The sequence below is a fragment of the Synchytrium microbalum genome (assembly GCF_006535985.1).
Source record: "Synchytrium microbalum strain JEL517 chromosome Unknown SmJEL517_scf0010, whole genome shotgun sequence".
NCBI classification, from domain to species: Eukaryota; Fungi; Chytridiomycota; class Chytridiomycetes; order Synchytriales; family Synchytriaceae; genus Synchytrium; species Synchytrium microbalum.
In genome coordinates this window covers 142,567-281,226 of record NW_022158359.1, presented here as the reverse complement: position 1 = coordinate 281,226, position 138,660 = coordinate 142,567, and the positions used below count along the sequence as shown (strand labels likewise).

Below are 138,660 nucleotides of genomic sequence, written 5' to 3'. Positions count from 1 at the left end.
TGAGATATGCCGTCCACCATTAATTATCGATTATTTGGACATCCTTTTCAGTGACTTCAAAGATATCGCCACAATGAATGGATATGGCTGGCAGAGAAAAGCTAAATATTAGATGGCCATAATCGTAATCCTTTACCACAATGGTTTCAAAGTTGAGTTTCGAGGGGATGTGGTGGCAAAGAGTGCCAATATTCATAATGAATTTGATGCGAAAGCTCGTTTCTTGTGTCTCTTGAATAGAAAAGGAAGTCAATTTTCAGAGTAGAGCCTATTTAAAATGTGTTTGGACGACGAGTTTCGAGGAGATGAAATGTCAAGCAATAAAGACGTGAATTCTTACGATCAACGAGCAGCTCTATAGAGGTAAGCCTTGTGAGAATCCATAATCCGGTGTTGGATGTGAAGTTGTACTTACGAATGAACTGCTTGTCCAGCAAGAACCAACAATTGTTGAACCCAGAACTCCCAAACCTCGCATCAACCAGAGGCTGCTGTTCGCCTTCTTCACAGCTGTAACTTTTGACATGAATGTCTTGTCCCTTTCCGTGTCCTTTGGTGCCTGTCTTGTTCACTCACTCGAAACATTTCGACTCAACTTCACATCTGTCCAAACGCAGTGAAATCCGTATCGGTCTCTCACGGAAAGCGAGCGCATCACATGACTTGTCAATTCTACCGCTTGCACTCCGGGTTTAGCATGGGAGAAAGGGTCCTTGTAATGTAGAAAAAGATAATGGACTTGTCCCCGGCGAGAATCGAACTCGCGGCCTTCAGATTGCTACATAAGTTTTATGAGACTAACGTTATAACCAACTAAACCACGGAGACAACTGATTCGATGGACACATTACCAGTTCATACAAAGTATCAAGAAAACACAGAATCCCCTAATTGAAATGGAAAAAAAGGCGCTAAGGATCGCTTTAAGGAACAATGGTGTGTCAGTCGCGGCTCACTGATAGTTAATATAGTAGGGGAACAAGTATGGGTTTCACTGGATGGGGAGGTGGTTGGTCACAACTAAGTTGAGGGGCTGACGCAAACGTAATTCCAGTAACATATGGGGAGTAATTAGCAACTTTAGTGGGTTTTAAGTGTTGTAATAATCGTAAATTCGCGGGACTATAATCCCAACAGAATGCATGAGCCAGAAAAACAGAGGAAAATGGACGCAGTCGCGCTAAGGATCGCTTTAAGGAACGACGGTGTGTCAGTCGCGGCTCACTGGCAGTTAATATAGTAGGGGGACAAGTATGGGTTTCACTGGATGGGGAGGTTGTGAGTCACAACCAAGTTGAGGGGCTGCCGCAAACGTAGTTCCAGTACCATATGGGGAGTAATTAGCAACTTTAGTGGGTTTTAAGTGTTGACAACAAGCCTAAAAGCGCCGTGAAACCGCACGAAAGGTTTGGCTCTACAAGCGAATTTTTTGAGTAGTTTTCATTAAAAGTAGATCTCACATAAAAAACTATCATTGCAGTTCTAAAGAATAAACTCCTCAAAAGTTGGCTTTAACATTTACAAGCGCTTCACTCATATCCCACAGCTTCTTGGCTGCCTCGGGATCTTTACTAATGTCAGTTTTTGTGACGGACACATTCGCGTCTAGATTTCAAAGATGTACGGCATTAGGTCGTGGCATAAGCAGCGTTTGAGGACAAACTCGAGCTTAATACCTTCCAAATAAGCTCCACCATAGTCTACTAGTGATGGCTCAAGTATAGCATAGAGATGCGTTGAAGTACCCTGTTCAATGGTCTTGAATGCGGCATTCAGTTTACCTTCCTTGTCAATCCAGCCCATGATCTGAGAATGAGACATGAGAACATTGTGAGTTTTGCTGTCTTGCGAAGCAACGTCGGCGGAAACCTTACTTTAAATTCTTCGGGATCCATATGCTCCTGCAAGCCTGTCATAATTCCACCAGGATGAAGAGATAAAGCCAACACACCGTCCTTGGCTAATCGCTTGTTTACTTCAAGAGCCAGCAAGATGTTGCAAGTTTTCGATTGCGCGTAAGCCGTCCACTTGTTGTATTCCCGTTTATCAAACATCATATCATCAAAGTCGAGTCCATTGCGCATATGGCCAATTGATGAGACTGAGATGAACCTTGCTGGTGCAGACTTTTTCAAGATGGGCATGAGCAGCACCGTAAGCAAGAAGTGAGCCACTAACAGAAGATTGAGTTATGCAGGATGTCGTTTCGTAAACACAAAAGCCTTTGATTACGATGGTTGGTTCCAACTTGAGCCTCGAATCCATCCTTTGTCTGTTCACGGTCCTTCACCGCCATGATGCCTGCGTTGTTCACCAAGAAGTGGATTGGAAGGCCTCTCTTTTCATACTCCTTTGCGAATTTGCGTACAGATTCCAATGAATTCAGATCCAAATGCATCACATCGACTTCACTGTATGGCATCGCTTCCTTGAATTCTTTTACGGCAGCTTCACCAGATGCTACATTGCGACATGCTATTATAACATGGCATCGATGTTTGGCGAGGACTCGAACACATTCCTTTCCTAGACCGCCGTTGCCACCTACGTTAAAAGGAGGTGTACTTATTCGAAATTGAATTCCAAGTGCATTAAACAGACGCAAATTGCGCTGCCACGTACCAGTGACTATAGCAACTTTCCCTTCGAGCCCTTTATCTTCAGATCCGAGTATGCCAGCGGCTACTTCCTCGGCGGTAGATTTGGCATGATACTTTGAGGTTGGCAGAGGCTTGTATTCCATTGTGTTTAGTGGCTCTTTAGTTCGTCGAGCTGCTGTCTTGGGAAACGTGGGGGAAGAAAGACGTTACTTGACTTTAGCCAGAATTTGGGAAACCAGATCTTCCGATCGCTATAAGATATAGTGATAAAGGCTTTTAGAATTTCCACGATTGGAAATTTCCCATCGCACAATTCTTGTCCTGGTTGAGCTTTCTCTCATCTTGTCATTTCGTGACTTTTGTTTCACGCTTATCACCAGGGCTTATCACCTGGGCTTATTAGTATAAAGTTCTTGGTTTACTACTATGATGAGATCAGTGTTAATAATTCAAAAAATGTTGACGCGTTGCCGATCTCGTAAAGTGTGACGCCAACTTTTTAGATTGTCTTCTTTATAGCAAAATGAGCGCTCCAGAGGATAGACCAAAGGAGACCAAAAAGCATATCATCGTAGTGGGTGCTGGAGTAGGAGGGGTCGCGGTAGCTGCTCGTCTGGCACGCGCAGGTCATCAAGTAACAGTCGTCGAAAAGAATGCAAACTGTGGTGGTCGATGCTCTGTCTTTACCCGTAAAGGATTTAGATTCGACGTGGGCCCATCTCTATATTTAATGCCAGATATATTTAAAGAGACATTTGCTGACTTGGGTGAAGACATTTCGACCCACATTGAGCTCATCAAATGCAACCCCAATTACAAGCTATACTTTGCCGATAACGATACCATCACGCTATCCTCAGACTTGACACAGCTCAAATCTGAAATCGACCGAGTGGAACCTAAAACGGGATGGCCTGGTTTCCTTAGATTTTTGAAGGAGGGGCAGTCGCATTATGACAAGTCTGTAGCATTGGTGCTAAGAAAAAACTTTGAAATGTGGTATGAGTTCTTTACGGGTGATAATTTAATCAGTGCATTTGAATTGCACGTCTTGTGGAGCATGTGGGGTAGAGCTTCACGCTACTTTAAGTCAGACAAGTTACGTCGGGCCTTCACATTCCAGGCCATGTACATGGGTCAAAGTCCGTATGAAGCTCCTGGTACATATAATCTACTTCAATACACTGAGATCGCTGAAGGTATGTTCTCCTTTGCACGCGGGAGAAATGTCGAATGAAGCTCACACTCACATATTTCTTTTTAAGGGGTGTGGTATCCTAAAGGAGGCTTCAATATAGTAATCGAAAAGATGGAAATGATCGCCATAACCAAAGGGGCAAAATTCATGTATAATACATCAGCAAAACGAATAATAGTTGACAAGGAAGCTCGACTAGCTACTGGTATCGAATTAGATGATGGTCGTGTTATAGACGCCGACGTCGTAGTCTGTAATGCAGACCTAGTATGGGCCTACAATAATTTGCTACAACCGACATCATATAGTAAGAGTCTGACTAGGAAAGCCCATACGTCATCCACCTTCTCTTTTTACTGGGGCATGAAGCAAACCATACCTGAATTAAACGCCCACAACATCTTTTTGGCCGCCGACTATAAAGAATCATTCGATCGTATCTTTAAAGACCAAGATCTACCCATTGAACCATCGTTTTACATACACGTGCCATCTAGAGTAGACTCAACTGCAGCGCCCGCTGGTAAAGATGTTGTGACGGTGTTGGTACCAGTGGGTCATATCTCAGCTTCGAAAAAACAGGACTGGCCAGCATTACAGAAACGAGCTCGTGCAGCTGTTATATCTCTGCTAGAGGCTAAATTGGGTATAAAGGACTTTGCTTCATTGATTGAAGTTGAGGAAGTCAATAATCCAGAGAGTTGGAGGGATACGTATAATCTACATCAGGGTTCTGCACTAGGTCTCAGTCACAACATTACGCAAGTTGGTTGGTTTAGACCCTCAACTCGTCATGAGGACATTGGTAACATCTTCTTTGTTGGTACGTTGCAAATTGAAGATTGCAAAACGTGTTTTTATTCACATCTATATACATATCTAGGTGCATCTACTCATCCTGGCACGGGTGTCCCTGTAGTTCTATATTCAGCGCGACTGGTAGCTCGTCAAGTCCGTCTACAAATCATGTATGGGCTGAAGTGGAGAGTCAAAGCCAATTATGTGGAATTGCTGTTTGGCGTATTTTGTTTGCTGTTGGCTGTACTGGCTGCCATCTACATGCCAAAGGACTGGGCACTTCTCAGCGATATTGAGCCAGAGTTATAAACCTCAAACACCCTGTGTACAATATCAATTAAGCATTCCAATCTTCAATACAAATATTGTAAAACTCGTATTTTACCTTTTGCACAGGACGCCTGGTTTATGATGTTTCTTTATTGCACGGGACATGGAAAGGGACGGCTAAGTTTCCGGTAGAGCTTTGCAAGGACCCCACCGAGTGTCGTCTCATTTGCGTCCCAAGTACCGGCGCTCCCCATCTATCAGTCACCTTGCAAGGCCGAATAACATCTGACACCGTCGGCTCCCAAGGAAATATTGTATGCGAGATACGTCGAGGGATCGTCTTTGTAGATTCATCTACTTCTTGCTTGCTTGGCAGTTCTGGCGCAGTCGATGACAGACTAAACGATTTGAAAGGGACCTCGTCTAAAACAATTTTAGGCAAGCAGTTTGTAGTAACTACATGGGAAATCGTGTGAGACTATGTACAGAAACAAGAACTGAGGAGGCTGGGTACTCACCATCATTGTGTTCACGCCAACACATGGCCTGCAGTATGGCTGCCATAAACTTCATCTTGCCGTCCAGAGTGGGAGGTTCAAATGCATAGGAGTACCAATCAATCTTGTCGTCGTGATGTGGGAAGGATATCGAAAAGGCGAACTGTGTTGGCGAGACTATCAGAAGTTTGGGAGATGGATGCAGTTTGCAGGTGTCATTGAGCGATATGACGTCCCTTGCGACAGTATCCTATTGTAAGACGACGATTGTGAGAAAAATATCCGTGCTGGGAAATGCAGGCCATCACAATACGACTTACATTTTGTTGGGATAGTATCAGCATCTTGTCTTCCACAATAATGACGTATCTGGATTTCCACTTTATATCCTGAGTCGGCGGCACCCTGAAACCATCTCTCCTAGACAAGACTCGACACACGTCCAACTGTCCACTAATGCTATGATTTGCAGCTGACAGTGCTCGTTCATGCAGTGGAAACCTCCATTTCCTCTTGAAACCAGAGTAAATTGGGGCAAGTGGCGAGAACGATGAAGTGGTGGTGCTGCTGCTATTGCTGCTTCTTCCAGCAAACGATAACCCTCGTTGCCTCGTTGGATGCCCTTTATAACCCTTCTGAATTGATTTTTGAATCATGTCCCACGAGCCTACTGATTCGACAGCGTTGGCGGATTTGATTTTATGTTGGCCATAATCGGTTTCTTTCTGGGAGCAATCACCATCCCGTTTGGTGAATCGGTCGAAATGACTTGAAATGGATTCAAACATTGTGTGAAATTGAAATTTTGGGGCAACCTTCTTTATCGGTCGGTGTACAATGAATGGTCCTAGAGGGATTTTCAGAATTCCACCAGAGACTGACTCAAAATTCCAGCTCGCAAGCTGTTCGTTTGTTTCGTATGACTTACTTAGATTAAGTTGATTGGAGGGCTTCGTTTAACGATCTATTCCGGCTTGCGGGCGAAATGAGCCCAGACCACCTACACATATCCCAAGTCAGCACGTAAAGCTGTTACCAAAACATTTTTGCCAGTGATCGATCGCGTTCTTAGGTTCTACAAAGCGATTATCTTTGGCTGTTCTTAAGTTTTTTATTTCTCTAAACCTTATGTACGATTTTTGGATAGATAATTAGCTTATTTACAATTTTATGGCACTTTATACATTGTTGTACTGCGATTCAGCCAGCAAATCCTTCTCCAACTTTGACACCCTAAGAGATGACGCATCAGCAGCAACAGGACTCCAGACTTTGGGTAAGCCTACTCCTCCAAATGCCATTCCCTCACTTTGATTCGTAGAGTGGTATGCTGGAGGCTGCTCAGTCCTAGTAAGTGTCCTGACACTGAATCCACCCTTCCTGGCAATACGTGATGCCCAAATGATTGCACCAAGAGCAAAGAGCCCTACCAGACACATGGCTACTATGAAGACGACACTGAGTGTTGATGTGCCTAGGGCCGTTGATGCTATTAGATTTGCAGGCGCCTCCGAAGGTTCTGCTGGTTGTGATGTTATAAGTGGAGCTAGTAGAGCACTCGGTTCGGAGAGTATTGGTATTGATGAGGATGTTGCTGTGGATATATAAGTTTGTTGTATTGGATCTATTGTGCTAGCCACAGGAGCGATTATCATCGTGGTTTGTGTTGGTAAAATTGAAGTCATTTTTCGACTTTGACCACTTGAGATCTAGCAGTTCCTAACTGTCGAGAGCTTGTAAGGTGCTCTAGCGAGACGATGCGACGATTGCAGTTCCAGTTCCTTGCTGGTGCTTGAAGGGATCGACGTGCAATTTCTGCATTTACCAATCAAGGTCGAAATTTGGGGGCCTTCAAGATGCAATTAAAGCACGAGCCAGATCGTTGATTGGTTGGATGACAAAATCGTTCTCTAGGTTTGCATCAACGTCCCATAACTCGGGTGATGTCACGAATGACTGATGTCAAAGGGCGTCGTAAAGAGAGGTCTGCTGTAACGTTTGAAACGGACGAAAGACTAATTATAACGTAAAATACAACGAAAATTATACTAATTGAACGTGATTCCCATGCATCTTCGTCCATCGTCACGATTTCTCACCACACTCTTCGTCACAAAGAGCAGCTGCATTAACCGTCAACGCTATGAAGCGAGCTGGTAGAACATTGGCCACGTTGGCAGCCACGCCACAGACGTTGGTCGAAAAGATTGTGCAGCAGTATGCAGTCGGGATGCAGAAAAATCAACGAGTAAAAGCAGGAGATTTCGTGAGCATACAGCCTGAACATGTGATGACACATGACAATACTGGTGCTGTCATATCAAAGTAATCATATTCTACAAGTACACGTTACTATATTCCTTATTTTCTATATGTTGCTGCCTTTGATGTACAAGGCTTACTCACATCTTGCACACAAAACAACCTCCATGTAGATTCAAGAGTATTGGAGCTACCAAGTTCAAGAACCCAAAACAGCCTGTATTTACGCTAGATCATGATGTCCAAAATACTACTGAAAAGGTAAGCTATCACATCGCACTTCACACACACTTATTTTGTACGTTTGTGACTCGAAGCACTATAAGCTCATGCAAATACTTTTAGAATCTGCAAAAGTACAAAAACATTGAAAACTTTGCAAAGGAGCACGGAGTCGACTTTTACCCTGCTGGTCGAGGTATTGGACATCAAATAGTCATAGAAGAGGGTTATGCCTTCCCTGGAACATTGACTGTAGCTTCGGATTCCCATTCAAACATGTATGGAGGTATTGGAGCTCTAGGAACTCCCATAGTCCGTACCGATGCAGCTGCAATTTGGGCAACGGGACGTACATGGTGGCAAATTCCAGCTGTAGCCCGCGTAGAGTTGCGAGGCAAACTACCGCCTGGTGCTACGGGCAAGGACGTCATCACAACATTATGTGGACTGTTTAATCAGGATGAAGTACTAAATCATGCTGTAGAGTTTGTTGGTGATGTGGAACATTTGTCTGTCGATGACCGACTGACCATAGCCAACATGACCACTGAATGGGGTGCTCTTGCCGGTGTCTTCCCAATAGATCAGGTAGTCACTGACTGGCTCGTAGAACGCTCTAAGAACATGTATTCAACACATCCACGACTCAATCTACCACGTATCGAAGCCATGATTGAACACCACTTAATTGCCGATTCAGACGCACATTATGCCAAACATCTCACTCTAGATTTATCCACTGTATCGCCATATGTATCGGGCCCTAACTCTGTCAAGGTAGCTCAACCATTAGCGGACCTAGAACCTCAAAATATCAAAATTCAAAAAGCATATTTGGTATCGTGTACGAATGCAAGAGCATCTGATTTGAAGGCTGCTGCTGATGTATTTAGAGGTCGTAAAGTTGCTGATGGTGTGGAATTCTACTTTGCTGCTGCTAGTACTGAAGTGCAACGAGACGCTGATCGGGCTGGTGATTGGAAGGTCTTGTTAGAAGCTGGTGGTCGTCCATTACCAGCCGGCTGTGGACCATGTATAGGCAAGTTGTCATCAAGTGGTTGGGTTTGATTCATCTTTTTTGCCAACAGATGGCTTCTCTAGGATTGGGTGTAGGATTGTTACAAGACAATGAAGTAGGCATATCAGCCACCAACAGAAACTTCAAAGGTCGTATGGGCTCTCCCAAAGCACTCGCATATCTCTCTTCTCCAGGCAAGTCAATCAACTCCAATAAACAGTTCCACGTGCTTATCCAACACCTTATATCACATATAGCCGTCGTCGCTGCATCAGCAGTAGCAGGAAAGATCTGCTCCCCAGCATCTCTACCACCTCTCTCATCAACATCTCGCGTATCTTCATCACATGCCTTTTCACCCGCACAACGCCCAGTGGGTACAAACGAGACAGTAGCTGCTCCTGTATCATTAAATTCGGCTATACCATCGTCGTCAGCATCCACAGTACCTGGATTTGAAGGACAATTCACTGGCGAATTGGTCTTTGCAGATGCCGATAATCTAAACACGGATGGTATCTATCCTGGTAAATACACGTATCAAGATGATATACCCAAGGATCAGATGGCTCGTGTAGCTATGGAGAATTATGATCCGGCGTTTGCTGGGCAAGTCAAACAGGTATGTATAATGTCTTTTGTCCGTGTTATGTGTGTAGAGGGCACATTGAGCAATTGTTAACTCTTTGACTGAATTTTTTATTATGTAGGGAGACATCCTGATATCAGGCTCCAACTTTGGAAGTGGTTCATCCCGAGAACAGGCCGCAACATGCTTGAAATATGCAGGCATCAAACTCGTACTAGCATCATCATTCTCCGAAACATACAAGAGAAACGCATTGAACAATGCCTTGTTGGTATTAGAAGCACCTGAATTGGTTGCTAGACTGAAGAAGGAATTCTCGCAAAAAGTGTTGACGAGGAGAACAGGCTGGCAGGCTACGGTTGATTTGGTGGCAGGTACATTGAAAATCAAGAATGTAGGAGACTTTAGTATTCCAGCTGTGGGTCTCGCTGCTCAGGAACTTGTCGCTGAAGATGGGCTTGAACAATGGGTCAAGAACCGTCTATAGAGAAACCTTACCAAACAATAACATCATCCACTCACTGCTTCCCGAAATAAAAGCATTTCACTGCTCCTTTGACAATCATAGTTTCCAGTATTACTTTTTCTATTTACAGTGTGTTTGCAACTACAAATTCCTTCTACGAAATCATTCGTCGTCTTCAGCATCTTGGCCAATAAAGTTAGCAATTGGATCGTCACCTCGCGATCTCATCAAGCGATAAGCTTCCAAATCTTCTTCAGTGACATCTGTATCATCAGGTTTGGCTGCATTATATCCATCATCACCAGCCTTTGATCGTTTCAGAGCAGCTTCTTTAGCAGCCTTTAGTTTCTTTGGATCAATCTCAATATCACCTTCACCCATACGTTCACCTCGGGCCTTCCTCTTTTTATCATCCTTTTTCTTGTCATCTTTATCTTTTCCATCATCCTTCTTGGATTTCTCATGATCTTTTTTAGATTTATCATCTTTGATTATTTCCTTCAAGACTTTGAGTTTATGTTGTTCGAGAAGGGATTTGGATGCACTACTTCTAGCTGCCGCAGCACGTTCGTCTTCTTCCTCTACATCCTTGTCGGGAGCATCTTTTAGCATGAGTTGTTCGGATGCCGAGGCAGCGTCTATACCTGCTCTACCAGTACAATACGATTGCCTTGCTGTTTGATGACAACATGCATAACCCCATTTGAAGTCGTGCCACCAAGATCCCCAGATAGCAGTATGATTAAGTGGGAGTACATCTTCTTCGTATTTCGATTTCATGGTAGCACGTTCCTGACCTTTAATGAGACGACCTGCTTGAGAGTATTCTACATATTGTTCGGTTTGAGCCAGCAAGAGCTCTTTGGGTGGAGCCTGTAGATGCTCCTCCCCACCATATTTGGCTAATATAGAATCCTTTTGTTTATCGGCGACGGTGCTCTTCTTGCTCTGATATTCTTTAAACAGTAATTCGCCCTGAGTTGGTAGAGCCTGCATATGGACATCCTTGCCCCTCATATCAGCAGCTTCCCACGCGAATGCTTGCATAGCAGCTACTTTAGGAGCATCACCAGTATACCTTACAAAGTTGTCACCAGCAAAGAACACAGAGTCCGGCGTATGACTATCCTGTAGCGGATTCTCACGCATAGCCCTGGTCTTTGGATCATAATATGCGGAATTGACATCCAAATTGAGTAGATATTTGGCCGTATCTTCTCGAATACGTAGATTACGGACAGTAATTCGGGTTTTAGCATCGACTTTCTGACCTACTGCATCTGCAGCATCGGCATACTTGTCTTCGTCACCTTCGTTTGCATCATCGTCATCATCGTCATCGTCTGCAGCGGGCTTGTCTGCTTCTTCGACGGGCTCGTTTTGCTTTGCAGAGAGTTGGTCTTCACGGACTTTACGACGAGCTTGATCAATCAATTCCCATTCCTCTACTACTCGAGTGTGGTCGTTTGCATCGTAACCATTCCAGCGATCTCGTTTAGCTTCGAAGCCTAGATGTACGTCCTGTACTACTTCATCAGCTTGGATGTCCCTGTTGAATTTCAAAATATGGTGGGTTAGCTGAGTCTCGTCTAAAGCGATTTATTGGACGAAAATGATTGGTGGTGACGTTGAAACGTACTGTCCAGTCCAACGAGCACCCTTCTTTCTAGGCCGTTCCAAGCAATCTAGAGTCTTGTGAGTCATAGCTCCACAGTTCTAGATTTTCGACGAGCGTATGTCGGCGATCGAACAGAAAACAGTTCCACATCAGTTAACACATACCTCACAAGCACCCTTCCGAAACTTTGTAGCAGCAGGACCATTTCTCGCACCTCTATCATACCAGGACGAGATAGTTCCTTCATCCTTGTCTGGAGCCCGTTGATGTTTGAGTGTTGGATGTTGAATGTCGAGATACCATGGTGCCTTGGATATATAATGTGGTATATGCGGATTGATGTCTTGGCCTGTTTCAGGATCAACTTCTGCAGGAATCGTTCCTCTATAAGTGATGATAATATTGAGATTCAGTTCTATGCTTCAAAATCCAACAATGTCTGTAAACTCTGCGAACTTACGCTTTACGCTTCTCTTCCAAGTCCTTTTGCCTTCGAAAGTCCTCTCGAGAGATCTTTCCTGTTGGATTTGAGGTAGCCATTCTTCTTGCTCTTAGCTACGGAGCTCTTTTCTTGAGGTATGTCAATCAAATGTGCTTAAGTGAATCTGGACGTTTGCAGCTTTTGAATTGGCGGACGTGAGTGAGCTTAGAAAAGAGATGATTACTTTTATTGTACGCGTACTTACAGATATACCTTTAGCAGGAGCTCCACTGTCACGAATGAATCCAGATTCAGCTGTACATTTGGAATCGAATATACCTGACGATGAACTGAACGAATGCTCAGATACCATTTTACCGAGCGCGTCGCCATCAATGATCAAAACATATCTGCCACGAACGACGGGACTTATCCTGTTCAACCCAACGTTTCTAAGCTTTAAGCGGTCTACTGAAGTGCTCAGCGCCCTGATAAGCTCGCTCCCATGGCAATGTAAAGATATAAAAATGTTTGGAAAAGACGTCAAGGAACCTCGATTGACTGTCTGGATGGGAGATTCCTCGGCGAGCTACAAGTACTCTGGTGTTTTGTTACAGCCGACCCCTTGGACACCACTCGTGATATCTCTCAAGGAACAGATCGAAGCAGAGACTGGTGCACGATTCAACTCAGTGCTTTGTAATTACTACCGTGATGGCAATGACTATATGGTCAGCAATTGTGTGATGTTGTCGTCTCTGTATGTATCTGACTCGCTTCGTTCTCATTGTAGGGATATCACTCTGACGATGAAAAGGAACTGGGCCCGAACTCTATTATAGCGTCACTAAGTATTGGAGCTGAACGACGATTCATATTTAAAGCTCGAGAAGGAGTCAAAACTCCAAGGAACCTTAAGGCTGGAGACAAGAGAAGCTTTGAATACAAACTTAGCTCTGGTAGTTTGCTAGTCATGGCAGGAGCGACTCAAAAGTTTTGGAAGCATTCGATACCGAAACAAAGGGGTGTGACCGGAAGGATCAACTTGACCTTCCGGCTGATCAACAAGTAGAGAGGTTAGGCTGTCGTCTGCTGACTGAATTGTAATATATTATGCTTGTAGCTACTATAATGCAAATATAACCGTTTGAGTATGATAATCTACCGTTTCAAGTCGCCAGGATATATGAATGGCTTTTGTTTGGTAGAAGTATCAGGAGGTGATGATGGTGTTGCCGATTTATTCGTTGTAGTGTCGCCTAGCTTCTTTGTAGCGAGGCGTCCCCTCATAAAGGAAACCGTGAGTTGCACATCCTTGAATCCATCTCCATCTCTGAGCGACACCTTCCTTGCCAAAGTAATATGCAGAGGCGACGAAGAGTATACACGACCACGTACAGGAGGTTCCGGTAACTCCTTTGGATTCTTCCCTATATCATCACGTCCTCCAGGATACACTTCCACTTCATTTCCAACTAGCAGACCGTCACCACAATTCATTATACCTGGTTGCTCTAGACTCTGATAGTTCATAGCAACACCCAATGTATCTGCCGGAGTCAGTTGTATTATATCATGCGTTGTCTCGCAAGCCCTATTAATACGCTCCATCCACGGCTTTAGTATCCGACCATAGTGCGACCATATACTAGATACTTCTGAGTCCTTCTCTACTACCTTCCATCCATTGACTACCGCATGTACAGGAGTACTCATTACGAGGTCAGACCAATGTGGTGCAGATGTGTTGTGTATAAAGTTGTTTGGGCCCAGTTGGAAGGCCAGCAAATGACAGTACTTAGCGAAAGCGGCTCGAGCGTCAGATAGATGTTTTGGAGCTTCTTCTCCAGTCATTTTATACAGTTTTTCTCGATCTGCTTTCTGAGACTCTGGCAGTTTATAAGAGTGCCGTAACGGCACTAATTGAGGCCATAGGATTTGATCTACGTATTCGTGCAATATGGTTCCGATACTGGCATTTTTTATATCTGATGGCGGGCCCGAGCTTTCACTCGACGGAAAGAGCGATGGGAATGCATGTCGCCTTTCCAAGTACCAAGCTATTGTATCACTGCCGCAGTATACGTCACTGCCAACCTAGGCAGACGAGCAATAGAATACGATCAGATCCAGTTGCATCTCAATTGTGAATAGCCTCAATCTCGACCAATACTATCCGTCCCACCTGCAAGACAGGTACACGCCTATAACCCCCCGCTAACTCAGACAGTGCCAACCTCGTTCCGGGCATATCACCAGCATGGATACATTGATAGAATTGCACGTTCTGCTTCAAGGCCAACGTTTGGCGAGCTCGTTTAGAGAATGCGCTGCCGATTCGGTGGTGAAGTATTACAGGAGGAGCGGTGGCTGAATGAGTTGCAAGTATTCGAGCCATGAATGCTGCTTGCAATTTGCCAAACATCATCATCTCGGGCAGCTAGTTGTAAATCACTGTGGACATGTCAGTGAATTGTAATGTAAAAAGTCATCAAAGATGTACGCGTCAAACACGTCAAGGTGTGAAGAAATCTCCAATGGTAATCATGAATCATGGTTTCATTTTGGGTTGACTTGGTTTCCTCGTTGTTCAATCGGTGTTTTTTCAAGAGTCATATTTCGAATTGCCCGTCAACGAAACTCACCGACAGAGACCAGCTTAACGACTTTGTCCTTTGTTTCAAAACGTTCCTGGGGCCTTGCTGAGCTTTCTTAGTTATCCAGTTGCGTATCTTCCTCAAGTCGAAGAATGGTCGTCGACCAAGTCAAGAGTGGTGCGCTGTCTCTCTTCACCAAAGTTAAGGAGTTGCCTCCTTGGGTATTAGCTGGTAAGATAACGAATTGTGATCTTGCTTTCTTATTTGTCTGGTCTTCAATTTGCTGCACGCCATAACATTGGAATGGAATGTTGACAAGTCTGATTCCATTGTAGTTGGTGGTACTGCTGCTGGATTCTATATCTTGCACGCGCTACTTGGAAACAATTTGCCGGAAGATGCCAAAGGAGATCCTGGAAGTAAAATATTCGAAATCAGTTACAACTCGGTCTGGTTTTTGAAAATTCACACCACGCACGTACAGTCTTCTTTATAGGAAATCTGCTCGATATTGGAGATATATATAAGATGTTTGAATATCAAAAGAACATTGCTCGCAAATACGGCCGGGTGTCGAGACAGAAGATTATGGGAGATACAGCATTTGTAATTTCAGAGCCAGAGGTACATAGGCACTTTGTTTCTGACTCCAACACGCTCCGTCGGTCTATTGTTCAATTATATTGTTTATATTTGACCTTAGAAATATGCCAAATTTGTGTTCTCGCCCTCTTGAAACTGACACGTCACTTTTCTCTTCCAGATCAATAAGAGGATCTACTCAACCGAGATTGATAGCTTTGGACGTGGTGGAAAGACTTTGGAAGTGTTCGGTGACATCGCCGGAGGCCTCATCTTGCAGGACAGTATGTGACCGTGCTTGAAAAATGAACCGATGCAACCAATCCTCATTTCCCTCAAACATTCAGATGGCCCTGAGCAGAAGGAAGTTCGAAAGTATTTTGACCCTGCATTTGGCATTCCAGCAATCAAGAGTTACACCCCTTATGTTGCAAACTGCACATCCAAACTCATCAAGTGGTTGGAATCACAAGAATCGAATGCTAGAGACCACAAAGGACCTGGAGTTGATATTCAACCATCTCTACATGGACTGACTTTGTAAGAGAATCCTTCAACTTCTGTTCTTTTGCCCTTTGATCTGGCTGTTGACTCTACCCAATATTTACTAGTGACATTATTGTGAATATCTTACTCGGATTTGACCCCAACTCTGTTGAAACTGGTGGTCATTCACCACATGTCGAAGCCTGGGAGCGTGGACTGGACCATCTAATGTCCAGGTACCAATTCGCTCGCTTTCCACGTCAATCGGCCTGGCTAACATACCCAATAGATTTCCTCTCGCCATCACGCGTTACTGGAAATACTACAAGACGCCTGCTGTGAGACAATATGAGAAGGACTTGAAACTCCTCACTGACCTTGTAATGGATCGCCATGATCTATATATGAAGGATGGAGTGCCAGAGGGTGCCGTGGATATTCTCGCTCAATACGTCAATCGTGTCAAAACCGATCCGACCTCTGTCCCTACATATTTGAAAGATGACCGAAGCAGCTTGCAGCGACATCTTATGACCATGGTATTTGCAGGTACGGTTATTATGGCTATTGTGTGGTTCTTACAGTGCAGGGGCATTTTGTTAATTTGGTATCATTTTTGATACTATTCGCTGAACTCAACCAACACCCGTATGGTATTTAGGCCACGACACAACTGCATCCAGCGTTGGCTGGACGCTATCCTTCCTTGCAATGCACCCAGAAAAGAAGGAACGTGCTCGCAAAGAAGTTGTCGAGGTTCTAAAGGGTCAGCCACTCACCTACGAGAACTTGTTAAACCTGCCGTACTTGGAGGCATGTATCAAGGAAACCATGCGCTTAAGACCAAGCTCTGTCAACATGAATCGGGTCGCCAAGAAAGACATTATTCTTGAATGGGGTACGCAAACGAAAGCCTTTATTTGTTAGGAGTTTCGGCTGCTTACACTCCAGATTAGTTGACGATGAAGGTGTTTTACGTCGCCAAGGGATACCCAAGGGCGCAGATTGTCAAACCACCATGTATGCTTCGATGATGGATCCCAGAAACTTTGAAAATCCAGAGTGAGTGTTTGCAGGCTTGTTACCAAAATTAAAATTTTAAGACTAAAGCTGCTGCTCTGTCTTAGCGATTTCATTCCCGAAAGATTTCTCAATTCCCAATATTCACCATTCATGTACTTTCCGTTTGGCGCTGGTCCAAGAAAGTGTTTGGGGGAGAAGCTGGCCTTGTTTGAGACCCGCTACGCCGTTGCTGAAGTTCTGAGGAATTTTGATTACGGATTGATCGATGGCCACGTACTCGACTTGGTACAAGCACCCACATTACGTATACGTAATGGTCTGAAAGTCTGGCTCAAGAAGCTATAGATGTCTTGTTTTTAAAATGCCGATATTTTGCTTTGAGAAAAACAGAATTGTAGAGTAACACCGACCGTCACGTTTTTACTTCAGATATTAGTTTGAGCATTGTTTCGCGATTCATCGCCGTTTTGCCTAGTACGACCTCATCATTACAGCCATGGAGAATGTGCGAAAGTCGATGGAAGTATTGGCCGACAAAGTCAGACAGCTGCCACCATGGGCACTTGCAGTTGGCGGAACAGTTGTTGGATACACGTTATTGAGGACATTCGTGTTGAGTAGATCTAGTGTTCGCCGTGAAGCTAAAGGAGATTGGGAAGGTACCTCCAAGCTTCCGTTGGGCATAATATGCAAACAAACATTTGACCGACTATGCAACTCATTATCATGATCTAGTGCCGATCTTTGGAAATCTTTTCAATATCGGTGATATTCAAAAGCTATTCGAGTATCAGCTAACACTTGTAAAGAAATATGGCGGTGTTGCCAAGTTCTCTCTGCTTGGGAGAAAGTTTGTTATTACGAGTGACCCTGAGGTTTGTGGACTCCATTTTACGACATTAATGACTATATTGAATTTTAAAATCATTAGATGAACAAGAGGATCTTTCAGAATGATATGAATGATTTTGGGCGTGGAGGTACAAGTAGTTGAATCTACAGAGTTATGATACAAACACAGCGATGCTGACCCATTGGTCCACGTAGGCAACACTATGGTCGTATTTGGTGATATCGCTGGAGGCCTTATCATTCAAGACAGTCAGTAAAAACACCAATTGCGTCCATTCTGGGCAAACCGCAGTTCGTTTAACACCTCTATACCGCAGATGGAATTGAACAGAAAGAAGTTCGAAAGTACTTCGATCCTTCGTTCAGTGTGGGCACCATAAAAAGCTATGCACCTATTGTCACCGAGTGTACGAGCAAGCTGTTGACATGGATGGACACCCAATTGAAGTCGCCTGAGAATCACCCAAAAGGAGCTGGTATTGAAATGCAGCCTGCTTTACATGGTCTGACTTTGTGAGTGGTTATTGTGTGTATTATTTCGTTCTTGCTGTCAGGGCCTTAAATCTTCCTGACTTCTTTATAACGCATCCAGTGATATCATTGTGAACATTCTACTTGGATTTGACCCAAATTCTGTGGCTACTGGTGGTCAAGCAGTTCACATTCAAGGTTTGAATCATCGTCAGAATCTCATAAATTTAAGGTGCTGATTGTAACCATTTTCTTTCTCAAAGCTTGGGAGCATGCTCTATCTCACCTAATGGATCGGTGAGCTCGTCTGAGAATCTTGCTGCTGCATTGCCCCCACTCACTGTTCGTGTTCTTTAGTTTCCCATTTGCAGAATCTCGATACTGGGAATACTCGTTCCTCAAAACGCCAGCTGTTAGACAGTATGAAAAGGACATTAAGGTGAGTCTACAATGCATGGTATGCATTCGAAGGTTTACGTTATCGTATTTGTCTTACAGGTATTGCGTGACCTTGTCATGAATCGGTATGATATGTACTTGAAGGATGGCGTACCAACAGAAGCCGTGGATATGCTCGCGCAATATGTAAGACGTTTGAAGGCCAACCCGGAAACCGTCCCAGATTTTTTGAAGAACGACAGGGAAAGTTTTCAAAGACATTTCATCACTCAAGTGTTTGCTGGTATGTTTGCTATTTGTGCTCAACGTTTTGTTAGATATGTGCATTCAGACACTTTTTTGCTGTACAGGCCACGATACGACTGCTTCCTCTATTGGGTGGACATTGGCATTCCTCTCTATGTCTCCTGAGAAGCTCGATCGTGCTAGAAAGGAGGTCATCCAAACAGTTGGCAAAGGCTCACTGACTTATGAAAATCTCTTGACGATGCCTTACTTGGAGGCCTGCGTCAAGGAAACATTGGTAAGTGTGATGAAATACTTTCCAATTCGATTGTTGCTTTTCGTAAAATGATTCATTGTACAATAAATAGAGGCTGAGGCCTTCAGCTCCAAATACTGGTAGAATTGCTGCCAAAGACTTGACATACAACTGGGTTGACGATCAGGGTGTTGCTAGAGAGCATTTCGTGGAGAAGGGGACAGAACTCTTCACGTGTTTCTATGCTACTCACTTGGACGAACGGAATTTCGAGAAGGCTAGCCAGTTCTGGCCTGAGAGATGGTTGAGCGATAAGGTTTATTCACCTTGGAGTTACATACCATTTGGAGCTGGGCCACGGAGATGTCTTGGTAAACGCTAAGATGAAACGCGGTTCGCTGAACGACGCCTTCTGAAATCGTCTTGTTTCTTTACAGGCGAGAAGCTGGCGTTGTTTGAGACTAGGCTTGCTGTAGCTGAGATCTTGCGCAAGTATGACTTTGGACTCGTCGAAGGCCACAAAATGGAAGCAATTCAGGTACCAATGAATGACATGAATTTAGTTGATGGTTTTTGTGGTTGACACCAACCTTTCCCGTTTGAACTGACAGGCACCGACCTTCCGAATGAAACATGGCTTAAAGATGTGGTTGAAGGCTTTGTGAAACAGGCCATCGTGGCGAAAATACCAGCAACCGCTTTGAAGCTCGAGTCAAATTCGTTGATCCAAATCATTTTGGCAAAGATCTAGTATTGAATGGTGTACACTGGCAAATATATTTACAGGATTTTGCAATATGAGGATAATGTACACATGTATCATCCGCGTAAGAAACTGTATGAGTGTTTCTCGAGGTAATCCTTCCAAAAACGTAGCAGATACGGTTTTGCTGCTGATACAATCAACAGAGTGGATACGGAGATTATGAATATTATGATTATGGCCTCGTCCTTGTTACTTCCTCGTTCTAATAACCGAGGAGAGTGAGCATATCCTCTCGACACAACGCGTTGATAGCAATTTCATACGAAAGCACGAGACATTCCACTCTCCCTCGAGCACCACAGGGGATTCCTGGGGAGACTCAGATGGTATAGCGGTCAATTCGGTTGTGGTCGTTGGTGTTGTTGAATTTGTTGAGAAAAAGCAAGATGATGTGTTTGAGCAGAAGGACTTGGAGCATAAGGAGCAAGACTCTACTGCATTAACTGTCGAATTGGCAGTGTCGAGTAGACAATCACAACGACAAATAGTGGTGACGTTTGCCGCAAAAACCTGAAAAGCTCAAGTTAGTCAAGTTTTGAGGCAATCCAAAGAAACACCGCACCTGGAAACTAAAAATACTCAAGATCAAGATACATATTTCAAACCTCAGCCATCCTCTCATCTTTTATTGGCCTCTTTGGTCTCCGGATATTTCATGAAGACAAAAACTCAGCATTCCAAGTGAAGATCATTTGAAGGAATGAAGGGTATCATAGTATCAAAAATTGGAAAATTTCATATTACATTTAACCGTTTAAGAAGCAGCCGTTTTGGTTACTCAGTAATTGTGCCATGGATACCTTGCCTGCCTGGAACGACGGACGTCGTGAGTCACTATGCAGGATTGGGCAACGGCTATCAAACTGATTTTTCCGAAGGAATCCTCAACTGTTTTCTTTCGACACTTGAACTATGTGACTAATTTGATCCTCATGCTGAAGGCTGGGTATATCCAGTTACGGGTAGCCGCAAATTATCAGGCCCTCATGATTGTTTCTTGTTGCGTTTCAACAGGAAGACTTTTTGGGTATTCATTCAATTTCGATTAACTGTTAACCGTGTATCTGTCAAACCTGCATCGCTCTTTTAAATGATGAGTCTGTGCACCCCAATCGGACAAGAAATTCCCGCTCATGGAGTTGATGTTATTCCCAGTGAACTCGCTATTCGATGTATTACGCTTGCCCTATCATTCCTTACATGTTGGATTGCCATCTCACGATACAGATCAACAAGGCACTTGTTTGCGAAGATACTCGTGTTGGCGACCACTCTCGACATTCTACACAATTTTTTTTGGGTTGTGGTGGTTAGCGGGATCCTCAGTCGTCAGGCAGAACAAGTCCTGCAGGCCATCACTCATGCTCAAACCAATGTAAGCATATCTATCTAGTATCTTTAAACTGTACTTGAGAATGATTCTGACAAGTCTTTCTAGATTCAATGGGCATTATGGGCGTCCGCTGACTTGGAACGTTTTGGATTGTTCCACCCTACGTTTGTATCATGGTACACACCCACCCGAAAGCGGATTAGTCAAGTCCTTTTGCTGACTATCGGTTTCATCGGCGCCTGCTTCACAACCTACTGCACGGCAAACACCACTGCCTTCTTTGTATCATTCTGGATTGGATTTCCTGGTGTCTTCCAAGGACTATCCGTTCTGATTGCCGATATTGCCACGCTCAACATAGTATTTGGAGCCGGTATAAGTAACCCCAATTCTGCGCTACGTTGGACCGCCGTATTGGCACTCTTTGCAGGTTGTTCTTTGCTCACTACTGCTTTTGCCATTCTCGGATTCTATCTCAACCAGTCTCCATACTTTGGAACTGCGATTATGTACCTTCTCATTTCTCTTTATGGGTAAGTCAAATACGTTCAGCTACTTTTAAGGACAAATTTATGAACAATCTCGTCCTCTCTAGAATGACAAAACTGTTTTTCTTGAACGCTATAACCATTTATGTCCAGGACCGGTCTTCGAAACAATCTACCACATTTGTCGGAGCCCCGCGCCATAAATCTTCCCACTATCACAGCAAGGCACAAACTTCAGCATTGATGAACAAAACCCTACCGTCGTCTGTACACAATACCTCTGGAGTTCTAATGAGCCACCAACAACGCACCACCATGATGGCAGGAAACGCCTCTAATCGTAGTCTCATCGGCATCGTAGCCAACTGCAGTCACAACTCTCTGCCAATGCCAGCACCACACCACCAGAACGAAATCAACAGCAGTGAGGACTTGGATGTCCCCGTTATAGTCTTTGACAATATCTTGGGACTAAATTCGAACACCTACGCTCATGACATTTTCACAACCGACCAAGCCTCTTTCCGATGTCCTTCTCGGTCGTCTATAGGCCTGTCTGAGTCGACGCACCCAGGGTTCGCCTCAACACGAGAGGAACAAACATCATTGTCTTCTGATCTGAAGTCCGGCTTATCGTCACGGGAGCGCCTGAACCCCTCCAGCGCGTTTCCACAGAACCGTGAACAAGAAAGTACAGAAACCCAACCCTCCGAAGAGTGCCAGTCACCTAGTATACCGTCGGCTGTCCGCCGCCTCTCTGCAACACTGCAATTTCCACCACAATTGTCCCGTGAGGAAAGAAAGCCGGCTGCCACCGATGAAGCAAGCATTTATGCCGGATCAGCTTCAGCTGAAGTTTGCCAGGCCAATGTTGAAAGCAGACCATTTACGATGGATGGAACAGTATTAGCAGATGATCAGACTTTGCAATTTGATTCTGGTAAGACTTTGCCTGGATCAGCTTCTCTAATGAATGAGTAGATTCTGCAAGAGGGTGCTGTATATAATTCAACCATAGAGAGTATAGAATTCATAGAGTATACAGGATGTGAACAAGGCCAAGATCGACTCAAAGTGAATTACAGCGTCGCAAATATTGTTTTGACTCATGAGATACAACAAGGTCTTGTAAATTTGCAGATTTGCGGCTTCGCCTTTAGGTGCATAGGTGGCTAGAACGAAAGGCACCCACAGACCAAAAGTGCCCACTATCACGAATGTCCATGATTCACGATTACTTACTCGTTATCCTGCGCGCCTGCCTCCTTACTGAAAAATCCTCAAAATGGATTCATCACAGAACCAAGTCCAGCATATCTATGCCAGACGAACCAAGCACCCCTTTTCCGCTGATCTAGGCAAATGTTAAGCAGCCGATGGATTCATTTAAGGGCAAGTACTGAGGCCCACACTGAAGAACATTGGGATCAAAACCAGGGTCGATTTAGATACGACCCCTTGTGCCAGTCTACGGCGTCAGGAAGCTTATCGGCAACGCGGAAGTCATCATTGAAATTTGAAATCTTATTCATAACCTTCGTCATTGGTCAAAAGCAAAACAAACACAAAAGACACATCCAGGAACATGTCCACATGTACTCCAATTGGTGCAGAGATTCCACCGCATCCACTCGATGTCGACGTCGCAGAGCTGGCAATTCGGTGCACGACCCTCTTCCTGTCATTATGTATTTTACTGGCCGCTATTGCCAGATGGAGAGCCATTCGCCACACCTACGCTGCCTTCCTCATAGTCGCCACGAGTTTTGATTTAGCGCAATCAATATGTTGGATTTTCCCAGTAGTTGGAGATGCTGCGAATTCAGGAGCTATTGTTTTGGCACTTGCATTCGCCAATATTGGGTAAGGCGACGATAAATCGTGACCTTTTTTATTTTGATCCTTTTACAATTGACCTCGTCCAGGTGGTGCATGTGGGCTATGGCGGCTTTAGAAAGATTCTTTTTGTTTTATCGTGAGTAACTTTGGTTTATTGCAAATGTTCCTCCCACTCACAGAATGACTACTTCTTTTTCAGCTGTTTTCGTGCCGTGGTTTTCACCAACTCTAAAGAGAACAGTCCAAACCAGTTTGCTCGTAATCGCCATTATTGGAACATCGTTTACCACCTACTGCACAGTATCTACGAATGACTTTGTCACATTATTTTGGATTGGTTTACCTGGTGCTCTGCAACGTCTGCCAGTAATGGCTGCAGACGTGCTGTCGATTTGCATCGTATTTCGGGCAACGGGAGAAACTTTTAGTGTCTCCCGATATTGGTGTAAATGGATCGCCGTGACCTCATTGGCCCTAAGTATCTCGAGTTACGCTGCTGCTTACATTACCATCGGAACGTATCTATCTGCCAGCCCATATCGTTGTTTAGCCGTTGGTTCGCTGTTTATGTCTTTATATGGGTAAGCACCTCCTTCGAATGTCAAAATATACAGTGCTTGTGAAAAATTGATTAACAAGATACCCTGTACCATTATAGAGCTGCCAAGTTGTTATATTTGCACTCCATCACGAGCTACGTGCAGAGATGTTCCTCACAGCTGAAATTAGCTACGGGATCCATTCCTAACCGAGGCATGATCCACGTAGACTCTCGGATGACAAAGGCCACCAAGATAACAGCCATGATGAACAAATCCCTCCCCAATTCCATTCACAACACTTCTGGAGTCCTAATGTCAAGTTCTCAGAAAAATGCGATTCTCGAACGTGGAAACGGCACAAGTCGTAACTTGATCGGGATCGTAGCCAACAGCAGTCACAACTCTTTGCCAATGCCGCTACCACACCCCAGCAACGAAGATGAGAGCTATGAGGAGCATGAGGTTCCCATAATTACGCTTGACAATATTTTGGGACCAAATTCCAGTGCATTCGCACACGATGTATTCTCTTCCCACCAATCAGCCTTCCAATATCCGTCTCGATCATCTTTCGCTGTCTCCAGTACTATACAACAGCCCTCCGTGACTCGTGAAGGACAACAATCGTCGTCGTCTGACTGGCAGCAAGGTTTGCCTCGTGAGAGACCGAAAGGCTCGAGCGCTCTGTCACAAAACGAGCCACAGGAGCATCAAGAGACTTTGGCCATTGAAGAAAACAAGTTCAATATGGATACTCGAATGATGAGATGGAAATCGTCCTCTTCTACTACTCGTCGACTTTCTGCTGCACTGGAGATCACACAAGAAGTTCACGAGGGACGAAAACTGTCAATTACCGACGATGCAAGCATTCGTGCTACATCAACAAATGGAATCCCTTACATTCATCCAACCGAAGGATCTATGGATCTTACTGACGCTCACAATATAGTAACGCCATCATTAGAATAGAGCCCGAACAAGGAAAGGACTCTCCAGGACATTATCATCATATGGAACACGAAATAACCACCATATTTACAAGTAGCATCTTGAGTAATAAACAAACGTCAACACTAGTTGTTTGGTAAAAATGATACAGTAACTATCATTGCTTATTGCTTACTTGTTTAGCTTGAAATATCGAATATCGATATCGCGTTCAACACCACGCTCCATCCTGCATCGTGCATTTGAACTTGGTGCGCCATTCTCATGTTTCTGAAATATGCTTACAGTGCTATTACCTAACATTACCTTCCTTCACCACAAGTTTTTGAATCTGATAGGAGAAGAAGCTAAACAAGGTAAGAAGGAGATTTTCTCATATAGGTCACCATCGTAGCAGTCGGAATCTACAGTGATTTCATGTTGTTTCTTGTGTGTTTGTGATGGATGGATTGGATGCCTTTCCTTCTGACAAGCAGTGTTTGTGGGAGCTAGTATTTCATGGAGGGAAGAGAGGAGAGACCCTACAGGAGATCCCACTTGATTCGCTTTGCCGACACCATCACTCTCTCCTTTTGGCAATTGGAAGTGTAAATAGTGGAAGGAGCTCATTAGAACCAGGAAATGTCAAACATGTGGAGACAAGTAGAGGGATATGATAAAGAGAAAGAAGGCTGCTAACATAATGACGACGATTATTTTCATTCTTGAAGACATGGAAAACACTTCGTATACTGAAACTCTGAATGCTCACGCAATCTATTTTGCTCGTATTATAGATGGTCACAGCTCTTCCTCACCCCAAAATCGTCAAGAAACGACGTGCAAAGTTCTTCCGTTTCCAGTCGGATCGGTTTATGCGAGTAGACGTAAGTGCAGATTGTCAAACATTACACTTTCTAAAACAACCAACTTTTTTGTGCCATTCCAAACATCCCAAATCCTTACACCGCATCACGCTCTAGCCCTCATGGCGTAGACCAAGAGGTATCGATAACGCAGTCAGACGAAAATTCAAGGGTCGTATCGCCCTCCCCAAAATCGGTTATGGATCAAACAAAAAGACCCGTCACTTGATGCCAAACGGTTTCAAGAAATTCAATGTATCAAATGTGCAAGACGTGAATCTACTCTTGATGCAAAACAGGGTGTTTGCTGCTGAAATCTCGGCCAATGTATCTGCAAAGAAACGTATTGCCATCTTGGAACGCGCAAAGCAATTGAATATTAAGGTTACCAATCCAAAGGGCAGAGTCAAGAGTGCTGAACACGAGTAAGAGGGATGGTAATGGGGTTTGAGGGTATAAAAGGGTTGTTTTGTTATCTAGCTGCTGTTGTTTCGCACTCTCTTGTATTTACAACACAAACAGTCGCAAAATAAGAAAACACCCCTATTATAAAGTACATTTGAGAGTGCCTGGTTTTCGTGTGGGCTTTTTTGTTATAGTGTCCGCATCTTACGCTGTTTTACGCTGGAGGAAGGAGATACAGAAAGCCTTGGAACCTATAAACTGGATTCTAATTATCTGAAGTACCACTTCTATATTTGAAACGATATCGCTGGCAATTTAACACAAAATCGGCCAGTTCAACTGTCCACAGCTTCTTACTCAACAGGCGACGTTACAGTACCCTGTCGAGACTCTGAAAAAATCACAACAACAACGAACAATGATGGCTTATCCGATACAGCCTTCATAGGGCTGATATGAAGGGTTGCTGGTAGGTGACCTCGGAATGTGCATGATGTCGATGATGGTGCGTTGGTTGAGAGTGCCTCTCTAACGCAATGGTGAATTTGGAAGAGAGACAGTCAGTCAGGCTGAATGAGCGGCCTTGCCGTTTGTACAGTATTTAAGCAATTTCACTCAACTGGATTTCCAGAGTTTCACTTTCCCGTTGATCCAAATCTAGTAGTGCATCAAATGGCTGATTGAGGACTGCCGCACAATCATCCTCCAGACCCAATTGCTCGATCATTCGTTGGGTTGCATAGAGGACTTTTCCAGTATCATTGTCCTTTTGTGGAGGTTCGAGTACCAGCATTCTAGAATAAGTTAAAACGATACCCTAGAAGGGCAAGTTTTATACAGCTTAGCTTCCGACTGAACGCGTTTCTTCATTCCAAACTCAGACACCAACCTTCTGCTGCAGTGAGACATTGTCGTCGAATCCAGAAGGCTCGTCATCGGCGAAGTCCACCCCAGTTGTGCTGGCAGCCACTGATGTGATGGAGTTTCGGCGTTGAAATCCTGTAAATTGGCGAACAATGGTTGATGGAATGTTGCTTCCATATTCTAAACATGTAGACTTTTAAATACCAGCAAACGACGACCTAAGTTCATGCGAGAAAAGAATGAAATTAATGTAACATGATTTCAAACCTCAAAAGGACACTAGCCACATACCGTACTAGGTCATCAGAAGAGGTGGCTCGAGAGCCGGCTGCACTTGTCGTTGTGGAAGTTTGACCTGGCATGTGGAACGAAGGTCGCCTTTGTTGGCTTCTCTGCTGGGCTCTTGAAGTGGGTGCTTCGCTGAGGTCTACAGCACGTAACAGTTCAAAGATTCCTGCTTCACCGTCAAGAAGATTGGATACGTCTACTTGAACTCCGACAAAGAAGGGGATCTTGCCGTGATGATCATACCTGAGGGAGATTGAGAAATGGTAAGAAGAGATGCAATAAAAGACAAACCCAAGGAACCGTACAGAGGTGCAATAAAGAGAACTGACGAGAGAGGGCAGAATTACGTGGAAAATGGCGTTAGACGAGATGCAAAGGGAAACACCAAGGAATTTGTATCGATTACATACGATTCCAAAAGACTTGCCCATTCTTTCTAGCATTTAGAACTAGATGATAACGTTGAGGAAGATTCGTGATTTACAGGAGGAAGCATGAAAGAGGTTCTTGCCTGGCTCTGCAACCTCCACGGCCTTCAAGATTCCTTTAGTATTAAAAGTTAGATTTGGCAGATCCCAAAACATAATTATTCGTTTCTCGCCTTTTTTGAGACGTGCGATGCATTTCGCGTCCGACATTTCTGTCTGTAGGAATCTGCAATTGAGTTTGTTGATGACCTCAGCTCGGCTCTAAAGAAGAAATAAAAGTCGATATGTCGCTTTGGTGAAAGGAGGGATCAAATGGTCGTTCCTATTTACATATAGAGTGAGCTCATGAAACCCATCCGATGTCATTATAACCAAGTTATCCGCGGTCGAAGGATCAGATATACAGATGGATTTTGCCGCACCTAAGTGACGATAAAGTCAGTATTCTCACTGATACGTAAGAAGTACGCGTTTTCAAGTCACACTTGCCAGAAAACGAAAACCTGGTTGCCGAGTCCTGCCTGCCGCCTGCTTTTTGGGTAGCTGCCGCTTGGTCAAGGTATGGTAAAAAGTCACTAATAAACCCCCAATCAGTGTGTATGATGAGCAAAAGATCAACTTTGCAAAGTTTCTTTAGATGAAAAGCGCCTGACAGATCTCCACGACATTCCATACTTGATATACAAGTCCTTGAGCAAAACGTTCCGAGTTTCTTCGAACGACTTGAAATATTTTGCAAAAGCAGCTACACTTTGGAAGAGAGGCTTGAGAGATTCCCCATCTCTCTGGATGAGCTCATATGGCAAAGTTACAGAGAGAGGTCCTATTTGCGTAGAAATTCAGCTTGGAATTGGCAAGGGCACACTCACAGCGAGAGTAAAAGTTACCTCCTGGCACAGTGTAGTTCTCCCAGGCATCTTTCAATAGTTCTATAGTGCGAGCGGGCAGTTGTCTAGGGTAATTTGGGAGTAGCGTCAACGGGACATGGCAGCTGAAAACCCTTACATTCCAAGAAGAAACAAGAGACGAGACAGCAACCATCTTACTTTAAACGTGTTAGTTTTTTGAAATAATCGAGCTTGCTTGCTTTTCCTTTGGCCTCCATGTACATCTGGGGACAAGAACAGATCGACTGTTTAGCATATAAGGCGAATTCATGGGTCAGAGAGGCCATGTACCTGGAATTTAAAAGGACCATCTAGTTTGCAGCAGGATGTTTAGAGTAATCCATTGATTCAGGGTCCTCGATCGTCTTTGCGCACCTGGAGACTTGTCCATCAATGATTCAAAGACCTGATATGTAACGATGCTTTTCGATGCAGCTCGTTGGGTAACTTGAGGCGTGATTTTCAGTGCGGCCTGTTTTGCATATTCGAGATCATCGAGAAAATCCAGTTCGCTGTGCTTTGAGCCACTACTATTTCTTGAGATTTTGGTATTACTGGGACCAGTGCAATTGACAGACTGTTGGGAGGAGGCTGCAGAGGGAGAAGTTGACATCTCGTAGTTGGATGCAAGGCCTGGAAGTTGAAGAATGCGCCTTTGGTCTTGTGCCTCTCTCACGGCCGATTGGTGTTGTGTTGTGGTTTAATTGTTTTGGAATTATGTGGTTAGTTCCGGCTAGATCTCGACCGGCCCCGACCAGATCCAGACCAGAAATACCCTTGATTCACCGTAAAGACTCGTATTCGAGTATCTGCAAGTAGTAATTGCTTGGGGAATACGTATTAGTGGTCGTTCCGTCATGCTCCTACCGCTGACGTGACTCTTCATCAGCAAGCACAAGGTAACAAACAATCCTTAAAGAGAATCAATCGACATATTTCAACCCTTACAACTTACTATCACGTGAAGGCAAGCTGAAGCTCTTTGATTATAAGCCAACGTATCTTGGCATCAGTATTAGATCGAAGTCTAAAAACCACAAGCAGGCAGCACCGCGTATACTGAGGGAGGGATAGAGAGTTCCATTCTGTCTTTTAGTTATATTCTCAATGTAAGAAGATGTGGCTATTTGCGATCTGCCTGCAACACTTCGCAAACCCCTTGTCACGCCTAACTCACAACGGTTTAACTCCCGCCAGTAGATACTCACTACTTTGATGATTCAAATCCATTGCTGGATACCACATTGAATCAGCTTGCATCTTATCACGCTTCTTTTGTGTATCGGATTCCGATGGACAATCAACATCTTGACGAGCTATCTGAACATTTATTGCAATCCTTTTTCGATAACCGGGGCGGATTTTCTGGTATATTACCAGGTAACGTAGACAATGATGGCATCTGGAAAGGCCGGGACTCGTTCTAGCAGGCTCTCCTATCGTTGATTAGGTGTCTTTCACCGGAGTGAATTCATACCACGTCAACCCAAACACCCCCAATACCTCATCGATGCTTTTGCTGCCTATGGAGCATCATATTCCCAACACCCAGAAGTCGCAATATCATCCATACCAATTCCTAGACGAGGCGAACGGTGGTTTGAAAGATCTCGACATGCAGTAATGAAGATTGTGGATTCAGAGAGATCAATACACCTCGTCCAAGCTTTGAGACTTCTCTCTACTTATTGTGGGAGAACCAGTAGGTCCTCAATGCGTACACAATTCCTGGCAATGGCTCTTAGGCTCGCAGAGTACTTGGGACTGGGAGACGAAGCACCAGAACGAAAAACAGAATTTTTGTTGGTGGTATGGTATTCCTTGAGTTTTCAATCAAAATGTCAGGGTTCCAACGATACTTGTGACGTCTAGGAACGCAGGCGGCGCTTATGGATGGATTTAGCCTTGGGAGATCAGCTCGTTTCTGACTTTGAGGAAAGACCACCGCAATTAAGTGATGAACTGCTTCGATCAATACACCGTCCCTGTCCACTGTAAAACGGCATCATTGTGTTCTACGTTCAAATCACAATGTGTGTTGAAGACATGTCTGTTTCTTTATTTAGATATTTGTGGGAGCTCGCAAACTTGGAACCACAAGACAATGCTTCAGGTATTTTCCACTTGATTTATGTTTGGTTTCCCCTGTAATTGAGCTCACGCGCAATCCCCTTTGCAGTAATTGATCTCACAATTGAACCTCTACAATCTATATATGATTTGATTCTGCTAATGAAACGTGTGACGAGATACCTGAATGGATTGATGAGAAGCACCACACCAAATGCTAAACTCGAGCATGATTATATGCAGGAAATCAAGCTTCTAGATGTAAACAAAGAGTCTCGCTGTTTGTTTTTTCAACTCCTCCCTCTCCAACTTTTGACACAAATCCTTCTTTTAATACAAACCCCAGAATGACATTGTAGCATGGTATAGATCGTTTCCCGTATGGTTCCAAAGTGCAAACCTGGGACCATCAAACTATTCATACAATCTGTGCTCATCAGCTCCACCATGTTTGTTCTCTCTCACAATGATCTTTGCCTTCCATGCATTGAGATGTGGTCTGCATGCTCCATCGCTAACTGTGGGGTTGAGGAATAACATTGACCTGGAGAAGGATGTAAATTCGATATCAGTAAAGTCTTATAGAGTAGTAGCGCAAACAATCCCGTTGATGCTCGATATAATAGCACGAGCACAACAATACCCGGATTTCTTCAATGGGACGTTTATCAACATGGCATTCTTCCATTATATGGGTGGTTTGGCTGCCGTACTTTGCCGGTAAGCGTTTTAATCGTTTTGACGTTGTGGTTCAACATGTTGAGGTTTTTATCACAATGATGGAGAAAATGAACGTATTAAACAACCCTGCTAAACACATCTTTGTGCATGCAGGTGTCTATCTGCCACTGCAGAAAACAGAGAACGTGAGGAGAAATTCATACACATACTCAAGGAGTGGACAACGTACAGCGAGGGAATGGTGGGACTGATGACGATGCTACATCTTCTGAGCAAAGCTATGGATGAAGCTACGCTAACGTTTTCAGGCCAACAAGACGTGACTGTGAAGGAGAACGTTGCAGTACATGCATCGGTGGAAATGTTGGCTAGGGAACCTGTGGCTGGCTGTATAACAACCATGCTGCGGACGACATCGTAAAGTGATGGAGGTTGGACCGTTTCAAGCTCTCTCTCACCAACCTTAAAGTGAATGTGCATATAACCTAATAAGATGTGAAATAATACTACCCACGTTTGTCTACGTTCAAGGCACCTGTGAGGATAATGATTGTTGCTTGAATGATATGTTTTTGTGGCCAACTTGCGCTTTGTAAACAATTTTAGGTTGATTCAGGTTATTTATTATATATCAAGTAAACTAGTTAACGAGGCACTAACAACTCAGTTTAATAGGTATTTCAGCAAACTACTAGTCCTACGATGGACAATTAAACGATTAGAGGCCGATCGAGATACTTGAAACACTTCGATGTCGGGCTCTAGCTTTTGTCAAAGCTTCTGTGGACGTTAGCTTCATCAGTCTTGACATTATTGTTTGCGGCTGTACTCTGTCCAAACTTTGTATGCAGGACTCTGCCACTGGTAACAGATAGTCATGGTCGGGAAGAACAGAGAGAGTGGACATTGCCTACAAAACACCAACAAAAGCACGACTTAGTCTTCACGTCTCTACACAAGTATTACAGTCTAACATACCTTGACAGCACATTCGATTGATATCAAAGCAGTAGCTCCAATCCAGGCCCTTTAACATGAGAGAAGATTATCAATATTGTAAATTGAATTGCAAAGTGCGGGACATTGGTGACTATGGCTTCTCACCATTCAGGATTCAGCGGCACAATCACGTCTTGAATGAGATCACATATCAGCAGTGCAGAAGCCTTGGCAGTCTGCACACATCGCGTTTGCAGGGCTTCGGCTGGTAACATTGTTTTCAAGGCCAATATTACACCAGGCTACTTGACCAAACTTCGTCAGTCTTCGATCTGTCCGACACAAAACCAGCAAAAACTACCTTGGAAATATGAATCAAACACGAGTAATAAATTAGGAAGCAGAAGATTATATTCCATCGATTTTCAACCGGTGGCATGAGCTGCGGAAGAGTTTCAAACCAACTCCGAAGACCACCTTGCATTGTAAACCATTTGGTGCCCTCCAGCTTCATAAAAAATGGCAGCTTTCGGTAAAAGTGGCACAGACGCTCATACATTAAGGGCTGAAAGTCGAGATTTTGGATCACCAGACGTCGAGTCAGATTGTCTGTGTGCGATGTGTGTTAAACGGGCTTCCACCACGCTGAAGCCGGATCTTCATTTCTCTACCTTCAGGGAATTCAGGGAGACTCTTTGGATTAAACCATCCAAGAACATGCCAGCAATCCTATCACCGACAGAAAGTTTAGCTACAGTGCAGTGTTTCGCCTTGACCATGATGAATTTTACTGTGTTGTATATAGTGGTGATCCTCGCTGAGAGCGAATGCAGTCTGTAAACCTCGATACACGCCTGATCGAAACCAAGAGTTTGCCACTTGCTTGACAAACATTTCCAAGATACATATATACCTGCATGACGTCCATAGTGTCTCGATCCTCAAACACTGCTGCCGGCCTTTCGCCAGTTACAGGGTTTGTAGCCAGCCATATTGCCTCCGAGCAAGGAAATGATACATGAAATACTTCGTCCATCTCGTGCTTTTCACGAAGCGTAACAGATACTGTGTTTGTCATTAATGCAAGGGCTCGCTCAGGAGGAAAGAGAGAGTACCAGATTCGTCGCCGTATTTCCTTTTGCAAAAACGTTTGTGGTTCTAGCAGTCCATGGCGGATAAGAATGTCTGGATCCACGTCCATCTGCAACCACATCATCAGTCTATAGGTTTTGCGATGTCAGTTGAATATCCCCGCAATAGTCGAAAGAACTTAGTCTGAACCTGACAGAGAGTCCAAAAAATTCGAGACATAGGCTGTCTAAGAAAAAATGATTCGTGAAAAGACGAGTAGATTCAATTGATAATACTGATTCCATACCATAACCAGCAAGCGAGCAATAGTATGAAAGCAGAGCAAGTGCTTGAACCGCTTCGCAAGAGGGATTTTTCAATGCTGCATTCAAGAGACCTCGACATTTTGCCACAAAGGGTGCGCCTCTGTCAGCCGCAGACTGTCCGAGCTCTAAGACTGCTGGTTGAGAAGACACCATGGCCCCTACCAAATATAAACACTGGGTCAGTTTCTTGTTGCTGGCCCAAACATTCAATCATCACGTTGACTCACCTAGCGCACAAACTGCATTAACGAGCAATTCATTCGTTGGCTTGAAATGTCTCAACCATGATGGTGGGTGTAAATAACACACTCTTGGACTGATTTGATACTGATGCAAGAAAAAACACTTGATAAGTTCAGCGACGTCAACACGGTCAACTGGCTGTGATTGAACTAGGGTTGTGTTTGGTGTTAAAAGCACGTATTTATGATGAGCCAAGTTCAATGACATTACTTTGCGGCGGAATGCAAACTTGAGATGCAAACGGAAGTGATCCGGGGAGTGTTGATATATGGAAGGTGAAAGGCCCCACAGCATCAGAGAAGCTCCATAAGACATACGATTTGGGATTCAGTTCGTCCAAAAACACTAGGTCTGCGCATTGTCGTTGAGCAACGACACCATGACCACCACTCCAGAGATCATCGTCAAAGCTTCCAGATCGACTGGCAGTTGGTGGTGCCCACTCGCAATCTGTCTTTGATGATTTACATGGTTTGCAGATTGGCCTCTTTCCATCACACTGTGTTTTAGTGATATTTGCAAAAAATGTGAGAATTGAGCATGTATCGTGGGCGAAACGCAAAAAACACGAGAACTCGAGATCTCTCCTTACTCGGCGCTTGCGTTTCCTGCATTCATTACACTACAAAAGTGTTGATTATCATGTCAGCCGACCGAACCACCATAGATAGATTTCAATAGATCGCAAAAATCTATGATTGTAGACGCTACCAGAGCAATCACTCACAGCTTGCAGCACCCGTAGCCTTCCGTGTTGCATGCTCATCTCCAAGTACCTTGTTTTGTAGTCGTTCGCGACTTTGCCTTCCACAAGATCTTGCAAACACAGGTCTAGACCAAATAATAATCCCTCAAAACGAACGTGTGCCTGGACCCTTGCCCCCTTTCCGAATCTTATTTTCGGCGGTTTCGACAATCCGAGGCACCACCGGAAGGTCGTGTCAGCAAACGAACATGCTTGTTTACAGATGCATAGGTATGGACCAAACCTGCCTAGTTTCTGCACCTCATTTACTCTCAAGCAGTGCCCAAAGCAAATACCGCAGATGGCTACCTTCAAAGACTTGAAATTTTCCAGTCACTGACTGACGACGAGTGACAGGCCGTTCAAAGACTCTACTGACGGCAAGAGCCGTTGTTTGCAACAACCATACTTGATTCGACCTCCAGACCCAACTTGGAACTCTTGCGCATTCCATCCATCCATTTCGAGCAGCCTGCGCACCCCACTCACCTCATCCTCCCTCCGCACCCGAAAGATCATTGATTTCAATTGCATCAACGTCCAAAAACATGGATATTGGAATTGTAAGAAGTAACACATTTATCAACCATGTACCCTTGTCATTCGCAGTCAGCTCCAAACACGAGGAGAAACAAGGCATGTGACAGAGCCATGTTCATTTGGTGGATTGGGATGGAATCGATTGCAGAGTTTGTCACCTGGAAAAGACCATGATGGGCTTAAACGATTGTTTTCTTGCTGTATGGACTGTTGAAACAAGTGGAGACTTGTAGTCAGATATTAGTCAATTTACTTACCGTCAAGTGACGAACAGAAACCCAGCCCATAAAGCGCATGATGCTTGCTGGCAAGAAATGTCATGTAAGCCGACATGTTAATGGAACTGGCACAACAAATCACATGTTTAGCAGTACTGCCGTACTAGTACAACTTCCCTACAGCATATTCTAACTATAAAGATCTCAAATACATGGTTCTCGCGGCAATTACGATACATTCCATACACTGTTCGTAGTTTCGATAAACATTTATCATCCAAATAGTCTGGCAAAAAGCAAACGAGTACGATTATGTTCCTCACCGCTTAAACATTCCAAATCCACCACCCGTATGTTTAACTGCCTTGGCAGCTCTCTCAGAGCGTGGCGACGAACTGGGATCAACTGTTTGTGCTTGCCCCATCTGAGGAACAATTCTGCCTACTTCTGATTGCCCTGCCCTCGGCCCACCAATATTATTACTACGAGGACTATCACTATAAGCTGGTTTACGTGGTGTTGTCTTTGCTACATCTGGTGGTATGGATCCCTTGTGCAGCCATTTTATATCATCAACGAATTCAGATGGAGTCAAGATTGCTGTAGATCCTATAATAATTTCACGTTGAGACACCTTCATAACTTCATAGCTTGCTCTCATTTCCGAATATGTCATGCCACCCATTATAAATAATATGACTCGTGGTCCATTCCTCCTCAAGTCATCATCGCGGCCTTTTGATATGGACGATGATCCAGACACTGACGACGATATTGAAGCCGTGTCACTACCTCCTCGTTTTTGAGCCCATGATGGTTTGGTTGTTCGTAACGATGCTGATCCTGATGTCGATGACGGGACACCTATTGGAGCAGCTCCTCCTGCACGAGCCCATGTAGATTTGGCTGGCCCGATATCGGATGGTGGTGGTTCTTTAATCCATGGGAAGATGGCGGTATCTACACGGTTTTCTACTTGGTCTTCCAAGATGTACTTGTGGATTGGTATATATCGACTTAGATCATATGGCATATCATCGTCTCGCCTCTTCTTGCCCTTCTTTTCTAATTTATGACCCCAATATGTATATCGACCTTTCTGCTCTCTAGTCTTTTGCATGCGAGACGACAGACGCACTCCCAACATGAACAGATTGGTGATGGCTTGCGATTCCTCAGGCGAGAGACGGGCATGCTCTAAGAGTCGTCGACGGGCATCATCTTGAATACCCTCCTGAGCGATAATATACAAGGCTAATAGTCGAACCTTGTCTGCGTTCAAGACAGATGGATTATCTAATAATGGTACTAGTGCCACCATCATATCTCTCAAAGCCCTTCCATCCGCCGATTCTCCAGTTGCCAAGTCCTAGATCGAACGATGGATAAATTCATACATGTGCCAATAGCGTCTGTTATGTAACTTTTCGCTTACTTGCTCTATGGCCCCAAGATCTGCCAGTTTACCCTCTCCAAATGCTGACTGACATTCCTGACATATATTTATATGCACGGCAAACTTTTTCTTCATTTCCTGGAATTGTGGTAGAGCACTAATGGTATCTTGCATTTCCTTCAACGAGTCCAAACCTTTCGGCCTAATGATGCAAGACTAATGAGTACTGAGGGAACTCGAGACAGGACAACGTACATTACCTATTCCCGCCACCTTGCTGGTCTCTAACAGCACTTGCTGCAGCCTTGTTTTCTTCTAAAAAGGTCTTGAAAGAATCCAAAATATAGTTTGATGAATCAGCAAAGTGATTATGCCTTATCTGCGTCCATATCGGATCGGATTCATCGAGCGTCACTTTCTGGACACCTTCGTCAGCCTTGTAAGTATATTGATTACCGTCCAAAGTCAGCAAATCATAAATCATGGCTTGGTAGGTGAATTCGTGCAATAATGGGGCCATGACATCGAGAGTGCGATCTGTTATTATAAGTATAGCGCGAGGATAAGGTGATTGTGGTGGGAAGTCTTTATCTATACGACATAGTTCGTCCATTTCCTTTTGTATAGCGAGACCTAGTCTAGCAGCTAGTGTCTCTCGTTTGCCTTCAGGATCATAAAAGCGAATGAATGGGTATTCTCCTACGGTTGCCAGAACCGACGTCAACTAGAAAGCGAGAAAAGCGTGAATACGCTGGACACATATTCACGGTTACCGTCCCAAACCTTTTTGGCAATCATTTCAATTTCATAGTTCAGATGGGCAGGAGACGGTGGGTTGAATAGATTAAAGAAGCGTTGAGGCGCATCTAACGTAAATACTTGAGGTTCTACGGCCAGAAAATCTACATTCAGTTCAATCAGGGTCTTGACATATTGCTGAGCTGAGGATCGTTTGATGCTTTCAAAGAGACGATCGGGAAGTCCTAAATTGGGAGTATTGGCAATATGAAACGAGCGTTACATGTGTAGTAGATGGAGTGTAGATGCCGTTTACCTGCTGTGCAGAAGATGTGTGCACGAGCATACATCGGTCTCGTCTTGAAGTCATCTATGAATGCAGCTACGGCTTCATTATTTGGACTGATAAAGTAGATGGCGTCTTGCGTTGGATAGGGTTGTCTGTTTCGATTAAAGATATCTTCGACCACTGGTTTTGAGACGAGGAGGAGGAATCAGTTACAAGTTGCTCTCCTTGAATGTGATGATCGTGATCCCGTACTGTTACAAATGGCTCATTCATCTCTAGACTGAGAATATAACTTACACGTCACCTTCTCATCAATAATGTCTTCCATTTTACATGCCGTCTTCAAAATTTTCAATGCTGGAGGGTCGACGACCATGATCTTCCATTTACCAGGAGCTACAGCTTGCACCATATCGGTCATGATACCTAATTACCACGTAATGCTTAGTTCCATAGCTCCACCCAATTCAGCACTGACAGATATTTGTGGACTTTTGCAAAACAAGCACAATTGGGCTAGAATGAGAAGGTGCTTACGTTTCTTTACGATATCCTTAATGTTTGGAGCCATTGTTGCAAGCTATCTAGTGTTTGACTAGCTCTCTCTGAGCCTATCGTTTGGCCAAATGAGAAGTACACGACGAGTGGCCCAGTTGCTGCTTGCTGCTAGAAAGGGACTCTTCAAGTTGACTTAGACCTCGCGAAAGCACGTAAAACGCAACTATTCGTATCAAGAACACCTCTGGATCAGTCGGAATGATGGTAAAAAAAAACGAAGGAACAGAGAACATTGCCAGGAGTCAGGTGAGTGACAGCGTATTAGGACTCAGACTGGTCAACTAGGAGTGCGCATATCACGTTCTATCTCTGCTGCAGTTTCATAATGGTTGCTCTACTCTTATTTTAAAAAATCATAACTTCCACTTGTGTTTCAACCCACGAACTTAAACAACACTGGTTTTGCCATTTTGTAGAGAGCAGAGCCGATAGATTCCCAACTGCCAGCACTATTCGTGTTGACTTTAGATTTGCGACCGTCTACCACCATTCATCTTTTAAACCTCACACCACCGAACCGAGCATGTCTGACGTAAACGCAACAAAAGTTGTCAGTTCTGGAGCTGAACAGCTCCTGGATAGATATCTGGCATCACTGGCCACTCGTCCTGTCTTGACGAAGGGTGTCACTTCGGGCTCCGTGCTTGCCTCCCAGGTATTAATTAACATCAACCCATCTGAAATGTGCTTGCTGGGTGCTAACCGTTTAGCCCCAATAAGGAAATATTGTCCTCGGCCTTGACCGGTGTTCCTTTCTTGTCCTTTATGGACCGCGCAATCAAAATGTACTTGTATGGTAAGCTCATTGTGACTGTTTGTCCTCTCGATCGCAGAGCTCAGAACCTAACACCACACCTCAGGATTCTTGGTTGCGAGTCCAGTAGCTCATCAGTTGACCACCACTCAGCAAAAGGTCTTTGCTGGCAAGACTGGTATACACTTGGCTCCTCCGTGCAAATCATGTGAAAACTCGGCTCACTAACTGTTTGCCTGAACTGCTACGTAGGTCTGCCATGGACTGTTCTCCAAATGTTGAGCGGCAACTTGATCATCTCGCCCATCCAAAACACTGTGTATTTGATATCTATGGCTGTATTGGCTGGTCGAACCAAACCTGAGGAAATTATTGGTGCCGTTCGTGCGGGACTCTACCCCATGAGTACGTACCGAATAGTTTTAACGCCCTGAATTGGCAAGCAACACTCTAACTGTGGTCTATCATATAGTGCGAGTTACTTGGATGATAAATCCTCCTACTCAATTGATTGCCGTCAACTTCATTCCCATGAGATACTGGGTTGTATGGTACAACTTTGTCGGCTTCATGGTGCGTGCGGATCATGTGTCTACTTTTTTTCTATTCCTCGTCAACATAGTTCTCATAATATATCTTTTAGGTTGGATTCTTGATCTCATTGCGAGCCAAGTTTGCTGCCAAGCGTCTCAGAGAAGCCGCTGCAAAGAAGGCCTTGGAAGACACCAAATCAAAGGGACCCAAAGAAGAATAGAAAGTGAAAATGATGTAGAACAAGATTTGTTTTTGGAACCTCTTCATAAATTCGTAATTTTCATCGTTGAGTGTTTTGACTATCGTCACTGCATTCATCATTCGACGATTCGATTCCTTCTCTAGGGGTTGCAATTGGCGTCATCTCGTTGTCCACACAATTGGTGTCTCGGAACATTGTTAGAGACTAATGTGGATCACCTTTGAGGTTGGATTGAGGATCCTGTACGAGAGAGGGTCGGCGGATGTTTGGGATCCAGGACTGTTCCTGCAAAGAGATTCAGCAACTCCTCAAAAATCCTCATTTTAAATTTTCAAAATGAGCGAGCGACGCGTTTCGTTATCAAACAAACTTTCTCGCCAAAGTAGAGTACAAGAAGGTACGCGTTGGCATATTCCACACTGCATTGATTGGGTACATTACTTACCTTTTCCACTATAGTAGTGTTCTTGTTGCTCTTTGCTAGTTTTTCAGTTGCTCGACACGTTTCGTCCAACAAGGTAAGCTTGATAAAAACTCTCAGCAATCTCTCAGGCCCAACTTCAAAGTCTGACGCATTTTTCTTGTTAGAATTGCTAGACAAGCGATCGAAACGTCTGCAGGAACTGTCAGTGCTCTGATACTGAACATTTTCCAAGATGTCACAACGACGTGAAGATAATGAAAGTGCTCGACGAGGTCGTGGTGGGTCTTCTTCATCTGCCGATCCTTCTACTGTCGACGCGCTAGGAGTAGACGCAGCGTTTCCTGGCCTGAAACTTGGCAAAATCACGGATGTATCTGCTACAGTGGTCATCGCCTTTGGTAAGTCCCTTAGTCCACTTCAAACACGTCTTTTATATTTAGCAATTGACAAAATCATGCTATTTCGTTTTCTCTTTGGTTTTATTCGTAACTAAATTGATAACCAACACAGTTGTAGGTATCCTGTTTTTGGTGAGGTCTATTGGATCATACCAAACCACTCCTACAGCAACAACGTCTGTCAAGAGCTATGGCAGACAAAACACACCTTCCTCCTTCTTTTCTATTTCCAACACCAACAATGTCAAGAAATCTTCGTGGTTTGCCGACGACTCTGATGACGAAGTCGAACAAACAGCTTCTAAGGAGGCCTCCAAGAGGAACGCCTGGTACTCTCCTGCCGCTACCAAAACCAACGCCAAAAGTACCTCTTGGTTTGCTTCAGAGCAAGCTGAAGAAGAAGCTGATGACGTTATACTGCCAACTCCACCTGCCACCAACAAGAAATCTGCCGGTTGGTCATGGTTTGCTAGTGAAGATGCCGCTAAAGTACCTGCCAAAAAGTCAGAACCTGCCAAAGCCTCTCCTGCCAAGTCTGCCAAATCGTCTAGTATCTGGGCCTCGTCTGGTGACGATGAAGACGACGAAGTCGAAATCGAATCATCTTCCAAGTCTGCTGGCTTCTTTTCTTCATGGTTTGCATCTGAAGATGCCCAGGAAGATGAACAAGAAGAACAGCAACCTGAACCAACTCGCAAGGAATCTACTGACGGAAAACGTACTGCTGCCTCTTCACCATCTGTCGAAGAACCTCAACAAAACGTGAATATACCTCCTGGATATGTATATGCTCCTTACGGATACCCATACTACCCGGCCGCTTACTACCAAAACGCTCCACCTGGTTTCCCTGCTGCACCTTACGGTCAACCTTGGCCTCAAGAAGCTGCTTCCGAAGATGTTCAAGAACGCGCTCAGCCTGAACCTGCTCGCCCCGCCAAGCCAGCAAAGAAGGTTCAACCCGCTGCTGCTCCCGTCATCAAGAAACCCGTCGTCGCTTCAACACCTAAACCTGCACCAGTCGCTCAACCCAAACTAGCCAAGAAGCAAGGACAAATCGTCCGAAAACAAGTCAAGCATTCTGAAGTCGGCAGTCCAACTGAATGGGCTGATGAAGATCAACCAAATCACGCTGGAGCTATCGACTTGTTGAGTCAAGGATTCACTAACTGGTTTGTGGATGAAGAACACATGACCGCCATTCCCCGAGACCGTGATTTTGTCACCAGTACTCAACACGCTCCTTATGATGACGAACCATCTCGATTGTATGCTGGTGTACTACCTAAAGCTGGCCGTAAATTCATCTCGTCCTTCTTTGTTGACGGTGAAGATGGTGAACACCTTCCTGAATTCCGTGTTGAAGTTCCCAAGATTGTTTCTCCTGCCAAATTGACTGACTATTTGGAAGAGTCTGACGTAAGTTGGTCGTTAGATTTTATAGCTGGTTTTTTCTGCCAATTGCATGCTCATTGTTTTCTTTCTTCTCAACCCATCTAGAAACCTGCCGTGAAATCTTTCTTCGCTTCACTCGGATTGACCAATGACGATGACGAGAGCTCTACTCCAACCAGCCAACAATTGTTAAAGGCTAAAAAGGCCATGGAATCATGGTTGTCCTCCTTTGCATCTGAACCTGTGGACGAGGAAGCCATTGAAGCTCGAATCCAACCAAAGCTGTCTCTTGTCAAACTCACTCAAACCACCGCTGCAAAACAATCAACCCCTAAAAAGGCATCCAAACAAGCTGATACCGGAGCTTGGACCATTTGGGCTGACGAAGATGCTACTGGTGACGATGAACCACAACAACAACTATCTCAGTCTCTTTGGTCCACCAAAAAGTCCGCTAAACAAGCCGATACATCAGCATGGGCCAGTTTGTTTGCTGATGAAGATGCTGGTACTGATGATGAGCCACAACAATTCTGGAAGTCGAACTCGGATGACTCTTCCAACAAGAAGTCTTCGTGGTCGAGCCTATTTGCCACCGCTGAAGGTGCCGCTGCTGCTTCTTCCAAAGAAGAATCTGACCCTACCGAGTACCTCTCCAAGTGGGCTTCCTCCATCAAGGCCAAGCCATCTAAATCCAACAAGACTCCCATCAAGGCTGGTCAAAAGGGCAGCCCCACTGAATGGGCCGATAAAGATCAACCAAACCATGCTGGAGCAATTGACTTGTTGAACCAAGGATTCACAAACTGGTTTGTTGATGAAGAACACATGACCACCATACCAAGAGACCGTGACTTTGTCAACAGTGTTCAACACGCTCCTTATGACGAAGACCCATCTCGATTGTATGCCGGTGTATTGCCCAAACCAGCGCGTAAATTCATTTCTTCATTCTTTGTTGATGGTGAAGATGGTGAACACCTTCCTGAATTCCATGTTGGTATTCCTAAACTATCTCTAGCTGATTTGACTGAAGGAATGTCCGACCTTGATTATGACGAGCCCTCTGTAAGCATTCTATAATGTCGTATTCGTTTGGGTTTTAGAAAATCACTAAAATCGCATTGCTAAACAATTTCATCATTTAAGGAGACCGACCCCGACGACTCTCTCTTTGGTGGTCTCCTTTTCGGTGACAACTCAACTCCCGCCGAAAGCCAAGACGTATGGTTTGACTTCCACAAGGCCTTGAACGAAGTAAAGAAGGCTGTTGCCAAGCAAGCCGAAGGTCCGTCCAGAAAGTCCAAATACTCTGACGACGAAGAAGTCGGTGAAACCTACAACCCCATCCTCTCTCTCTTTGTTGAAGACTCTGAAGACGATACCGAAGTACCTGTCAAGTCATCCAAGTCTAAGCCTGCTGCTCAAAAATCATCTGGAATCAAGCCTGCTGCAAAATCACCATACCAAGTTCCTTGCACCCGAGGTCTTGTCAACGGTGATTTTGAACAGGGTCTCAGTGGCTGGACTGTCGCGCGTCAAGCTGGTTCAAGTGGGGAATTCCAAGTCATGCGATCGGATTCTAGACGTACTACTATCTCTCGCAAGCATTTCACTGGTCTTGGACAACCTGACAACCATATTGCCGTCTTGGATTCCAATGCACCCGGTGTAAGTTTTTATTTCAATCAGAAACCAATTCCTGTTTGATCTCAGTTAGAGACTCTATACTGACTCACAACTTTTGTTTCTTAGGCTCTCGTCATGTACCAACAATACACCCCAATCCCCGGCGACATCCTAACCTTCAACTGGTACGTCTCCAACTACGCCCCCGAGTTCGCCACCCCGAAAACCCTCTCCGTCGCAACATTCGCCAACCAGCAATTCCTCGTCGACCTTGTCCGTCCCGCCCAGTCGTACCAATGGTTTGACAAGACCCAAGTCATTGCCAACATCTTGACCGCCGATCGTGTCGCAGATGGTAAAACCTCGCCTTGGCAAACAACTACGTTTGATTTATCGGCTTATGCAGGCCAACCTGTATGGATTGCTTTCAAGAGTGCGTATAATCAAGGAACGCTCAATGTCGCCTTGGATAATGTCGAGATTGTCAATCGGGGTTGTGTTGCTGCTGCTGGGGTTAAGGGTGCCGGAAAGGCTGCCAGGTTTATAGAAGTGGATGCTGAGGGAAGTGCCTGTGGGGATGTTTGTGATCAGACCTTTTACTGAGAACCGTGTCTAGTGACAATTGAGACACAGCACATTTTGTATGATAGCCTTTGGAAGACTAAATACCAACATTTGTAAAGAAATTCAAAACAACGCCAAGAAATACATAACAACTGTTTTCGAATAGATGCAACAAGTTCGTTTTGTCGTTTACTGTCTCTTACACTGTCAAAGTGAAACGGGAGAGGGAACTGCATCAATGACTGAATAGTTCGTAATGTATATATTGCAAACTTTATAAATATCTCCCAGTCACTACTATGTAAGAGACTTGCGACCCTCTGTAACAGATTTCCGACCTTCCGATATCTCAGCAACCCCAGACAATCGACCAGCACCCGAAGTACGAACATACCCAGTCATGAGCTCCTTGTTTTGCTTAATCCCATGCGAAAACTTGTCGAGCATCTCCACAAATGTGACTTGCATCAAATTGATCTAACGTGATCTAGGTCAGATTTCACGATTTTACCAACAAATTCAAAACCATACCACATCATACCTCAGTAAAGACAGATTTGGAGTTGAGGTACCCAGCCACCAGCCCATCGAAATCAAAATCACGCGCTCGACACATTTGTGCTTCAAGGCGACGAATGGGACGAGTTAGAAGTACTGCCATGGCGATACTGATGAGACCGCCAAGAACTCCCACGATGGATGTGGAAATCACAATGTTGCGTGAATTGGTATCGACGAAACCCCAGATGTCGCTTCGAGGTATGACGGTGATTACAATCCATTCGAGGTTGGTACGATTTAGCCATTGGACGTCACATAGAAGAGATTCGCCGGTGGTTGAGGTGAAGGTGAGGGATAGGCCAGAGGCGGGGATGTTGGACAGAGAGCCGTATTGGGCGTTTAGGTATATGTTGGATTCCTAGCAAAGATTCGAAAGAGTTTAGCTTTCTCATACAAGCAGCATACTACTGCAAGATTTGCATTACCCGAATATACGTGTTTGGCGACTCGCCAGCAAAGTACGATGTAGTTCCATAATTGATTTGCGACACATTCTTGACTGACGACGACACCATAAGGCCAGCAGGGGTAACGATATACACCAATCCGTTTGGCGTGACAGAGAATTCTGATAATGTGTTTTCAAGAGAAGATATCGATAGGCTAACCCAGGCCATTGTCGAAAAATGTTGGGCTGGATTTCCAGTGTCGATTGGCATGTTTGCATAGAATACTCTGAAGAAATTTACTGGATAAAATGTGAGCAACGTTTCGTTTCGAGAATACAAGAACGGGCGAAATGGGTGGTCCAAAGTTACTCACAGTAAATCAAGAAGTATGGTGTCCCAGTTATTGGAACGAGAGACCTCGCATTCGCGCCCCACATAGGCGTCAGAACTCTTGCGGGGGTCCATCCAGCGATCGACATCCATAAAGAGGCATTAAAGCTGTATTGTACATTCGCCACGTATGTGGATGGAGTCTAAACACAAGGCAGTTTATTCAAAACAAATATTGCCTCGGCCACGTACACTTACAAGCCACGTACCAAAGCAGCACGATAAGTCACCGGATCAACCGCACGGTTGTATATCGCGGTTGTCTGTGTTGGTCCAGATCCAGTGGTAATGTCTTGATATGAGAACGCGTTTACAGAGTGCGAGTATCCCAGCATGAGGTTATCACCAAGCCCCATTCCAGCTGCTTCACAGGCTGGTATGTGCATACATGCCGAGCTGGCCAATGTCAAGACTGAGAGTGCAGCTGCATTGCTTGTGACGTTGACTATAATGAGAAACACATTAAGTGTGACAAAACTTGAATGATTATGTTGAAGACATAAACAAAACGAAATCATACTTGATGAGATACCACCGTTTGTAGCAACAGCTGGGTCGAGACTCGCGAAAGCCATCATCAACGGGTTTTCCGTCATGGCAAACAGCGCATACTCCATCTGAATCAAGGAGGCAGTAACATTGCCAATAGTCTGATTCATCAATGTATCTCGTAAGCTTGTTCCAAAATTCGTTAGGGATGTCGTGGTCGCAGCAGTGAATAATAGCCCAATGATGAGACACAAGGTTCCAGCCACCAGAACTGTTTCACCGAGCAATAAAACCCATAATGGGATCGTGAAACGACGCTCTTTGGGCTTGCTAAAATATGGAGGGGACGTGTGTGAGTTCTCAATTTTCCACGTGAAACCGTCAAAGAAAGATGCAATGGATACAAGATGAAGGTAACCAGACTGCAAACATACTTTCCCACCATCTTTCAGTATCTTGCTAACTCTGTGCGCTCATACAGCTCCATATCATAAATTTGAAAGTGACTGTTTCCTACTGGAGGTTTGGTTTCTTTCCGAAGCCAATCAAACCATCAAACTTGTCTGAAAATCAGGCTAGATTGACAGTCTTTTGTCTCCGCACACGATTTTTCACTGGTGACTCCCTCATTTGGGCAGTACCCTCAGATGCTCCGATTGCAGCAGTGTAATCTTCCAGCTTGTGCCTAGATGCTTCCGGTTTGTCTAGATCAGCTGAGGAGACAACTTAAATCAGAAACGCTTTTTTTCAGTACGTTTTGGTATTTGCGTGTCCTCTTTGCTTTTGCTGCTCTTGACCGGTACTATAAAATTACAAAATGACGCAAACCTGACGTTCAGTATGACGAAAGGGTATCTTAGTGTAGCGATTTAGGACGTGATTTCGTGAGTATTTACTTCGTTCACTTACCATAGAATAAAAAGGGCTACAATTTCAATTTTTGTGTATTTAGGTGACTAAGAACATGATAAATATAATTTTTTACAATGCCAATTGTGTTACAAACACGTTTATACTACTCATAATATGCTCTTCGTTCTGAAACCAAAAGTGGTCTGCATCAAACTCGATTTGAGTTTTCGGTTGCCTATATAAAGAATGGAATGCGTCAACCACCTGTTACTGCAATATACAAGAATTGAATACTCAACGGTATAGACTCTACAAATTGCCGATGAGCTGATATGGATGTGAAATTATCAGATGTACCCATGAGAAACAGTTTGGGCGTCTTGTTCAAGGCTTGTAGCGGTGCTGTGAATGCTGACGAGTTTCCAGATGTGAGAAACCACATTACTGGGTTGAAAAGAGTCAACTTGGTTGAAGGTGAAGTTTCGAAAAAAACAAAATCATCATGAAGGAAATACCTGAACTTGGATAACTGATTGCCACCAACCCAACCACATTCACCCCGTTATCAATCAGCGCTTTAGCAGCAGCACAGGCCATCATTGATCCATAAGAGTATCCAACAAGCAGTAGACGCGTACACTTCATTTGTTCAACACAGTATGTACCCATTGTGATCATGTCTGCTAGTTCGGGAGTGCCATTCCATGATGTTCGTGAGCCAGATTTCCCACATCCTCTATACAAGAGAATGAAAGTGTTGGTATACAGGGGTAAATTGACTTGAAAGAGTGCAATTGCGTACCGAAAGTTGAATCTGCAGGTCGACAGGCCGAGTTTCATACACTCGTAGACTACAGCCTCCACTACCTAAATGCGTGTCGATACATCAATACAATAATTGTTGTAGGCTTCTTCTTGGACGTAAACAAAGCGCTCAAGACTGCGATGATGGCATACATTGTTTCGTAGATTGCCACCTAGAGGGCCATATGGATGGCTTACTAGCACACAAACGTTGTGCCGTGGATTTCCAGTCGAAGCCTGTTTGCACACACGAGCTTCTAACTCTATTCCATCTGATGTTGGGACCATTACAACATCTTCTTTTAACGAGTGGCTGTAATGTTTGCGGGTTGGAGACGATACTGGTGACGATGATGTGGAAGACGTCTTGCTTGCATTGGCACTACTGTCTACTTCTGTTTCTGCCATAGTTGTAATCGTACGAGTGGTTTGTGCGAAATAACGTGAAGAAGAATGAGGACCGATCGGATGGCTGATCATGCGAACTTTTTAGTTGCAAGGCGTAAATAATTTTTTATTTTCTGCTACGAGTGTCGTCACGTAACATGCCCAATCAAACTCGTTTGCTACTACGTTTGCCTCCCTATATAACAGCACTCATCATTCAAGTCAACCCAATTCAAGGATCACCCATAGCAAAGATGATGTCCAGTCTAGGAACACGAACCACATCGCCAATGCGTCGTGCCAGTAGCTACGACAAGTACGATGAAATCCATGCCGCCGTCACAAAGACGGTCAAAATCAGACTATCTCCTACAAAGAAAATTATTAAAAATGTAAAGAGCAATGTAGCGGAACAGACCAAGAAGAAGACCATCCCGCTATCATTCGTAGATAGTGAGGACGACAGTGACGACGAGGAAGACGACACTACTGTCGAGGTCGATGAACTGGAATGGGAAGAAGAAGTGCGTGTGTTGCATTAATTGGCAACTATTTGATCTGGGATAGATCTCAGACAAATGACAATAGATATCACTTTTCATATGCATTATTTCATAGGAATCACCATCAAACACTGATACTCACCCCGAAGAAGAACTATTGTCCTTCAGACAAGATCTTCTAACTCTGGACGATACTCCTGATGGGTTTGAGGGATCAGCATTAGCATCATTACGTCAGTCTGCTTCTGCCGAAGTACTGGCTCAACTCGTACCGCCTCCTCTTCCTGATCTGGATGGTATGTCCTTGTTGTGTGTCCCATACCCATACTCACTCTCATCACCTACAGACATGCTGGAAATCCCTACCCACATCGTACCAGCAAACCCACCAGACTTTGAGCAGATATTTAGATCCCATCTCGAATACGCAAACCAACGCACAACAATGGAGTTAGAGTACTTATCAAATTACCAAAACGCCGATGGGCTGCGCGGATTTGTCAGTGATTTGATTAGATCGCAAGTAGAGAGCATCAAGAGACAACAAATAGAAGACGTCGAAGAGACGGAGATTGTGGTTGTTACCGTGGATGATATTCCTGCTGCCGCAGATTAAGATTTGGGAGTTGGGAAGCCGTGCACGTCGTGCATTCTGTACTATTATTGCTGCACTGTAATTTTTAGACTCTTGCGTGTGTAAATAACTATAGTAACAAACGAAATAGAGACAACATGACATGCTGACTTGTTTTCCTGAAACAACCAACATGACTGATTTGTTTCCGGAAACAACAACCTTGCGCTGGCACACAAGGGAGTCTCTAGAATGACACATGCTTTGATAGTGTGAAATGGGATATTAAAAGTGACAAATTCTACGTCCAATGACTATACACAAAAAAAAGGACGAGAAACTGTTGTGAGATTCCCTCTAATCGGAATCAATCTCAAACCTCGCTACACCACCGCCATTCCCTTTACGTCCAGCGCTGTTATCATCATCTAAATACCGATCTGCATCAAACATTTCTTCTTCCTCATCGTCTTCGGCACCTCGTAACTCGTGCCAGTCTTCTCCTCTTCTAGTATCCTTGGCTCCTCGCCTTCTGCGTGCTCGAATGTAGACTAGTATCAGGACTGATGCAAATAGTGACATTATTAAGATGGCAATTACGATTCTATGTGGATAATGAAGATCGGCGGATGAGACGAGTTTTTTTGTATGTGTTTCAATGGATACAACGAGTAGCTAAAAAAAAGACAGATCAAATGCCGATATTCGTTTCCGAAGCACATCATCTCCACTTCAAACACAATCACAATCACGTACTCACCCAACCCATCCATAATACACTTGAGGCCCCTTCTGAGGAGCCGATGACGGTATAGGAGAAGGTGATCCTGAAGGCTGAAAGATGGGGAGGCAAGCATCATTCGGCCATCGGCACACAAACACGAAAAAAAATCAGGTGAATGCACCTGAAACTGTTCAAACGGCACAAAACTCACATCAAGAAGCAAAGACGTCCCCCTACTCGTATCAACAACCCCAATAAACCGATTCAGCATATCCCAGACCGCCACAGGCACATCCACAGCCGGCATATGCGATGCCCCATATATTAACACATACGACATATTCCTACTCGATTGCCACGACCCTATATTCACATCATCAATCAGGTAGCTATATGTCGTGGCATTCGACATGCCGGTGGCGCCATTCCATGTTAGGTTTGATAGAAAGAGTTCAGTGCCCATGTGATTACATATGAGGTCTTGGTCTCCACTGAATAGAAGGACTTGGATTTTGGAAGTTAGGTATGGTAGTAACTATGCGATTTGTTGCAAGGCGTGGAAGAACGTGTGAGTTAAAAGTTCGCAAAATAGCAACAACAAAAACAGCCAACAAATTCGACACGAGGATCCGCTCAATCATAACAGAACTCACAACAGATGACGGCAAACTTGGATCAGAACGTAAAGAGCTTCCAACTTTATCATCACATTCAGTCCATTTCGTCTTTTTCGTCGTATGGATAGCAGTTAAAACGTCCGCTCTCTGGAAATCCGAGATTGGAGAGCGAGTTAGCTCTCTTCTTGTTGAGAACACCCAAAATTGAGAAAAAACCACACCGACGAAGACTGTATATCTCACATACCCCAAGATATTCAGTAACATACGGCAACGACTTAGGCCATTCACTCAACCCGCAATCGCCATTCGGTTTAGAATCCTTTGATCGAATATCATACATGTTGATGCAAGGTCGATTCCTAAGTTTAGAGCAGGTCATTTATTTTGTTTTTCTTTTTTTTTTTGACAAGAGAATCACCCAAAAACACTACACTTTGAACTAACCCTGCTCTAGATTGCAATAACACCCGTTCCATAATCATATCACAGGTATCATAATGGATCTTCGGGCCGCCTTTCGAGAAGGCTCGTTTACAGTTTTCTATATCTGCTCTAGCATATTTCTAAATAAAGTTGCGAGTAAGCGAATAAACCGAATCGATTGAGGGGGCATTTCTTGCTTTTTCCCACTTACAGCATATTCGCCACCAAGTATCCCATTCTTGGTTGCGAAATCATAATAAGATAGATATTGTGGTAATGGATCAATCCACCCATTTCCAACTATTATTCCCTTTAAATCTAGCTCTGGTGGCTAAAAAAGGACAGAATTACAGTCAGACAAAAAAAGGATGAAGCAACTTGAAGAATGAGACTATTTCCAACTCACAATCAGTGTAGCAGCTTCTCGTCTCTTGAGTATTTCGTTAGCTAGGTACGGGACGTATATGCCGGCGTAACTTTCTCCTCCAATATAGAGCTACATATGTGGAAATGTGTAAGCTTGTGAGCTCACAATCGAAATATCTGTTTTGTTACCTCGCTCCTTTTGAATTCAGGAAAGATGCTATAAAAGTTTTCCAAAAACACCATAAACCGTTTTGTTGCCTGATTGCAGTGCGTTGCGTGTAAGTGTATGAAAGGTGTACCATACAAGCCTTATTCAGGTAGATCGATTTTTGGTTCTTTGGAACAATTAATTCCAAAACACGTAACATACCGAATCTTGAGTCAAATCATATTGATCGGCAGTGCTAAAACCTGTTCCAGCAGGCTGATCAACTATTTGATCGTATGGTACATTGAGTCAGCCACGACTAGACGAGAAGACAACAAGGAAGAAGCATCCTATCTCACCAAACAGCAAATGAGCGTTTCTTCCCCAACTGTTTTGATTGATTTCCAACACTTTACTAGCATTAACGGAGAATGGACCAAATTCCATAAACATTCCGTCCATACTACGTGTTATAGAAGCGGATGTGTGAGTCATCAAATAGGAGATTGGTCCAATATGAGGTCTTGTACCTTGAGCTACATGAACAAGAACGTGAGATTTCGACAGCTCAGCAATGTGCCACATAGCTCAGCAATATGCCACATACCATCCGGGACCTCCATTCAGCCATATGACCTACGTGATCAACAAGAACGTGTGGTGTTTGGATCAAAAGCCAAAAACTTCACATTTAGACCCAGGATAACCGACGAGTACATACGAGTTTATCTCTTGGCTGGTTGATTTGGTTTCTAATTAGCCAAAAGAAGAGCGAATTCAGACCTGCAGCGTCCAGCTCTATATTCCTATTTGTTGGTTGAAATGAATGAGATGTCAAAGTCACGTAGAATTGAAGATCAATGGCAATGACAATCATAGGGACTGTATTGTATGCACATACCCAGCATATTGGTGGTAAGAATATTGATCTACTATGCCAAGGCCTGGAAGCGAATCGATATAAAATTCAGCAGCGGATTTCAATGTGCCAGTAGTTGCAGCTAATTAAAGACAAGATAGATGTTATTAACGGGATACATTAAACAGTATAAGCATTATAGGAACTTGCCTCTTTTGGTCTTCTTCATTCTGCTCATAACTCAATCGATTATTGGAGCTGATTTACTACGGTTCCAAGACGACGACGAGAGAGACACCATGGTCTTCAAGACACGTAAGATTGCTATTATAGGTACGTGATTTGGAATGATACCGTCTCGAATTGTTGATCTGAAGCTTGGAGCTTGAAAAACATCCAACATTTTGATAAGCATTTTGACGCTGTTTCTGACAGCTCGTTAACGGGAAGGTGATCAGCAAAGTCTCGTGGAAAAATGAATTCAACCCTCTAATTTGAATTTCTTTGATCTTGCGCTTCGTCTTTGACGTTTCTCTCGCAACTGTCAACCACCCTTCGTCAGACACAGCTACTGACGCTATCTAAACACGTGCATTAGGATCTGGACCTGCTGGATCATATGCATCATTCTCGCTACGTGAACAATTTCCTGATTCAAACATTACCATCTACGAACGCAACTCGGTCGTTGGCGGACGTGTCCACTCCATTCCGATACTAGATCCCACAGCACCTGCAGACTCGCCACCGATAATAGTTGAATCCGGGGCGTCGATCTTCCTGAAAACAAACAAACATCTGCACGATGCATGCATCAAATACAAGCTTGAATTCACGACACAGGATGACATTGATGATGGACTAGTTGTATGGAATGGAAATGAGATCCTGTATACAATGAAGAGTAATTGGGATTATGTCAAAGGTGTATGGAGATGGGGCACGTCTCCGTTGAGGACTTATAGGGCTGCCAACGAGGCTGCTTCGAAATGGTACAAGACTTATGACAAGAATGATGTTGGGTTTGAGACATGGCAGGAGTTTCTGGATCATTACTCGTTACTTGACTATATGAGTGTTAGTGCAAGAGAGTTCTTAGCCAAGAATTGGGGTGTTAGTGAAAAATTCATTGATGAGGTTGTGGAGGTAAGCCTCATACGGACATTCTTCATCCTTTTCTTGCACTATCTCACCATTACATTCATCAGCCAATCACAAGAGTCAATTATGCTCAAAACTCTGACATGAACTCGCTTGGAGCCTTGGTTGTTTTGACTGCCTTGTTTGGAGACGTGCAACAAGTCAAAGGAGGGAATTCTCAAATCATGGCTAAATGGATTGAAGAATCTAAAGCAACTGTGAAACTGAATACTCGAGTGACTGGCGTTAGGCGATTAGCTCCAGGCGGTGCTGATGGAGTCGTTGTTGAAACACTTCGTGGGAAACCCGAAGTATTTGATATTGTTATTATTGCTTGTCCTGGTGTGAGTGCCATTTGGAAAACTAAGTGTAGTACTTTTTTCTCGCTCTTGCTAACTCAACATTTGAACGAATCTCAGGGCCAAAGTAATATAGATTTGGGTCCCAACATACCTACACTACCCATGATCCCATACGTCAAACTATATGTAACATTCGTAACAGGTCAAGTGGACCCAACGGCATTCGGCCTCCCACCAACATCTAAAGCACCATCTACAATCCTGACATCAAACAACGCAACACTCCCTTTCCTCTCAATATCAATCGTAGCTTATTGCCACGACAAGAACACGACAATAACCAAAATCTTTTCACGAACATACATGACTGCCACCGAATTACAGAAATATTATAAAGAGATTAAAGCCGTGACGAGACGCGAATGGTGGAGCTACCCGGAACTACCACCGACTAGTAGTGGTGCATTTGGTGACAGTGTAGAAGTCGCTAGGAATGTATTTTATGTGAACGGATTTGAGGGAGCGTTTTCAACTATGGAGAGTGAGACTGTTGCTGCCTTGAATATTATCAAGATTATCAAGGGGAGAGCCGGAGAGAGTGGTAGGAAGAGAAGAGTGGTTGCCAAATTATAAACTTATTCGGTACGGTTGCGGGTGTTTGTGTGAGTGTAGAAAGGGCCAGAGCGCCTGTTTTTTTGGTGGAACGGCGGGTCAGGAATGCAGTATAGACTGATTCATCAACCTGTAGAATTGAGTAACTTTGCATACTAGTAACTCGTCGGTGTGACTTTACTCTGTCCTTTTTTGGGGTTTGTTCGTGTTATTTGGACAGAATGCTGCAAAAAAGAGCATCAATGAGAGCATCAAATAGACGTTGCCCCTTTTAAACTTTGTGCATTATTTCCAAGATATCCTAAAGCTATCCCCTCCGTCTAACAAAAGCAACCAAACAAACCACGTATTCTATTCAATAATGCTCTGTGGTTCAAACTAACTTTTCAATGCCAGTTGAGCATTGTTTGTTGCCAATGGCTTTTGGTCCCTTTTCTTACTGTCATCCTTGGGCAGTAGGACCGACGCTTGAACAAATGTATTCAGTTCCCTATTCCACTTGAAGAATGTCATTGTCCATGAAGCATCGGCGTAACAAGTAGGCCAATCACAAGAGGATGTGTGAGATAGGAACGACTGCTCTCACTTAATGAGGTTGTCGAGGGCGAATTAAACTAGTGCGGCTCTGCCGTATTCACGTTTTCTCAAAAGAGGCTGGTTTCTGCTCCTTGAGATGCGAAGTGATGGGTAGAGTTTGACATATTGACCATCTACTACAAGTTAGTGTCTGGTTTTTTTCGTTGTACTTCAGAATTCAATACAGATACCGAGCAGGTCGGCAAAGCTGTCACGAAACCAAGATCATCGTGATCGAGGCAAAGAAACGACAGGAAACAAGATCATTGAGAAAATGTATCTTTTAAAGAATGCATGTGATCAGTAACGTTGGTGCTGGTACGTGTTCATGCCAAACAAAAACACTGCCGACCAGAAACCCCTGAGCGATTGGCCCCATTGTTTCTCCTTCCAATTCACATCTATTACTCTAACTCAAACCATTTGCTGCACTTTACAAAAGCTCAGCATGGAATTATTCCCATTCAATGGTACTTGGTGGTTTCGACGAAACATCATAAACAACACGATTCACACCAGCAACCTCGTTTATAATACGAGATGATATCCTTTTGAGTATGTCGTATGGGAATTCAAACCAATCTGCAGTCATGAAATCTATTGTAATAAACAAACGAGCGGTTAGCGTATGGCGAGCAAAATATTTATTCCGATTTTGTAACGGACGATTCTGTGACGGATGGTCTTGTTGGTTCTCCCATTAAACAAATTGTTGCTCATTCTGCATCAAACTGGAACCCAACAAAAGACATGACACTGTTAAATTGAAAATTTCTCCGTTTACCTCTGGTTTCAACAGCACGAAGAGCAATGACTTGCTCATATGTTCTCTTATCACCCATGACACCAACAGATCGAATTGGTAGTAGGGCAGCGTATGCTATAAATAAGTGATTGTGTGAGAATGGGGAATCTCATGCAAGCTTTAACGACCTCAGAGTATCAGAAAAATCTGAATGCTCTCAGGAGGGGATAGTACGACTTAAAAACTGCGTCTTTTTTTGCTGTTAAGCAAAATGCAATAAATCAACCTTGTCTCCTCACCTTGAGATATCTGTCGATATAAACCAGCCTTCTTGATCTCTTCAATGTAAATATGATCAGCATGACGAACAATATCAACTTGCTCCTTTGTCACTTCTCCCAAAATACGAATAGCAATTCCAGGACCTGGGAACGGATGTCTCCATACAAGGTCATCATCCAGTTGCAGGATTTTGCCGAGTGCTCTGACTTCATCTACAAATTGAAAACGAGAGAAAGGATTAAAAAAGGTATTCAATGTGTTCTGCGGTTTCTCGGGGTCTTTTTTGGTTGGGGTTTCGGGAAAACGAGAAAAATCAAAAAGGGGGTCAACAATACCTTTAAAGAGTTCTCGTAATGGTTCAATAAGTTTAAGTTTCATGTCATCCAATAGACCACCAACGTTCTAAAACCAAGAGAGAAATCGTCAGCGAAAAACCAACATGACATCTTCAGGTATTGACTAGTCCTAGTCGAATGCTACGCTCCCTTCTATCAGACTTCCACCCAGCTTACATGATGAGTCTTAATGGTAGCAGAAGGTCCCTTAAACGATATCGACTCAATTACATCCGGATACAAAGTCCCTTGTAACAAGAATTCAACTTTGCCTCTGCCCTCTTGTTCAACTAGCTTTTCAATACGTGTTGAATTTTCTTCAAAGACTTCGATGAAAGTGTTTCCAATGATTTTGCGCTTCTTTTCTGGATCTGTGACCTATTCGGTGACCGTGTGGTGGTGGTCAGTTAACGCTGGTGACAGATGATGCATATCTGTTGCTTTTTTGCGCTTACTCCTTTGAGTCTACCAAGGAAGAGATCAGCAGCATCAGCCAAATGAACATTTATTCCCAATCCTTCTTGAAGTGTTTTTAAGACATTGGTGCATTCGTCTAGTCTCATGACGCCATTGTCGACCAATATGGCATGGAATCTAATATTTAATTGAACAACAAAAGGTCAAAAGCAAATCTAAATACGAGACAAAACCAAAAAAAAGTGGGCATCAGTGCTCCCAATTTGCTCTGACACAACCAACACTTGGGCTAGGCACGAGCGACTGCTACATACCTATCACCAATAGCCAAAGTCAAGAGCCTAGCAGCAACAGTTGAATCAACCCCACCAGACACAGCACCAATAACTTGAGCAGTTGGTCCAACGATGGAACGAATACGTTCAATTTCCTTGTCTACAAAGGATGTCATTGTCCATGATGCATCAGCATGACAAATACCACACACAAAGTTTTGCAATAGCTCAGTTCCACGTGGTGTGTGTGATACTTCAGGATGGAATTGGATTGCTATAGGGTGTTGGGTGTGGAGTGAGAATGGACGTTACATGATCTGGTGTCCCAACGAGTTTTTTTCTTCCATCCTATCTATCACCCATAATCAACACGCGCAACCACACATACCCCAAATACGTTCTTCCTCGTTATCAATAGCAGCGAAATCAGAAGTTGAGGTGGTGGCAATAACACGGAAACCAGGAGGTAGGGAATCGACCTTATCACCATGGCTCATCCACACAGTTATATGTTTATCGGCAGGTGAGAAGCCAGTAAATAGTTGTGATGGTTGTTCGTGTGATATATGGAGATCAGCTTTTCCATATTCACGTTTTGTTGAGGAGCCTACTTTTGCTCCTTTTACTTGAGCTATTTCCTGTGGAGGTTGAATTAAAGAGAGAATGAGTCCCATAAGATTATATATCATTGTCGGTGTCATGCAGATCCTCTTTTTTTGTACCTGCAGACCATAGCAGATACCGAGAATTGGGACACTTAAGTCAAAGACAGCTGGATCTACGTGAGGAGCATCGTGATCGTAGACAGAGTAAGGACTTCCAGATAAGATGACGCCTATAAGCGAGACAGAATGCGTTGTTTTAGTATTTTTGTTAACGACTGTGTGTACTTCTGCGCAAAGTGTCTCGCAAAAAAAAAGATAATCTGATGACAAGCTGGAAAAACAAACACCAATTGAAAGGATAGAGATAACAGCACGATACAAATATAAGCAATATCAACGCATACCTTTTGGTTTGAACTTGATGTCAGCCATCTTGACAGTGCAAGCTTGCAGCTCACAGTAGACACCCAATTCTCGAATACGACGAGCGATCAAGTGAGTGTATTGAGACCCAAAATCAAGAATTAAAATAGTATCATAGATCTGGGATACATCGGTCACTGCTGGAGCAGTCATTCTTGCTTGTATTGGTATGTAGTTGCAAAGTGTGTTTGATGAATGTGTCCAAATTGTTGTTGGTGGAGGGAAGATCATCTGTAAATCGCTAGATCACGTTTAGATCTACTTTTAAACGCGTTCTAACTTGCTCCTTGTCACAGTCCACATAGGTTGAAACTCTTCGCATCGCCAAACATTAAAACATTAGGATCAACCAATGCAACGAGCAAGTTCAATCCCAATTCCTGCCACAAGACCAACGTCGAAGCCTTCATCTGCATCTGCATCAATAAAACCACCCTCTTCATCTATTAAATCACCATCGGCATCTATCAAATCATCACCACGATCTAGTTCTAGCACTACAGCTCCGACACCGCGACCTTCGACCAACAGATCATCACTTCATCACAAGAACAATGCATTCGGTGCATCATCCAGCAACAACAATGTATCATCCGGATCATCGTCACTAAACAAGATTATACAACAAGGACGAGCTTCAGGTCGCATAAACTTGTCGGGGCAATCTCTGATCGCATGGCCTGACGCTCTCTTTGATGAATCTGTCGGAACTGCTCCAGTCACGAACGTATCGCTTGATCGTTCTGACAATGATGTGTCTTGGTGGGAGGTAGGAACTGAGAGAAGATCGGTCAATAACTTGGCAGCACATCACTAGTTTTTGCATCTGATCTAATCTCAACCTTTTAGGTGTCTGAATTGACTCGGTTGGTAATAGCAGACAATCAGATAGCAAGTGTAGATCCACGGATATCCCAATTCGAAGCACTAGTTGCTTTCGACGCTCATAACAATCGGATACAAGTCATGTAAGGGTGATATTCGATATGTCGACCACGGCTTTTTTTCTCGCTCACACTTCCGTTCCCTCGAACAAAAGTCCCTTAGAAGTACAATCTCTGATCAACCTCACACACCTAAACCTATCAACAAACGCACTGACCAGTCTCATTGACGAACTCTTTGATCTGCCATTAGTTGAACTGAACGTCTCTGCAAACAAGCTCGTCGAGATACCAGACTCTATATCTCGCGCTACTCGACTATCAACACTGGACGTATCAGACAATCAGCTAATCGGTGACTTATGCAATATCTCCTCTTGTCTCAACTTGACGAAAGTGAATGCTAGCAAGAATGGAATCACAAGGACCTGTAATGTGGCATGGGGCAGATTGAGTAAATTGATTGATTTGAATCTGGAGAGTAATTCGATTGTTGCGCCACTGTTTGGTGAGAATCCTGTTACCTTGCCGGCTTTGACGAGGCTTGATGTTAAGTAGGAAACGATTTTGATATTCTACCTATTGGAAGCGAAAAATATCATACACCAACATCTGTTCATGTTAGGTATAACAAATTGACACACCTCAACGACCCAGTATCAACACCCGCTTTGACCGATTTATACATTTCCTACAACCCATGTAAATCCATCTCAACAACCATATTGTCATCCTCATCGAAACGGCTAGCGACTCTTGAAATGCGTGATTGTGCATTCGCTGAATTGCCATCAAGTATCAAAACACTGAATGAATTGACGAGACTCGATGTTAGTAATAATAGTTTAACGGTATTGACTCCTGAATTGGGAAATTTGAGTAAATTGAATGTCTTGTCGTTCGCTGGGAATGTGATTAAATTGGGAATACCTTCTGATTCTGGGACTGTGAAGGTGTTGAAGTACCTACGAGACAAGATTGCGCCAGGTGAAAGCATCTGAAGGCACGATTATCATCTTTTTCCGCGCATGATTTAACTTGTCTTTCCACTTCTCAAAAGCAGCGGAACAAGAGTCAAGCAAGAGAAGCAATGGTGCTTCCATAATACTATCACCAACCTCGAAAATATTAGACCTCTCAAACAAGAATTTGGAAGCACTCCCGGAACTACCCACAACTACTCCAACAGCAATCGAAAAGCTATACTTAGCTCAAAACAAACTCTCTGCCCTCGCCATACCACCTCCAATCTCATCGCACCTAACAGAACTAGTCCTACACCATAACTCGTTAACCGAATTCCCGTCCGGTGACTATCCCGGACTTCGATTACTAGATTTGAGCTATAATTCTATTAGTGTCATACCATCATTAGCACAAGGATGCAGTTTCCCGAAAGTCGCAGATTTGAATCTGAATGGGAATCGCATAACTAGGATGCCTAATGAGCGTGTGTTTCCTAGCCTGTCGACGTTACTAGTGTCGGGGAATCAGTTACGGGATGTCTCTGTTGTATTTGTGCAAGGGTTGGTGCATTTGGATTTGAGGTGAGTTTTCCTCGTACAATAATGAGTGCATTGTTTTCGTTGTTTAAGTAGCGCTGATGGATGGGCAAAAGAAATTGGAACATTGCCTAGAGGGAGAAAGTAACTGGTTTTGCATTTATATAACTAGTAACAACTCCATCACACAAGTGCCTCCTGAATTGGGATTGATTAGTACACTCAAGTCGCTGAATCTGAATGGGAATCTGTTCAAAGTTCCAAGGCAGCAGATATTAGCTAAAGGGACTGAGGGTATGTGTGGTATGAAGCAAAAATGTATTCGAGGATTTTTCCTGAAGCGCTTTTTCTCGGTAACGTATTCTCCCTCTTCAATCTTTGCAGCCATCCTGGAACATTTACGTGGGAGGATAGCACAGTGACGGTTTTGTTACCTCTGATGTCATATCTGTCTCTCGCCCGTTGTAAAAACAGTAAAGATAACGTACATGTAACCCGAACAAGCTCAAAGACCCGATATACCGAGATTCATTTGCATCCTGCTCGCCGCCTTTTTTTGTCTCTTGTTTGAAAATGTGCTTTTTCATATTCTACGATTATCTAAGAAAACCTCCTTCTCACAATCCAAAACCAACTATTACAAACAAAAATCAACCTAGCTTGGCAACTACAGCTTGCGTAAACGCAGTTCCAGTAGATTTACCACCCAAATCACCAGTGAGTACTTTTCCTTCAGCAATAGTAGACAAGACAGCGTTTGAGATCTTTTCTGCATATGTCTCCATGTGCATGTGTTTCAGCATCATGACTGCAGATAAGAGTAGCGCAGTTGGGTTTGCCTTGTCTTGTCCGGCAATATCTGGTGCTGTTCCATGGACCTGAGGAATTGAGAGTGGAAGTGAGCTTCGGCAAGCAATAAAGTGTACGACGTCCGTCATCTAAGGAGTCCATTAATCTCTTCCTCGCTCGTTTCGCCATCCGATTCTCATATCAGGAATCCCAACCGCACACAACAATATAAGCACTTCAAGCTTGCGAAACATACCGATTCAAAGATGGACGCCTTTTGTCCAATGTTTCCAGACGGAGTCAAACCAAGCCCACCAATCAATCCAGCACCCAAGTCAGACAAGATATCACCGTACAGATTTGGCATCACCATGACGGTTTCAGAGTAGTCTGTTGGGTCTTGTACGATTTCGAGGACTACTTTATCTAGTATCTTTTCATCCAGTGTGAGTTCTGGGTATTCTTTGGCCATGTCTTGAGCTACGCTTAAGAAGAGTCCGTCTGATTGTCTCCTATTTAATAAGTGGAGCGGAAATGGTCATCAAGTGAAACGAGGACAAGACAAAGAAAGCGAGATGCCGCGTCTTCCATGTAACTCCAAGTTCATCGTAAGAATCACACAAACTCACATAATATTAGCCTTGTGCACAACAGTGACATTCTTCCTTCCGATAGACTTGGCATACTCGAAAGCATATCGAATACACCTTCTTGAGGCATCTTCGGTAATGAGTTTGATACTTTGGACTACACCAGGGATGACTTCGTGTTCGATTCCAGAGTATTCGCCCTCTGTGTTTTCACGGATGAGGACTGTGTCTACATTGTCGAAGGGGGTCTTGTATCCCACGATGGATTTACATGGTCGGACGTTTGCGTACAAGTCGAATGTCCTGTTGTGGGAGTGGGTATCAGTGGTGATATTTTCATGAATTAAATGTTTTTTTTGGCTGTACCTTCGGAGAGTTAGGTTGAGTGACACGTGTCCCTTTCCAATTGGTGTTGCGAGTGGGCCTAGGGGAGGATGGGGTTGATTTCAAAGACCTTGTAAAGATAAACCAAAAAAAAGGAGAATTTCCCATATTTTTAGGCACCTTTGAGAGCGACCTTGTTCCTGTTTACAGAATCTAGTGCGAGTTTTGGGATGACAGTCTTCCCATCTTTTAGAACGGGAGTCACGTCGGCTTCTTCCCAAACGACAGGCACCTATGTGGGTAATAATCATGCATTAGTTCTTACTGACCAACACAAAGTGCTGTAAGAGATCAAGCCCGGCAACAAAGACAACATTGATGCAACACATATAGTGAATGCAATACAATGATCATCAGCCATCGCATCCCCTTTGATATGAGGCAAGACTCACTTTGGCAGCAGCAAAGATGGTCTTTACGTGTTTTGATATTTCAGGGCCGATACCGTCGCCGGGAATCAGGGTTACGAATCTGTTTCCGCTGCTGTCGTATCTGCCTTCAGAGGGAGCCGAAGTGGTAGTTGCATATCTCAACGATGCTTGCGATAACTGTAAAATTTAAATACCAGTTAATATTGTGGAAAGAAGGGAGGAAGAAGGGGAGGAAGAAGGAGTGATCATATGATACCTTGTATACAGTATTTATGGGCGTTCGCATCCGTCTTTGAAGAGGAGAAAACATTTTAATAATTGCTATTCGTTTGGTCTGATTCACTCTTGTGTTTGGTGAAGAGACGAGACAATAGTCAAATATACACGTTACTACTGGTCTACTTTTACGTATTTATATTGTTACCGATATTATGACGCGTCAATAGACACGTTTTGGCTTCCTACAGCTGGTTATCAGGTATTTTGTCATAAAGCGTCAGATCGCGATCAAAGCAGCGATACACGAGTGGACAAGTGGATATTCGCTTAAATCATGGACTGGACTCAGTTCTCTCTCTCGGCCCCTGCCTCGCACATGCACTTGATCGCCCATCAGACACTTAAATCTTCCTCCCTGACTAGCCGATTGTAAAGCAAGCGTAAACCATCAGAAGAGACAAGGATGGACGCTGACGATCTCGCGTCCAGGGCGCTCTTTATTGCTATTCTCGAAAGGATTTCACTCGCAAGGGCTGGACTGCCACAAACAACCGCAAATCACGACACAAACAATCATCTGCATTCAGACAACAATCGACGTATAACTAGGTCCGCCGCTGATAGACAACAGCCAATTGCTCACGGTGCTAATCCTGCTGCCGACTTGGGAATATTGCTCGAGGTATATATCTTCACTGTTAAATAACACATCAACCCTTCGTAGCATCGTGTTGTTGTGAGGTAGCAAATCACTGACTAGACTCTGTTCTTACATAGTTGACATTGTCATTACGTGAATGGCTAGGTACCTCGCTTTTCATTCCAAATCCGCAAAGACGTGCATTTCCCTTTCTAATCACTAAACACACATAGGCACTATCGGTTCCATCCACCATGGCCCTCCACCTGCATCCGCCGATGCAATCGCAAATCTCGCTTGTCCAACATTCTTATCTGAGCGACGAGCCGATACAGACTGCAGCATATGTAGAGACCCAATAGCCAAGGGACGTCAACCGACAAAACCTCACATGCTTGGATACGAATCTCGTCCTATATTCATGCCTTGCAAGCACTTCTTCCATTTTGACTGCTTGGCTCAATGGTTGCAGCAACACAATACGTGTCCGTCTTGTCGCTATGAACTCGAAGTGAGCAGATTATTGTGTAGATGAAAAGCGATGATGAATCTGACTAAATACCGATGTGTATGTACTTGATAGGTTGATAATCAAGAATTCAGTGCACTTGTGAGAGAACGAATGGCTCCAAGGCTCGCTGCTTTGAATGTCGAGATTGATGAATTCGCTCATGAAGGTATACACCTATGTTTGATCTTGCTTTGTTTTTGTTGTTTGTTGGTTTTGTTTATTCCGCTAATCAAACAATCGTATCTTAGAGGGACGACTTCCTCGACGACGATCGCCAAGATTACTACACACAACCCTTACTACTCTACCAACACCAAATACTACAACACCGGCACTACCATTCCAACAAGTCGTCCCTGGAGAAATACGTATAAGGTTGCCGGTAGTACAACCTACTCGATCCGTCGCAATATCTTCATCCGCCGCCGCACCTATAATAGTAGACGAAGCAAGGCCGTCACCATCGTCAAGTTCTACCGAACCACAGCAACAACAGCCTCGTCGTAGTACCCGAGCGCATCAACCATCAACTGCATCATTATCATCGAGCAGTCATGCAACTCGTGCTGCGACACAACATGATGGGCCTGAAGAAAGGAGGAAGCGTAGAAGGGTTGGCTAGAGAGCTCTGAGAATGTGTGCGGTACGAAGGAAGTGGTGTACAAATAATCCTTGCGGTCTTGTAAAAAGCACATATTTTATACACTTCAATATTTTTTCATAGACGCGTCAACCATGAACAAAGACATAGAAATCACGTCACTTAATCAAATCTTTGTCTATTTTCTTGTTGCTGTTGTTGTTGTTGCCACGAGTGGGGTTCTGCCTCTATGTTGTGGTATTTGACGATACAGACGCAGCTTCACCAACATTTGACAGGCATCTGACAAACTAACCCAAAATTCGCCACAATGAAGCTCTTACTTCCAATCCTCATTATAATGGCCCTGTGCGCTACCTCATTCGCAGGCGGCAAGGCCAAAGAACAAAAACCAGAACAACGGTTGACAGCATGTCTAGACTACTGTATCGACTATAGTGTAGAGTGCTGGACCATGAATGCTGTATGTGTTTGGAAGTGTTTTATTTAGTTATCAGGCAGCGATCGCTTTGACGAATGGGCTTGAAAATCACGAAATCATTTTGTTTTTCTTGTTGAATTCTAACCTATACTTTGGGCTTTAATATATTAGCAAAATAAGTCAATCACTTGGAGAAATTGCTTGGCATGCTATACGAGGTATGAGAAATGTAGAGGTGATTGTGGGCTGATGTGTACGAGGATAAACAAGGAGTGATTGTAATCGTGACGGGAGATAGAGACGATTTTTGAGCAATATCACCACGAAAATGCCTAGACATATCTATGGAAGGAGCTTCTGTTACTAGATTTGTTATCATTACACCAACGAGCTTCCAAACCACCAAACCATTATGACAAAATAGACATCTGCCCTCTTAAAATCCCAACCAAAATGTTTCTTGCGGAGTGACTTATCTGAAAGCATCAGTGATGAACTGAAAACTCCAATTGGAGCGTGATAACGCGTCCAAGTAGTGTTATCCCCATTCTGTCAACAACTGTCAAAACGCCCTTACCGACGCGTTTCAAAACAGTTTGACGTGTACCACACAAACTGATCAGAATTCACTCCTTTACGATGAGATTCCTATGGCATCTGCTCATTATACTCACCCTGTTGCATACTGCCATAGCCGGTGGCAAGAAAAAGCAAACAAAGGAGCAGATTTTGACAGCCTGTCTCGACGATTGTGGGAGAAGTAGTGTACTTTGCTGGTATTGCAACTGTGTACGTATGAGCTGTGTTTGTTTATGAGGAGATTAAGATTGGTTGGGAGTAGGCGACCGATATGGGCGATCGTGTTGAAATCTTGGGAGAAATGACATTCTGAGCTTTTTAACTGACGACTTTTGTCCCCATTTAGCAAAAGCACGCATATACGTTAGACAAGTGCAAAGAATGCTATAGGAGTTATGAAAAGTGTAGAAGTGCATGTAGCAGCACAAACAGCACAAATGTTTAGACCATATTAACGATTTGACAGGAGCGAAAACGTGACTTTCTCAACCTGAACACCCCATATCATAGTAATAGTAGTAGCCCAAAAAACTATATCTACTATTATTACACTATTGTAGCTTACAACCGAGCTCGTAACGGATGTCCCTGTGGCAGCACAGGCCCCACAACACGTTCTTTCGTCAATTCCCTGTTTACAAACTCTCTCCATCTGTCCCGTGCAGCATGCAATGTATTCATATACCACCCAACACATCTCGTCTTTCTGGCATAATCAAATCCTTTCGCATGTCCGATGGTTGATATCAGGGACTGCCATAATGGGGATGTGTCTGGATTTGATTGGATGCCTATTCCAGTATATGGTGTGTGGTGTGTGGATTCTTCCTCTTCGACGGATGCGGGTTCGTGATGTGTATCACTGGTAGCTGTAGCGGTTGTATTTTCTATCCCAGATGTCGCCCACGCAGGCACATACCCATCCAACAAGAGCGTCTCAATAACATTCAACACACCTTCCAATCCATTCAGCCCGACAACCCTTATAGAATCAAACAGCACCATCGTCAATTGATCGCGTTGAAGATTCAACCGCGTTAACGGCGACGCCTCCAATATCAAATCGATTCTACGTCCTTTACTTCCACCTTTACTAAAATCAGGTACAGCCTCATTCTCAGGATGTGCGATACGATCATTCAGGATTTGGATCTTGTGTAGTAATCGTGCTATTAGTGACCATGCCATGGCATCTGATTCGGTATCTTGCTGAGATGGTAATTTTGGTGTTGCGTTATTTATAGCATCATCCTTGTTATTGTTGTTGGTATCGTCATCTGATTCATCAGGTGATGATGTTAAGAGTGCGTTTGGGGTATCGGGGATGTTTGATTCGGCATTCTCTTTTGCTTCTTCGGCTTCATGGATGGCATTCATTCCTACTGATGCTGATGAGTTTGCTGATGACGCAAAGGAGCATGCACGGACAGATAGTGTGAAGCCTCGTCGTAGTATGTCGTAATCGATCGGATCGGGATATGCCTAAATATTTGTGTGCCAACGACGCAGTATTAGCATACACTCTATGAAGTTTTATCGGCTTTTTGGCGTAAATACCTCAAGTAAAGCAGCACCATACCAACCAGCCAAATCCTGAACTACATTTCCAGACCCTCCTCCTCGTTCTAGAATAGCAAGACATACTGCGTGACATGCTTCAAACAAATCCTTGTCTTCTGATGGTGGTTCTCGAGGCAATGGGGCCTCAGGCTTGTATGATAAAAACAGATATGGATAGCATTTGGGTAACAAGTCTTGTGACAAGATCTTGTCTGATAAATGTCGTGCTAGTTGTCGTGATAGCAGCATGCAGAATGTTAACTGTGTCTTGTATACAGGATTTTTGGCGACTATTACATTAGTCTTTTTTAGCTTTTGCATTTTATTCTAACAGCAAACCTTCACTCACTGTATAAATCAGCTTCCAAATCGCCAATCAATGCATAAATCACATCATCAGGTTTCAACTTTAGTTGTCTCCTTATATGAGTATGAAACCATGCACAGCATCCTGATATTACACCTTGCCAGGCCTTGAATCCTTCACTGCCAAATCTCACAGTCACGAAATGGATGTCTCGCAATACCATAAATAGTTTGGTAAGGGCTGGTGATGCATCTAAATCCGGCCTGTCTGGCAACACATCGGTTATGTGCTTGAATATGGATGTGACACAGAACAGCATTATACGGAAATGGGACCATAGTGCTGTTGTTGTTGCTTCGATAGCTATGCAAAGTCGATCAAATCTCAGTGTGAGTGCGCGATTTGTTTTGCTCAAATACTGATTCACCACGTTACCTTTTGGAGGGTTGCTATTCAGGGTACATGTCTCCCATGCCTTTGAAACACTAGCGATCATACTATGCACATCATTCAACACAGACTCGACAGTTTCTACCTCTCCGTCCTTCCACACGACGGCAGCCATTAATCCAATACCATAAGCCATTCTGCTGACTTCACCATACATGAATGTTCGTGCTTTTGGGTCTGCTCGTTGAGTCAAGAGGTCGTGCAGACTTGGTGATATAGTGCCAGATGATAGTAAGTCGAATGTGTTGGATGGTAGTGATAATGTATCGGATGAATGAAGTAGTGATGCGACGGTTTGTTTTATCAGAGGCTAAGAGAGCATGATGAGTTCGCTTGGGTCAATTGTTTTTTTGTCAGATGCAAAAGTGCCATACCCGCCAATCGAATTTGGGAAGGGTGAAGATATCTTCATGGTCTGTAACAGCGCCCACTGTTGAAGAGCAAATTACAGCAATTCCGTCCCGGACGGAAGAAGGTATCAAATCTAAACAAGGGAACCGTGCTTAGAATTATTTTGACCAATCAGCGAGCTTTTTTAGCTGGGCATACCATTTTCATCAGCTATACGTTTTGAAACTTCTACTGTAATAATCTCAAACGCTCTATCCAGGATATCACGTCGAATGGTCTGCGTAACCACAAAGTGCTTTGGATCAGCTTTGGATAGGAATGCGCTCCTTCTAAAATGAACAAACAAATGAGACACACCCAAAAAACAAGGTAGTAGCAATTTTCTTACGCTACTCCAGCAGCTGCAGCACTCCCAACAATGCCTCCAACCTCCTGACAAGCTTCTAACATATCCAACGTCCAATCAGGAACAGTCCGTTCAGCGTACATCTCACCACCAAACACTCTCCTCCATATCGGTCTAATCACAGGTTGCATTGCCTCCCACTGCTGTACAGCACCAAACTGAATTAAATAAATCAATTGAGCAATATCGTTTGCTTCGAATGGTGCTGCTGCAACACCATTCAGTAGCGCTGTTGCATATGCTTTGATTTCAGTGGCAGGCAGTTTACGAAATACTTGAGCTATCGAGGCTCGCGTCAGATCTCGTTCTTGAGTTGGTAGACGTGGGTAGACGGTTGGTAGTAGGGAACATAATTCTTTGAGGTATTCGGCGTTTTTGGATTCCTCGGAGGCTGGATGTGGTGGGTACGATGATAATAAAGATACAGTGCTATACAAGAGTGTGGTTGGGTCTGTTGCTTCGGTTTGAACTAGAGTCTTTAGCATTTCCATTATGGATGCAGCATGAGGCGATTGTGAGTATGTAGCTAGATTGAGCAGATGTTAACGATGAAAGCTTCGTTGTTTTTTGCACGTCGCTCAATGCAACTGGGCAGAGATTCTATACTTGTTTTCCGAATCCAAAACGACCATAACGCTGAAATTGCACCAAGACCTTTAGCAGCAGATGGCTTGTCCAAATCATCAATCATAAGTGTTTCAGCTACCTTCACTGAAGCAGCCAGGAACTCTGACGTGAACCATGCAGCAGGAAGCCGACCCCCATGACTTGCCAAGATATGCAAATTCTCTACAGTCTGGGTAAAGAAACAAAAAAGCAACAAGGTTATTGATATAGACGAGGACTAACTCTTTGCGAACTCACCATGTACTCGCTTCTTTTGGAGAACTCAATCACTGTATAAAAGCTACACGATAATATACCAGCTAACCGTTGTTCAGAGCCCCTGGGAAGCTCGAGACCTTTGCTTGACAACGGAAATGGTGCTATGAATCCAGCCTCTTGAAGTCGTTTGATTCGTATCGTCTCGAGCATTTCGTTCATTAGGATATTAGATATTATGGGCCTATAAGGAAAATTGTTAGAAGAGAAGATCAACCCAACTGAAATCAAACCTCTGTCAGGATTCATTTTTTGCTTGACATACGTTGGAGATTCATAGTCATGCATCCGAAGAGCACAATCTGTGAATGCACTAGACCATGTATCTGCTGGCAGCTTCGATGTTCTTGAAATTCCCAAGATCTGAAAGGGCACGAAGCTCAGATTCCATTTGAGCTAAGATTTTGAAACAATGTTGAATCACCTTTTTAGATATTTGACGTGGTATGTCACGAAGGGCTCCAGGAACAAGCTCGCCACTGTGGCATGCAATATATACAAGTGGAAGCAAGATGTTTTCAATAGCGATAGGGTCCACGTTGACTCTAATGAGGTCGTAGAGTTCCATGAGCAAAAACGGTGATGGACCAAGGCTATAGGACTCACCCTTTCTTGACTAGCATCTCTATCTTTCCTGACTCGAGGGCCTTCACAATAGACTCCCACGTCATAGACTTTGTTAAGTCGAACGACGCAAGAACTTGATGCAGATTGGTCCCTTGCAACAAGTTTGGTACATAGGTAACTCCAGGACATCTTCCAACTAGGGAAAGCGCGATGCAGTTCATTGAGTTGACATCCAATGTTCAAGAAAATCAGAGTATTTGACTCACTCTGTTGTCTTGCCCCATCGCTTTCCTCAGCGTGACGTAACAAGTTGACGACACGTTCAATGTTGGAAATCTTGCTCTGAGAGAGCAATTGAGGGATGAAATTGAGCCATGTAGAGATCCTTTCGCGTGAGCTAGTTGATAATTGATGAGTGAGCTTGGTCCAACTAGTTGCTAAAAACTGCTAAAACTCAAAAAACCAAAGCTGTCATCCTTTGTGATCTGGACTTACAGTTTGGGTGACTGAACAGGACCTGTAGCTTTTTTCGGACTCTGTAAAGAACTGGAGCTCATCGCCACAGCAAACTCTTTTACCTAGATCCTGTGCTGTGCAATCCTCAGACAGAAAGTTTGAAGAACAGAACTGGAATATTAAACGTGAAGATCAAGACAATCGCTCTCATTTAGGGCCGGATTCTCCATCTAGTATGCCACCTTTACCGCCCAAAGGTCCTGCAAATCGCCGAGCACCGTTACGACCAGTAGATCATTCATCAGATTCGCTAAAATCAAAATCATCACCGAGGAGCTCAACATCAAGCAATGTATCAACCACTCCTACCAAAAAGCCTACTGCTCCAAAGAAGGAAACGTCTCAGCGGCACGGCTTGAAACCAAATGCAATCTTGCATCGTGAAGTGCCACGAAAGGCAGCGACCACACTACCCTCACCACTGCTTGTTGCTCATACTGGCATATATCAGCATCTATCTCGACAAGCATTTCCAAATGGCATGGACGTGACTTCAGCAATGCCAACTCTGCAGGGGACTGATCCGCTCGTAGAAGAAATCTTTCAGACTATATCGAGAGAGCGTGTGATTATTCCACGTCCTCCTACAGGGTATCAAAAAGAGCAAGCATCTGAGCAGTCTCTGCCAGCCACTCCGTTCGTTAGTATGGATCTATTGGCTGTAGCGAGAGAAGGCAATGACAGTACAAGAGATCCTGATGGAATTGTAGTCAAGGATGGAGAGCTAGTGCGGCATTCTCCAGCTTGTATACATATGCAGAGACTATTGCGAGGCATTGAAGGTTATGATGTAGTGTTGTCGCTTGTCATGAAGCTATGCCGCGACTATACAGGTACACTCACCCTTTTTTGATCCTCTTTCTTTCTCCACGTGACTAACCACGTCACATTAGTCAATTGGGCTGAAATATCTCTTAAAAAGTTTGAAAAGCTGCTACATCGACCGTTACTGTATCCCGTGACGAAATCCGACTTGATTTCCATTCTCGCTAACAAGTCTGATGTGGAGAGAATCATTCACCTTCCAGGGCAAAGATACAAGTCTATGGATAGGAAAGACGCAGCTGCCATCACGATACAACGAAATCTCCGAATGTATTTATGTAAAAGCAGCTACGTGCTGTTACTTGCTCAACGAATCGCCTGTCGAAGTCTATTAAAGCACTGGGAGTCTCATTTGACGAGACGGCGGACGTATAATTTAGTTATGGAGCGCCGAGAAAGGCATCAAAAAGTTTCAGTCGAGTTGTATTTGAAGTTTCGAGACAACTGGGCTGAAAACAAGAACAAAGCAAGGTAGAAAGAAACACACTACTCTCCTGGTATAAGAGGCTTTGCTCACTCGTTTCCAAGCACAGGTTGCTGGTACATATCCCCTCTTTATCTTGTCCACCTGGTCGGCGAGACAAATATGGAGCAATAGATTCTTGGTACTGGCAACAGATATCCAAGTAAGGCCAAAAAAATTGAAGGCGCTCGACTTCGCATGTGCATTTGCTTACACACATCTCATCCAGATTAACTGAGCTGCTGACGGATCCACATTTGCAAATACTCTACGTCGTTCCACCTGGACAACTTCACAAAGATCCAGTCAAGGCTCTTATGGACAGTCTTGGAAGCCCAGTACCATCAGGTCTTCAGAGCAAATTTAATCGCATTCGAGTACTCCAGCCCGAAAATGGACACTTGTTGCCAGAAGGATCTTGTTTAGCTTCCATGCTCATGATATCCCCGTGGGCATTGCAAGAAATTAGAGCTATGGCTTGGACAGTTGGCAATGCCTTTATAGTGCCTGGTATATGTGGTTCTTCCTATGTAAAGGGTTCTGTGACCGAAGAGGAGGTTCTCAGTTCTGTAAGTGAGATGTAGAACTCAACGACGTCTTTTTTTGCTCCAACCCTTCTCTTGGTGATAGGTCCTTGGAGTTCCACTATATTCTCACCCATCATTTCACCATTTAATGACTGGTGAAGAATCCGCCCAGTCCCAAGCCCTGTCACTGTGTGACTTCCCTATCAAACAAGTCCGTGAAGGAACCAACTGTGTGAACTCCCACTATGTAATATCACCTGAAGGCAATATCACTCTCGTGGGCACTACAGAGACGCTACACATGCCAAACAACAGTGTCCTCGGCTACCGCATTCCGCAAAGTCTTGCAGAAGATATACAAATCGTAGTGGCCGGTGAACGATTAGCCAAACAGTATTACACGTCAACTCGATATTGTGGAGATTTTGCTGTCGAGTTTCTAATCGTTGGAGAATTCATTTCTGTATCTCGAGTGTTTTGTCACCAGACTCCATCACTTCAAGCACTTGTTCGATTTGTACTTTGTACGGAATCTTTGGTTGATCAAGTTACAGGTGTGCCATTCTTTGATCGAAATCAAGCAAGGGCTCCTGAATTAGAATACTTGTCCAAATCACCGTATATCAATATGGTATGGCGTCCGACACAAAAATTTTACAAACCTCACCACTAATGGTTCGGATATGTAGGAATCCGTTGTCGCTGCTGCTGGCATGACATCGGAAACCGGCCGCGATGATGAGCAACGATGTGGACTAGTGATAGAGGGTGCGCTTCATCCCAATCTGTATGTAATGAGCAGAATTGCACTCAAAACCATTACTGGTGAATCTGGAATTGCATTTGATTCTATAGTAGGTCTTGTCTGTGTTACAACCGTTTTATAACCAGCGGTGCGTGATTCTAATGCACAATTTTGATACCTAGTGGCGAGTGGGATCTCTATTCGTGGATTGTAAAGTGGCACCGAGAAACAATCTGCAAATCATGTAAAGAAATTTGTTTGACGGAGAAAAACGTACACCTCACAATGCTATTATAGATGCTCGGCTTCATCTCATGAATTCGCTGCGACGACGGCAATCCAGACTCTTGTCATGTCTTCAAGATCACTACAACTGCCCACACTACCGCCCACAAGCGGAAACTTTAGAGAGATTTGTGATGTGTTGAGCTCCATAGCACAGAGTCTACCAGCGTCACTCGACCCCTCCTCCAACCTGACACTTACTGAGTTAGAAGTTGCCATGGCAGGATACCTACCGCCCGAGATGTTTGCTCCTCGAACCGTAACGATTTCACCAGAAATGAAGAACAAGATCAATGAAAAGTATCTCGAATCTACCGTCATAAAAATGGCTCCTGCCGTCGTAGCTTTACTGGATGCTCCAATTCCATCAGAGTCCCTAAACCGAGCCCTCTTCGTAGTCCCACCTCCAATCGTTTACGAGTATGGCACGTATCGAACCGAGGTCGGTAATGGCCCTGAAGAGTATCTGAAGCAACTAGATGCTTCCATAAGTGCCGCTGATGGCCGTCTTAGCGCACAACAACAAGAAGAACTCAACAAGAAGGAGCTTGAAAGGCTGGAGCGGGAACGTGTAGCGGAACCAGAACAGACTCAGCTTGGGAAGAATTGGGAAGAATTCTTACAGAAACGAATGAGTGGTGCTACCAGTCGAGCTGTATCCGTTGTGGCGCCAAGTAGACAGGGATCTGTATTTGAGGCACCCGATCGTGCTCTGTCTATTGGACCACCGTCAATTAGCTGCCAGCCTTCACTTCTCGAACCTAGCAGTGAAGGAACACCCAAGGAAGGAGGAGCATCCAAAGGAAAGATTAAAGGATTGTTTGTTGCACAGGGACTGGCTGACATGTTCAAAAGCTCAACATCAGTCAACAAAAAATGATGATTATCCTCAAATTTCACGTGATTTCTGGATCGTTTAAGTACATTTACAGCAAATATACATAATCCACAAATATTTTAAAGGTGCCATACTTCTCTTTTGAGGCGTTTCGAGCGTGCATGGGTAATGTATCACATAAACGCAAGAAGACCGTTCTGGCCGAAAAGTACGAGAAGAAAACAAAACACTGAATCACAGCTCGGGGAAAAAGGTTCAAAACAAGTTTTCAACGAAATCAATTATTGTAGGAGAGATTGCTCGCCTTGATACCCGTTGCCTTTCTGAAAACGGTTGCGTTGCTGTGGGGCTTAACCTTCTTCCATCTTGTGTTGATATAACGTTTTGGTAGGTGGAACTTTACAAGTGCCTCTTAAAGATATCCTTAGAGCTTCTATTGATTCTGAGGAGCGCTTTCATGCTGCTACTGACGTTCTATATGTGACGCCTCACTAATATGAATGTAATTCACAGAATCACGAATTGTGCCTATCTACACTCGTTGAATCTGTGCCAAGATGACAACCGTACCAGTAAGTTATGTAGTTTGAGTCGATTAATGGTGGTTTCTAGGGCTTACAATTCTGGTGTCCTCTTTCTCAGCTTAGAGGTGGTAGTTTAAACCAACCAGTGCTCCCCAACAGTCCATCATCAACTCCAGGTTTGGATCCTCGTCTTTTTGAAGGCTATAGCAGCCTGACTAGCACGCTAACCTATGCCCTACACTTGGCTTCAGGCGCAAAGAACCCCAAACCGTCTGTCCAGCTTCCAACGACCACAGCTCATTATCCTGCAACCACAACACCTACATCGCCACCTGCAACGAGTCCGCAATATCAGACTCAGTCGCATCAAGGTATGATGGCTCGTCCTCCAGCACCGCAGTATGCTGGGCAAGTTAGACCAACCACCACTACAAGCCCGTTGAGCGAGACGTCTTACAGCCAAGCAGGCTATAGTAGTAGCAGTGGTGCTAACTACACGACGCAACCACCAACAACACAGTCGTATGCGCTTCCTCTGTCGCCGACATCGAATGCTGGAAGTTACGCTGGAGGATATGCACTTCCCGCAACCAGTAGTAGCAGTAGTGGTCTAGGCTCATCGAGTGGAACCCACGTGGGTGGATATGCGCTGCCTTCAAATAGTACAGGAGGGTATGCCCTTCAAATGACGCCGCCATATAATAGTAACGCAGCCGGGGCGGCTCCGCCAGGAGGTTCAACTGTATCAGCATCGTCACAACGTAGTAATCCAACATCACCAACATCATCATCAATGCAGTCTGGCGCAACACAACCATCCGCAGCTGGCCATAAACCGAATGGGTTGTTCAACATCTTTCGTAAATCAGCCAGAAGGGCTTCGATAGATGGTAATTCGGCATTGGCACAAATGAGACATCACCATGATCACCGTGACGGTGATTCTCAGCAACATAATTGGTATCCTGATCAGCAGCAGCAACAATCGATGGCATCACTGCCACCTGCTACGACAAGACAACAACCGACGCAATATGCATCAGCTCAGATGGCCCTAGCGCAAGAACTAAAGGCTATTCAACTAGGCACACCGAGGACGGCTGGACCGTCTCCGGCATCTGTATATCCACCCGCAACTTCATCCAACTCTGGGTACCTATCAGCTCCACCGAATGGAGTAGTATCAGCTTCAGTAGATAGGGTCATGAAGTCTCACACTGAATCAGATCCTAGAAGGGTCGCATCAGCTGAGAACTTGGCCTTGGAAGCAAGGACGCCATCACGAGCCTCTGAGAATGGACGGCCGTCATCAGGAGAATTACCTACTGGGTTCCAACTACCCGTGCGAAAGTCGTCGGTGCCACGAGCATATGGTATGGATGCTAGTCTGGATGATCGCGCAGTATTATCGACACCTGCTGGTCAAGTGTCGCCAATAGCTAGTCTTCCTCGAGGCACGGCCATTCCACCACGAGGTGACTCTGCTCGAGCTATGGCTGATGTGAACAATATCCCGGCAAATATGCACTCCTCTAGCCGACCTGTGTATAATAATACAACAGACGACAAAGTATCTATATCCAGTCCAACACAGACAGTTAGTGAGATGAGCAGTCCTAGTATGGCAGAAGATGAAATGGATATCCCTGAAGGAGAATACGACGAGGAGTATGAAGAAGAGGAGGAAGAGGAAGAACAAATGGAATATATAGACGAAGAGGATTTATTAGAAGACGAGGATCCATGGGACGAATTGGATGAAGAAGTGGCACGTAATACCGAACTGAACGCCATGATTGATCAAATCGAAAATGCTGGACCAGTGAAAGCCAGTCATAGTAAGAATGTAAACTTTAATCCTATGGTGGCTGAAGTCAGGGGAGATGGTGCGCAAAGCACCACGTCGTTGCTTGCACCCGCACCTGTAAATCCAGAGGCAGCTGCAGCAGCCTATGGATCATATCCCACGCTCGGTGCATTCGAATATATGCCAGGAGCTTCAGCTGTGTCTAAAGCCATATCAGGAGGCTGGGCACAAACGGACGGTCAGCAACAACAGCAGCAGCAACAGCAACAGCTACTACTGCAACAACAGCAGATGGCAGCACGACCCCGTAAGAAAGTCCGTCATGTGCAAATACAAGCTCGAGGACCACCCGTCGCGCATATTGCCATACAAACCGACCCAGTTACCTCTGATCCGCAATATGATGCCATGTCTGCAGAATTGGATGCTTTAACAGCCTCCAACCAAACCCAATCGTCACGAGAAAAAGCACTACAGCTAGAAGTGACTGAGCTGCAAGAAGTTTTGCAGCAGTTGCGAACACAAGCTGAAGAAAGTAAACTGGAACGGGAGAAACAGGTTAGGGAGATGGAATCTGCTAAGGCCAAGTTTGATCGGTTGTCTGCTCAAGCGTATAAAAAGATTATGGCGCTGGTGAAGGATAAAGAGGCGTTGGATGGTCAAGTTTCAAGTCTTCAAGCTCAGGTAAGGTGTTGTCATGGTGTTTTAGCAGTTAAAGTCAGTCCTAACGTGTTCAGATACTACTCTAGCTTGATGCCAATTCTGTCCCTCTAGAGCAATAGTTACTAGTATGTAGTAGTCCAATCACCAAATGATGTACCATAACAGCACTTTAAGATATAAATTCTGTATTTGAAGCCCAACGATTATAGTTTAAAAGGTTTCGTATACGATCTACACCGACACGTTGCCGAACTGTCGAACTGAGCGTGTTTCGTCAACAGTTAAAACAAGCTGAATCACAAACCAAGCTCGTCACCATGGAGGTAGACGAAGCAGAAGACACTATCGAGCAGCCATTCACTCAGGAAGCAGACTTTTCATCAGATGCAAGCTCTGAAGATGGCAACGCCATGGACACTGACACAGACATTCTTTCGTTGGAAGAGTTGGTTCAAGCTACAGAGCAGGTACGTTTGCCAGGACTGAACATGGATCGACTTCGTTCATTTTTTATAGAAATCTCTAGTTCCTCTACGTGTCCCATTATCTTACTGCGCGTGTTTTTTGTTTCTAGCTGGTAATCAATCCCTACCAATACGAGCTTCACATCAAGTACATCAAGACGCTCAAGACGCATTCGATATTGGACGAACTACGGACTGCACGTGAAGCATTTGCGAATGCGTATCCACTGTCTGAAGGTCTGTTTTTTCGCATTTTTTGGCTTCTTGAAGTTTGAGGAAACTCTGGAACCCTTCACCATCACGCTTCTTTTTGCTGAAACTGATCATATTCTGTGTCTTTTAGGAATATGGATGGAATGGCTTCAAGACGAGCGACGATTAGCGTCCAGCATGGAAGAAAAACGAGATGTCCTCAAACTATATGCTCGTGCTGTGACTGATTACCTTTGTAAGCTGCTCCTGCTTCTGATTTCAAATAGCAAAACAATGCTCACACCAAATGCTATGATAGCCATCGAGATATGGCGTGATTACATTGACTACGTCGTGGAAGAATACGTGCAAGGATTAGCTGTATCCGCAGATGATCCAGATGCCTTGTGGTTGACGCTTGAGGAAGTCAGGGGGGTTTGTAATCAGGCAATGACCAATACGGGGAATCACGTTTCTAAAGTAACTTAAAAGTGATTTGCTGTGGTCGGCAAAATGCTCTAATTGACTCTGGGTTGTTTGTAGAGTCATGTTATTTGGAATGCTTGTCGTGATTTTGAAGTTGCAGTGTTGGAGGTAAGCGAGTTCGTTGTATGTTGAAGATTCATGCTCTTACTGATACGCCAATTCTAGTCTTCGCAGAGGCAAGAATTGAATCTTTATACATAAACGCGTTTTTGGCCTCTAAACAGTTTGGAAATTATTTAGTGACGTCCAAACCGGCAAGGTTCGAAACATGTATCGAGATCGACTGAAGATTCCTCATTCAGGTGTGAAAGAAACATCTTGATTAGATGAATACATAGTTTTTGTGACCATTATATTTTGTGCTCTAGCAATCCAAGATACATTCAGTGACTATTCCAGCTTTGAAACCAAATACGATAATGCCAATTACGAGAAACACTTGCAATCTGCTAGCTCTACACAATCAGCAACCCAAAAGCATCTGCAAAAGCTGGATCAGTTTGAGATGAAGCTGGTATGTGTAACTCCTATTCTGTAAGGATTCAGTGATATCGGTATCGTTTTCTTATCAGCTCATTTTAGGCACAGAATGAGGATAACCTACAGACATACAGATCATACCTTGACTATGAATTGAGCTCAAAACCCATGGACAAGAATCGAGTCAAAACTTTATATGAACGTGCTCTTTCCAAGCATTGTCTTGATGTTACTCTCTGGGATGATTACCTTGCTTATCTCGTGAGTCAACGTTATCCTTGGCTGGGTTTGCTAGTCTCACAGTTCCTTGCTGATTTCGTAGTTCTCGTCTTTGAAAGGAGCAGCTACAATGTTGCCAGTTGCTGAACGAGCTGTGCGAAATTGTAGTTGGAGTGGTGACTTGTGGGCACATTTGATTCGTCTTCAAGTGAGTAAATGCTGCAGCTTGTTATTTGGTCGTGCCGAATGAGGGGTTGAATGTTATAATACTCTGTAGGAAGAGTTCAAAAAGTCAAAGGAAGATATCAAAGGTAAGGATTTCCGTCCATGCATTTCTACTGCCATTCTTCGTTGCAACTTTGATGGTGTTTTTAGCTACTATGGAACGAGGATTAGCTATGGTCGCAGCTGTAGCATCTTTGGAAGAATCATACAAAGTGTGTGATGCGTATTGTCGATTTGAAGCACGTCAAATCCAAGCTGATGGTAAACGAAAGACGTTCAGAGACAGTATTGCGTGTGGCCAATTTCAATCATTTTTAGACGCCAATGCTGAACAAACGATTGGAGAAATGAGACGTGCATTTACAGATGGCATCAAGTATTTGAAAGAAAGTGGGTTTTCCCGTCCGCAACAATTTGTTATTGCCTTTAAGAGCTGAAACATTGTTCACTTGTTGTAGAGTTTCCTCCAGGAGATCCATATTATCGACTCGAAAAATGTCGAATACAGGCTGAGGTGAAGGAAACTGTTTCGCTGCTCAATTCAAATCTGATTCATTCATTGCTGTTTGTTTGTAGGTTCACCATGCCAAGTCGATCGATCGAGCTCGCAAATTATACGAAGAGTACATCAAGCGACGTTCAACCAGTTCTGAATTGTGGAGTGAATTTGCTCAATTCGAAAAGTAATTGACGGAATGTGTCTGCTTTTTTTTGCTTCACCAGCTCACCGCTTCTCAACATTTAGAGAACACGGTACAGCACTGGCAGTACGAACCGTCTATCGACAAGCCGTTTCCAAGAATCTAGATTGGCCAGATAGAATCATACAGGATTGGTTGCAATTCGAACAAGAGTTTGGTACTGTGACAACCTATTATGAGACCTATAGTCGTACCAAGCAAGTCATGAAGGCATTAGCTGCCACCCAACAAAGGCAAGCTGAGAGAGCTGCCCAAGTTGGTATGACTGGTGTCGGCATGGAACAACAATACGCCCAAGAACCGTTGATGCAACCTGTTATACACTCGCAACAGTATCAGCAGCAACAGCAACAGGAGGGTCCTCGACCAAAACAAAAGAGGGAAAAGGCTGAACCTCAAAAGGTGAGTTCGAATTGAAGAGGCAAAAATGAAGGAACTTTGGAAATTAATACCTTGCTGTAGAGCAAACGAAAGGATCGTTCAGACAAAGAAACAGAATCTGCTGCTACCGAAGAAGACCATCCGCCTGCCAAACGTCAAAAGAAGGGCAAGCAACCAGCTAATGCACCAGAACCCGAACACGCTGATGCTATCATGAGTGAAGCGAATCCTGAAGCACCACAAATGATTCCCGATGAAGATTACAAAGTTATCGACAAGTATGTTGTGTGTTTGTACTTTGATGTTGTAGTCTGTATCTTATGGTTTATTTTGTCATCAATAGTTCATTTGCTGATTACACAGTGTTTGTGATTGGAGTTTATGATGAGGCATTGATACGAGACGCTTTCAAGGAGGTAATTGACATCTTTTTGTTTTGGTTGTTTAACATTTGATGTCTGATTGCTTTCAATTCATGTAGTGTGGAACCATCACTGACGTTCGAGTGGCTGATGATGGAGTTCTTGTCGAGTTTAAAGATGTGGTGTGTATTGGACTACCATCTTTATTGTTTCTTGGCATATCCTCAGTCTCCTTCAATTTCCACTCAGAGCTCTGCTCGATCAGCTTTGAAACTGAATGGAACGATTGTTGGTGAAGCTCCTCTGAGCGTCAAACCATGTCGCCCTCAAAAGCGAGTATGGGAATTCTCAAAGGACAAGGATCCAAGTACTGTGTATGTCAGTCATCTCCCTATTGGAGTGGAGAAGAAGTGGCTGAGAGAAAAGTTTGAGCAAGTATGTTGTATCGAGTCAGGTCCTGCAACGTTTTTTTGTGTGCTGATCCCTGCTTTCCAGTTTGGTAACGTACGCGAAGTCAGAATGCGTGAAAACAAGTCTGTTTCATTTGCATATGTCGAGTTTACTGATTCGGTACGTATGTCAGGGTGTACTAGTTTGAGCGCTCTCGAAGTAACAAGATTGTGAACCTTAAACAGGAATCTGCAAGCAAGGCATTGGCTCTCAACAACACTATTGTAAGAGATGCTTGTCCACCTATGAGTGTTGCCATATCGAATCCTCGTGTTAAGGATCAACAGTATGTGTATTTTCGGCACTTGCTGGTTTTTTTGCTGTTCTGACTCTTATACTTTTTCAAGAAACCGAGCCAGCAATGAGGTGTATATAACTAACTTGCCCAAGGCGTGGGTTGAAGATCAAGTGCAAGAGTTTTGCAAAGAGGTGAGAATGGACAATTGTTCAGTTTAGACAAAAAAACACCAGTCAAGCGCACTCCTCCAAGATGTCTCACAACCGGTCCATCCCATAGTGTCAAGGCCTCAAACATATCCGAGTCCTTCGAGACAAAGATGGCAATACTAAGGGTTCTGCCTTTGCAGAGTTTGAAACACCTGAACATGCCAAAGCAGCACTAATTTTGAATGCTCGGGAAGCCGATGGTCGAGTTGTTGCAGTCGCGTTGGCTGATCCAAATATCAAACGAAAAGATAATCGTAAAGACAGAAAGCAAACTCATGATAGTAAAGAACATGAACGTGATGAACAAGCAAGTCGTGGTGGTGGACGAGGAAGCTCTCGTGGTCGTGCAGGTCTTGGGTTTTCTGGTGGTGGTCGAGGACGTGGTCGTGGAGGATTTGGCGGTGGTGATGGTAGCAGTCAGCATGAAGATTCTGACCGCTCTTCTGGGTACGTTTCTCCTCTGTTCTGTATGATGAAAGTTTGATTGTTGTCCTCATGCCCTCTTTACATTTTTAGCAACACGCCTCGTGGTAGTGGCAGTAATTTCCAGCCTCGTGGGAGTGTTAGAGGTAGAGGTCGAGTTACCGTTCAACAACCATCCCCAGCTCAACAACAGCAACAACAACCTGCAAGCACCACAGTCGAAGTTGGAAACAAGAATCAAGATTTTTTCAGATCATTGATATCAAAGTAAAAAAGAATCAAGTGTAAAATAATACCTTTGTAGTAAACTAAAAAATTGCATGTCGTTCCTAACACGTGGAAATCGATAGATTTGCATGTAAGGAAATTCCGTTAATTGTTGCGCAAGATAATGAGCCACGGGGTTGCGTGACCTCGTAGCCTCTTCACAGGAATTAGGTTGTAGCACGACGCAAAACGAGAAATCTTACATACAAGATCTAATTTGAAGGTAAGCTAGAGTCAATATAACGCTTACAGCTATATCTTGCCAAGTCTAAAGCCTCCACTTAGCTCCTCCCCTCAGAACTTTTGCACAACAAGAATCGTGGAAAATGGCAACCAACACTGGAACTGCTTTACTCGTCGCTGGTTAGTATTGCGAACTATACAAATCCTGCGTCCTTCAATATACATTCACATTAATCTATCCGATTTGTTACCAATGTTTGGGTTCTCTTTGCATCACGTCCTAATCGTATCTTTTTACTTTAGCTTACGCTACTGGAGACGATGCGGCACTAACTGCACAAATCAAAGCTGCAAAATCAGCCGCCGTTGGTACTACTGGTGTCTTGCTATTGAAAGCCTTGCAACCTGGCGGTCGAGCTTCCCACGTAGGCAAAAAAAAACCTCCAACTATATTTGCAACAAGCACCCATACTTATAAGTTTTCACACAACAGATCATCCTCCACCAATTCGCAACTGAAGCCGACTTGACCAAGTACTTGCCAACTGCTAAAGCTGTATATGGTGAACCGCTTGTTTTGGAAGGTGCTGTATTGTCTGTTCGAGAAGAGTCTTCGCTTCCAACTGCATCTGATATTGTTACTGTGCGATTGTTGCATTCCCAGGTAAGTAACATGACCTTGGACGAATCGTGTTCAATAGTTGAACTTTTCCAAACATCAACTAACGTTTGTCACAATCGATATAGGCGGATGCACCAACATCGCTCCCAGACCAAACCATTGCTGCTGCTAAAGAATACATGAGCTCTCATCCAGGATGGAAGCGTGCTGCTGCTTACGGTGTGTCACTGATTTCATGTACCTTTTTGGACACATACCTCACACGTACATTTACAAGCTGGATTGGTTGACAAGCACAATGGTGCCATCGTCAACTACTTTGCTACCATTGCTGATCTTGAAGCTGCTCGTGCTGATCCTCGTATGTCGGCTATCAACCAGGGGATTGACGCTGTTTGTATGTCTTTTTTGATTTTGAGAGAGAGGACAGTTACAAATCCTGACACTTCTTCTTTGTAGCTGAAGCCGGTGGGGTCTTCGTTGGCAAGCCTGTTGCAGCTGCATAAAACCACTTTGTGTTTGGATCTGTGTTTTAAGATACCTAACATGTAGTAAACAAACCGCGCCAGTTCGCCAGTGGATTTTGAACGACAAAAAGTGGAATTGCGATACGCTGCGTCGTTTTGGTGTGGCTGAGATTGTACAGAGATCTGCAACCAGGCGAGGATTTCACAGGCATGAATTCGATACTTCAACAAAGTACTTCCAATTTTGCTGCTCTAAACGGGGCGATCGGTAGTGGATCTGAGTGGAATCGGTCGACGCGGTTTTTTTGAATTTCAACACTTCCCCACGTGCCAGATAGCAGATTGATAGATTTGTACGCTTTTTTGGAGAGTGTTTACAGTAATGATCTGTAACAAAGGCTGTTGATCGAGGTTGATTCTCAATTCATAGTCTCATGAAACGTGGAAGTCTGTGGTAGAAATGGTAAAAAGATCTACCTTTTTTTTGTGCATGAGGAACAAAATCGCAATAACTTTGCAGTGCCTCTTTGGGAAGGGGCCTACTTCTCGTCTTCTCTACACAAAAACTCCAAATAAAACCTCAAAAGAACTCCATAAACCTCGACTTCTCAACTCTCAACTCATCAACAATGGCACAAGCTCTCGGACACTCCATGGTATGCTCTTCCTTTGCTCACAAAATCCACGTTTTTGCCAACTTGGCCACGTTTTACTAATTTGAACTTCCGCCATACCTGCAATACTAGATCTTTGTATTCATCGAAAACGGTGATGACGCAGCTGTAAAGGCCGTCGTTGCATCTGCCTTCGCTGCCGCTCCCGTAAGCTATATTCCTTGTGGTGCAAGAACCTTTTGCGTGCGAGTGGAGGTTGACTAATCAGATTATTTCATTGCCATCGATAACATATTAGGGCTCAGAAGGTGTTATTGCTGTCAAGAAGGTATGCTAGCGATGTGGTTTTACCTCTGTTGGGGTTTTGCTGGCACGGGTGATTTTCAAGTTGAAGCTCACAAATTCACTTTTATTTTAGGCTGACGGTGCTCCCCCAGCAAGATCTTCCCACGGTAGGCCATTCGCTACGAGCTTTGGCGGCCATATGTCATTCTGGCATGGGTTTGCCTGAAAAATTCATTTGTCATCGACTTGACTTATATTCTTCTTGCATACATAGTCATCCTCCACCAATTCAAGGCCGAAGCAGTACGTAAAGCAGCAGATTATTTTAGTCTTTGAACCGTGTTATGGCTGTTGAGCAAGAACGTACCTCAAAGTTGGTAAGTAGAATGCTAACGATTTGCCACGCTTTCAACAATCAGGATGCCACCGCATTCTTGCCAAAAGCCTTGGAAGTCTATGCTGCAGCCAAGCCCTTCTTGGTTGAATCCGCTGTTTTGGCCAACCGTGTAGAATACCACCCAGTCGCCCCAACTGATGTAGTCGTCATCCGTTCTGGTATCATTGCTGCCGGTGCTCCAGAAGGCTTCTCTCCTGAAGCTACCGCCGCTGGTGCTGCGTGAGTGTTTGCAGTGATGCGGCCAGTTCGTCAACTCGTCGTTAACAAACTCTAAATTAGCGTTGCTGCCAAATACGCCGGATGGAAGCGAACTTCCGTCTACGTTGGAGCCACCGACAAGTCTCACAGAGCTATGGTATGAGAGCATGCGTGGTGATGATACACGATCCTTCTCAAACTGACTTGAAACGCTCCTTTGTCAATAGATCAACGTCTTTGACTCACCAGCCACCGTCCTCGCTGTATCTCAAGAAGAATCTATCAAGAAGATCAACGAAGCTTTGGCTGCCGTAACTGTCTCTGGCGGTACCGTTGTCGGTGAGTAGCGGCAGCCTCACTTAAGGCGTAAGCTTGGCTGACGCAAACTCTCTTTTCTTTAGGTCTCGTCTTGGCTGCTGCTCAATAAGCGCCAAATCTCTTCACGGAGATTCTAAAAAAACTTGTATTTGCTGAAATAGAGGAGTCCACCTTGATATTGTGTCTTGGTATCGTAGTGTTTAGCGTTTCTGTTCAATTTGTAAAGACGTCCGAGTGGTGAAAGAAGTGTAATTGCTCCGTCGTCACGTAGATAATCTACTCTACTTAGCTTTCATTCGAACTTGACAATCGTGATGTTTGCAAATCGTGAAATCTCAAAAACCAATCCCGGCGAGCACCATGAGTCGAGGAGGCACAGAAAAGGTTCTTGCAAAGCTCCAAAAGTCAGTAGAAGATGGAAATTACTATGAAGCTCATCAAATGTACTTGTCCGTCACTCAAAGGTAGGGAACTTGGATGGAATTTGCGTAGCTTTCTCGGGAAGCTTGAGCTTTACGTATATATTGAAGAATGATCTTGAGGCTTGCAATTAATCCATTTATTCTCCTCCTTCCTAGATACTTGAAACAGAATGCACCAAATGATGCAGTTGCATTGCTACATTCTGGAGCAAAGAATCTGTTGGTCAAGGGACAAGTCGGTTCAGCATCCGAATTGGCTTCGAGAATGCTGGAAATATTTCAAAGTGAAGAGATGGAAGTCACTGATGCAACACGAGGTTTGCTTTTGATCTCAAGTTTAAAGCTTGTTGTTTAGCTGACACGCCAACATCTTTCTTGTTTCAATGTAGGCAAGATAATTGACCTCGCACAAGAGTTCCCTGCTGAAGATCCATTATTTAAAGAGTTTACGAGAAGCAGTTTGGCGTACGTGAATCAAAAAGTCAAAGGCAATTGGTCGATCACGACCTGTAACTTATTATTCTCAACATCCCAACTAGATGGTCGTCGAAAGTTGGAGGTGTCGCTACGGGAGATCCTCAGCTGCGGCATGTCTTTGGAACTAAATATTACTCAGGTATAGTTTAGACAATCGTGCAGGTTGGCCCATCTGCAACTGAAAAGCACGCATTGAATGATCATTTCTCAAATTTTCCATATTAGCAAACGAATATTATGATGCAGAAACCAACTTTGCATATGGCACCTTCGACTCTGCACGACTTATGGGTGTCATGATGTGGGAATGGAGTCAAGAGAGCGTGTATTCAGATCTCGGTTACTTTATACTACGAGCAGTACTCGAGTAAGTTCCTGTTGCGTCTTTAACAATTGAACCTTTCTATCATATCGCTTTTTTTGCGTAACTCCAGATACCTGGCATTGAAAAAAGTCGGCCATGCATCTATCGCTTTGGAAGCCTTCTTGAAAGCATGGAAAACATCAAAACCAACAGAGACAACAGTGACAATCCCACTGAAAACACCAAGTGAAGCAGATGTAGAAGTTACGATATTTAAGTCACCCATGGCGAATTTTGGTCAATTTATACTACTGGTGGTGTCAAGAAATGCTGCTGATCAATTCATGTCGTTGAGGAGTCAATACCGAGCTGTTTGGGAGGTGGATTCGTATCTTGTGCAGGTTTGTTTTTGAAGTTTGGGAAAGAACTCCTGTTATGTTTGCTTACGCGTCTGTCTTTCAGCTGGTGGATATAGTCGCAAACGTCTACTTTGGACTTGGACCGAAAAAACAGACAAATCCAATGGAGGAAATGATGAAGAGTTTGTTTGCTGGGCCCTCGTCGTCGAGTAGCAAACCAAAGGCCAAACCTGCAGTCAAGGCAGCCGAACTTGACTAGATAGATATGGTGCAATATATATGGTGCAAATATACTGTTTATGTGGAAGACTATAACTATACACTGCGACATAAAGCTTCTTTACAAGTACAACCCTCCATCATCATCACTTGCAGACTCACTGCTTTGTGATGGTTGATTCAAAGGCCGGGATGTTGATGACGAGGCCTGAGTATGCACAACAGCAGATGGAGCGGTAGCAATAGATGATGAAGGTAGCGATGCAGCTGCTGAGGCATTGAGTTCAGATCCACATCGACCAGTTCCAGCCAGATCCTTCATTCTGGCTTCTATGGTTCGGATAGCTTCAAACTGCCTATTTATGATGATTACGTTCTCAGCAATAGCCTAACGTAAAGTAATGCAGTTAGCTTTGTCGAAGGGTATAAATCTGCTGCCCGAAATGTCATGTACAATCTTCAAGTCTGGATCTTCAGGGAACTCCCTCATCTGCTGGTTGCTCTGTAATAGCAGCTTGACTGAATTCTTCAATCGAAGGGATTCAATCTCCAGTAGCTCATAGCTGTCTTCGATTCCTTTCATTGGATTCCTTGTTCGTTGGTTTGCGGTGTTGCTACGTCGATGTCGAGTCAAGTACACTCCAGGCATCAGCTCTTCTTCGTAATCGTCAATATCCATGTCGCTCGTTGCTGCAATCATTGAGAGATAGTGATTTCTTCGTCTGTTTTGGAGTTTGAAGATTCGAGTGACATCTCACGGATTGACTTTGAGGGAAACATGTGACGAGAGTTGCTTTTAATGCCTCGAGTAGCGTGCACAGATGCTTTTCATACTTAAAAACGCGTTCTATAGCTACAAAAAAGTCGAAAATCAATCGGCATCACGTATGATCGCGCAGTAACCCGTTGCGACAGGCTCTAAAGACCGAAACTGACTATTTATGTATGCTGGTAGTAGATCTAATTGCACGCGGTTAGCTTCAAGGCATCGTGAAGAAGTTCATACACCTGTTTCGTCACCATATCCATTTTTCGTGAGTTTTAATTATCAAACAGCGATGGGCACCAAAACCTCAGTTCGTATGGACGGCAATGTGGCCATCGTGTCCATAAACAACCCTCCGTAAGAACTTCAAACCAGCTTCTGTGTTTCTTGTGGAAATGACGCTACTAACTCTTTTTGCTTCCTTGTTAGAATGAATGTATGGAACCGGGCTATTACCGATGAGCTTATAGCAACCTTTGAACGCCTTGACCTGGACGACAATGTCAAAGTAGTGATATTGACGGGTAAAGCATCATACACACATCAACATGCACGGTCACACATGGTAGCTTAACACGTCCTTTGGAATCGAACAGGTGCTGGCAAGGCTTTCTGTGCTGGTTTGGCATTGTCTGCTGATGATAACTTTAGTTCGGGTGGTTCTGAGGTCACTACCTTTGAAGAACGAGGTTGGTGGACGAGAGGTTTGACTTTGCAGAAACGCATCACTAACCTGGGACACTTAGAGCATCGTGATTCTGGAGGAACTTTTACTCTGACTGCTTTCAGGATGAGGAAGGTTACTATTGCTGCCATCAAGTATGTCTTGGTTTGAAAGGTCAAGTGTGAGAGGAACTTTGATTAACATTCGTCTTCTTGAAAGTGGTGTTGCTGTTGGTATTGGAGCTACGTGTACGCTTCCGTGCGACTTTCGTGTCACTCATAAAGGTATGTTCTAAGTTCGTCATTCGATTCAATATGTGTTGCTCACATGTTCATATCTAGACGCCAAGATCGGATTCGTTTTCGCTCGCCGCGGTGTCACAGCTGAAGGTATACGTAGCCTGGCTCAAATACAAGCGTGATGATGTACTTACATAGCGTCTTCTTTGGCAGCTGCTTCAACATACTTTCTACCAAAACTGATTGGGCATGCCAGAGCTCTGGAGGTACGATAGTGACTTATCGAAAGTTCTTGCCATCACATTCCGATAATTCTCACACGTTGCGTTGTTATTTCAGGTCACAATGTCTGGCAGAGTACAAAAGGCATCTCACCCGTCATTATCAGGACTCTGGGCTGAATTAGTTGACAAGCCCGAAGACGTTCTCCCAGCCGCTCTCAAACTAGCTCATGAGGTGGCTGATAACTGCAGTTTGGTCTCGTTGGCTGTTTCAAAGGTATATATGATGGAAATCGTCTTTCGAGAATATTGCAATTGACAACTCAACGCGAACGCATACTTAGGCATTGATGTGGCGCGACGCTGGCACTCCTGAGGGTCAGCATTTGTTGGATTCGCCTTCAGTGTTTGAATTGGGCCAAGGTGACGGAAAAGAGGTAAGTTGCTTGTTTCAGGGTTCCAATGACCACATGCCCTTTCCAATGCCATGAATTATTAGGGCGTTGCTAGTTTCTTACAAAAGAGACCTCCTCAGTTCCCTGGAAGGTAACTAAACTTGGGTTGATTGTGCCACGTCAGCCCACTCACGATTTCGTTACCTATTAGAGTCCCACGCGATCTACCAAGTTTCTACCCGTAAGTCATTGTCATCTGGTCTTCATAAATCGCGCTTATTAACAATCTTTTGCAATAGATGGTGGAAGACTGTCAATGTCAAGCTTTGAAGGTTAATACACAGAAGTTGATCCCCACCTTTTTGTTGCATCAGATTCCGGACGTGATTAATGCGTTGATGCTCTGGATTGACATCTGGTTGTTCATTGGTTCGTTTGTCTTGGACCGTCAAGAAATCAAGACCCTGAGTTGCGAATTCAAAGCGAGAGCAAACTGTTGAAACACGGCGAGAGAGACCCAGATCTGACAATATCGAGATCAAATGATATATTATTTGTTCAAATCGCGTGCCAATTTCCTAGTAAGGGTGTAACTCTCGGCAAACGTGGTTGTGGAGGAACGTGTCCCCCATAACAAGAAACTCGGATTTACAGCACGACTACGAAGAAAGAGAGACGATTAGACGGGCGCTGATAGCATTTAAAGTGCATCGCACTATCTTGTCCAGTAAGTAGACTTGTTTCTAACCGCAATCGTCGAGAATGTTGCAACCACCTCAAATTGTGGAGACAAACATGCGAAGTTGATTTCATTCAGTTCAACCCACCATTAATACATTTTGTTCGCATTTAGGCTTGCAATTCACTTGAAAATTCCTTATACTGGCCTTGTAAATCTGTAGAAGGACGTAGGGGACATTTAAATCATGTCCTCAGTCAACGGTGACCTGATATTATCACCGGCATCAAACCCACAGCTGTCTTCGTCAAGTTATGAAGATCAGTTTGACGCTACATCTCTTTATGGCCAGACGCAATTACCGTCACCAGCATCTGGTCCAATACCCAATCATCAATATCAGTCAGGTTACAACCAATATTACGCCTCTCAAAGCAGTATCTCCCCTACACCAATGGTACTGCCCTCCCAAATGCTATCTACATCGCTACCTACAAACTCATTACACCATATACAAACATCGCAAATGGGTCACAATGCCAACATGATGAATTCTCCACAGGAAGAGATTACAACTATATTTGTAGTAGGTTTTCCTGATGATATGCTAGAACGAGAGTTCCAGAATATGTTTACATTCTGTCCCGGGTTTGAGGCGGCTACTCTTAAAATTCCACCACCAGCTTTATCGTCAAATGCCGACAACGCTGTGTCGCCAACTTCGATTGACGAGAGTGGAAGGAATGGGAGGGGATCTAATGGAGTAACGGTATGAATTAATACGTGAGGGCTCGTCTATGCAAGAAGTTCGAATCGCTCACATTGCTTCCGCTTCACTAAAACACAGATTGGGTTTGCTAAATTCTCGTCGCGATTGGAATCGTTAGAAGCATTAAGGGTATTGAATGGTCGAAAAGTAGATGCAGAAAAGAATTCCATCCTAAAGGCAGAAATGGCCAAAAAGGTAATGGCTAATCAACAGGATGTCATGTTTTTATGATTCAGTGAAACGCACCAGATCGCTCACCTTCGTCAACCAAAATAATATTACAGAATCTGCATACGAAGAGAGGACTGTCTAATGATAATCTAATGATGATGATGACCGGCGCCTCATACAACAGTATGGGTCGAAGATCTACTGTCGCCAACATCTCAAGCAAGGAACTATATGTTGATACCGATTACCAATACGCTCCGCCAATTCCGCGAGATATCTTATCTCAAGTAGACTATCTCGATATTTATCCAGGTGAATCGTCAAGGCTGACTCGATCCGCATCGTCACCTGCACCCTACAACAAGGACGCTGGAAGTGATTCATACAGCGGATTCATGGACGGAGCCACGTCATATGGCAGTGAGATGAGTGGTATGGATTCCGCGACCTCGTCTCGTCCAACATCCATTACAGCTCCTTCGAGTGGAATACGCACTCCGCCATCGCTAATGGAACGATCTTCATATGAACGAGGATATAGTGAAATGATTGACCCAGTAATGATGAATACGCTACTGTCACGCAGTAATGGATCGTCGTCTCAGGCGTCGCCTACATCTGGAGGTCCATCTACGAATGGAAACACTCACAACACTGAACGTCGATTTAGTACAACAACACCGGCTGAAGCATTCGCCAATGGAAGTAGCACCAACGGCAACAATAATACTGCATCTAGTAGTAATAATGGAAGTAGTCAACGTGGGTTTAATTCAGCCTTGTATCAATCGGAATCTCTATTATCGGAACGTATGGCCAATATGAATGGAAATGGTTCTTCTAATTCCACTAGTCAGGCTGGTAGTGGAGCATCATCGTCGCCATCTGGTAATGGTCAAGCGAATGGATTTGCTTCGTATGGAAATACGTCGCTGCCACGATCTGCATCTCTGTCTGATAATGCATCTCGTAACTCTGATCCGCGAGTGACGGATTATCCGCCGTGCAACACCCTGTAAGTTGATTGTGCTGTTATGGGATGTTACGCGTTGACTCCATCTAAGTGTGCATTATCGCTAACTCTGCGACATTCTTTTTTTGCAGTTATGTGGGCAATCTGCCGATGAATACTTCCGAAGAAGAGTTGAGGGCTCTATTTTCTAAATGTGTAGGATATAAACGACTCTGTTTCAGACAGCGTCCAAGTGGTCCATTAACTAAGGCAAGTCAGTCATTACTTTACAAGAATCGTTTTTTTTTTCATCTGTTCACAACAAAGGAGATTTTAACACCAGTTTCAACCCCAATAGGCTGCATCTCCATACCCACAATGCTTTGTCGAGTTTGAAGATGTAGCATGTGCCAATCTAGCACTCCGAGAACTATACGGCAACCCACTATCAAACTCGACCAAGGGTGGTATCCGCCTATCATACTCGAAAAACCCTCTAGGCAAACGATCTACTTCAGATGGCCCCTCATCCACGTCGCCTGTAAACGGTAGTAGCATGTCAGCCATTATGAATGGAATGGCTAATATGAATATGATGAATGCAGTCAATGCCGTCATGTCTAATGGCTTCCCAAACGTACAGGCAGTCAACGGATACCCGATTACACTGTCTATGCCACGTAATGGTTGGAATGCTGCGTCGCCTGGAGGGTCGCTGAATGTCATGAGCCCGCCGTTTGTACCAGCAGGTGAAATGTAAAACACAACAGAAGAGACACATAGTACGTTGGGAGTGAGGGTGGGAGAGAAGTTTGTGGTTTATGGTACTTTCTTTTGGTGGGGATTTTCATTTATATTTGAGTTGTTTTTCTGTAATTTTTTTGTAAGGAAATGGGTGTCGTGACTTTTTTGGTTGAAACCATTCAATCAAACCAAAGGTCCCCCGCAACAACAATTTTTAACGTGTAAAAGAAAAGAAGTGTCTTTCATTCTTCAACCTAAAATAAAACTGTCGCATTTAACCAGTGACCTATTCGTGTGTACTTTTGGGTGGTGGTTGGTTGTTTCCACACAGAACTTGTTGGTGCCAACCTCAAACTTCAGTGTACAACAAAAAGTAGTCAGTCCCTCTTGGTTTGTATGTATGTTTGACTTTTCTTCAGCCAAAAAGGGTCCAGAAAACCGATGGTGCAAACGTCCGTTTCACCCTTCATGCCTTCAATTCCTGGCTAATATCAGCTTTCTTGAAACCTTGAACAGATTACAGCTCAGATTCAAAGACTTGAGATTACGGATTCATCAATTCAAAACAAGCAGTAGAGCAATGCGATGAGCGATTGATCCGGCCAGCTTATACGAGCTGAAGCTCTTCTTGTTGCGTAAGCCTGTTTAATCATGATCCTAGTGATAGGTTGTCGTTGAATGATGCTCACTGTGGCTTGCGATGCGACGATCTGTTGGTCGAAGGTCGTGGAATTCTACCACTATTACTAGCTCATGCCAATGTTTCAATAGATGAAAACGGTCGTTTCACACGATGATGATGGTCCTGGAGCAGGGAACGAATTCGATCTTGGGTGTTGGCACATGTTTGATGTCGTTGATGTACGAGCTCCAGCCTACATAGAATATGAAGGACACAGTTAGTACGCGTCATAATATAGATCCAAACATGATCCAGCTGTTTCGAAGTTCTGAACATGTTCAAAACCACATCCGAACGTTCCATCATTTTAACACATATAGAATACGTGTTTGGACACTCAGGCCAACGACGAGTCGAGAGGAAGACTCACCTCTGAAATTACCAGCAAGCCTTCTCACCTTATCTTCCACGCTGGAAAGCGAGATGACGAGGAACCATCTGCTGCAAAACGTGCCAGCTCACCAGCAAGAATCTTACAAGGGGAAAGCCTAACGTTATATTTTGCTACGGCTATACAAATGAGATTCTTCTTCAACTACAATTTTATCGTGCGCCAGACTTTTCTTCATACGTTGGGAATAATGTTAGTAACAGCAAACCTTCTTATCCTTAGCAGCCTCAACAAACTATCTAACTAACTATATAAACTAGCAAAGAGAGGAATACGACAAGACCCTAATAATCCTAGTATACCACTTCATAAGGTGCCAAGTCACCACCAAATTGATCTGCCAAAAAGTCCCGTAAATCGTCTTGGGACATTGGCTGGCATTGAGTAGATTCAGATCTTTTGCCACCTTGGCTGTGAATACTGTATCCTCTGATTTCGTGGACGCGGTCCAAGTGGCATTCGTCGCCTTTGGTGCATACACATGGGTCTGTTATGGTTGCAATGTAAGAACAAAACGACCTCCCCATTAACACGTAACTCGTAAAGCATACCTTCACGACATTCAACAACACCACTGGACACATAACCATGTCTGACTTCACGTACAAAGGATCTCACAATAACAGTGGTAGTATCATCATGAGACTTGAATATCTTCATCAAGAATCCCAAAAAGTCTTTGAGTGGTTGAGAAGCAGATGATACTGCTGGTTGCTGATGAGTCTTTTTGGCATCCTTGGTCCGTCCAGTGCTACTAGCTTTACCATCATCACACCCATTCAAGTCATATTCGTCCTCATCATCATGATCACAATCATCGTATTCAATAGTAGTTGCTGCAGATGAAGCTGATGATGATGTAGATACAGTTCTCCTCCGAGCTGATCCCTTCTTCCCACTCCCGTTGTTGCCGCTACCGACAGTATGAGTGTGGCGAGGTGGTGATGCTTTCGTCAATGGTGGAGGAGGAGGCATCATATCGCTACTGTTACTACTGGTATCAATTGCTTGTGTATATTCGACCTTGCCAGTAGTTGGATTCTTTTTCGCAATGACTTGGAAGACATCCATGTCTGCAAAGATGACAATGTGGTTGTGGGAAGCGAGGTTTTCTGATATGCTTCTTACGAGTTCTGAGACCGAGTTTGTTGCTGTTGTCTTTGATGGTCTTGGTGTGAGCGTTGTGGTGGTGGCAGTTGAGCTGTGCTTGACCATGATTCTCGTTCCTCGTTGATGTTGATTGTGGGAGTTTGTTGAGATATTTTGCGTGAGTATCTACTTATTTAAAGATGGATTTACAAGGACAAACGATCACCGGTGTGATGTTGAGGGATTCGTGATGTGATGAGGTGTTTGAGACGTGTGGTTATATTATAGGCAAGCAATCACTCTGATGGAGTGAATGATTTTAAATAGCCTAGTTCCCTAGTTCCTATGATCATATTGGTATCTGTCAGTTTCTTTGTCCGGAAGATACGTGATTTCGTCAAGCGAGGAAGATCTCAAGCAGTCAATGAGAATTTCATAAGCTTCATATTACGATGCTGTCCTTGACGTACCTTGGCGCTAGGTCTCAATAAATATAATGACAACTGTACAGGGAAATGTCTTTTTCTCTGTAGTTTCTCAATTCCTGTTAGTTGGAGATGTATCGAGCTCAATGATAGGTGTTTGTTTGCGTGATGAGAGTGATCAGAGACGTTTCTGTAGACAAAGGAGACGATAAACACGCTAGAATAGTTGCTGCAAATGCGATAAATACTACGGAGTCTGCGATGCGTTCGTATATTTTCGCTGTAACTTTAATTCTCAACCCAAGTGGAGTAGCCGCACTTCATGAAAGAATTTCAACCGTCCAGTATCGGGGAACGAGGGCACTATCGCAGATATCGCATACTAGAACTTGGTCTCTACGCGTCAATAGCTACAAATTGCTGATAAACAGGCTTGAAAACGACGTGTCAACACACAACACATGGTGATTACACACGACTCCACACGCAGCTTGGTACATTGTACTTTACACTATATTATATATTACATACTAGCATACCACTCTCGCAACTGTTTCACCCTCGCAGCATATATAGGATTGAGTGACGACCATGGTAACAAGAATGCAAACCTCGAATCACCTGCATTTTTTTGCTTCAGCAGCGATTCAAGCTCTGGATTTCGCGCTACTGCATTAGCAGTCTTTTCCAATACGTCCATTATAATGGCATCTTCTACTTGCGATTGTTGATGTGCTTCTAGATCTACGTATTCAGTTGCAGCAGGTGTTGTGTCTCGCTGTTGCTCTTGTCCATCTACATTAGCCTCCTCTTTACTCTCATTCACAGCTTTATCATCCTCGTTCGTTTCTTCCTCCTCTTCTTCGTCCTCATCATCAGAAGTATACCCAGCAAGCCCCAACTTCATCATATTCTTGACATGCGTGTAATACGGGAACAAGTAATGTCCACTCTCCATAAACCCAAACTCTGGACGTCCAGCTTGCCGAGTCTTTATAACGATTTCGAGCTGTGGTTTACCACTGTCATGTACGATTTTGGCTGTCTTTTCTATTATATCTGCGAGTTGTTGAGTTGGTGGAGGAAGCATGCCTTGTTTGGCTGGTACTTTTAGTTTCACTATTGTTCCGTCTGGAGGAGGTGGGGGCGGTGGAGGTTGTATGGGTTCTTCTAAAGGAGGTGGCGGAATGTATTGGGGAGCAGGGTACTTTGATTTGATGTTGTTGCCTAAGAGACAAGAGTGGTTTGAGTCAGACAATGGACGATGTGTCCAGCGGGGAATCTTGCGTTTGAGTCAAATAATAGACAATGTATCGAACTTAAGAGCACTTCTTTTTGGCATACCTTCACGACCACCTTCTCCTTCATCGCTCTCTCCTTCTTCGTCTTCTTCAACAGGAAGATCCGTCCATCTCTCTTCTTCAGCGAGAGCTTCTTCATCTCTAGCTTTAGGTGAGAGAGGTATATAATCACCACCGTCCAGATCTCGCTCGTTATCGATTAAATGCCGAACGTCGAACCTAAACAAAGAGTCCCAGTTAGTTACGTATGAAGTGAAGCAAAACGGAAACAAAAGTACGTAGGGCTGCATCAAATCGTAGTAAGTACATGTGGTTTCTCTGTTGCAACCGTTCATTAATTCGACGAGTCAGAACGTAATCTGGTTTCAAAGTAATTCATTCTTGAATTCTAATTGGCTCCATCCTTCAAAGCTGAGCTCACATTGGCATCATTTTCAAATGGTCGAAATTTGTTTGTGATCTCTTTTCGTTACCTATCCATGAGATCACCCCGATTCTTCCACTTCTGAAGTCGATCAGTTTCTATACTAGCAGCTACATCATCATCACGAAATAAATGTGCTTCGTATCCGAAAACCAGCAATTCCTCGTCCTCGTTGTTTTTAGCTCGTTTCTTGCCCTTGTTTTGCGTGGACTTGTTGCGACGTTTACGGCTAGAATCAGGTAACGAGTCTCTATCACTGTCATCTTCGTCCGCGTCGCCATAGTAATTGAGCTTGTCCATCCTTGAAGCTAAGCGTTTGTCTTTTCTAACATGTAGAATCGTGCTTATTGGACAAACACGGCAATGACGGCTATAGGGAAAAGAGCATTCATATACGCTCGCATCATGAAAAATCACGCTACAAGACAGTCATCCACAACGTCGTCTACAGAGCCATTTGGTGCACCACCAAAGGCATTGTCTTTTCATGACAGATTTGGACGACCTATTGCATCTGCTCTTGTATGGACTTCATTGACCTTTATTGGAGCTCAGTATGCGTGGATACGGCTTGACTTTGAAGGTTGGTTGCGTTTCTTTGTAGTTAGATGGATGTGCAAAGCAAGCTGACTTTGTCTATCAGAATACCGCAACAAGGAAGAAGAACGTCTATCTCAACTGCAACGTGAAGTTGATCAATGGAAGTCTCTAGCTCTGGAAAAGGAACGGCTGGATGCTGAAAAGAAGAATAAGCCGATAACAAGGAGCTCCTGGTGGCCATTCTAATACCTTTGTATATTATCTTCCAACTAACTTATAATACCAACTCTACTTTGCATCACAACACTGTCTTGATAATGTTTTCTACTTTGCGACACTGCTCCAGACTTTGAGCAGATCACTAAACACTCCAAAAGCGGTGACAGCATCACCAGCACCTGCACCTTGTATGATGAGTGGATTTGGGAATCTTTGGGTAGTAATAGCAATAACATTGTCACTGCCCTTCATGCCGGCAAACGGGTGTGAGGCTGGATATCTATGCCTTAGTGTTAGTACAGGTTGTTTTTATTCCATACAACTCTCGTCAACAAAACAAGCAACACTCACCTCATCAACTTGACAGAACTAGCTCCCTTCGGATCCACAACCCCCACATATCTCAACACCTCACCACCAGCCCTCGCCAAATAATTCAACGCTCTAAAATGATCATCCGAACCAGGCAATTTACTCATAAACTCATCTGCGGTAGGGCACGATCGTAATTCAGTAGGTACAATATTCTCCACATCAAGAGTCTCTAGCGACAAATTCAAGCCAGCTATACGTCCTAATATGACTACTTTTCTGGCCATATCCATTCCGTTGAGATCGTCACGCGGGTCTGGTTCAGTGTATCCTAGCTCTTTGGCACCTTTTACGATTTGTGAGAATGTGGATGATGAGGCTGAGGATGTGGATGAAAAGTTGTTGAAGATGTATGATAGTGTTCCTGAGAATATGCCTTCGACTTTCACGACTTCATCGCCTGTTGCAATCATGTCGTATAGAGTGGATAGGATTGGTAGACCAGCACTAATGTATAAAGTATGTCATGAGATGCTTGTTGCCTTTCAAACAATATGACACTTTGGAGTAGGTCTTTCCTGTCAAACTCACCCAACTGTAGCTTCATGAAAACACAATGCCTTCCCAGACACGTGTATACTTCTAATCTCCTTCCAGACCTTAAAATCACCGGAGAATGCCTTCTTGTTGGGCGTGACAACATGAATGTTCCTCTTCATCCACCCGACATATTTTGACGCAATGTCGGCACTTGCAGTGCAATCCACGATACAACTGGGCCCATTACGAGCCAGATGTTCTTCAAAGATGTGTAAATCTGCTGGTTTGGCTTTTGGGAGTTGCTTCTTCCAGTTCGACAAGTCTAGACCGGGTGTTGATGGTGTAGGAGTGTGAAGTATTAGTTTAGATGTGGATAGTATTGCGATGATGTTGATTTTGGGAGAGCCGTGAGATGCTAGTTGTTCGAGGAGAGCTGTGCCTACGAGTCCGCTACCTATTAGGCCTACATTAATCGACATGTTTGCGGCTACTGTCATCTTCACAAAGTTTTTTTTGTAGTTGTATGACTTTGAAATGGATGAAGAGAGGCATCAACAAAGCATTGAATGTCGCGTAAGATCCATCGATCTAAATCATTTTGAGTTCATTTGGACACGATTTTCTTTGTAAAACACAATCCAGTTCTTTCAAGTTTCTACTTTGTTGAGAGTGAGAAATAGATTTAGTGTGATGCAAGCAAGGTCGAAACCCGCAGCTAGTCAGAAAGCAAGACGCGATTCTCATTTATTTGCACTTCTTAAAACGCTATGTCACCGTCGGAAATTTTCATCCAGACCACCCCACTAACAAACTCAAAAAGAAAAGTGAAACCAATCGCAAGTTGCGCACTTTATAGCCACTATGGAGGTAAGTGAGAGACCCAAAAAGCTAAACATGTGACCTTCGAGGTTCATCTTCCCTTTTTAAATCGTATTTGTCTCCAGGAATCTCCACAAAGTGCTGGAGCGTATCAACTTCCCATTATACCTCTCTCGTTAACACCAACGTCACCATCCACATCTGTCGAACGCTCGTATTTGGGCAGTACTATAAACTCGGATTCCACACTCAAGTCCCCCTCATCTCCCAAAATCACTTCGCCTCTGGTATCTGCGTCCAATAAGGGATCGATACTGGATTCTCGGCATGCATCCTCATCGCCTGTCGACAAGGCATATACGTCTACCGTCGTGGACAGACTAGATAGCCCGCTTACACCCTTATCTTTGGAATTGGTGTTAAATGATGGTGAATTGAGGAGGGCTGGGAGTAAATCAACTTTGAAGAGACAGAGTGAATTGAAGAGGGTAAAATCTCAGGCTTCTGAGGTAAGGACCAAAGCCTGGTTTGGCATTTAGTCATACCGGCAACTTATAGGCTCCTTTTTTGCTCCATGTAGCGGTCGTTGGAAGTGGTGACCAAGGAGAGGTCACGGACAGAGGAAACAGTGAGACGAGTAGCTCCAAACATGATTCAATCTTCAATAAGGATACAGAGGATGTTTAGGAAATTCAGGCAAAAGAAATTGTGAGTCGTGAGGTTTTATTTGCTGCTTTCACAGCAGCAAGCAAAAACAACCGATAGAATACTCAAAATGACGCTAATCAATCTGATACGCATAGGCAAGCAGCCCTGACAAAACTCCAATTTGCACGAACACAAATTGTGCAGGAAATATTCGCAACCGAGGAATCGTATCTCCAGAATCTCAATATGGCTGTCAAGGTGTTCTTAAAACCAATGAGAGCTTTGTTTCTGTCATCTGATGATCGAAAGGTGTCGATAGGTATGTCCCATCTTTGAATTCTATTGGTACGTTTTCGCACGTGGAAGCTAACTCATTTCAACGTCAGGAAAACACGAAATCGATGCTATATTCGCAAACATTGAAGAGATACACACCCATCACACCCAGTTCCTCGCAGAGTTGAGACCAATTATTACATCCTGGTCAGAGACTTCTTTAATATCAGAGCCCTTCTTACAAATGGCAGCTTGGTTGTCTGTATATATTCCTTACTGTAACAATTATGAGACTTCGAGAGAGACTTTGGGTAAGAAGATCGGCGACATTCTTGGTAAGTTTGAGGACATTTGCTGACATAGTCTGTTTCTTTTTTGCCAGAACGGTGTGTGAAACTGAAAGAGTTCGAAGCATTCTTGGATATGGCCGGTGGAATGAAAGTGCTTCATAAACTTGATCTACCGTCGTACCTCATAATGCCGATTCAGAGGATACCTAGATATGAGCTCTTGCTCAAAGTAAGTCAGTTAAGATACTCCAATTGACATCCAGTGGCGAATGCTAACCCGAGCTTTTTTGGCATTGCGTTCTAGGAGCTAATCAAAAACACATGGTGGGACCATCCTGATCTCGTGAATCTCAAACTAGCACAACTCCAAATCCGAGAATCAGCCACCATAATAAATCGAGCCAAAAAGTTTCATCATTCGAGGGATAGGATTGAGACGTTAGTGTCTAAGAATAAGGCCAAGTCATCACTCAAGGTTCGTCTTGAATTCCGAGAACAGTCGGTCATTTTTTTGCTGCTCGAAATTCCTGGCTAAGGTATTCCAAATCAGGATCTTGGAGCTAAATACGTTACAGAGGGTGACATGTTGATTCAATCACTTTTGTGGAAGAAGGCCAAGAAACCTGAACCAGCATACGTGTACCTTTTCGTCGACCAGCTGTGGATAACGGAGAAGGGAAGGAATTCAATGGTCGTGATACAGCTTTGTGACTCGAATCTCGTGCTTCAGCGGAAAGATGGTGATATGTCATCGTCTATGTCATCATCGATTGCTGGAACAAATAAGAGTAAGTGTGCTGTAAAAGATTGCCTGAAAGTGTGACATTCATTCCTCTCAAATCGATCAGTTTTTGCCACTCGTCCATATTTCACGAATCTCACCCCTTTTAAACCAATCTAGGAGAGGACACACTTCTCAGCCCAACATTCTCTCTCCACTACGAAGGCAGCGACCACCTCTTCTTTACCGAAACACCCGAAGCCCGCTCAAACTGGCTGCACGACATCCAAGACGCTCTCGAACTACTCACACACATGGACGCACCTGCATCCGACATTGGAGAACTCCTCGCCATGTCCAGCGAAAACGAATCGCAAGACACAGTTTCAGATGATACCACTGGTGCTGCGGCAGCAGCTCGCTCTTCGGTTGAGACCAGAGATTATACGTCAGCGCTCGCACGAAGTATTTCAAGGAGATGGAGCAGTAAGAATTTATCGGGGAGTGCTAGAAACCCGACGAGTGGGAGAGCGAGTACTGATACGCCACCGTCCACACATTCGAACAATACAAATTCGACAACGTCGACTAGTTCATCGACGAATACACCGTCGCCATTGGCAAATGCTTTTTCGTCACTACATCGGTCACGTTCTGAATCGGCAAGGAAACAGGAGGGAGGACGTCAGGATGGCAGTTCGTCGAGTGAGAATCTTAGTGGAATGTTGAGTAGTACTGGCAGAAAATCACCATCTGGATCATTACAGGACTTGGTTGCTGGATTGGCACGTCGCAGTAAACAATAATTTCTTTTGGAGTGCTCTGTTTGGGGGAGTTTTTGTTGATAAAGTTATGTATTTCGGATCGACAATATATATGGGATAAGAAAATGATGAGCAGAGTAACAAGACAACAGTCAGATCTTCGAGGCCAAGGTATACAGGATTTGTCAAAGTTCAGAGATGTCCATCGTGAACAACTATATTCAAGACGGTTGCGAATGAGCAACCTGCAACTGCAACAAGCGCTTTTTTGCCGACTGCAAGGCCCGAAAATAGTACCTGAAGCAAAGTTTCCTTCAACGACACCCAAGTGAAGGATTCGACTACCACTTTCGCATACTGGGTCAACGGATTTTCCTAAAGCAAAAGAAAAGCCCGGTTTTAATGCAACCTCTTCCCATAAAAGCAAATCCAATTCTACATACCAACAATGATACCATCTTCGGATGCACAGTATGTATGAATCAGGGCGCCAAATAACGAATGTATGTGAGCAATAGGTTCACCCTTCTTGACCCACCTAATAACAGTTGGACAGAGTTGGTGAAACAAGCAAACCAGTCAAATGTATTACCACACAAAAAAACCAACAACAACACCCTGTGCATACGTTGTAATCTCTGGCAAAACCGTCAAGATTCCTCCCCTGTCAGCAAATATCCAATAACTTTTGGAGCAAACCACCGGATGATATTCTGGTAAATCCGGCTCCAAAGGAATCATTTGCAAGTGTGCCAATATGTTGGAGACTCCCAGTAAAGCATTCTTGACGAATCGCTTTTGGAATCGACTTGGATCACCGATTTCGACAGTAATGGCAGCAATTCCTACATGAACTTTCATGAACTTACTGCACTAAAAAAGAATCGAAAGCGTATTGATTACCCAAGTCCATAGCAGCACCTCTCAATGACCCATCAGGAGAAGTGTTGTGGACGATGATTTGAGGATTTTGCAAACTCGCCATTTTGCGTGTCTTTGTGTCAAGCATATTAGCACGGCAATATAAAGAATTGACTCGCCCTTTTGAAGCAGTATGTAAATCAATCAGCCATTCAAATTTTGATATGACTTTTTCTAAAACACCAGTTTAGCAAGTATCAGTAAAAAGTGATTTGAGCTTGACAAATATCACCAAATTCTTATTGTGTGGAGGCGTTTTACCCATGAGATTGAATGCGTAAACTTGTGGCGATGATCCATTCTTCTTGCCAGGCATCACTCGATTCAAATCTGTGCCTTCTGAGAAATGACGTTGGCCACGTAAGAAACCAGGTGTGCTATTTCACGTTGATCGGGATTGTCAGAGGCCAGAGTGTGTGCAACATTGAAAAAAAGCTTTAAAGGAGGGAAAAATGACCTTGAATATGACCATGACATACTTTGCCACAACTACAGCGACAACAGTACCACACAACTGTTTAACGTTGATTTCACGAAATAATCGATGTATAATTGGTATGCCATTCAACTCGTTTCCGTGCTAGGAGAATGTAACAAAAGGAGTCACAACAAGCCAAAGAACAACCGATGCGTTTCAGCACTCTATACCAATGCAGCAGTCATTCCAACAACAGGTCCAGCTTTCATGCCTTTTGCAACAATAACAGGCACTTTATGTGGTTGTCCTGATAATAAGCGGCGGTATGTAAACATGCTAATATCACGGGAGGACCTGTTAGGTACACAGTACGTCTTACCCAATCCGTCTTCGCCAAGTGTTATCCAGAGATAGGATACTTTTCCAGCTGGTAGAACATCCAAATCGAGTACTGGAGTAGTTGGTACGTCCTAGTGATGAGATGAAAAAATATCATCACACTTTCGTGACTTGAAATGATTGTGTTCCACGTCGTGCTTCACTATTGTTATGTAGCTTACAGATTCGACAATGACGAGTGTGTCAGTTGGTTCCAGAGGCATTGTTGGTATGTGTTTTCGCCATTGCTAGTGGTTGCGACAAATAGAAGGAGGTTTTGAGTCTAGTGCATGATCACTCGGTACCAGCAGGTTTTTTTGTCTTACTTGTTGAGCTTGCGATAAGAGCAATTCATCCATTTCCGATTTGGCCTAAAGACGCAAATCAAGTTGAACGCCCTGACTGTAACAGAGAGACGTTTCGCTGCTTGCAACTTACAAACCCATACGTCCCCACCGTTGGCCAGAATACCATTGTATCGCTTCTTTTCATATGCTTGTCGAATTTCTGACAGAAGAATTGGTCTGAGTCGGTGTTCAAGGAGGTTGCCGGGTCATCACTGCGATTGTGCAAAATACCTTGAGAATTTTTTTAAATCCCTAACACGCGATACCAAAAAAACGTTAATGAATATCGAGTAGGGCAATTGCAAAGGCACTCACCTCAAGGTTGGTGTTTACAAACTCATTCTAAAGAATTGCGACAAATCGATAAGAACCACGGTGTTTCACCCAAACCCCAAACAAACTCCCCCACGCACCAGATTTTCAAGCTCTGAAATCAGCTTTGCCATATCTTCCATCCACCCCTCCTGATCCGACTTTGGCATCTCGTCATCCCAAGCTTCCGTCAAGAGCTTCAAGCTTGTTTCTGCTTGATGTTGATGATCCAAATACCAGGTATTGACTTTGACGCATTCCTTGTCTAGTTCATTCCGAAAAGATTCTTGGATTTGGGTAATCAAGTCGACTCCTTCATCGGTTTTGTCTAATGTGTGTGTTTTTGCTTTAATGCTTTAAGCTTGTAATGTATGCCGATGCGTTCCAACCTTTACTGAGTTGGTCAACTAGATCTCCTTCTATGATTCGTTTGAGGCGTCTAGTCAAGTTAAAGGAATAAGTTAAAGGTGTTGTGAATGCGATTCGATCAATGTTAGCTTCCGCCGTGAAACAAGCTTTGCGATTGTGAGATTACCTATAGTCTATGTAATGCGGAGCCCAGTCAGAAATAGACCGAAGAGAGAGCTGCTTGCTAAACTTCATTTTGGGCCAGTTCCTCCCTGTTCACTGTAACCTATCTTGTTTGAGGCAAACTCTTCTTGACTTCTGTTAGCTACAATAAACCATCGCGTAATATTTCTGTGAATATAAGTGGAATTGATAGTGTATTTGAGGAATATGTAATAGGTATAAAAAATTTACAGCGAGGTTTTCATGAGTTCGTATCCCTTGTCAATACCAGCGCTTTGAATCCAAATGCTGTGAAATGTAATACCATTCCAGCTCATTGAAATGCTTCCGTCGCTTGCTCTCGTCCTGTTCTTCGCCTCTTTTACTGTGATAGATCCTTTTGATGCACAGGTCTTTCAGTGAAGGCACTTCGACACATGGATAATACAGCGTTGCCCATCGTGTCCCTATTTGCAGTAAAGGTTAGTCTCACATATCGTGCACAAAGGCGCATAAGCAGATTCCGGCCACACAATTGCCTACCGACATAAAGTGCACTTCCATCACAAGCCCAAACCAATCCGGTCAACTTTTCACATACTCGATCTGTGTCTTCACGTCTGATTTCTCCCGATTCATCAACCTCACTCTTATGCGAGCGATACGAGATTGGTACTATCTGAGTAGACACTGGGCCCTGATTTGCCAAAGCAGGTTCAATGTCAAATACATACAAGACCAAATGCTGAAGAATGACGGCCAAAATATTGGGCCTTGAGGGATGGAATGCGACGGCGAATGTTGGAGCTGAGAAACACCAGGAGAGTCGGGATGTTAGAGAATGACCACAGACCTTCAAACATATAATTGACTTACCAGCACAATCAATCTTGAGAACGACACACTGTCGTCTTGGATCACAGATCAAAACAAATGCATGGCTGTTTGATGAACATGCAAAGACCGAAGAATCAGCAGCCCAAGATACATATTGAGACGAAAATCGTCTGAGGTCTCCAGGCACGTCTTTCTCTAAAACGAGCAATACGTTGAGGGAAAATTCAAAGGAGCTCCAGGCCAATATACTCACTGATGTCAATCCTTTTCATATCCCCTACACGCCAAGATGCATCATCCAGGGATCCAGGCTCAAACCCTTGACTTTCTTCACCTCCCTCATCATCCACATCCATCCATTCATCACCTTCGTCACCATCTTCGAATGTTTCGATATCAACATCCACGTCTTCGTCCTCTAGGTCATCGGCAGCGTCAGACGTCGTGCTGCTCTTCTGAAGAATAGGAGCGCACCATATAGAGCCATGATCTCCAACCGAGGCCAAAAATCGTCCACATGGGCTGATTTTAGAGTCATTTATAGGTATTCTGTCCTTTGGAACCACTTTCTGTCTGGTGACAAGTGGAACTGTGGGGCCTCTATGTTCCGAATGCCTCTGTAGCGGAATGACTACAAACAAACGATGAGAATAAGGGCATCGTGCTAAAAGTTGCGTACTCATTAGTTCATTCTTACTTGTTACAGCAGATGAATTTAGCGACACCACAAGGTAAACTTCGTCCTTGCTTCGGTCATCGTCATCATCTAAACGTCGAATGATCTGGACGCTGTTTACCATACTCAAGATACCAAATCGATGTACAATTATCCAGTGAGGCTCTCCGACCGTGCAGAGTACTTCCAGTTGACCAGTGTCCGTGCCTCGTGCTATATAGCCGTATGCCGAATCAATGCACAGAAGAGTCCCGTTATTCGAGAGCAGATATTGGATATCTTCAGACGGTGGAGTCTCCGGATCCTTTTGATGTATTGATTATCATATTGAAATTTTGAACACAAAAACCACATATGCAACACCGACTTGCCATGAAATAAGTTTTAGGCCGATACTTGATAAATCGCCTCAAGTCACTGAGCGATTCTTTAGAGGGTCCCAGTAAAGAATAACGGAAAAAATTGCTCATTGGTTGTTGAGCGTATATCACTCGTGTCTCTTCACCACGGTTGACAATTTTCATGGCTAGTTCAGGACCCAAAGATATCGAGTTTGCACATTCGAAATGTGCGGTATAGGCTGGATTACTACAGAACATGTACCTATACAAGGGCGTGATTTTTTTGTCAAGGTCTTTGCACGAGCTTAGACGATTCTGAAAGATCGAGCGTACGGTAAGCCTCGTCCAGTTCTAAGAATAGCATAATTTGGAGTAGGTTTAGTTTGCTGTACTGCTGCTTGTAGCCTACAAAACAACAATTTAGTAAACGTTTCCATTCAATGCTGCCAATGGTCTCACTGAGTCCCATCGATGAGACGGTCGGAAGAGCCTTCGTGATCTAACACAGTAGTTCTAGGTTTGATTTCAAGGTCGTATATATCAGACTGGGTGTCATCATATTGGACTGATCCTCGTTTCGTTAATGTTGGTGCAAATGGGGTAATTTCAGTTCGCCAACCTTCCCATTCCCGGTTGTACACTCTATATAGCTCTTCTTCCTCATACTCTTCTTCTGAGTCTGTATCGAGATTCATCGCAACAACAAAGATCGCGAGTCCTAAAATCGAGAGCTAGAGTTGTGATATATATGATACAAAACTGACTACAAACTTAATTACGTTGAGGCCTGTTTAACGGTTGTTCTTCTTCTTCTGCAACAACGACATCATCTTGTCGTTGCGCGTCTTCGTAGTGTGGGCGGTCGTCCTCAAGATCACTATCGACATCTCCATCGATAGCGAATATGACCTCTGGAGGCACGTCTCCTCCTCCTCCTTCTTCAAGGTCTTTCGGGCCTTCATAAGGCGGTAATGGCTCATTGTCATCCTCATTTTGGCGTCTCAAGCTGGTTAATTGTATATAACGACTCCTATATGCTTCAGAATACAGGTTTTGATTTAGAGATTTCAGGCTGGCCGACACCCATATCACCAGTAGTGCAAGGAATATTATGGCGAGAGCTCCATAAAAATAATGAGGTTTTCCGTCGCTGTATACATGTTCAGATACTATGAATCCGTCTAGGGGACAGTCCATGGGCAGCATCGTATTACATGTTTGAGGGCTGCAGGTATTGTTTGAGTTGAAAGATCCAGCGTACGTCGGTATACATGTTTGACCGGATTCACAGCAATAGCATCTGCAATCAACGACACTATGGGTAAAATGTGTCAGCGAGAATTGGAGGTGCGAGGGATTCAGTACAAATCATCTGCCAAGCAAAAGAGGCTAAAGCTCATAGATAGAAAGCATTCTGTTCACAATCAGAGAACTAGAGAAGCTGTTGTAGTGGATAGCCAGCTACTGTCCTCTCAATGATTCTGAATGTGATCCACTCCAACTTGTTTCAATACTGATGTCAAGCTTACAAGTTTTGCCAAGCTGCAGCCATAACCGCAAGCGCTCAGATTAAGACGAGTGTGAGGTATCAGATTGTCTATAGACTATCCGCAACCAATAGTGCGATTGAAATTTGACAGTGGGTTTCAGCTTTGCTGACAAAAGGCCACGAATTTAGCTAGGAAACTACCAGTTAGAAGGTGAGAGCTCCTATTTATTCTTGCAGGGAGTCGGAGGGAGAGCCTTACCTTATGTAGACTTTTAAGTAAATCAAAGAGAGCACGGAAGTTGTGTTGTTTGTGTGGTGGAACCGAAACAAATGATCAGGATAAATGACGACGCTTCCCGGAGCTAATCGAATTTTATCAAAGTTCGTGGACGTGATCTTTCACCATGTCGATTACTTACAAGTCTTCAAATTGAGTACATCAGATCTACATCAACACCGTAAGACCAAAACCACGATCGGACTCACTTGCAACGCGGCTTCGCTGACCTGGTTGGATGAAATGTTTCCGTATGTGGAAGTATCTGGTCCTCCTTTTGAGCGAGGAAGACAGTATGGAGCTCAAGTTCCGGAACTCATATCAAAGTGCATCATGTTTTGTAAGTCGTACCCAGATCTTCCTTCGTACAATTCGGTATGTCACTAAGACCACATTCATCAACCAGATGCCACCCTGTTCTCTGTCAAGTGTGGTCTGAATTGGGAGGAAGCTATGCTGAAGGCTACGACGTACATACCAGTCATACAAAAGTTCTCTCCCGACCTCCTTGACGAAATAAAAGGAATCGCAGCCGGCTCTAATCAACCATTTGAGAGCATCCTGGCTCTGAATGTAAGAACTGAGTTATTGGCTGGTGTTGGGACGAGTGCAACACGGCATCCAAACTCTCAACAAGCATTGGAGAAGAACAAATCCAAAGGTCTTATTGCCATGGAATTCGCAATGGAATGCACCGCATTTGCTACAATTGGTAAACCCACCATTCTAGCTCAAAACTGGGACTGGTTTGGAGGTTAGTGCTATGACCCGAGATGTTTAAGTTGACCTTTCGAGGGAAACATAACAGTGATCTTGACCATTGAATTGGATGTATTTAGAGCAACGTAACCAGTGCATCATGCTTCGCGTCCTACCTCACGGCAAGGAACCAGAAGTCATATGTGTGGCAGAAGCTGGGATGCTCGTGAAGACTGGGATGAACAAGTCTTTAGGTATGGAAATCATCGTTCTTAATACTGTATTTTCATATTGTCGCATTGTTTTTCTGGTTCTGGGTCTGTTTGCCAACACTTTGAAGTATTTAGGTGTAACGCTCAATATCCTGTCCACTACAATGGATGGAGCATCAGGACCTGGTTTGCCAGTGCACATTGCCCTACGTGCCATCTTGCAACGTCAGAGTGTCGCAGAAGCCAGAAAATATTTGAGTCGGCATACATCTGGAGGTGCGTCCTCATGCATAACTGTCGCTGATGCTACTAGCTTCTTGTGGTGAGACTGAACAAATTTACTGCAACACACATCAGATACTTACATTGTTAAAACGAAGTGCTGAGATGACGCCAGCTGGTGCCGAGTTTGTGACACCAATGGGTGATTTGTCCGTAGTGCACACGAATCATCTGCTAGGCAAGACATCAGGTACCATAGAAGCCATTGCAAAAGACAGCCCATTATCAAACACAGTGCCTCGTTATGAAAAGGCAAAGTCCATCATTCAGGCAGCGGGCGATATGGACGCCAACTCTGCTCAAAAATTGTTACGAGACACTTCTGAAGGACATTTCAGGTGCGATGCAGAGATATGTCCCACATGAATTAATTTGATACTCCTCAAAAGATTGACTGTTTTTTTTAGCATTTGCGTAAGGCCAAATCCAGCGAGACCTGCAATAAATAAAATGGAAAGTGTCTTTTCGATCGTTATGGATATATCTAACAAGAAGATGTGGGTTGCAGCTGGAAGACCAGATACAACTGACTTTGAAGAGTTCGGTCTGCATGAGAATGAAACAAGGGCATCTCGTTGAAAGTGTGAATGATGGTAGTTCTTCTTGGTTTGAATAGTGTATTTGTGCTGATACAGCAATATAATTATAGCATGATTGCTTTGAATCTACAATGGTACCGCCTACAACTTTGTTACAATGGCGTAATACCATGTACTTATGAGATAGATGACAATACGACAGCTATGTTACAGGCTCGATGCCATGTACACCAATTTGGTATATACAAGCATGATCAGCCCCGTGATTACTCTTGACAACCAGCTTGACGATATTTATAGGTTGCAATACAAATCTAGATGTCAACAGCGGGAAGAATTGATCTCCACCAACAGAACCATCATATTCAAAGTCTCCCACCCACACCAAATCATCAGCAGAATCTTCATTAAATCGTTGCTCGGCTCCAACCTTGATTTGAAAGCTTCTTACAGCTGATCCCATTCCTAGACCAACATTACGTGTATCTGTGGTATCTGAGAAAGCTATAGCCTTTGTGAGATGATATACAGTAATATATTTTGGATGTATGGCTCGAGACAAACGAATTCCTATAGACCTTTCAGCAGTCGCGTCGACATCCGTATTCATGGCCATTGCCCAGCAGTTCCCAGCTTCTAGATGAGAGTCTATTGCTACACGTGGCGGCCTTCCTGGATATATAACGATATTTACTAGTCGATACAAGGCAGACAAGAGCGACGATCTGGGTGTGGTTGAGTACGATGCAGACGTCAACGATGGAATTATACGTGCACCCGTAGCATAGAGTGCATAGTTTGGCATTGGGTGAAATAATACAGGAGATAGCCAGTGGGATACGTCGTTGTTGGGATCAGTAGTAACTGACTTCGTTACTCGTACTGCCAGGTCAGCACTAGCTACTACAGATAGGTTCCGAGATACATTCTGATACTCGTGCAATCTCTCTAGCTCATCCCATTTCAAAGTAAAATTCGATTGCGACCAATTAATTGTTCGTGGTGCACATGTTGCAAATGGAAATGTTGCTGATGATGAGTTAGTGATGGCATCGATACCAGCCGAGTCGACTGAAATATCCGCGTTTTCGAATAAGGCATTCAATGACATGTAAGTAGAGCCATGGTGAGAGAGGAAGCAACACAATGTAAAGGCTGTAGCTGCTGTGACAATGGCCAGACACTTTTGGATCGTAACTCTATCGATATCGCCGCCATGGGAATGATCATAAATAATACAAATTTCCAATAGGCTAATAGTGTCGTCCATCTCCTTCATCTCAGTCATTCTGTTTAGACGGGTTAATGCTCGCAAGCAACAATAGTATTCTCTAAGAGAGCACAATCTGAATCAAATAGAATATGAAAGGTACCTGGCAAATGTGTTCTGGAAAATATACTAAAGCTGTTACATGATGAACGATTCAGTCTAGTATGCTCAAAATGTTCAACATTCATGCCTCCGAAAAACTGCCATATGGACATCAATTAGACCCTATCGTCCTATGCGCTGCATGATGAAACCGGCATAATAATGCATAATGCATTATGCTCAGCGTAAAGAATCCATATCAACATCTATATCGCTGTTCTTCAACACAATCCAACTCACCGGCTTGCTTCTAGGTATACAGGTCTAGGCCCTGGAACACACACACGATGCGTCAGGTTTTTAAAATGGAGCAACACTCCACAATAGATCGAATAGCAGTTCTGGCAAGGTGGCTGGCGTCTGGATGTTGATCAATGAGTCAATGAGTCAAGCAGGCTCTTTGTGAATTCTTTAATCTCGATCGACCACCGGCCACAACGCTGAAAATTGGATGTTCATGGCACAGCAGGCAGCTTTTGTACACAATAAACGACACAGGGATCATTGCAATTATAAATAAATATCGATGTTTGGCTCAACATGGCCGTTCTTCGCAGGAGATTTGTGCTGGAATGCGGTTTGCGTACAAACTGGAAAAAAGTTGAGACAAACGTGCAACAAGCAACAAACGTGTATTGCGACGGGTCAACCGTCTAGATAAAGTCACAATCATGTACCAGAGCTGATGATCTTACCTTGGATCGTATTATCCTGGCCAATTAATCGGATAAAAGGTGGACTGTGTGATATCAGACCAAAATTCGGCAAATTATGATGCATGATGCTACATCGAGCGAATCGAACAGTCGAACGATCACACACATATTATATGCAGCATGAGTCTCGTTGGGTCTCCTGGACCGGTCGTTTTGTTCTAGTGCGAATTCCTACGATCTATCCGACTTGGATTTAGGCAAAGCCGTACCCGGTCAAACCGAAGCCACGATTGCAGATCCGTTGACTAGAGTCATAATCAAACAGGCTACTGACGCATCGTCACCTCCCGTCCGAGGCAGTCATAGATGGCGTAGCGGGGCACTACAACGAACGCAAACAATTCTTGGAGCCTCCGAACGTTTGATAGATTGATACATCAAGCTGCGAAAAACGTTTAACGGCTGTACATTTCTTGCATCGTGGCCTCCTTTCTCGATGCTCAAAGCTGGCGATCTCAATCCTGCTTGCAAGGTATGCATCGAAACAAGTTACACATTCTGCATATTGTCATGAAATGGAGCTATTTGCAAGCGTCCCTTGATCACGCAATTTCCTGCATCGTTTGTTTCCACAAGTCGATCTGATCCGGAAAGCGATGATCTGCACCCAGTACTACCAACATTTCGTTAATCACTCCTTATTCCTGTAGTTTTGCCAACAACATGGTCTCCAATGTGAACCACTGAATGAGAAGATCTGCAATACATGCTTTACATTTGGTATATTGAACGAGGATTGTGGAATTCTCGGAGGAGCGGTCGCTCAGAAGCCTTTACAGGTGTTGGAAGACGAGAGACCTCTCGTTGAGGCCACTCTGATCCAACATTTTTTTGAAAAGAGGCTGCCTTTCCTGTCATACGACTTGATTCATCGGTCTGAATTATTTACGGAGCATTCTGGAGGCTCAACGCTAGGTAATATCGAGTCTGCGTCGAAGCATCTTGATGGAATGCATACTAACCACCAACATGTAGTTCCGGCAACCGCCCTGCCACGTGAGTTTGACTTTACTCAAGATGTGTGTCGACACATGTTTCTACTAGTGCTGAACTTGTTTTTGTACAGGGCACCTCTTTGATGCCATATGCTCCCTGTCGGTGCTGTCTTGCGATAGCTTTGCCGGAGTTTCCAGGCAGCAAAGAGCGGCATGGGCTGACGATTTCGCTCAGAGAGTATGTCACAATACCCATCCGTTTGATGTTGAGTTGCACATTGTGAAGTCTATCTAAGTCTCTTATGATGTATGCGTAGTCTTGTACAGGAATCGCATCACTCGTTGCTGCTGATCTACAGCTGATGCGATCCCTTCACATCTTGTCTATACAGTCCGTCGTCACTGGAAACACTGCCAAAGCCGTCAGGTATGCGCATGGACATCCTTGTCTCATTTCACTGTGATCAAACTTGATAGCAGCAATTTCCTAGCTTCCTGTTAGATGCCATCAAAGTTGGAAAAGACTTGGGCTTTGACTCAGTCAGGGATACAACTCATCCAGAGATGTCTCAGAACGCTATAAGATGCTGGTGCTCGATTATAATGGCAGAAAATATTATGAGCACAGCCACAAACTCCAAGTCGATGAACAAGCTTAATCCCCACTATCTCAGATCAGTAAAGTCGGAATGGAATTGGGATGTCGCTAACGGCGTCACAATGTGGAAGTTTTTGCCGGACAAGACTTTTGTTCCGTTTGTACCGATACATGACATGATTCAAGTTTGGAGAACGGTTGGTGTCCTCCTTTGCAAGTTTCACTCCTATCGACTGCTAATGCTATATATAATTAGGTCATGCCGTTTGTTTTTACACTATCAACGCGTAAAAGCCCAGAAGAAAGCAAGTCTTTTGAAATGAACTACTTTCGCTCATTGCCGGCAATGGAGGTATGAACCGCAATCTTGCACTTTACGGCTAAGTGAGCAGCCATTTCAACGACATATGCAACCTAGACGGAAATAAATCGTTTCTTCCAGAACTTGCCTGAATGGGTTCGCTCTGCTGGAAAGCCTGGAACTGTGTTTGGATTCTCAAGCTTTTCGAAAGAGCCAGTGTCGTATTTGGCTATATACTTGCTAGTCGCTCATGAACTGATGACAACAGCGCTCTATTTTCCTGCTGTAGTACTGAGTGCGCCTGGTCAAAACGATTCTGGCCCGGTAGCTGTAGCAGTGATTAAGAAATCATTGAGTCGATTGGCTTATTATTTGGGTCCTCACTTGGCTGCATATCCAGAGATAAAGAGGTGTCTGGCTTCTCTATCGACATTTCTTTATGTTTCTGGTGTAGCTAGTATTGGTGAGTGAATTCTTTGGTATTGATGAACGTTAGATTCCGGGATATTGGGCACTCATGACTCAACCATATCTTTAGCATTACGATGTCTATACCCTGAAGAACGCCGTTTAGAGTCACAAACAGACTTTTCGGCAGAGATGGTTATTATTGACACTCTAACTGGTAAGTTGCCCACAACATTGACACAACAGCAGGCTTTTTAAGTAACGGTTTGTTCTCTCTTAGAATGGAGTCATACAATGAGCAACGTCACTCAGCATGTGATTGCACTGCAGAAACTCAGAGCGACCATCGAAGAGTCGGCAGTTGAATTGTTAGAGATGTTTCATCAGGGTTTCAGGCCGCCGTCTTAGATAAGATAGTAGAATAGATGATTTTAGGATGTAGTTATCTATATTTCGCATACTCGTCGTTCCTTGAACATAACCATATCATTATCCAATAATAAATGTTTGTTGATATTCGATGGTCTGGTTTTGGTGTTTGAGCAATGACGCAAATCGTTAACCCTTCACAAAGAGAACTCGGAGCTAGGTCGTCTGATCAGTACATCTGCCAAACTGTAGTGCAGTTGTGATTGGTAAGCGTAAAACGCAAGACTGAAGTAGATGATTGGGTGCTTTTTCGAAAGAAAGGCAATCTCAGCTTTCAAACACCCACGATTTGAACAGCTCGCAAAGGAAAGCCAACACATTGCTTAGACCACCAATCCCATTCTTACAGTACACTGACTCGTCAAGGTAATGCGATCTACTTTGAACCGGGACTCTTGCTGTTTTGAGGTTTTGGTCACTAAAACACTTTTACACTTCAAACGCTTCGTAGCAAGAACCATGATCACCAACGGAGAAGAACCTTTTGAACTAGTTGATGTTACAGAAGATGAAGTCACTTACGTGTACGGGCTTCCGCAAGCCGTTCCTGCACCACCACCCTTTCCAATCCAAAAATTAAGGAAGGTTAAGAAGCCCGTAGAGAAATCCATCAAAATCAACTACTCGGATGTCGTCGAAGAACTGAAATGCGCACTCCAACGCCGTGAAATTGCCAAGGAGAATCATCTTATGACGATCCCGATCGTAATCACTGAATACAAGGACCAAGTAGTGGTAACTAGGTCTTCGTACTCAGGACAAGTCAATAGTAGGCCATCATCCTCAACACAGGTGAGCTCACCACCAGTGGTGCCTTCTGTAATTGAGAGTGCTACTTCAGATGTCGGGGTTACTACCTTGCCTATTGTGGTCGCTACTGCTGAAATCTCAACTGGCATGTTTGAGAACGTACATACTCAGGTTGACGCGAGCTCAGTCGCTAAGGTCGATGGGGTTACGTCTACAGTAAGTTCATACTCCTCTTCTTTTACCAGTGAATATGTCGCTTGCAACGGGCTTACACCGGATCTTAGGATGACCGTAAATTCTTGGCTCTTGAAATGACTGTGGAGGCTTTGACTAAGAGGTTACATGAACTTGTCAAGGAAAACGCAGTACTTAAAGCTACGTTGGAGACTGATGCCATGATTCGCAATGCAATGACTCGCACCAGGCCACAATCTGTTGCTTAAAAACATAGAGCGCAGACAGAAGAGTGTAAATAGACTGTAAATATGAGATTTCTGTCATCTATAGTTAGCTGTACAATAAATTATCTGGTTTATAATTTCACATTTGCAATGCATTTAGGCTCATCGTTCTGAAGCATATGTAACTCAAGACAATGAGCATCAATTCCAAGACCAACACTAACATCCATCACAATGGAGTACTCAGCTCTTCCCTAAACTAGCAAAAACCTCGGGTGTCGTCCACACTTTGACTACTCCATCAATGCTTCCAGATACAGCAACTGGCATTTTGGGTGCATAGGCTATAGCCGACACGACCCTATCGTGCCCTTTTAGTATACGGACTAGACTACCATCAACCAAATCCCATATGACGATTCTTCCGTCTTCGCTTCCACTCAATATATAAGCATCTGTGTGAGAGAGGCAACTAGTGACACGGTACTCCTTGTTGAGATGTCCTTTATACCTGTAATGCGATTGATTGAGTTAGCTGGTTTTGAATTGTCATCTACTCTTGTTTGCCAATGTTTTGAATACTCGTTAAGAACTTGTCCATTGTCCTTGTCCATGAGTCTCACAGTAGAGTCCAATGTACTGATGAGCAGACAGTTCTTGTCGTTCGAGTAGCAGACCGAAGTTACAGGCTCTGTTCAGTGATGCGATTTAGATTTAAGCCACCGGCAAAAAACCAGATCGAGAGTAGCAACACTTACGACCAATGTCATCAGCAGTGACTCTTCCTGCTCGAATATCATACACTCTGAGTTTACCATCTACGGAACTGTTTAAGGAATTATATTAAATCCAGTAACGACCATTCATATCCACCGATTCAACACCTACGCAACAGCAATCTCATGGCCAGACACTTGAAGAGACATGATGTCATCTTTAGCTTCTTCCATGACTTGCACAGGTAGTCTGGTCTGTGCTCGACAATCCCAGACACGTACAGTAGCATCATACGAGCCAGACACAACGACAGTGGCATCCTGATTGAAGTCGACACAATTTATACGTTGATGATGGCCCGTAAAGCGTCGAATGGGTTTGCCAGTGCCCACGTCCCATAAAAAGACTTGTTTATCAGCACTTCCTGAAGCAAATCGAGAATTATCTGCCGACCTAAGGATGTCAGGGACAAGCAACAAAATGTCAGATGAATGTTGTCAACATGTGCAGTTCCAGAAGACTATAGACTCCAGTAACGCTTACACGCAGATTCCAAACACGTCGCGACCATGTCCCGAATAAGTCTTGATGCATAGTCCCTTGAGGGGATTCCATAAACGAACAGTCTTGTCTGCACATGCTGTGAGGACATATTCGCCATCCTTGTTGAATTTTATGTAATGAACTGGACCTCCATGGCCTTGCAATACTCGGAGCTCTCTAGAAGGAAGCTTGTCCAGGGACATCTCTTGCTGAGAGCTATGGCTTGCTAATTGTCTGAACGCGAGACAGACGTACGCAAGATAGACAAGCGCAAGTCTGGGTAAGTAGCGCATATTCACGTGTATTCTAACCGTCTCAATATGAAGGCTAACTTTGAAGATACTTGCTAAACTATTGCAAGTTGGCATGGTCAACGCCAACGAACATTACGGTGTAGAACCTACTCTTAACCAAATGGACGAAAGAGAGCTAACTGTGGGCTAGGATCACAAGAAGCTTGTAAGGACACTTTGTCGGAGTTGACGAACCCCAGTTTCTAATTGGAAATTGCTGCGCGGTGAATCAAAAAGGGTCTTTGAGCAATTGTAGAAGTCATCTTATAGTCGCATTGCCGGTCAGAGACATCTTGAACTGTTGATCCTCGTAACAGAGGTCGAGCATCGGTATTTTGGACTTGTTATTTTGATCTATCACACCCTTGGTCGTTTGCTAACATTTTTCATTTTTTTGTTGGAAGCTGGACACGATGGGTGACTATGGTCGTAGTCGTACCTCAACTGCATCGTCAGTTAAGCCCGTGCTGCCAGCGCCTAGTCCTGCACAATTGGCTTTAAGGGCTCCTGAACCTCCGATGAAAATCACGCAAACAGTTGATAATGAACGGAATTCTACAACCCAACCACCATCATCATACGTTATTCCACCTGTTCTCCCTTCCAAATCACCAGCAGCTAGCTCATCACACCCATTACCACAACCTCCAACTTCAACATATACATTCGATGGCACAAGTAGCAAAAGTAGTATTAGTAGTAGTAGTGGCAGTCCGAGGTCGAGTGTGACATCAAAATCAACAGCACCACTACCTGCTCCTCCACTACCACCGAAAGGATCGCGACTGAGTGTATCCATACCTGGAAATGAATCCCCACAACAACAGCAGACGAAGGTTGACCAGCGTCCCGCTAAAGCATTACCAGTGCCACCACCAGTTACAAAAGATAGACGAGGAGGGCCGGATTTGGCTATTAGTAAAGGTGGTGCTGCTAAATATGGGCTTACGGCTGATTCCATGCACATGAGATCACCAGAGGTCAACACTTTCTTTGAAGCAACTATGAGCATTCCCGCCATTCCGGTTATAACAACAGAGTCACCAAAAACTCCAAGTGTTGAAACGTACTACACATCCCCACCCGCTTCTTTCTCAGAGAGTATACTAGAAACTCCAACCGACATGGAACAACCGCAAGGACCAGCTCCAACTCCCCCAACAAGAGCTAAACCCACTCCCAAACGAAACAACTCTCATCCTCCACTGTCACCTACGAATCCCAATTTGGAACGACTTCCTTCGCCTCAACGCCATAATACTCTAGGGCGAGCCAAATCCCTGGTTCGACCTGAGCGACATCCTACCATTCAACGAGGAATGCCACGTGAACCCACAGCAACACATCAAAGGACGACGAGAATGCTTAAACCAGAATCCGATGATAGGCCGTCATGGTGGCGTGTCATGTCTTGGGTACTTACATGTTGGGCGATTCCACCACTAATACACTACCTAGAGATTGGTAAAAAGGTCGAAAGGCATGAATGGCATCGTGGAGTGGGTGATATTCCGCCTCCCAAAGGTCAAAAACGAAACATTGGCCACAACAAGTACATCATATCCGAAAACGATGAACCAATACTCGACAAGGAAGGCAAACCAGTATTGAATGAACAGGGAATGCCTACATTCAAGGAAGGCAAAGTGTATGAAGTCACTATAGCTTGGAGTGGTGAAGTCATTCAAGCATGGAGGGAAAAAGTGGCTCTCTGTACCATTGTGTTCTTATTGTGTACCGTTTTGGCTTTCATCACTTTCGGACTACAGACTGCTATATGTCCTGCCAGAGCAGTACTGACGTATGCTCAAGTAGTTGGTGACGATGGATATACCGCACAACCATACGTGTACAATATTCGAGGAACAGTCTACGACTTTACCAAATACTTGTCAAATTCCCATCCAGCTCCTATATCCAGTAGTATTGCTAGCTCGACTGCTGGTTATGATATATCTAGTCTATTTCCAGCACCAGGAACGTCATGCCAGAGTATCCTGAAGACTACCTTCCCGAACTTTACATGTAGTGATGCAACAGGCACATTAACCAACTGTCATACATGGTCTGGATATCAAAAAATTATTGCTAGTGCTTCGTGGCAAGGAAGCAGTACCGAGCCCAAAATCCTTGGGTATATCTTATACGATTGGTTAGATATGCTCCGTCCAGGAAACCAAAACTTGATGGTATACTCAAACTATATGCTAGATATGAGCAAGTACAATGCTGCAGGTGTACCATTCTTGGGTGCCGGTGTCGATGCGGCCATACAACGAAGTCTGAATCTCGACTCTTCCAAGTATCTCGCCAACTACCCTGGCGCTGGAGCCTGTCTCACTGAACTGTTTATGGTTGGATACATCAACACTATGTCTATTGGATGTGTCACCCTCCAAATCTTCCTCTACATATCTCTTGTCATTATACTGGCTTTGGTTGCAGTCAAGTTCATGTTGGCTTTATACTTTGGATGGTTTATGTCACGTAAACTTGGAATGTTGCAGAAACGAAAGGGACCCTCGGTAATAGGACCATCGGATCTACGTATGGGTATTCAACACGTCAAAAGGGATGGCAAGATTCAAGGTGGACAACGAATTGGTGGCGGCTATGACACGAGTACGGTTCCCACACCTATGCCCTATGAAAAGAATTTACCAGTGGGCAATGTGCGAGGTATGTTTCTTGTTTTGTTACAACTCCCTCGAGTTGTTTAGTGAAATGTGTTAGTTTGCATCACATCTGAACTTTCTACTACTTCAGAATCGATGGCATCAAATTCAGGTGTCTCGTCCTTTTCAGATGTCGATTCGGACGTTGTCGGCTACTACGGGGACGATTTATACACAGTTCTTATGGTAGCCTGTTACTCCGAAGGCGAAGAAGGTCTAAGAACAACCATGAATTCATTGGCATCTACGATTTACCCGGACAAAAACAAGATGATTCTAGTTGTAGCTGACGGACTTGTCAAGGGATCAGGAAACGACAAGACAACACCAGATATAGTTATCGACATGGTTGAAATGGATCCAGAATTCGCTCTACCACCTGTACCATTATCCTATTTGGCTATCGCAGACGGAGCTAAACGACACAACAAGGCTCAGATATATGCTGGTTGGTATGTTTACGAGGGACACCGAGTCGCAACAATGATTATAGTAAAGTGTGGTACTGCCGAAGAAAAGGGTACGGCCAAACCTGGTAATCGTGGAAAACGAGATTCCCAACTTATCGTCATGAATTACTTCCGACACGCCTTTTTTGATGATCCTATACCACCCTTGGAATATGATTTCGCTGCTAAAATGACGTATCTGACTGGCGCCACACCCGACAAATTTGAAATTATTCTCATGGTGGATGCCGATACCAAAGTTGCTCCTGATTCCCTATCTCGTATGGTTGCAGTCATGGCATCTGATCCAACAGTCATGGGTCTTTGTGGAGAAACACGTATTATGAACAAGGCCGAATCGTGGGTTTCTCGAATTCAAGTATTTGAGTACTACTTGTCACATCACCTCAACAAGGCGTTTGAAAGTGTGTTTGGTGAAGTCACTTGCCTGCCCGGATGTTTCTGCATGTACCGTATCAAGGCTCCTAAAGGTGATACGTGGGTCCCGGTCCTCATCAACCCAGATATCGTCGAAGTCTATTCCGAGAACATTGTCGACACACTGCACAAGAAGAATCTATTGCTACTAGGAGAGGACCGATTCTTGACTACTCTAATGTTACGTGCCTTCCCAACCCGCAAACTTATGTTCGTGCCTCGAGCATATTGCAAAACTACTGTTCCTGCTGAGTTTAAGGTGCTCCTCAGTCAACGTCGCCGATGGATTAATAGTACGATTCACAACTTGCTCGAGTTGGTACTTGTTCGTGAATTGTGTGGAACATTCTGCTTTTCCATGCAAGCTGTTATCTTGTTGGAATTGATTGGTACTGTTACTCTTCCTGCTGCCATCACATTCACAACGTAAGTGTTACATATGAAGTTTGTAATATTTACATTGCAGACACCGAAGGACAGTTTTGAACATGTTTTTTGTTGCGTAGGGTGTTACTACTCGAAACAGCCTTCAGCTCGCTCACCAGCACAGCAGTGCAATGGATTCCACTCATGCTACTCGGTGCCATCTTAGGTCTTCCCGCCTTTTTGATTCTTTTCACTTCCAAACGATGGGCTTATGTCTACTGGATGGGCGTCTACCTCCTTTCTCTCCACGTATGGAATTTAGTCCTCCCAACTTACGCATTCTGGCATTTCGACGACTTTTCATGGGGCCAAACACGTCAAGTAGCAGGCGAAAAAGCCGGTACTGGAGGTCATGGTGGCGAGGGAGGCGCTTTTGACGATGCAGGAGTCCAACACAAGTTATGGATTGAATGGGAGATTGAAAGTCGCCGAAACTCTAAAAAGAGAGGCAATAAGCAACTGCTACCCGGTACGCCACTATCGACCGCCAAGACAACAGCATCAAATAGTCGCGGTGTCAGTCTTGACATATCTCGCAGTCTTTCACGTCGCGAAGTCCATCATCTCGACTTTGGTTCCCACATGGCCATGTCCGCACACCCAGCCCCTGGAACCCCACTATCAAGTCGATACCCACCACCACCAGTCTATGCCGCATCACCAGCCTCACTCCGACAATCATCACCCAAAGTCGCACCCCAAGTCTTCAACAACAATAGCAGCAGCGGATACCCAGCAAACTCGTACGAGTCAGCCGGCAGATCACGGACTACATCATCACCACTATCAGGAAACAGGATAATAACACCGCATAATAGTGCATCACCAGCATCCAACAGCCTTATGCAACAATCACTATCGAGACGCAAGTCATCTTCTGTTGCACGACAATTGTTTGTTGATAACAATGGAACGAATTCGACCGCATTCGTGTTGCCACCACCGATTGCAGGACCATCACCAGCTGCGCGATCTAATAGTGAGATCAACAATACTGCTGATGTTGACAATGGTGGTGATGATGTGGTTTACGTCGGTGTCCTTCCTGTTACCCTGCAACGCAACCGAGTTATTCGAGCACAGACAGTTACACGATCCGCTACGCTTTCAAGGCAAAACCAAAATAATATCAGCAACGACACTAACAACAGTGGAAAAGATGTTTAAAGGGTGGACAATTTGGGGTATTGGGTCATAGAAGCGTTTTTGTTATGTACATTCGGGGATGCTGTGAGAAAATACATATATATTATATTCATATTTACACGAATGACCACAAAAAGAGTGATCTTAGTCCAGGATGAAGTCCTTTGTATATTTTTTGGGGTAGAGCACCACGTCAAGCTTTAAACATTGAGGGCTTCTCTCAAAGCGACTGGCCTCAAGACGATGAGTTCTATCAAGGAATATCAATCGCCCTTGTTCACGGCATCGAATCCATCCTCTAAAACCTTGTCTTCTGTCTTACGGTCCAATTCCCCATCGCCATATGCTACACCCACCAACACAGCGAGATGACTGATCCCCAGACATGCAGAGCTTATGGCTGTTGCTGGATATATGTTCCAGCATACTTCAATGACTACTAACAAGACTAGCCTGATGCAAAAAAAGTGTAATGAGTTGGTTACAATATCGTTGGAATGCAACACAAGGCATACCTTAAGAGGACAGGAAATCTCGTTCTCCATAGCAGATACGGCAACGCCATGTAATACCATGAATAGAACTGGTAGTGCAGTGATCTGGAAAACACTATGCCCACAAAGTTGCATGTAAACATCAGATGTATGATATCTGTTGGGAAGACAAAAAAGAATCAACGTGGATCAGGCAACAAAGGACGTACAAGTTCTCAACTTCCAACGACTTACGATCTGAACGTAGCGGAGGCTGCTTAAACAGTTCTACAGCAGGCAACAATCCAAATCCAGTTTTCAGCAAAGCTCTGAATCCGCCTTCACGTCTACACCAAGGCCACAAGAGAAACCCAAAGAGAGTCAAGACGTGAGCCCATATCAGGATTGCTGCCCACATGGGTGATAGGAAGGCTTCTTCGGGTAAGAACTTCCAGTTTACAGTCCACTTGTACATGAATACACGATTGAATTGGAAGGCTTGTGTCAGGTAGGATTTCGGGGCGTGGATAAGAAAGGGTAGGCCTAGTAGTACCTAAATCAAATTCATGGGTGTCAGAGGTAGAAAAAATTGGACTTGCTGTAGGATGAGGGGTGTCTTACTTGCACGAGCACAACCAGTAGGCCTTGAAATATGGTTCCAGTCCACATTTGTGCCTTGAATATAATTAAAGCAAAGGCTGGTGCAAATAGCAAAATGTTCATTTTTATAGATATTGCAAAACTAGCCAAAAAAGGGTTGTCAGACGACAACTCACACGCCAATCTACCACGCGTCATCTTCCCTAAACTTACCTGTACAAGATAGAAGCCACCGTCCACCGTTTCCAAACCATAGCCAAGACAGCCAGATACAAAAACAGCATTGCCCAACCATCATTAAACAGTCTCAACACATATATGGAGTGCAGCCGTCGTGACAAACAGACTAGGATGATGACATAAGGTGGCACGAGTCGTGATTCCCGATATATGAGGAGAACGATTGCTAGAGTCGTCATGTACAGTACTGCAAACAGCCATTGAGCTAAGAGTATGGATGTGCCTGATCCAGTGACGATGGAGAGGACTGAGTAGATGTAAACGAATCCAGCTGGGTACCTAGATGTGATGAATGGTGTAAGAATAGAGGGGAGCAAAAACGACACATCATCAAGTCTAAAATCTCTTACACTAGTGGACCAGTATCACCTTCCATCATGGTATAGTCGCGTTCTCCAGCTAGAAAACCACCGACTTCTTGCATGTATGCAATCCAGTCAATTTCTGTATCTGCATGGAGGGATGCGCGATGATCAATGGCCGGTTCAGATTTTTTTCGCACACAAAATGTTGAGAGCAGCAGACACATCACAACACAGAAAGAAACAACAGATAAGTTCATGTACGTACATGGTATTTTCCATATGATTAAAGCATTCAGCGCTAGTTCAAAGACCATTATTGGCACAAAGAGATACCAGAAGAAGGCACGTTCCTGCAGGATTGAAGAAACAAACTTCCATATCGCCGACAAGAGCACAGAGAATAGATTGGGCTGCTGTACGATGTGTATGTCGTCTCCTCCCCGACTAGAGGGCGGCATCCTGTTCCGACTCTGTCAATCGTCAAACTTCAAACGCTGGTTGAGTGGATGAGATGAAAGCTTGCAGCTACTTGTAGTAGAGCGCAGTGAATACGCGTAGAATACTTAACTCCACGCGTCTAAAATCAGTATGAACATAAGCTTGCTCGAATACACTGGTACTTACATTCACAACAATCTCCGTATTTCTAGAAAATCGTTACTTCAAGAGTACAGCACGGTCAACCTAGTAAGTTTGACCCGCATCTACTGCAAAACTATCAGATCTATTGTATTCTTGCGAACATCTTTCAACCCATCGTCAAACTATCACTAATTTCAAAATATTGAACGTTAGGAATGGCTGACGATGAAACCGTACGAGTAACAACCTTCCTAAAATCCAGAGCATGCCAGCCTCCACTGCAATGGACTACCTCACAAATCACTCGTCTAAAACACCTGGACAACCGACTAGCTACCAACATCAACAACACCATCACACCAACAATCGACCCGTTAGCTCAACGAATCTACGAAGAATACATAAACACTGATCTCGCAACGATCAACTCTCCCACCATCATTGACGATGTCGCATCAAAGCATAAAGAACGTCTAAAGAACAAGGCTGGTGGTGCAATGGCGATTCTGCAGATTGAGGGTGTCATGGAGATTGGGTACTCGGTGCTGGATGTGCTTGCTGCTGTTGAAGAAATCAAGAATGAGCGTGAGAAGCAGAGGAGGAATGGGAATGCGGGTGGTCGTGGTGGTGGTATGAATGTTCGAGGAATGCTGCCTAGACGGATGCTTAGATGTATGTTGTCGGATGGGCAACAGGAGATCAAAGCCATGGAAGTGGAAATTGGTAATATCAATGTGCTCAATGATCCTTGTTGTGTTTCCTTTTTTTCGTTGCAATACTGATATCGTTTTGTAGTGCCACAGCTGGATTTGTTGGTGCCTCTCAAGACAAAAGTATTGTGTTGCGTTTGAGGACGTCTGTAGTGATTGTCTACTTACATTCGGCTGTAGGTCTTGGTAAAGAATGTAGAGATTCGGCGAGGCGTCGCAATGCTAAATTCACGCAATATCGAACTGTTGGGTGGTGGTGTGCCATGGGAAAACGATCCCATTGATACGCTTGAAAAGAGGCTTCAGGACATGCTAAAGTACACACATCATCGTCGCTTTTAACATTGGACACGTCTTAACCGTTTTGTTTACATAGACGACAGCGTGAGAATCCAGGCCCGCGGAATGAAGGTGGCGGGATGGTAGGGGCTGCGGCTCCAGCAGTGAAACTTGAACCTGGTATTGGACAGCAACCAATAAGACTACCGGATCAGCAGCAACAACAACCAATGATACAGAATCAGACACATAAACGCAAAGAGCCTCCATTAGATGATGATGACTTGTTTGATGGCATGTCGGATTCAGATCTATTTGTTGCGGAGGACATGGTGTTTGATATTGACGAGGACTTTGCACCTGACTAGTTCGAGCTGGCAAACCCATCTGACCCTAATATCAGCCTCATGGCAAACAAGCAGATTCGTAAATATGTAGATTGCACAATACACACGACCCGATGCACATATTTTGATTTACAAGATACTGTATTTCTACTATTTTACGAAAAAGACTTATTGGATGATAATGTTCACAACAATAATTAAATCAAGTCTTTAGCGAGAGAGAGGTCAAAACTATCCAGACTATGATACATTACAAAATGGTCATCTTAAAACAGAGTCCCTGCCTCAGGTTTTCAAGATAGCATCCACGTCGCCACAAACATGGCGAAATAAGCACCGTATCGCTGTACAATAGTCCGTAGACTAGAATGACCTGAATTCATTCCCAGTATCGTGGCGATATGATCGCCTGGAGTGGAATTGGCCGGAAGCGGGGCAGGAACGACCGGTGGCGGTGAGTAATTAGCCCTAATGCAAATAGAATGAGTAAACTATGGGTAAAAGTCATGGATGAATTTTTGTCGCATTTACCAGATGAAGTTGATCTTGGATGACGCAGCTTGAAGATCAGTCAAGAACTGTGGAAGCAGGTTGTTGGGATTCGATTGATTTAGTATCTGAAAGTCTCTGAATGTGTCGTCTTCCTTCTTTCGGAACTCGAATAGACCCCTTTTTTGGTTTCGATGCTAAATGTTAGTCTTTTCCTTGTCAGGTTGTCAGAAACTTGTGGAATCCAACATACCACATCTTTATTCTTGGATACTGTGTGAGAACCGTAGTAGAAGTTACCGTTTGATTCCACCCTGTTGTTTTAGAAGGATGTCAATCGCAAGCTATAAAATCAATCAAGTGATAATGTCATACAGCTTCTCTTTATAGCCAATTCTCCTGGACCTGGAGGCACGTTAACGAGCGAGCTACCAACCGGCTGTGCGGCAAAGAAGGTACTGCTACATTCTGAGCACTATGAAGTAGATAGAAAATGCGCGGTTTGAGTGTGTTGCTCGGGATGTTGCTGCCATTCGAACGTGAAACTTACAGCGAAAGGCTTGTTATGCTGAACGCTATACGTCTGATAAAAGTCGAAAGCTCCAAAGCCTTGGAGCGACTGCACAAACCAATAGTCTGGTGGTAGAGTGTTGAAGTGGTATGGATAGCTGGTACCGTAATAGTATAGCGAGAGGCCAACTATACACAAGTATCAGTAAGCTTCAACCGACAAAACCTTCCCCGTTTGCAAAGCACAACAGAATGCGAAATGCTGTAGTTACCCCAATCAACATAGTCATCGCCCGGGTAGAACTATTTTGAAAAGGGAGCATGTTGGTCGAGCTTTCTTATAAACGCAGCTTTGCAACGACTTCCTTACCGGGCCGTATGGATCATCAGTACCATTAACAACTCCATCCTTGTTTGTATCCATCAAATTATAATCTGTTCCCAATGGATGAACCCAAGATGCCAGAGCAAAACCACCCTGTCCACGAACGTTGGGAGACCAAACGAAAGCGGTATTCGGAGCCTGCGCCCGAACTGCAGTCACGACCTTTCTCCACCATGGCACATATACGGATGGCTTTTGGCCCCAAGGATACCAGCCTCCATTCATTTCTGGAGCTAATCTCAAGAATATTTTACGCCCGGCAGCATTTAGTTGAGCACACTGCGTTGCTAAAGCTGCAATATCGGTATCGTTTACGGCATTCATGTCCCCGGTAAGGAAGGGATAGACAGTTAAAAAGATCATGGCGTCACTGTACGTGAGCTCCAAAAAGGTGGTATTTATTTTCGTATCTATGCCGACATTCACTGACACGCCCGGCGTGCCTGATTGACTGTTGGTTGAGGAGAAGGATGTTACAATGTGTATAATTCAATGATTTTGACAGGTCGACGTACGTCAATGTAGGAATATTCTGTGCAAAGTGCCAAACAGGCACCCGTTGACCTAGCCTTTGATTTATTAGCGATGGAGTATCTGCTTGATATGGAGTGACTTCTGTATCAGGCTAATAGTAGGAAATAGTGTGAATAACTTGTTGTTAGCACCTTGATGAATGAATGTGGCAGTGCTGTGTTGATTGGATAAGATTGTCATTGGAAGCGTCGAGCTCCAGCGTCTTGCACATAAAGCATCGATCCCGAGCATAATCATCAATTATAGTTCATGAGCACTACTATCCATGAAGGGGCAACGACTCCGAACAATAACAACCCGCCATCACTCCAGCTAGAGCAAAAAAACAAGACACCACCACCGCGAAATAGACAGCATCCTTACCCAAATCATCAGATATACACCATTAGCAGGCTCGAGTAGTCCCAAAGTAGAGGCAGCCGGTGCAGCTAGACAAGATATACGGTATGACGATAGGGCAAGAAGGACTCCCACCAAGGTGGAAGCAGTCGGAATGTAGGCATGGCAAGCCAGCTGCAGGGATGACAGTAAGAGTAATATAAGTGGTATCCTGGCCATGATGAGGTGGTTTTGTGTTGTATGTTTCATCCACACACAATTAAGAGTTATTTAATAGGAACTTGGTAGCTCTTGATGCAAGGGCTAGAGCGCCCACCGGTTCAGACTGGTAATTGGCAACCAAACCAAGTGCAGCAGCAGCAGCCTTGGACTCCTTCTCCCTAGACCGATTGGTACTTATTCTTTGCCCTCCGTCTAACGTGTGATGGGAGCAAGAGAAAAAAGTACGGCGCTTCCAAAGCAAGTGGCTGGTTCATTCATTACTTCGCAAACGAAACATAACAAAACAAGTGAAATGACATCTCATTGAATGGAATTGGTCTATCTAGTGCCTGTCTACATCTTACAATGAATACAATTGGGTGAAATGTGAAATGCGAGTTGAAATTCGACTTACAATTAGTACACGGTTATTGCGATTGCGCCGCCAACGAGTCTTCACTAGGTAACAAGAGGGTACCACGTTTACTTCATGTCTAAAATCCACTATTTGGCGCGTCTAGTTCGCTTCCTTTCTTACAGACTCCCTCTTCAATTTCAAAATGACAAAACGTCAACTAACTACCAACTAGCATGGGAAATTGTGCCCTGACGAGCACCACCAGCAAATGCCAGAGTTTACAGTTCGAAATATCCCCGGTATAGTTTCTTCACACGAATTCATCCTCCCACACTTGACGGTCTGGCAGCGGATTGTTGCTTTGTGACATAACTGCTGACCATGTCTTTCGGTGACGAGATCACACGATTTACCAACTGAACATTTCATTTCAAAAGAACCGCAACCAAAAAGACAGATCAAAACTACTATCGTATGGCTATAGGAAGCAACAATACTACTGTCACCTTGAACGTCGGTGGGACCAAGTACCAAACCAACAAACAGTGTGTATTACGAGTTGTGGAAATTCATAAAGAGTGATCAGCGGTGGAAGTCATGTTAACAAACCCTCCTCATTTTCTGTTGCAGGACATTCTCTCTTGTACCAGACAGCCTGCTCGGCGCAATGTTTAATTTAAGAAATCAAGGCCTCGTAAAGGACGAAAACGAAATCTTCTTTGATCGAGTAAGTTGTTTGGTGGTTTGAGTTGCGGAGGAAGACGAGAACGTGTTTTTCATTGCCGAGATCAAAGTCTACGGAGGGCTATACTTCCCCGTCCTCTCGGGATCAAAAGCTGTCTTATGCATTATGCTACGAAGTTTGGTTCACATAATGGACGACCTTTGAAGTGTATTCTCATATTCGCGGGCTTATTATGCGTTATGCTGATGATTTATCACTTATTCTATAGAATGGACGTACCTTTGAGGTTATAATGGACTACTACCGCACTGGCCGACTCATTGTCCCTCCGCAAATCAGTCTTGACTCTGGTACGAATGCATCTGATCCATTTGCACACGCGACATCGAACTAACTGTCCTTTCTCCATAGTTCGTGAAGAACTGGACTACTTTGGCATAGTTCCTGGCGCTCAAGGCACCTCCGAGGCCATGCCTCACACTATACCCACACTATTAGTGTCCAACAAACTCAACTCGTCAGTACAACAAATATCACCGGACTCTTCTTCGTTTTCTCAGTATATGGTGGAGCGTACATTGCAGGTCTTGGCCGATGCTAAGTCTTCCAGTGTCTCATCTTTGGCATTCTCTGTGGACAAGGATTCAAACGTGAAGAATGTACCACCAAGGTAAGACATCAATGTTCTTGTCATTGTAGCATTCCCAACTAAATGCCCTTGTATTTAGCATCAATCGGACATCCTCACAGAAACGATTCTGGGCTGAACTGGGCTCCATCATCTCTCAATCGTTAATTCATCCTATGGGCTTATTAGAGTTTGAAGCCGCACTACGCCAACGATTTTCGCAAGGTGGTTGCCCCGTCGAAGTCTTCAAGTGTGAACCTGTGAGACAGACTCTGGTGTCAAATGTCACCTTCATTTCTCACTGGGAGGTGGAATTGATTGTGCCTGGTGAACCAGCCAAAGTCGAACAAGTAGTACAGGAGTCAACTGAGAAGATGGATCTATAAAAGAACTGTGAATTGGGACTACTGTGAGTGTGTGTACAGAACGAAAAAAAAAGAAAGCTGCAACAGAAAAGACTGATGTAAAACTGAAACCATTATCCTATAAGCATCAATAACATATATATCCGTAAATTTGTAACTGGTTTGCATCCATTTTATCAACAAAACTAGTATATTATCCAAGGAATGACGCAAGCTGATCAAACCCGTGACTTTGTCCTTAGATCCCGAGTCTTGCAGATCTCGTTGTTGCATCACTTGACAGGCAAAGTGATCTTGTGCATTCATTGCGTTGGCATGTTCAGGCAAAACAGAGCAGTTTCTTCCCCTGGCCTTCCCCTACACTACCAATCAGAGCAATTTCAAAGTGTTTTGCGTTTTGCCCAAAACTCTCGACAGACGAACTAGCTGGAACTAGATCAAGACCAAAAGGTAGAGGAGAACTTGCTTTTGAATCCGTGAAAGCTTAGCGGAGTTCCAATTATATGAAGGACCCTGAGACGAGAACGAGTGAAGAACAAAGAGAGCTAACAACTTCTTTTCAACACACCAGGGGGAACCTTGTCGTAGAATAGGCTAGTTATTAAATAGTGGTCGTCACCCAGCTAGACCACTCTTCATTCACTACTCGAAATTCGAAGCCCACTCCGCAAAAATACGCATCCATGTCATCACTTCCGCAAACGACAAAGATTGTCACCTCCCTGTCACAGAACTGTGCGAATATAGTCACTTTACTATTCTCACTAGGTGGTAACTGGGAGCAGTATCTGTTTCCTGAGGGGGAACTCATCTCCAAAACACCAAATCCAACACCAATCGACCCAATTTCAACACTTTTCGACAGCCTACGACTAGGTGCCCCCTTATGTGAATTGTACAACAGATTGGGACTATCTGAACTAGAAGTCGTTGATGTGGCCGATATCCCGAAAGGAGCTGCGAATCAGCATCGGTGTAAGCAAGCTACTTTCAAATTTTTGGTTGCACTCAAAGACGAGTTGGGCCTACCAGACGAGCAGCGGTTTGAAATCAGAGATTTATATAATGACGATACGAATGGACATGTAAAGGTAAGAGTTGCATGCAAGTCGGAAAAAACATGTTAAAGGGAAAGCTCGGGTTCTAGACCCAAACAAAATAGTGATTAGATGGTATTTTCGGGTGACGCAACCTCACCGAGAGGCACTGCCTAATCCAGTTTTTCGCATCATTTGACCTAATATCCAATATTAAAATCAATTGACACTATATACGATCTATACTAGGTCTTGAAAACAATCAACATCATACTCGACCAACTCTCAAGCATGGGCCTGATGCCCATCCGAAAATCTCTCCCCATACCATTCGCTGTGCCATCAGATCAACCGCCTCGTGACAAAGTCTCTAATAGAGACATGACCATCGCTGAGCTCCTAAGCACAGAAAGATCCTATGTAGCCTCTCTGGAAGAGTTACAGGCCTATCAAAACACTGTATATCAACGAAAACTCGTGTCTACGGAAGTGGGCCGATCCATATTCGCCAACCTCAACGAGTTGATTGACTTCCAAAGACGATTCCTATCTGCTTTGGAATCTGCGCTAGCTAGATCCAACAATGAACAACGGATTGGAGCTGTGTTTATCGATCATGAAGATGGGTTTAAGGTTTACGGACCATATTGTGTCAACTATATAGATGTAAACCTGATTCTGCCTTCGCATTTTGGAAGCTTGCAGGTAAGCCTATATGAATCCATTCATGATTGATCGTTTTCTCTGACCCGTGGTGATGAAAACATCTAACACACCCCCACTCCGTCCAAACTTAGCCACTCGCAAGTGTCATTGAACCAACACGTGGGCTGCCTTCGTATCTCATCAGGCCTGTACAGCGACTGGCCAAGTATCCTCTTCTCCTCAGACAACTCATCCTGCTCAGTCAAGACACCAACTACCCATACACTGATGAACTCAAGAAGGCTGAAGAATGTACTTTACGCATTGCAGATATGATCAACGAAGCAAAAAGGAGGGAAGAGAATAGGAGATTGAAGATTAGATTGGCTACGGCTGTTGAAGACTGGAAGGTAAATGTCACGAATTGTACCTTCAATGGCATTGCGAATTTTATGCGTCTGTCCCTCATGCGCTGATGACTTGCTCTGACATCTGTTTAATGTTAATATTAGGGTCTTGAAATCATGGAGATGGGTGATTTGCAATTGGCAGACCGATTCCTCATGGAAGCTCACGACATTGAAAGAGAGTACCATCTCTTTTTGTTTGACAAGATACTCTTGTGCTGTAAAGAAGTGCCAAATAACAAGAAGAAGGTGCCAGCAAAGAAGCAACGTGCCAGTGTAAGTTGCGTACACTCATGATATTGTGCCCTCAACGGAGTGGTTGCCGTCCATTGTCGCTCTCCGTTCTTGGTCATGTACTGAGGTTTTTTTCGCCATATAGCAAACGGATGCCGTGGAACGTTTCACACTCAAGGGCAACATATACATTCACTCCATTGCCGAGGTGCAAGACACCTCCAAAAAGCCAAGCTATTTTGGTCTCAAAATATACTGGAGAGATGGACCAGACTTGGAATCCTTCTCCATAAAATGTCTCAACGTTGAGCAATGCAAAATGTGGAAGGCTAAAGCCGATGCACTTGTCGACGAAGCCAAAGTTCGTCGCAAGTCATTAGCTGAACGGAATGCATATGCTAGTGGTACTCAACTAAACCACAACATTATAAAGTTACCGAATGGATCGTCACCTGCTGGTAGACGTCCAGCTCTCCTTGTAGAACCTGACGATGACGATGTAAATAGTGATGTAGGATCACAAGTTTCATCTCAAGGATCTTTGATGTTACCACAAGGTGCATACTCTAGCCCGGATCGTCCACCGACTCGGAGTATGTCATCACCTGCTCCAGCGAGAAACTCTGGAGGTGTACCAACATCACCAGGGCCACCACATTTGCAACGTAAATTCTCGAATGTAGATGGTCGTATAACTCTTCCACCGCCACCACCATCAGCTCCACCACCAATGCCATCTAGTCCTGCTCGCCCCAGAGCTGCTACTACTGGAACAGGCTATGCGCCATCAAACTTTAGCTTGACTGGTAATGGACCACCGTCGCCCACTAGATATACTCAACAACAACCAGTAGCTGTATCAGGCCAATACTCTCCAACTCGATCATCATTATCATCTTCCGCATCCAACTCTAACGAAGATCTAGGAGCACGATACTCTCAATTGTCGAATGGATCAAGCAATCCACCACAACTTGTGAGAAGGAATACCGGGCCATTGCTTGATGTAGATTCGGGATATGCCGATGATAGTGATGGCAGTGTGGGTATGGGTAGATTAAGAAAGCAAAGCGGTAGTGATGAAAGTCTACGAGGGCATTTACGAGGCTTGTCTGGTGATGCCTCGGCATACTATAATCAACCACCAATACAACAGCAGATGCAACAAATGATGCCACAACAAGGGCAATACTATCCTCCAGCTTCAGGACCAGGAATGTATGGATATAGGCCTACCAGCAATGGATATAATGAAAGTCAAGGTGATGATTCAGGATATTCGTCACGATCATCGTCATCGTCTTCATTTGCATCAGTAAGAGCAAGAACAGCTAGTGGTAACGCTATATTAATGTCTGCTCCCAATAATAATGGTGCTCCTCCATTACCAGTCCCAGCATTCCCATACTTGCCATCACCACCAACGACACCATCAGCACATCGTTACCCACCAGCATCCAAATCATCGGAGGAGTTGAGAAGGGATCGAGAACAGCCGCAACGACGGGAACTTGGAAACACTCAATTACCACCACTACCACCAATTCCAGCTCTTGGTACCGCTAGTATTGATGGATACTTTGGATCTCACGATGGGCTGATTACGGGCAGTAATAGTAAAGGTCCAACTATAATATCACCGCCTGCTAGAAGCGCATCTGCAGTTGCTTCATCGCTACGACAATCCCAACCACCACCAGCACGAAAAAGCTCGAACGATTATAGCAATGAGGTTGTGCCACCGCTAGTATCAGCAGCGCCTGTAACCCGAACATCAACATCACCACTCCCACCAGGCGGTATGTATTCATCCTCAGGTTGCGTTTGCCGTTGTAGTTGCCGATGCTGTTGATTCGCACGCTGCATATTCGCCTTCAGTCTTTTTAACTTTTTTTTTTCGTCCATAGGTGTCAGAGTCCGTTTCCATCTAGGCCCTGACTCTTTCCTAATCGGTATATCAGGTCCAGACTTTGCACTCACCGACCTGATTGCCAAGATTGATAAAAAGCTACGTGCTGTTGGTCGAGGTGGATTATACGATGGTGCGAGATTACGCTACAAGGACGAAGATGGTGATTATATAACGATGAGATCTGATGAAGATTTTGGGATGGCTGTTGAAGTTGCACGGTTGATTCAAATCATGCATGGAGCTTCTAGTCGGGCTGTTGAGCAGGCCGTTGTTGATGTTTATGTTCAGTAGACAATTCGTGGATGGGCACATTTCATACATAGGACGATTGTAAGAGGTGGATTTGAGGAAAAAGGACGTTTTGGACATAGAAGATATGTATTGGTGGTTTTGTATAGTGATGTGTGGTTTTGTTAATGAAGGGAGGATATAAGAAACAGATTGTATGACTGGTAAAAACAAATAAAAGAACGCACATATTGGCTCATAACACATCGCTATCATTGCGTTCAGACCGTTATGATGGCAAAAAAAACCAATATATGGCGCGACCATGATTAACATCGTAACACTCTATATTTATACATCAAGACAGATACTGTCAATAGGTAAGGAACACTAGACTTATCATCCCAAAAAATATAACACCAAAATCAGATATTGGAATCCTGTCAAATCTTGTCAAATCCTTTCTGTCAAATCCTTCCAAATCCTAAGAAATTGCTCAAGTAAACGTTCACGCTCCTGTTCCTGTCACAAATGGTCATGAGAAACCGGATTCAAATGAGCTCCTTCACTAGGCGCCATCTGATCAAACTCTTCTTCGTACAGACTGTCATTACTCCATCCAATAGGAGGCAGCTTTTCTTCTGCGGCATCATCCCATTTCCCGTCTACTAAAAATCCCTTGTCCGGTCCAGTCAACAATCCTTGTGTCTCTGCAACGCGCGCAGCCATAATCTCCTGATACAATGAATTGGCAGCTGCATATCGCGCTAGTTCCGCTGCCTTCATGCCCTTGCTATACGTCATCCGCGACCCATCCATGGGTTGCACTGCAGTGTTTGGCGAGGACGGTGATGTCGATGGTGGAGCTGGTATCACTGATCCACCTATATCGTATGCTAGGTCCGTATCGTTGTCTCTGTTAGTGCCTCTTCTGGTCTTTCTGCCTGATCCTACAGCTGATCTACTACCATTGGTCGCCATCGTATCACTTATCTCAGATTCGGGAATGGCAGTGTAGTATCGAGCGTTGGCTGCTGTTATGGCTGCGCCAGTTGCCAGGTATCCTGCTCCTATTCCTGCTGATATGCCTATTATGTCTCCTGTAGTGGGTCCTGCTACTACTGCTGTTGAAGAGGCGCCGACTGCTGTCGCGGTTGCTCCTGATATACCGCCGACGTGGCCTAAAGTGAGAAGATGAGTTGTTGGATTATAGTTTCTTCATATAATCGTACACAAGAAGTGCGTCAACTTTCTTCGTACATACCCGCCACTGTCGCAGCTGCAGCAACTGCTCCTCCAGCATGTCCTGGTAAGGATTGGGTGAAGAGTTAGACTTCTTCCCAAAACACATTTGTCGAAAAAGACTATAGTTCATCCACCAAATAAAGGGAACTGACAAAATTACATTGGGAAAGCGACACAATTGACGAATCATTTCAAATATTCGAAACTTTCATCGAAAACGTGAAAAAACCGTCAAAAGATCACGAACCTGCTACAGCGGCACCAGATGCGGCTCCAGCATGTGCTAAAACACGAGAGCGCGAACTTTAGTGCGTTGCTTGGGAATGAATGAACGAGCCCCCCATAAGCGATGAAGATAATTGATAAATAAGATCAAGCATTTACCAGCTATTGTAGCGCCTGTAGCAGTTGCTCCTGCTACGTGAGCACCAACCGCTGTGGCGACACCAGCACCAGCTGCGCCTGCACTGGCACCACCAGCTGCAGCAGCTGCTCCACTTGCACCTCCGCCAGCAGCTCCTGAAAAGAAAGTGAAGGTAAGTCGTGTGAGCCATGAAGATTTCAAGATACCACTTGTTTGGTTGTTTGGGCATGTAGATATCAGCTGACATGGCGTGATTCATTTGATGATGCAGCGATAGTGAAGCTCGAAATGCAGACTTACCAGCTGCAGCACCTATTTGTTGACGTAAGAGAAAAGGTTGGATTGAGATCACAGCAGAACGGAATGTGCGTTTGAAAAAAAAGAGGGATCCAAGGTCAGCATGCTCAGAATTGCACTCGGACATGCAAACATACCAGCTGCTCCTCCACCTATTCCCTATGAAAAGTTTGAAACACGGTTAAAAACAAACGGACCACCTATGCGGAACAAAGTCCGTCAAGTGTAACATACTCCCGTGACAAAAGCAACAGCAACGGCCGCTAATTTGAAAGAATGTGTCAATGAACATGACGGGGTGCAAGCCAATACTCCAAGGAGCAAAAAAACACCGACTAGCAAACAGGATGGCTATGGAAAGCAGATCTAATGCTCTTACCAGCAACAGCTCCAACGACAGCTCCAACAACCGTTCCAGCAACTAATTATTCATATTTGGTTACCACTGGAATCATCGCCATATTAAAGCAGGAGCCAAACACGACATCCTTATGAATAACGACTGAAAAGGCCCTTACTTGCTCCAGGGTTTCCCGCTATAGCACTACCTCCACCACCAGATGTCGCAGCCTTTGTATAGAATTGTTTAAGAGTTTGGTCATAGGCCTTGACGAAGGGCATTCAAGTTCGAATGCTTACCGATAAACCAGCATCAGCGCTGGGTGTGGCAGCAGCCGTAATTGCTACTCCTATAGCAGTTGCAAGCTGTGCCATAGACGCTATAGCTCTAGTGCTATTGGCTTTGACTGCCAATGGAGAAATCCCTATTGCGTCTGAGGCAGAGATGGATATTCCGCTACTCGTCAATGCCAAGACCGCCCCTGTCGAATCTACTAGGCTGCCCGAGGCTGAAGAGGACCATGATGCACCGCAGCCAGCACTTCCAAGTGTCAGAGTTCCAGAACCTGTGAAAAAACGGTGTCATTCCACAATGGTAATACAGTTGAAAACTTTGGTCGAATTCGGACCTGGTGTCAGATATGCGTATGAATACTGTTGGTTTTGCAATAATCCATTCGGCAACAAGACCCAATATTGTGCATTGTCTGAGGGGTTCGCACTCGCTACATTTAGTGACAAATTCTAATAATATGGCAGGTGTGTGTAAGGTCGGGCCAACCAATTGAAATACAAAACTGACAAGGGCAAACTCGGGCCACTCAACTTACAGGGTATTGAGAGCATCCCTGTCTCTTTTCTCGTCGCCTCTTCTTG

General features: G+C 44.1%; 31 protein-coding genes across 31 annotated transcripts; 15 read left to right on the top strand and 16 right to left on the bottom strand.

Moving 5' to 3' along the window:
* Positions 1-1,498: 1,498 nt before the first annotated feature.
* SmJEL517_g02420 (uncharacterized protein) lies at positions 1,499-2,743 on the bottom strand (the record flags this gene model as incomplete). The annotated part of the gene is made up of 5 exons (XM_031168348.1): positions 1,499-1,605; positions 1,677-1,806; positions 1,875-2,173; positions 2,233-2,544; positions 2,623-2,743. The coding sequence occupies 5 exons, from the start codon at positions 2,741-2,743 to the stop codon at positions 1,499-1,501; spliced, it is 969 nt and encodes a 322-aa protein (XP_031025616.1).
* Positions 2,744-3,123: 380 nt separating this feature from the next.
* On the top strand, positions 3,124-4,905 carry SmJEL517_g02419 (uncharacterized protein; the record flags this gene model as incomplete). The annotated part of the gene is made up of 3 exons (XM_031168347.1): positions 3,124-3,799; positions 3,866-4,621; positions 4,682-4,905. 3 exons carry the CDS (start codon positions 3,124-3,126, stop codon positions 4,903-4,905), a joined length of 1,656 nt encoding a protein of 551 aa, XP_031025712.1.
* A 2,401-nt stretch (positions 4,906-7,306) lies between these two features.
* On the top strand, positions 7,307-9,941 carry SmJEL517_g02418 (uncharacterized protein; the record flags this gene model as incomplete). Its single annotated transcript, XM_031168346.1, has 6 exons — positions 7,307-7,389; positions 7,482-7,688; positions 7,799-7,886; positions 7,971-8,904; positions 8,949-9,487; positions 9,576-9,941. The coding sequence occupies 6 exons, from the start codon at positions 7,307-7,309 to the stop codon at positions 9,939-9,941; spliced, it is 2,217 nt and encodes a 738-aa protein (XP_031025711.1).
* A 141-nt stretch (positions 9,942-10,082) lies between these two features.
* SmJEL517_g02417 (uncharacterized protein) lies at positions 10,083-12,078 on the bottom strand (the record flags this gene model as incomplete). The annotated part of the gene is made up of 4 exons (XM_031168345.1): positions 10,083-11,469; positions 11,560-11,636; positions 11,703-11,922; positions 11,999-12,078. The coding sequence occupies 4 exons, from the start codon at positions 12,076-12,078 to the stop codon at positions 10,083-10,085; spliced, it is 1,764 nt and encodes a 587-aa protein (XP_031025716.1).
* A 117-nt stretch (positions 12,079-12,195) lies between these two features.
* Positions 12,196-13,031, top strand: SmJEL517_g02416 (uncharacterized protein; the record flags this gene model as incomplete). Its single annotated transcript, XM_031168344.1, has 2 exons — positions 12,196-12,690; positions 12,753-13,031. 2 exons carry the CDS (start codon positions 12,196-12,198, stop codon positions 13,029-13,031), a joined length of 774 nt encoding a protein of 257 aa, XP_031025715.1.
* An 89-nt stretch (positions 13,032-13,120) lies between these two features.
* SmJEL517_g02415 (uncharacterized protein) lies at positions 13,121-14,390 on the bottom strand (the record flags this gene model as incomplete). The annotated part of the gene is made up of 2 exons (XM_031168343.1): positions 13,121-14,056; positions 14,145-14,390. The coding sequence occupies 2 exons, from the start codon at positions 14,388-14,390 to the stop codon at positions 13,121-13,123; spliced, it is 1,182 nt and encodes a 393-aa protein (XP_031025717.1).
* Positions 14,391-14,708: 318 nt separating this feature from the next.
* SmJEL517_g02414 (uncharacterized protein) lies at positions 14,709-16,992 on the top strand (the record flags this gene model as incomplete). Its single annotated transcript, XM_031168342.1, has 10 exons — positions 14,709-14,787; positions 14,892-14,975; positions 15,041-15,180; positions 15,320-15,422; positions 15,486-15,678; positions 15,750-15,860; positions 15,914-16,173; positions 16,286-16,522; positions 16,581-16,686; positions 16,752-16,992. 10 exons carry the CDS (start codon positions 14,709-14,711, stop codon positions 16,990-16,992), a joined length of 1,554 nt encoding a protein of 517 aa, XP_031025664.1.
* A 151-nt stretch (positions 16,993-17,143) lies between these two features.
* Positions 17,144-19,515, top strand: SmJEL517_g02413 (uncharacterized protein; the record flags this gene model as incomplete). Its single annotated transcript, XM_031168341.1, has 13 exons — positions 17,144-17,306; positions 17,383-17,522; positions 17,579-17,627; positions 17,695-17,748; positions 17,817-18,012; positions 18,092-18,168; positions 18,234-18,267; positions 18,328-18,409; positions 18,469-18,652; positions 18,720-18,892; positions 18,963-19,221; positions 19,288-19,388; positions 19,462-19,515. The coding sequence occupies 13 exons, from the start codon at positions 17,144-17,146 to the stop codon at positions 19,513-19,515; spliced, it is 1,566 nt and encodes a 521-aa protein (XP_031025663.1).
* Positions 19,516-25,545: 6,030 nt separating this feature from the next.
* SmJEL517_g02412 (uncharacterized protein) lies at positions 25,546-26,043 on the top strand (the record flags this gene model as incomplete). The annotated part of the gene is made up of 2 exons (XM_031168340.1): positions 25,546-25,635; positions 25,732-26,043. 2 exons carry the CDS (start codon positions 25,546-25,548, stop codon positions 26,041-26,043), a joined length of 402 nt encoding a protein of 133 aa, XP_031025662.1.
* A 9,595-nt stretch (positions 26,044-35,638) lies between these two features.
* SmJEL517_g02411 (uncharacterized protein) lies at positions 35,639-38,313 on the bottom strand (the record flags this gene model as incomplete). The annotated part of the gene is made up of 7 exons (XM_031168339.1): positions 35,639-36,688; positions 36,755-36,917; positions 36,976-37,439; positions 37,499-37,698; positions 37,770-37,922; positions 38,040-38,168; positions 38,280-38,313. 7 exons carry the CDS (start codon positions 38,311-38,313, stop codon positions 35,639-35,641), a joined length of 2,193 nt encoding a protein of 730 aa, XP_031025714.1.
* An 8,286-nt stretch (positions 38,314-46,599) lies between these two features.
* On the bottom strand, positions 46,600-48,093 carry SmJEL517_g02410 (uncharacterized protein; the record flags this gene model as incomplete). Its single annotated transcript, XM_031168338.1, has 5 exons — positions 46,600-46,742; positions 47,146-47,325; positions 47,397-47,617; positions 47,684-47,748; positions 47,839-48,093. 5 exons carry the CDS (start codon positions 48,091-48,093, stop codon positions 46,600-46,602), a joined length of 864 nt encoding a protein of 287 aa, XP_031025713.1.
* Positions 48,094-49,506: 1,413 nt separating this feature from the next.
* On the bottom strand, positions 49,507-52,053 carry SmJEL517_g02409 (uncharacterized protein; the record flags this gene model as incomplete). The annotated part of the gene is made up of 12 exons (XM_031168337.1): positions 49,507-49,753; positions 49,910-49,983; positions 50,085-50,408; positions 50,527-50,637; positions 50,738-50,852; positions 50,938-51,056; positions 51,128-51,247; positions 51,323-51,412; positions 51,472-51,540; positions 51,653-51,714; positions 51,790-51,966; positions 52,038-52,053. The coding sequence occupies 12 exons, from the start codon at positions 52,051-52,053 to the stop codon at positions 49,507-49,509; spliced, it is 1,524 nt and encodes a 507-aa protein (XP_031025623.1).
* A 535-nt stretch (positions 52,054-52,588) lies between these two features.
* On the top strand, positions 52,589-54,364 carry SmJEL517_g02408 (uncharacterized protein; the record flags this gene model as incomplete). Its single annotated transcript, XM_031168336.1, has 4 exons — positions 52,589-52,622; positions 52,888-53,435; positions 53,498-53,773; positions 53,849-54,364. The coding sequence occupies 4 exons, from the start codon at positions 52,589-52,591 to the stop codon at positions 54,362-54,364; spliced, it is 1,374 nt and encodes a 457-aa protein (XP_031025624.1).
* Positions 54,365-55,373: 1,009 nt separating this feature from the next.
* On the bottom strand, positions 55,374-58,154 carry GUA1 (GMP synthase (glutamine-hydrolysing); the record flags this gene model as incomplete). Its single annotated transcript, XM_031168335.1, has 10 exons — positions 55,374-55,516; positions 55,704-55,799; positions 55,964-56,158; positions 56,282-56,348; positions 56,459-56,659; positions 56,737-56,875; positions 57,013-57,247; positions 57,362-57,611; positions 57,696-57,808; positions 57,983-58,154. The coding sequence occupies 10 exons, from the start codon at positions 58,152-58,154 to the stop codon at positions 55,374-55,376; spliced, it is 1,611 nt and encodes a 536-aa protein (XP_031025639.1).
* Positions 58,155-58,353: 199 nt separating this feature from the next.
* SmJEL517_g02406 (uncharacterized protein) lies at positions 58,354-60,809 on the top strand (the record flags this gene model as incomplete). The annotated part of the gene is made up of 7 exons (XM_031168334.1): positions 58,354-58,770; positions 58,851-58,969; positions 59,041-59,439; positions 59,511-59,872; positions 59,949-60,432; positions 60,560-60,681; positions 60,772-60,809. 7 exons carry the CDS (start codon positions 58,354-58,356, stop codon positions 60,807-60,809), a joined length of 1,941 nt encoding a protein of 646 aa, XP_031025592.1.
* A 228-nt stretch (positions 60,810-61,037) lies between these two features.
* SmJEL517_g02405 (isocitrate dehydrogenase (NAD+)) lies at positions 61,038-62,807 on the bottom strand (the record flags this gene model as incomplete). Its single annotated transcript, XM_031168333.1, has 7 exons — positions 61,038-61,265; positions 61,433-61,688; positions 61,806-62,069; positions 62,133-62,190; positions 62,271-62,382; positions 62,543-62,698; positions 62,778-62,807. 7 exons carry the CDS (start codon positions 62,805-62,807, stop codon positions 61,038-61,040), a joined length of 1,104 nt encoding a protein of 367 aa, XP_031025638.1.
* Positions 62,808-66,053: 3,246 nt separating this feature from the next.
* SmJEL517_g02404 (uncharacterized protein) lies at positions 66,054-70,572 on the bottom strand (the record flags this gene model as incomplete). The annotated part of the gene is made up of 14 exons (XM_031168332.1): positions 66,054-66,974; positions 67,050-67,342; positions 67,402-67,722; positions 67,795-68,119; positions 68,184-68,293; positions 68,359-68,489; positions 68,549-69,092; positions 69,173-69,362; positions 69,431-69,632; positions 69,714-69,811; positions 69,873-69,993; positions 70,055-70,211; positions 70,282-70,412; positions 70,511-70,572. The coding sequence occupies 14 exons, from the start codon at positions 70,570-70,572 to the stop codon at positions 66,054-66,056; spliced, it is 3,606 nt and encodes a 1,201-aa protein (XP_031025625.1).
* A 134-nt stretch (positions 70,573-70,706) lies between these two features.
* Positions 70,707-74,256, top strand: SmJEL517_g02403 (uncharacterized protein; the record flags this gene model as incomplete). The annotated part of the gene is made up of 8 exons (XM_031168331.1): positions 70,707-71,364; positions 71,425-71,827; positions 71,890-71,982; positions 72,049-72,388; positions 72,450-72,977; positions 73,036-73,200; positions 73,274-73,335; positions 73,389-74,256. 8 exons carry the CDS (start codon positions 70,707-70,709, stop codon positions 74,254-74,256), a joined length of 3,117 nt encoding a protein of 1,038 aa, XP_031025641.1.
* Positions 74,257-74,771: 515 nt separating this feature from the next.
* Positions 74,772-82,309, top strand: SmJEL517_g02402 (uncharacterized protein; the record flags this gene model as incomplete). The annotated part of the gene is made up of 26 exons (XM_031168330.1): positions 74,772-74,786; positions 74,857-77,229; positions 77,490-77,675; positions 77,783-77,909; positions 78,016-78,120; positions 78,184-78,344; positions 78,408-78,458; positions 78,610-78,652; positions 78,719-78,864; positions 78,933-79,091; positions 79,153-79,257; positions 79,327-79,360; positions 79,425-79,535; positions 79,593-79,664; positions 79,733-79,788; positions 79,851-79,957; positions 80,020-80,377; positions 80,438-80,634; positions 80,700-80,772; positions 80,838-80,900; positions 80,968-81,153; positions 81,214-81,288; positions 81,354-81,454; positions 81,516-81,597; positions 81,686-82,062; positions 82,132-82,309. The coding sequence occupies 26 exons, from the start codon at positions 74,772-74,774 to the stop codon at positions 82,307-82,309; spliced, it is 5,541 nt and encodes a 1,846-aa protein (XP_031025627.1).
* A 3,440-nt stretch (positions 82,310-85,749) lies between these two features.
* On the top strand, positions 85,750-87,210 carry SmJEL517_g02401 (uncharacterized protein; the record flags this gene model as incomplete). Its single annotated transcript, XM_031168329.1, has 7 exons — positions 85,750-85,853; positions 85,968-86,128; positions 86,201-86,276; positions 86,351-86,427; positions 86,514-86,655; positions 86,723-86,993; positions 87,055-87,210. The coding sequence occupies 7 exons, from the start codon at positions 85,750-85,752 to the stop codon at positions 87,208-87,210; spliced, it is 987 nt and encodes a 328-aa protein (XP_031025626.1).
* Positions 87,211-87,291: 81 nt separating this feature from the next.
* On the bottom strand, positions 87,292-87,849 carry SmJEL517_g02400 (uncharacterized protein; the record flags this gene model as incomplete). The annotated part of the gene is made up of 2 exons (XM_031168328.1): positions 87,292-87,558; positions 87,625-87,849. 2 exons carry the CDS (start codon positions 87,847-87,849, stop codon positions 87,292-87,294), a joined length of 492 nt encoding a protein of 163 aa, XP_031025640.1.
* A 379-nt stretch (positions 87,850-88,228) lies between these two features.
* On the top strand, positions 88,229-89,785 carry SmJEL517_g02399 (uncharacterized protein; the record flags this gene model as incomplete). Its single annotated transcript, XM_031168327.1, has 12 exons — positions 88,229-88,293; positions 88,366-88,460; positions 88,533-88,625; positions 88,683-88,755; positions 88,820-88,884; positions 88,942-88,989; positions 89,038-89,105; positions 89,179-89,337; positions 89,405-89,497; positions 89,560-89,606; positions 89,667-89,696; positions 89,755-89,785. 12 exons carry the CDS (start codon positions 88,229-88,231, stop codon positions 89,783-89,785), a joined length of 867 nt encoding a protein of 288 aa, XP_031025628.1.
* Positions 89,786-90,381: 596 nt separating this feature from the next.
* SmJEL517_g02398 (uncharacterized protein) lies at positions 90,382-92,786 on the top strand (the record flags this gene model as incomplete). Its single annotated transcript, XM_031168326.1, has 5 exons — positions 90,382-90,903; positions 90,982-91,098; positions 91,188-92,089; positions 92,179-92,242; positions 92,385-92,786. 5 exons carry the CDS (start codon positions 90,382-90,384, stop codon positions 92,784-92,786), a joined length of 2,007 nt encoding a protein of 668 aa, XP_031025629.1.
* A 3,094-nt stretch (positions 92,787-95,880) lies between these two features.
* SmJEL517_g02397 (uncharacterized protein) lies at positions 95,881-97,382 on the bottom strand (the record flags this gene model as incomplete). Its single annotated transcript, XM_031168325.1, has 3 exons — positions 95,881-96,584; positions 96,702-96,877; positions 97,132-97,382. 3 exons carry the CDS (start codon positions 97,380-97,382, stop codon positions 95,881-95,883), a joined length of 1,131 nt encoding a protein of 376 aa, XP_031025632.1.
* A 564-nt stretch (positions 97,383-97,946) lies between these two features.
* On the bottom strand, positions 97,947-99,172 carry HOM6 (homoserine dehydrogenase; the record flags this gene model as incomplete). The annotated part of the gene is made up of 3 exons (XM_031168324.1): positions 97,947-98,121; positions 98,193-98,660; positions 98,745-99,172. 3 exons carry the CDS (start codon positions 99,170-99,172, stop codon positions 97,947-97,949), a joined length of 1,071 nt encoding a protein of 356 aa, XP_031025633.1.
* Positions 99,173-102,403: 3,231 nt separating this feature from the next.
* SmJEL517_g02395 (uncharacterized protein) lies at positions 102,404-108,157 on the bottom strand (the record flags this gene model as incomplete). Its single annotated transcript, XM_031168323.1, has 25 exons — positions 102,404-102,426; positions 102,509-102,586; positions 102,655-102,749; positions 102,840-103,056; positions 103,115-103,306; positions 103,394-103,509; positions 103,612-103,712; positions 103,781-103,857; positions 103,930-104,020; positions 104,111-104,176; positions 104,255-104,299; positions 104,367-104,435; positions 104,507-104,527; positions 104,591-104,617; positions 104,689-104,915; positions 104,977-105,026; positions 105,507-105,564; positions 105,641-105,904; positions 105,974-106,129; positions 106,188-106,565; positions 106,632-106,914; positions 107,102-107,213; positions 107,285-107,356; positions 107,411-107,669; positions 107,731-108,157. The coding sequence occupies 25 exons, from the start codon at positions 108,155-108,157 to the stop codon at positions 102,404-102,406; spliced, it is 3,504 nt and encodes a 1,167-aa protein (XP_031025630.1).
* Positions 108,158-116,602: 8,445 nt separating this feature from the next.
* SmJEL517_g02394 (uncharacterized protein) lies at positions 116,603-117,822 on the bottom strand (the record flags this gene model as incomplete). The annotated part of the gene is made up of 5 exons (XM_031168322.1): positions 116,603-116,870; positions 116,942-117,050; positions 117,118-117,185; positions 117,248-117,529; positions 117,620-117,822. 5 exons carry the CDS (start codon positions 117,820-117,822, stop codon positions 116,603-116,605), a joined length of 930 nt encoding a protein of 309 aa, XP_031025631.1.
* A 503-nt stretch (positions 117,823-118,325) lies between these two features.
* On the top strand, positions 118,326-123,067 carry SmJEL517_g02393 (chitin synthase; the record flags this gene model as incomplete). Its single annotated transcript, XM_031168321.1, has 3 exons — positions 118,326-120,591; positions 120,679-121,900; positions 121,981-123,067. The coding sequence occupies 3 exons, from the start codon at positions 118,326-118,328 to the stop codon at positions 123,065-123,067; spliced, it is 4,575 nt and encodes a 1,524-aa protein (XP_031025636.1).
* A 242-nt stretch (positions 123,068-123,309) lies between these two features.
* ALG3 (dolichyl-P-Man:Man5GlcNAc2-PP-dolichol alpha-1,3-mannosyltransferase) lies at positions 123,310-125,122 on the bottom strand (the record flags this gene model as incomplete). Its single annotated transcript, XM_031168320.1, has 7 exons — positions 123,310-123,499; positions 123,562-123,697; positions 123,775-124,072; positions 124,141-124,261; positions 124,333-124,638; positions 124,710-124,809; positions 124,930-125,122. The coding sequence occupies 7 exons, from the start codon at positions 125,120-125,122 to the stop codon at positions 123,310-123,312; spliced, it is 1,344 nt and encodes a 447-aa protein (XP_031025637.1).
* A 1,753-nt stretch (positions 125,123-126,875) lies between these two features.
* Positions 126,876-129,058, bottom strand: SmJEL517_g02391 (mannan endo-1,4-beta-mannosidase; the record flags this gene model as incomplete). The annotated part of the gene is made up of 9 exons (XM_031168319.1): positions 126,876-127,050; positions 127,114-127,268; positions 127,325-127,344; positions 127,447-127,546; positions 127,622-127,770; positions 127,854-127,884; positions 127,952-128,417; positions 128,482-128,591; positions 128,864-129,058. The coding sequence occupies 9 exons, from the start codon at positions 129,056-129,058 to the stop codon at positions 126,876-126,878; spliced, it is 1,401 nt and encodes a 466-aa protein (XP_031025634.1).
* A 2,701-nt stretch (positions 129,059-131,759) lies between these two features.
* Positions 131,760-135,602, top strand: SmJEL517_g02390 (uncharacterized protein; the record flags this gene model as incomplete). The annotated part of the gene is made up of 6 exons (XM_031168318.1): positions 131,760-132,167; positions 132,363-132,818; positions 132,911-133,168; positions 133,271-133,441; positions 133,545-135,198; positions 135,307-135,602. The coding sequence occupies 6 exons, from the start codon at positions 131,760-131,762 to the stop codon at positions 135,600-135,602; spliced, it is 3,243 nt and encodes a 1,080-aa protein (XP_031025635.1).
* Between the last annotated feature and the right edge of the window lie 3,058 nt (positions 135,603-138,660).